The 144,179-nt window shown below is 37.4% G+C and overlaps 6 protein-coding genes, 4 long non-coding RNA genes and 1 other non-coding gene across 19 annotated transcripts; 7 read left to right on the top strand and 4 right to left on the bottom strand.

Annotated features, from left to right (window-relative positions):
- Nucleotides 1-13,425: 13,425 nt before the first annotated feature.
- Nucleotides 13,426-13,516, bottom strand: Trnai-uau (transfer RNA isoleucine (anticodon UAU)). The gene is given in 2 exon segments: nt 13,426-13,461; nt 13,479-13,516. It is a non-coding gene; the product is annotated as a tRNA-Ile (tRNA).
- An 83,093-nt stretch (nt 13,517-96,609) lies between these two features.
- Nucleotides 96,610-98,154, bottom strand: LOC131259919 (uncharacterized). The gene has a single exon (XM_058261529.1). It carries the CDS (start codon nt 98,152-98,154, stop codon nt 96,784-96,786), a length of 1,371 nt encoding a protein of 456 aa, XP_058117512.1. The 3' UTR covers nt 96,610-96,783.
- Nucleotides 98,155-99,735: 1,581 nt separating this feature from the next.
- LOC131258517 (chromatin assembly factor 1 subunit A) lies at nt 99,736-103,715 on the bottom strand. Its single transcript, XM_058259850.1, has 3 exons — nt 101,778-103,715; nt 101,373-101,536; nt 99,736-101,311 (listed from the first exon to the last, which is right to left on the bottom strand). The coding sequence occupies exons 1-3, from the start codon at nt 103,570-103,572 to the stop codon at nt 99,893-99,895; spliced, it is 3,378 nt and encodes a 1,125-aa protein (XP_058115833.1). The 5' UTR covers nt 103,573-103,715; the 3' UTR covers nt 99,736-99,892.
- A 606-nt stretch (nt 103,716-104,321) lies between these two features.
- Nucleotides 104,322-106,566, top strand: LOC131258522 (dual specificity mitogen-activated protein kinase kinase dSOR1). Its single transcript, XM_058259859.1, has 4 exons — nt 104,322-104,519; nt 104,598-105,383; nt 105,517-105,849; nt 105,909-106,566. Exons 2-4 carry the CDS (start codon nt 104,616-104,618, stop codon nt 106,026-106,028), a joined length of 1,221 nt encoding a protein of 406 aa, XP_058115842.1. The 5' UTR covers nt 104,322-104,519; nt 104,598-104,615; the 3' UTR covers nt 106,029-106,566.
- Nucleotides 106,567-106,808: 242 nt separating this feature from the next.
- Nucleotides 106,809-114,536, bottom strand: LOC131258515 (DENN domain-containing protein Crag). Of its 4 annotated transcripts, none has more exons than XM_058259843.1 (11): nt 114,149-114,536; nt 112,513-113,289; nt 112,322-112,428; nt 112,104-112,254; nt 109,824-112,027; nt 109,450-109,758; nt 109,161-109,244; nt 108,632-109,028; nt 108,097-108,564; nt 107,717-107,895; nt 106,809-107,617 (listed from the first exon to the last, which is right to left on the bottom strand). In XM_058259843.1, exons 2-11 carry the CDS (start codon nt 113,260-113,262, stop codon nt 107,299-107,301), a joined length of 4,968 nt encoding a protein of 1,655 aa, XP_058115826.1. In that variant the 5' UTR covers nt 113,263-113,289; nt 114,149-114,536; the 3' UTR covers nt 106,809-107,298. The 4 variants fall into 4 exon arrangements, with proteins under 4 accessions (XP_058115826.1, XP_058115830.1, XP_058115829.1 ...); XM_058259847.1 differs by having other exon boundaries at nt 114,336-114,536; XM_058259846.1 differs by having other exon boundaries at nt 114,367-114,536.
- Nucleotides 114,537-116,504: 1,968 nt separating this feature from the next.
- On the top strand, nt 116,505-121,828 carry LOC131259917 (venom carboxylesterase-6). The gene is made up of 6 exons (XM_058261527.1): nt 116,505-116,708; nt 118,287-119,000; nt 119,070-119,232; nt 119,315-119,496; nt 120,813-120,969; nt 121,043-121,828. The coding sequence occupies exons 1-6, from the start codon at nt 116,505-116,507 to the stop codon at nt 121,414-121,416; spliced, it is 1,794 nt and encodes a 597-aa protein (XP_058117510.1). The 3' UTR covers nt 121,417-121,828.
- A 1,507-nt stretch (nt 121,829-123,335) lies between these two features.
- On the top strand, nt 123,336-130,233 carry LOC131258523 (cadherin EGF LAG seven-pass G-type receptor 1-like). The gene is made up of 8 exons (XM_058259860.1): nt 123,336-123,482; nt 124,964-125,137; nt 126,213-126,318; nt 126,823-126,989; nt 127,067-127,204; nt 127,276-127,462; nt 128,499-128,600; nt 128,668-130,233. Exons 2-8 carry the CDS (start codon nt 124,968-124,970, stop codon nt 129,019-129,021), a joined length of 1,224 nt encoding a protein of 407 aa, XP_058115843.1. The 5' UTR covers nt 123,336-123,482; nt 124,964-124,967; the 3' UTR covers nt 129,022-130,233.
- Nucleotides 130,234-134,788: 4,555 nt separating this feature from the next.
- On the top strand, nt 134,789-135,885 carry LOC131258524 (uncharacterized). Of its 2 annotated transcripts, none has more exons than XR_009178091.1 (6): nt 134,789-134,854; nt 135,059-135,132; nt 135,218-135,291; nt 135,376-135,449; nt 135,535-135,608; nt 135,693-135,885. It is a non-coding gene; the product is annotated as an uncharacterized LOC131258524 (long non-coding RNA). The 2 variants fall into 2 exon arrangements; XR_009178092.1 differs by lacking the exon at nt 134,789-134,854 and adding an exon at nt 134,880-134,973.
- A 1,161-nt stretch (nt 135,886-137,046) lies between these two features.
- LOC131258525 (uncharacterized) lies at nt 137,047-138,143 on the top strand. 3 transcript variants are annotated; one of them, XR_009178093.1, is made up of 4 exons: nt 137,047-137,112; nt 137,317-137,390; nt 137,793-137,866; nt 137,951-138,143. It is a non-coding gene; the product is annotated as an uncharacterized LOC131258525 (long non-coding RNA). The 3 variants fall into 3 exon arrangements; XR_009178094.1 differs by lacking the exon at nt 137,047-137,112 and adding an exon at nt 137,138-137,231; XR_009178095.1 differs by lacking the exons at nt 137,047-137,112; nt 137,317-137,390 and adding an exon at nt 137,615-137,707.
- Nucleotides 138,144-139,303: 1,160 nt separating this feature from the next.
- On the top strand, nt 139,304-140,400 carry LOC131258803 (uncharacterized). 2 transcript variants are annotated; one of them, XR_009178103.1, is made up of 6 exons: nt 139,304-139,369; nt 139,574-139,647; nt 139,733-139,806; nt 139,891-139,964; nt 140,050-140,123; nt 140,208-140,400. It is a non-coding gene; the product is annotated as an uncharacterized LOC131258803 (long non-coding RNA). The 2 variants fall into 2 exon arrangements; XR_009178104.1 differs by lacking the exon at nt 139,304-139,369 and adding an exon at nt 139,395-139,488.
- Nucleotides 140,401-141,561: 1,161 nt separating this feature from the next.
- Nucleotides 141,562-142,658, top strand: LOC131258810 (uncharacterized). 2 transcript variants are annotated; one of them, XR_009178105.1, is made up of 6 exons: nt 141,562-141,627; nt 141,832-141,905; nt 141,991-142,064; nt 142,149-142,222; nt 142,308-142,381; nt 142,466-142,658. It is a non-coding gene; the product is annotated as an uncharacterized LOC131258810 (long non-coding RNA). The 2 variants fall into 2 exon arrangements; XR_009178106.1 differs by lacking the exon at nt 141,562-141,627 and adding an exon at nt 141,653-141,746.
- The last annotated feature ends 1,521 nt before the right edge of the window (nt 142,659-144,179 follow it).

The following is a 144,179-nucleotide window of genomic DNA, read 5'->3' as shown; positions in this document are numbered from 1 at the left end:
GGTTCGTCTGCCACCGGGAAGGACTTCCTCGGGCGATTGTTTGAAGCAACCAATGCGGATGGTGAGAATCCGCAGTCTTTCTTCCAGTCGGGAAGGATTTTATGACACCGTCGGGCAGAAGCGCAGGACGCGGACCTTCTTTTTGATCCACACTCCCGGCTTTCTAGAACGCTTTGTCGGCAACTGACCGAAAGGGAGTTTTGTTTTATGATCGTACGTTCCTGTTCTCGAGATCATCATGGGGGGCATATGATTTGAAAGGTGATCCGTTTAACCAGAGACATTTTGCACGGTTTTGTTGTGCATTCACGATGCCCTTAAAGCCATCCATACCAACCTAAATAGAACTACTAATACGAATATGTTCATCTGTGTTTCGCTAGGATACCCGTTGAGCAAGATACATAAATCACTCATTGCGCAAAAATGAGACGAGGTGTGATGGGCGAGCAAGAACGATCTTTTCAGCAGAAAGTGATAACTAAACCAGAAATAATGGTCTCGGGTTATACAGAAGGTCTGTTCCAGGAGCAATAGGTTAAATCATGTTCTGCTCGTTTATGGTAAATTTCAATCGAAAGTTCTTAGCGTTGTAGACGAAAACTGCAACAAGCTGGCGTGAGTATTGATCGCAGAACATGTTCGGTGACATTTTAAGACCAATAAACTAGCAAACTGAGCACGTTTTATTTTATACAGACCTTTCCTGTAAGGTGAAATGTTCAACGCCGCGGGGGCAGGTTCAATGTACAAGAAACGAACATATATTTTCACACGGTTCTCCAATATTGCAGCAAAACATGGTAGTCTATTGCATCCACACGTTCGTTTAAAATTTTAATCATTTGGCCATAAGATCCAGAACACAAAGAGCATCGTTGTCATTATACATGTTTTGCCATTATATTTAGACATGTACAAACGATGCACAAATAAGAATTTAATGTTATTGATGGATACCCTTTTATTCTAGACTTTTTGAAAGCCTAACGAGTACGACTTGCTTTCCAATTCACTATAAAGACCACTTTATGAACACCGGAAAAGGCATAAAGTAATGCATATTGTAGAAAAAAAAATCAAAGGTAGTGAGGATATTTTTTACTCTAACAAACATTGGTGTTCAAAGACAGCAAGAATTATACATGAATGAGCGCATGTTAACGCCTTCTTGTATCATAATAATAACAAAAAAGGCCCCGGCCATCAATTGCCAGAAAGATAAAGTAAAAATTGTTTGGTTGATTTATGGTTTGATCAAACTATACTTAGTCAGAAGCAGTCGAACATATGACAGTTTTTTTTAGCTTATCATGAGCATCTACGGCGAAAAAAAAACGTTGTCATATTTCTTCTACCAAGCATGAGCCGTTCATTAGAACAGTTATTGTAGATCCTAGCAGGAGTAATGTTGAATATCTTGACGTGTTGTAATCAATCGATACGCTTGGCAAAGCGTTGAAATGTTTTTTATTATTAAACAAATTTATCTACTCGCACTTGTTCTTTGATTTCCATCAAGTATGCCATAATCACTACGCATCGACGCAAACCTTGCAGCACGTCATGGCTAAACGCGGCTACGAAAAACGACACGTTGTATTGGCCAACCGTCGAACAAACTGTTGCGCCTTGTATGTACTTCGCCGTTGCACTTCGATAGCTTTTCCCTGCTGATAATCGTTGATATCAAGGGTAAGTTGCGTAGCGCGCGTCAAAGAATGCACATGGTCGATCTGTAGGCAGTGAAACAAGAAAAAATATACAACCTCCTCCCAACATATTTTTTACCCTCCTTTAACTCTTCTTTTTGTGTCTTCTCTTGCCTTCAAATATGGATGCACTTTGGTACATTGTCGAGGCATGAAAACAATACATCTAGCTAGTAATGCACAAGCGTAGCATAACCGAACACGTGCGTTGGATCTTGCGCTTGTTCTCCTGTACTCTCGCAACGCGAGACTTCGCGGTCCACCTTGAGACTTAACATGGTTCTCGTGCCTCGACCTGCTGCATGCAAGTCTACCGATATCACAATAGTGTGCGATAATTAAAATTGTGCCTTCGCGATGCGAGGGTACTTCTTGGCCAACAAATGCACGTCGTCTGCGATGTCAATGATTTTCTTGAATGTACAGCAACTTGATCGATTCACTGATTGCGTATAGCATGCACCAAGATAAACCAAACATATGATACATAATTTTTGTCTAGACCTGCAAGCTTTAGTTAAAATGTCAGAGTCAATAAAAATATCCGCACGATATCCTTTATCAATCATCAAGTTGAATAAGAGATGTTTGGATATAGTTTCAGGAAAGTAAGATACGAGAGAAACAAAAATCTGAACAACTTTTTTGCATGACGAATTTGATGCATTATTATACGTATTGATTACGCATTCCACAGTTCAGGGTTTAATTATTCGACAGTTCAGGGTGTGTACCATAACAACTTAAAGCTGTAAGCTATGTTTTTTAATGAAACAACTCTTATCTCTTTGGCGCCATTTATCTAAGTAGAATATATAATTTTTATAATAAATTCCTTGAAAATGCTCAATCGGCTTAATTTTTTTCCATGTGATTGTATAATTATCCGCATGAAGTGAATCCAAAGATGTCGTACACATAGCCATTTCGATATCCAAACAAATATCGAGAAATGCTCTCTATTCATGGCAGGGATTTTGTTTTGACTTGACGGTTATTCAAAAAGCATTAAACTAATTCACGTTAAATCCAAATGCTCCAATCACCTAAGAAAGAAAATTGTCGAAATTTATTGCGCAAAGAGTTGTAATCCTGGAAGTGACAGGATGCAAAATTCTACATTTTTCTTGCTTTTGTCCTTAATTTCACATTTTTATGAAAGTATTTTATTTTATATTATATCGCTCACATTTCCTAACTATGCTGTAGATAAATTATTCAGAAATTACTACAAAAATTAAACAAACCTTAAACGGATAAGGGCGAACCCTTTTTCTTTTTAAAACACTGTACTCTTTAAACTGTCCTCAAGAAATATGCATAGCTGTTTTAAATTTTACAGATGTGTGAATATCTGGATGTATGGCCGTTACACTCTGCCTTTCTTAAAGGAACGACCGAATAAAGGTTTCTGTAGAATACATTTGACACTCTACATGACGCTGCTTCTATCTTACCATTCGTTAATCTTCAGTCTACCGTCTTAACCGTCACAGGTACTGCTCACAGGTACATTTCAACAGACGGAAAGCAGACCGGATGAATAAATATTCATGAAGTGTAAATGCTCTAGAATGAAAACGGTGACTCAACTTCATTGGACGGGTAAACCAATCTGCAAATGCTTCGATGTGACCGGTGTTTTAGTCTTCCTTTTTGGTAACTTCCGTCACGGTTGTCCAACAGAGCCAAGTAGGGATCAAATGGTTTATCTACCAACGAAACCTGGGGACAAGAGACTGAAGAGACAAAATTGGCTTAATAAATTTTATGATAACGAATAAATATATTCCATTGTCAGGTCAGTTTCTTGACCAAAGTCACAGATCGTGGAGCAAAGCGATTCCCAGCGGCTTGGTGAAAATAAATTTACCTCTCGTCCCTCCAGTACCACCAAATGGATAGGCTGGTATATGTGTGTCTCAGGAAAATTATTGCGACAAATTATATAGCTGTGGATGGTTTTGGTAGAACACGGTCTGGTTTCTCTTTTTGAGTATGAAAATGTTATTTCAGAATCGTCCTTATTCAAAATGTAACTTATGTAATCTTCATTATTATTGTTTAATTTTTAAAGCAACTTCCGATCGAAAAAAAAGATGTACTGTTTATATGATACAAAATAAAAGAAAATAAAACTAATAGCTATTCCATGATGATAGATGTGCAGATCGTGCTGTAAAAACTGAAAACAAGGCCATCAGCATAGAGAATAACCAGATAATGACCATTACACTACAATGTTTTGTTCAAGCAATATCTTTCTTCTTTAGATTGTATTGTTTAAAAAATGTGATACTATTTTTTAAAAAAAGGTCATGTGATGATACCGCTGATTTTCATGGTTTGCTATTATATGTTTGAACAAATGTGTGTGTTTGTGTTTATGTGAAAATATATGAATACTTATATCGCCAACTTCAACAGTTGCTGAACATATCAAGTGTGAGTCATGGGTCTCGATGGGTATTTACTAGTTTCGCCCACCGTGCCATGCACCTGTTTCAATGTGCAGTCATGTTGGACGTCACCGCTTGCTGTCCACCTGCACATACACTGGAATTGGTCCCTGTTGTGTTAAAAAAGCCTTCATGAAACCTAGCCGTTGACTTTTTCTTACGAAGTGTTCGCATTTAATCAACTCATTAGCTATGTGCGGACCCAGTGACGCTCATAATGCCGCTCATTACTCGATCGCCGAGTGCGTCCATGATTATATGTTTGATAGTAGTGTGGGTTAAGCTGCACGAAAGGAATAAAAAAGGGCCTTCCTTCTGCGCTTCGCCACGTTGAGAGCTCTAGAAGGCCACGTTTCGTGTTTTAGGGGACAACTCGAGCGTGTCAATACGATCGTGCACTTGCTTGTGGACGTTGTGGATGAGAACGTATTTCAGGTAGAGGTTGTATAAGGGGTGTCGCATTCTAAGCTTAATCACACAAAAACGTCTTCGCCCCTCGCGATCGCCCAAACGACGTTGTTACGTTCCGGCGTTCCTTAACGTTATCGCCCCCTGAGCCGTGGAGATCTTTAGCATCGATTTTCACGCTAACGGTTCGTTGTAGTGAGAAACGTTTGTTTTTATATAAGTATCATACTTTTTGCATTACTGAAAACTAGTTGCTTCAAGGAATTTGATACACAGTTTTGTCGTGCTGTGCACGTGATGCAACAGTGATAAAATCATTTGTATTTTCTGAAGCCCTTCCGATACTCATCGGTATGAAAATATGTCATTCAATATTTTAAATATATTAAGCTTTTTATTGTCCAAACATGTCCGTGTATTAATGTCAAAGTGCGGTCGCACAAGTCCTTAAAAGTGAGATCAAAAAGGTAGTATTAAGAAAATCTGAAACTGTAATCTTTTGATCGGAATTAAAGAACAAACACTCTGTTGACGCGTCTGCAGAGCGACATTTGACTAGACTGTTTGGTACCTTTTAAAATGAGATCGAAACATTTCACCTTTGAAGATCAAATGGTCTCTAAAAGCCTGCCTAATGAAGTGTAATTGAGAAGAATATTTATTCTTCTTCGTTACGCACGTGCGATAGTACACACCGCCATGCGCAAGCATAGAAGAATCAAATAGTCGATCCCAACTAGAAAATAGTGATCGAATTTACCTTTCGTTGCAATGGATGTGTTCTAAGGTACATTAAATGTAAGCACTATCGCGAATGGATGGATTGAAATTGAAGAGGTGTCCAAACGATGGAGTACACTGGCGAGGAGTAGAAGAAGACCAATCGATGAGTGAACGATGTGCCATGTGGCGTTTTCTGCCGCTCTGGCCGCTGGTGGTCGAAAGAAACCATACCACACGAAGGAAAAGACACAACGATCCGGTGTGATAGGGGTCGGCTTGAGTATTATTCCACTCATTACCTAATGCTGTAACAGTCTGGGGCTGAGATGGGATAACAACCAAGAATCTGAAAGGTTTTACCGGTATGTTCTTCCTGTACACCGTTAAACAATCTAATGAACCCGACTGAAGAAGGATCGGCTATTTTTAAAGCATGTTTATTTAATAGAAATATTTACCTGTGATGATTGTTACGTTCCCAACGTTTACCAAGACGATCTTTACTAGTCAGCGAAGAGTTGTTCGCATTTGAGCTCCAGCTCATGATCACCACATCGGTTCCAACCTCAATGGAACACACGATTAGAATGGGAAATTTGTTATTTCGTGTGAGGAGACGGTTAGCCCAAGAACAGGAAAGAAAAGTAAGCCATATAAAAAGTATGTTGGAGAGACAGTGAAGTAAAGCAAGACTAAACGAATTCGCCTAGGCAGTTGCAACAGATTGAAAAAAACATGAAAGAGAAAACGGTTTAGAAAGAAACAGATAATCTGTGGCAGTTCAGCAGTTTATACAAGTGTCCCGGTACGTGTTGTCTATGAGCATGGCGACTTTTACGATCCAAAAGAAGCTTCCGGCGTTGGTTTTGTGGAGTAAAGCATACTCGTTCTATTTCCACGATAAAGATCAGAGAGGGAGCAAAGGGAAGATTTGCCGTAAACCGTATGAAGTATCTCATCCGTTCACCCAGTGGCCAATCTCCAAAAAGGACAATTGATGGGCCGTTGTTGGGCGGGATGGGGAACGAAAGAAAGAGCACTTCACCCTACATTCGAAACCTCACTCCATTTGGAACGATCAGACGTTTTATGGCCAGATTTTTTTCTTCTTATGTTTGTATCGCTCTATGTGCGGTTTGAGAAATCACAGATCACTCAAGTGATATACGCACACTTGCCCCGCCAACGCAGACGCCTCTAGAATTTGGGTGATTTTTGTGGAGCTTCTTGAGGGAAATTGAGAAAATTAATGACCAGCTACCACGGTCAGCGGCATTGCGGCATTATATCGTCGCCATTATGGCAGCTTTTGCGTCGGTTTTGTTTTTATTTAGAGAGAAAAACGGTTGCGCAAAGCGGGGACGGGAGCTGATGTTTACTTCAAACCATTTTTTTTTCCTGGTTTAAAGAAACGATACCCAACGGTCATTTGTTTTCCTTCAACATACCTATATGTCTCCATAGGGACACGTAGATTAGTAAAGGGTTCCAAAAAGGCGAAAGTGATGCTTATTTTACTAATAATAAAAAATTTATGGAAAATATTTCATTTCCCAAATTCAAGTCGTGCATTGATCGAAATTCCTTATTTTTCTAACGATCAATGGAACGAACGATGTCGAAGTAGTTATATTTTATTACGTACAGAAACATAATCCCTATGACACTATAGACAGTCAGATATCAATTTAAGAATTAGTACCGATTTCAATATTAAAACGATAGATAATTCTTCATTTTCATTTTTAAAATAATAATCAAATAAATATAATGAGCCTATATTTGAAGGCTTTTGGCAGGTTTTAGTACTTTCCAGCGAAACTTCATCAAACCTCAAATACTTATGTTGTTTTAATGTGAAATACTTATGTTTGTTTTAATGTTCTAGAAGCAAGGATCTATCAGGCAAATGTTAATAATAACAATGCCCCTCTTGTCATCAATTCTTTTATTCACAGCCTCCTTGCTGGAGGGTTGATCCAATTTTTACAAGTGAAACACAATAAAATTAAATGAAAATGGGGAACTATGAGCCCGTTGATTTCAGCCTCACACTAAATATTATTGACTACAAACATAAGATCTTTGGCATAGGATATAACTTTTCATACGTCGTAAGATCTTCAAAATCGATTGACACTGGGGAAAAAAGAAAAACATGTCGCCACAAGAACAATACGTTACTTGCTAGTAACTAGTTTTATTCCTGCATAATTTAAAAAATGCATAATATAAAGTGAGGTAAATTGTTAATGTTTATTAATTAAAAAACGAGAAATCGGCTTGCAGATGATTCTATGAATGTCATAGAATTTAATGAAAAAAACTGAAAACAAAAACTTCACTGACATAACTCTATGTCGGCTTGGTCATTAGCACAGCAAAATATCATCACTATTTTCTTTATTCCGTTACAGCACGTAAATAGCGTAGCAAAGATGCATGAATGCGGGCACAGCAGTGGAACCGATAACACAACACGAAGAGGTGGCCTCGACAAACGACGGTTTGAGTGATCATATAGTGGTCAGCTTTGCACTCAAGATGGTGTCTGGTAATAGGTATCGGTGGACTCGTGGTCAGTCATTAAAGTTTGGCCCTATCACATGAGGCCTTTCCCTCCTTCCTCAATTATGCATCTGACGAACAGGTACGCTCAAACCCAGCCACGTATTTACGAACGGTGCACGGTTTTCTTCACAGATGAGCGCGACACGAAGGAGCGTAAAAGGCTTAAGCCGAAAGCAATGGCTGCATGCCGCGATTTCAGCTCCCGTCTGATGTTCCAGTAGATCACACTCAGGAAACGGTCTTCTCGCCTGGCCCTTCGACTTGCAGCCCACCGTTGAAAACTGTGTGTGCAATAATTGACGATCGTTTCGTTCGTTCCGGCTCGGCGGCAGCCCTTCCTTTCTTTTCGAGGAAGAAAACTGAAACAGCAATCGGGCATGCTTTGCCGTATTGCATTTAGAACATCGGTATGTTATAACGAGACGGTAAATCTATGGCCATACCCGAAGGAACATTTTTCCGAAAGAAATCGTTTCAACTTCAAGAAACTGAATGGTTTACCAATTTCACAACTTGATTGATAAAAGATATACCCCTAAAGCTTCCACTCATTTGCATTTATTGAACATGAGCTATTAACTAAATTTTGTAATAGATTCTTGGCATGTAAAATATGAAAAGTCCTCACCAACGGTTGAATATAAATAAAATAGAATACATATTTTTTGTGTAATTAGAAATCGTTGAATTTTTTTGACTTGCCAAATCAAACATTTATCAATCGTTTTACAATCGAATAAAAAAACTCAACAACAAGGGGCTCATACAATAACTCATCATCAATCTCTCATCGGCCATCACAAGGATAATGGAATAAAGATACCAACTTCTGGATGTGACCTGTTTAATTAAAATTCATTTTCAATAGCAAAGTACAACATAAGTCTCGGCAATAATTGAGAAAATGTGGATCAAATGAAGCACATGATGTTTTTTCCATTGTGCAAACAAAAACGGTAATACCCACGTACGGGTTTCAGGTCATTTTTGTTCAAAAAACAAAACAAATAATTATAAACATCGCAATGAACAACGTACGTTGAACAAGAGTGTTTTTGACCTGTATGATGAACAGTTGAGCTCTTCACTCTCCCCTGAGACTAAGGGAGTTTTTTTGCTTTTGATTTATGTTTGCCGTGATATTGACCAACCTGAAATACCATGTTGACTGGAAAACCATCCGCATTTAATATTCCATGCAGTACGCGTCGCGAAATGGGAACAAAACAAAATTAGGTACTTGTGCTTCATAATCGTTAACTAAAAAAGCAGTAGAATTACTTTTTCATAAAGGGTTTCTGGTAAACTCCGGAACTCGACTCTCGAGTCTGTCGCCCATTGTTAGAATGATTAAATATACCAGCAAGTCTCTAGAGATACACGAATTAAAATTAGGTCAAAAGAAGATCCGTTCTCAGTGATTCAACACCGAAACCTGTGGTCGCATATTGATTTTCACCTTTTCACACAAACAGTATGGTTTAAACTCTATGGAAAACTGATGGTATTTATAGCAAAACAATATTTTCATAACATAAGCAACATGTTACTCTGAGCTTTGACTTAAAGATGGAATAGATATTCAAATTTTACCTATTACGCAATTAAAACAGCATCGGTATCTCATGCAGCCGCTCTATAGTGTCGTCCGACATGAACTAAGTATGCTCAGGATGGCGAAGACAACGATGCATGTTAGGGATAAGAAATAACGTCTATCGTTGAAATGGCACACGCCCATTGCCCACAGCATACGGTTACCAAAAACAAAAGGCATGTAATGAAAGCCGCGTCCGACAAGGGAAAACTCCAAGCGTGCGGCTTAGGAGTAGCTCAAAAGACTAAAGATTAGAGAAGGGGTACAACAATAGCATTAGCAAAGGCACATCCAACAAGCATTGCGACGAAAAAGAGCAACCAGTGCATGCACATGTGCGCAAGTGAGCGACGCCATTGCGAGTCGCGATGATTGAGTAAAAAACGTGAACGAAAATGTATGTATAGCAATAAAATGCGTGATACGCGTGACTGGTCTCGCATGTGCTAGTGCTGGGCACAAGGGTTGTCGGCCCCGATCGTCTAGAGGATCCCGGAGCGTCATCAGTCGTCACCTGAAGCACAGGTTTGGCACGTTTAGTAGTTATGCCCTCAGACAATGCCTCCACGCACCGTACCGGTGATGAGCCAATTTCACGAACCAGCCATACCGCATATCAGCGTCAATTTCTTTAACCGACACCGGCTGTACATGCAATTCATAAGAAAAACTTGAGCGCATAGCGACTTGATGAATCTCAATACGCACGGCCGTAAAATGGTCCCAGTAAAGTGAAGTGAAGTTATAAATAATCAACTTTTCAAGATGCGAGCGTGTTAACAGTGGAAATTGTGGCGGATGAGAAAACAAGAAACCATCGGGGGTGAATGAGCTGGCGAAAGTACAAGCAACTTATAAGGGAGGCATAAACACCTAGGTTGCTTTACCATAAATTAAAAAAAAACCGAAATAGCTTCTAGTCATCTCGAACCCTACACTTAAATGCATTTGAAATAGTGAAAATACTACCTTGCCTCCCGTCTTAGAAAATGCGAATAAATTAGTTTACTAATCTTAACCAACGAAAGTGTTCACAGCTTACATTGTTAATGTGTCTTCAGCATCGGGTATTGAACCTACCATGTGTCACCTCCAGCCTAAGAGTATGCCACAAGCAAGAATGGGGGTGTAGTAACTTACTCCTTAAGTACAGTTATTTACTTATTTCACAATACGGAATTCTTCGACATATCAACATAAATATTTACTTATTTATTAATTCACATGTGTACCACGAACTATACAGTTTTCAAAATAGTTTTGTACAGAGCAGTTGTGTAAATTGTATGTGTTTGCAAAGTTTGTGTGTGATAAATTTGCCTACGCATCTAAGGAAGTTTTACACCATCGAAAGTCAAAATTATGCCGAAGGTGTAATGACTGTCATTCATTCTTTTCTTTAAAAAAAACAACGTAAAAGCCTTCTTAGAACGAAGTAATCCAGCTAATTGTTCAAACTGGACCCAAATCAGTTATTATGAAGCGGCATCGATCGGTGCGAATACACATTGTTTTGAGCAGCTACCTTGGTTTCGATGACCTGGCTGCCGACCCTTCTGATTTCCCAAAATATGATGATGGCGATAGTTATGATTGTGGGAATAATACCGGTAGTCAGATAGCGGAAGAAATCTCCCGTTGCCCGTAGAGGTCTTTATATTGGATTTATTCCACCGGAAGACTGATTGGAAAATTTGAATCCAATTTATGCATTCACACTGCGGAGTTGGTTAAGATTGAACAAGACTGTGAGCCAATGAGTTTATTGCACTTTGGCACCAGCGATAAGAAATATCTCAAGAAGTCAGTCAACTCAACCTTTTTGAGTGTTAAATAACCTGTTGCTACAACCTTAGACAATTAGAAGTCGATGAGCATATTATTAGAGCAAAAAAAAGCAATAAACCTGTTTAGAGTGAACTCTCACCAGTCAGGGGTGAAAGATCGGAAAATGCATTAATTGCAGTCACTTGCGTTAAAAAGTTTCAAGTTCCCACTTGCTAAAGCATTTAATGAATGTGGGAGTCTAGGCCCACGTACAGAGAAATCTAAATCTGGTATTGTTATAATGCATTTACACATTCGTCGATAATAGTACCATGAACACGCATTCAAAGTTACGCATTTGACGATGTGGGTGAAAAACTTGTCATTATTCTGCTACCTTTTATTAGCCAGCTTACGGATTGTGAGGAATGAAATAACTTAACAACTGAATGATATGTTCTAAACAACTCTGACTATTTATTACTCCGTCCGTACACACTGCATTAGGAATAAAAGATGCAAAGCTGTGTAACTTTGTATTAGAAACTGTCCGTACAAATGTTTTTGTTGATTTATTTAAATCTCATGTTTGAAATTATTTATTTTCTCTCATAACATAACAATTATTATACTTTGATAGAGTGAAATAGTTGATTATTTCATGATTCAATGTGTAAATTGCGAACCGACGCATCTTTTCAATCCACTGGTCTTCTTTTTCGAACGTCTGTTTCGATATGTAAATTAGTTCATTATCTCTCGAAGAAGGAAAGACTTTCGATTTTCTTCATTAGGATGCGAAGGCTTTCTGTTTGGGCCATACAGTGAAACGTTGTTCTTCAGCGTGGTAACAACAGAAAACAAATAAGACGACTGATTTTAATAGGTTTGTTTATTGCTTCAATACAGTGTGCCGCGACAGACGAATCAATAGAGCGAAAAACGATGGCGTGTGATCAATTGTCGATGGAATAAAGACGCCTTCATTTCATCTGTACCATTGGCGCTAGTGTGTATCCGTGCAAAACCGAGTGCGTGTACTACCCACCGACTGCTTTCCTTGCTACCGTTTGTCAAGAAGAATAGCAAGGTGTATCATGCAGCAAACGATATTCAAATGATAACACTCTGAAAAGCACATCACTCTATGCAAGTGTAGGTGAATTTGAATTTCAAATGAATATCATGAATTAATTATTAACTAGGTCCACTCTGATTCGCTGTAAAAATCGTTGGACAGGCTCATTGCGAGCAAAAATCAGTTCATGTTGAAGCTAAAAAGAAAGTCTCCTAGTTATATATCGTTACTTTTTCTAAGTAGTATTTGACACACGCATCGATCATCAATCACACTAAATATGTAAAAGTTTTATTTCATTACAAGTTGGGAGTAAAAAAATAGAATACAGAAAATGTCCATAATTTTTTTCCGTAGATTTTCAGCTTTCCTAATACTAACATCATTATTACGAGTCTCTTATCTTGGCAGAGTCTGGGCGGCGTCTTTCATAATTCCGCATGGTGGCAAAGGGGTTGAAGGAGTAGGTGTCTGCCTTGCCGGATGGTTGGTTGGCATTCGGAGTGTCATGGGATATTTCTGATGGCAAGTGAGAACGATGCCGTAGACGGCGTCTTGAAAGCCGTAGATAGTGACGATGCAAGGGACTTTGGATTTACATACAATGCGGACAATTGTCAGCACCAAGCGGTATTTTTGTCTCATGTGTTTTGCTCCAATGAACCCGGGGCTGTGTTTGCCAAGATGACATCGACCTTTTAAACACGCAGAATTTGATGACGTTGCTTGTGTGGGGCACATTTAGGGAAACATATCGTGTGAAATTATACTTAGCGAAAGAATTCGCCTCAAGTTAAACTCTTTGGTTTTGTTTATTCGGATGGCAAAAGGAACTAAAAATGACACCTTGAACTACTAAATCTCTATATTAAACTACAGATAAGTGATTGGCTGATGCCATTGATACAGATAAGTAAGCGCTTGTCTCTATAAACAGATTCTTAAACAGATGGGCGTTACCAAAAGCAGCCTCCTTCGTTATCACCGTTTTGCTCACATAATACGACAAAAATAAACACCAGATGTTTTTCTGGTATGAACTGAAAATGGTGCGTGGCAAAAAAGAGTTCTCACATCGGCGACAAATCGCCCGAACGCTAGAACCGCTCCTGCTCCAGGTGAGGCTCGAACTCACAACCACGGCATCGCTACGTTTACTGTCTTATAAGTACCGTGCGCTAACCAATTGCGCCACTGGAGCTGACGATACGAGGGGCGCTCAGAGCTCTTGTGCTTCGGACGCCGTCTATCGACCCTTCGTTCGTATATTGTGTTTGCGAGAACTTCGCTCTCTCCAAATGCAAATCCTCTCTCAAATAGAAACGGGAAATTGACCTTGTAGACGTACCGCGTTGTGTTCAATAAAGGTCACTGAATCGGTAATTTAGCGGTAACGGTTCACGTGAATGTCACAAATGTGAGTGTGTGACACACGGCTGCAGTTGTGAAGGTATTATATACGCAGCATGATGCTTTTTTTATTTTCTCCAAAACTAGAAACGATGAATGATTTTAAATATTTATATATAAAAGAAGAGATTATGCGTCGGTGCGTACATTCTATTATCTTGTGATTAATTATCAAATAAAAAAGAGTGCAGAAACTGTAACGTGACACTGTATTTGGTACTGTATTGCTAAAAATCCTCCCGATTAAAGATTTTTGCTATCTGACAGCATAAGAAAAGGCAAGGGGCCAGCTTTCTATGAAAGAAAAAAATGTTTAAAACGTTCGAATCCCCATTACTATAGAAGAAAACTATTTTGTTGTTTATGTTTTATCGTTAACAGATTGACCCAAAAACTATGCAGGAAGTTGCAAGCAGGTAGTTTCATACACAAAATATGGTAGATACTGATAATTGTACTAGCACGGTTTTCGTAAAACATAGTATTTCTTTACATGGCAATTGCTGTTCATTCATCCTAACGCGTATAGATTGGGTCGCGCTGCGTGGGAATTTGCCTAATTTTAACGACGAAATGGCTCACCAATCCTACTCCATCTCTTTTTCGTCATTTTCTTTCGGAACAAATAGTCAACGACAACAAGACCAGATAGACATAGCGGACGGAGCATCTTCAAAGCCTTTCATTCATGAATTCGTAATTATGTCTCACGTGTGTTATTATCTCTGTTCTTACAAGCTCCAATAAAGCAGCTCTTGTTAGCAGCATCTAATAAGCGTTGTGGTCATTACGATCAGCAGTGGTTTTCTGTTGTTCTTTTCGATGTCCAAGGAAAGTCGCCGAAGCTAGACAAATAATGTTTTCTCTTCGGCCGTTAACCGCTTGATAAATAACATCGACACACAAATGGTCGATAGATTTACTTGAATTTGACACTTGATGTACTCACCTCGCATTAGAAATGATGACCTTGATTTCGTGGTACTAAAATCTCAACAAATTCACGTGTAAACAGAACAAACCCTTTGATGATATTCGGAGGTTGAACACAATCAAAAGTAAGTTTTATTTTATAATCAAATGCCTGCCCTTTAAAGGCTTACTACATATTTCCTTTCTCGTACGTCCTCTCTTACAGGGGAGGGTGTGGTCTCAGTTACGATTAAAACGCACAAGTTATCCCTTGAGTTTTGACCACTCATACTTTGTATGGTTTTAGCTTTATGACATTACACGTGATACCAACGCACCAAGCTAAAGTATAACTCAGAAAGAACGAATGGGACAAGCTACGAAAGAAACATACCCAAAAGACAAACTAGCAATCGATTCCACAAAGTCTTTAATCAAAATCATCATAAATATTAAAACCAACTTGTCTACCGCTCCAGTCAGTTCATCATCTTCAATTTTTCTTTTGCTACAGTGCATGCCCACTACAATCGGATGGACAAAGCTACAGTAACAGAGTTATTTATATTAATCTCGATTTTGTGTGGTTATTCCCTTTGGTGATAAATCTAATCTAATCGAATGGCTTGCTTTGTTGAATAAACGTCTCCCTTCTATAAGGAATAAGTCGAATGAAAATTATTCACCAGCTGAGACACGCGTGCCAGTGAAATGTGACTGCAGTGGGATGAAATCGATCAAGTCCGAATATCGAACCGATATCCCACGAGAGAGAATTATTGTTGTCCATTGAGAAGGTCATTTGTCAAGTACATGGCAAGGCATTGGAGCGTCTTCCACCTTTTTTAGGTGGAGGTCAACTTCAGATAGGTTTAGCAAGAGCGATTTCTTTAGTAAAGCTTTTGAAAAACAAGGTGGGAGAATGTGTGTAAGAAAGAGAAATCGAAAATAAATTTTTACTTTAATATTGGTTTTCTGAATTTGAAATTCATTTTTGATAATTCCCTGGATTAGTTAACAAACGAATAAACAACGAAACATATGTATGTACCAATTCTGTTATTCAATTCATGGCATTATTGAAACAATGATTTACAATCTTGGGGACAAACTTCCCATCAGGAAGTTAAGATGAGCGGAACAAGGACAAAGTTTGTTGCTAGAGCAGAAAAATATGATGTTCTTACCAACTCACATTCATCCTTTCCACCATGACCATCCAGCATGACCATCCACCAAACCTCTTACTACATGCCCTCACTTCACACGAATTTCGATGGACAACACACGACTGTATTACTTTCTGTCGTCATGCCAGATGGTGGTAAACTATACGCTGACACCTGCTTTGGTGGCGTCTTAGAGTTTGGGAAGAATTCCAACAGAAACCAACAATTGGAATCTAGGGATTTGTTGAGAGTTTGAAAAATAACCGTCACTGGACAGCTTCAAGAAACACGAACGTTCTCACGATCAAAGATGGTGATGAGTGCACATGAAAAAGGTATGCGTAGAAGAGTTCTTTACTGGAGATGCAGGCAAAGTGCTCACTTGGCGACGCTAAGAATAGGCAAGCGGGTAAAACCATCTTCGCCGGTGACAGATGGCCAAAATCTCATTTGGAAGGCACGACCATCTAGCATGGACACCGCTAAGTCATCGTGTTAGACTGCTTGAGCCAATTTTTGATTGAAACTTTGAGTAAAAAGCGCGGTGCTTCACCCTGTAAAAGAAACATGAAAGTCAACATTTCAAACAGGCGGAGCAAAGCAATTCGTGCAAAATCACGCATATCGACCGGGAATCTACAAACAAAACGATAATTATTCCGCTTGTTCATTTATTCGAACATCATGAGATTCTACTGTTTTATTGAGTAGTTAAGATTTGTTTAGTTAGTATTTTCTTGCTCATTCGTCAGCATTTTCATAGAAAAACTCAAGTTGAAATATAAGGAACATAATTTAAACTATGTCTTGCACTGTAGGTAACCATTGACATACAGTGGGTCGATCTTTGGGTTGATTACGGCCTAACGCCAGGCTAATCTTACGAAGCGACTTGACTTTTCGCTTGTCGCAGCTTTTTAACGAGTGGATCAACAGGCCCGTATATCGATATTAATGAATGAAAAGAAAACAATACTCACGTAGCATTTATAAAAAGCTTCCAGCAAACATTTTTGTGGGGATTTTCTGAACGTTTATTGTCTTCTAGCGTCTCCAGTATTAATTAACAGCATGCATTCCGCCGCTCTCCTTATTCAAAACAGAAAACGCTGCATTCACCGATCCGATTCAGTTATCGCATTGAATCATCTGCCAGGAGCTATTCCACGCTTATTAAAGGATAGAATAAGTCTCGTCCCAAAATAAAAAGAATATATACACACATTGTACCTTAAAGAAAAATTTCAGCGGGTCACGCGATGCACCTTACGCTTCGTTGCGGTTATTTCCGGGGACACACACTTGTCTTTGATCTAGCAAGCAAAACAACACCCTATCGAGAGCTCTGGATACCATTGGTATTAAATGTATCATAAAACTGACCCTTCACTTATTAATAATTCATGACGCCAGTAACGCTGGCAAGGGTAGCGATGGCGAAAGTGGATTTTAAAAGAAGAATTAAACGCAGTTGAACGGTCATGCTGCCAAGCCTTCTCTCTAAAGCGGGACATTTGTCCAGCATTGTAGTACTGTTTTGGGATCGTCGGAGTGACCTTCTCGGTGACGACATCATCTACAGGAGCTCGAAGGGAGACACAATGTAGAGGAGCTGGTGATAAAATCTAGAACTTAATCATAGGTTGCAAGTCTCGGGCAGTTGTATCCCGTTTGTGTTGGTGAGCTGGTAGAGTTGTAAATATTGATTGAATATTATTAAGTCTAAGAACAGAAAGGCAGAGAAAAGGTGACACGTGCCTTCTATCGTTAATTTTCTTTAATGCTGAATGTGTTAGTCAATTGGTAATCGTCACGTCTATGTTTTGAACTGTTTGTCTGAACATTTCACAAGTGAACAAACGCACAAGTTTTACTATGTGGGAAGGCGCATTTGAATATATCCGCAAGATTTAATCATAACTACGTCACAAATCAAAATCTGTTTTAACCTAACTTTTCTTACGATTGGTATTAATGGTTAATAAGAGCGAACAGCATTCCCTACTGAGCAGTATCTGGTGAGACGTAGTAGATAATAAAACGTGTTTGTTTGGTTCCTCTCCTGGGGCGAGCAAAACTCCATCCGGTCTTTGAACATGGGCTTCATAAAAAAGTACCACTCTCTGAGAAAAACTTTGCGCGGCGTGGTAGGAAAATCGGCGCTCTTGTCGCGAGTGCGGCGTAACCCCGTGTGCTGGGGAATGCACCCGGGACGAATTTTTCTGGACTGTGTCAATCCACAAGACGGCATCGTAAAACTTGAGATATTGCGAAGAAAACACGCTCATTTCGAGATGCTGGTGGACGGTAGTTTACGCCATCCGTCGTTCACCCGCCGTAGCCGTCTTCCAATGAGTTTCTGTACCGGGCCAATGAAGATAAACCAGTGCATCAGCTTCTTCAGAGCGGATGTTCCACTGTTTACGTTTGCGGATATCACTTGAATGATTTTTCACCGACCACGAGGACCGTTAACGAATTTTTCAACTCGATTGCCGTGGTGGAAGGGTCAAGCAAATTAAGTGGCGTTTGGTTTTACAGAGATGGCACACACATACGCATGAAGGGTTCCGATGGTTGAGCAATGGATAGAGGCTGAGTGGAGTTTTATTGCTATTTGGTCAAACGATGCCCTCGCTTTCGAAGATGCCGCCTTTACCACTGAGAAAAAGAACCTATATTCCTTGAGCAGAGAAAATAGATCTAACGAAAATAATCATAAATTACCAGTTCAAGGGTAGCTAAAGACATCTTTTGCTCATATGCCCCAATACTGGAAGGCAATCGGTGGTATTTTCAAGTAAACGCCATGTGTTGTGATATACTAATCTTGTTTGCTTGCAAGATTTCACGAAATTAAACTATATAATAGAAAATTGAGAGATAATTCGGTAATTTTCGAAGCCGATACGTGCTATCTGGTTTTATGTTTTGTTATAAATATTTGAAGTAACTAATATATACCGATTCAAAAAGATGGAAAATGAGAAACACGTGGCCATTTTTGTTCGCTCAAACTCTCGCCTATAATATAAAGTTTTGCAAAAATTGTAAGTGTTACATACCCTTCGAAAGCTTGTAATAAGTACTAAAGTATTCCCGTTTATGATAGCAACATAACAATGTTGAACGAATAAACGAAGAGTGTGAAAATGTAAATTAAAAAATCACTCTGCATACTCATAACATTGGTTTTGATATCAAAAGTAATGATACATTCCAGTGATTTGTGGAATTTTTGTTATTTCTGACAGTAACAATAATTGTATTAGAAGTTTTAAAGATTGGTTTTTAGTTAGTTCGCTTTGCTAGCCATGTCTGTGTATGATTTTACACTTGGAGAGTTCTTTTACTTTCTCGTCTGTTGATTTTCTTTATATAGATTGACTGGAGAAAAACAGCACCAAAATAATATCTGATGGGAGCATCAATTCCCTGTCCTATTTCTCCCCTTTGACTAGTGATGAACCAAACGCCATATGTTGACCGGCAGTTTTTTGTACTTCGTGTTTGGCATTTATTAGGTTAATGGTCCCGCAACCTCAGCCGTATCCCGCTATGCTGTCTTGAGGTCTATGTTCTGTTATCTGGTTTGTCCGATAGATCGCTGTGTAACTGTAAATCTATATCTACGGAGACTATAAGCTGACTGACCCTAACATGACGAGTGTAGCTAAAAAACAATATAGTCAGAAAACGTATTTCTAGCATCATCCTTGGTCAGTTCCTTTTTCGTAACACAGAGATGTACAAAATAGCCGGTCAATGAAATTATCCATATCAGTTTTTTTCATCTCTATTATGAAATTATGTAAAACTCTAAAATCATAATGTACAGATATGTGGAACGAAGTGTGAGACATTTGTTTCATATATCTATACATTATGACGTTGCAGATTTACAAAAATTAAAAATTCGGTCATCAGAAAAATCTTTCAAATTAATTCCCAGCGAAGTGATACCCAATGAAATATGACATGTTTCAGATTTCATTCCAACAACATTAGTTGACATATACACCTAATATATGGTTAATTGATGTTAGATCGGTTTAATAAAGTTTAGTGTCATATTGAGCTATTGTATCTATTTTCTTAAGTACATATTTTCTTTGGCTGGACAAAGAAGGACGAGTGCAAAAGTTTTCACAGGCCGGATTGTTTTATGTTATATTTTTAAGGAACGACATCATGAATACAGCATTCTCCTATTTTACTTGTTGGCGATTTACAATCTATAACAGACATAGACCAGGAGGTCCGCGACAGCCGAGCGGTAGCGCCGGTTAGAAAATCGGCCCATGAGCGCCGCCGGGGCTTACCACCTCGACGGCGTGGGTTCGAATCCCAGCCGAGACCGGACCCTCTCCTGTACGAGAGGACTGACCATCCACGTACACAACAAGGAAACAAGTCTCGTAAGCCCTTAACGGTTAGGCATGACGGTGGTTACGCCAAGAAAAAGAAGAACAACAGACATAGAAAACTGGATAACATTTTCTGAGTTTCGATAGAAGACTGCACTCTTCCTTGTGAAAGATAGCATATAGCAATTTGTAAATACTTTCATTGTTTTTAAACATACTTGTCGAATGGAAGCCAAAAACTATATTATAAATATTATTACAAAATATCTTGGTGAAGTCTGGGCTAAACGGTTAATGTACTCTTTGTCAAGACCTACATGTCTGCCCCGTTAAGGGCTTACGAGACTTTTACGTTACGCCAAGAAGAAGAAGAAGAGCCCGCTCTCATAATAATAATTTGACCGTTTTTATGCTAAATGGTTCTGTCTAAGAGCACGTCACTAACGACACAAGGACGCCAATTAAAATTGTGTCGTCTCGGCTACGCGCGATCCGCCAAGTGCATCGGAGCATTTGATCAGATGCTAATAAAATGTGAGAACAGCGCAACGCTGGAAGGACACTTTAATTATTGCTCCGTTTCTAGTTTTCGAGAACAATCTTGATGGTATGTGTGTCAACTATTTCTTTCAATTCTGAAGGGAGAATAAAGTTGAAAAACTGCAATTGTACCATCTTCCGACCTTTTTATTTTACACTTTAATCAATTATTGGCTCAGCACATCGGTTGATCTTAATGTAAAGGTTATAATTGAACATAGCCGTCTAGGTACCGTTTTACCACTACCATTTCCGCAATTATTCCGAGCTTTTTTCTCTATAACTTTTTTCTTTAACTTACGAAACTGACCATCGCCTATGAGTTCATTGCCCCTATTTAGCATTGATCTGCACGCCATAAAGGTCAGCTGAGATTATGCTTGAAAATGACGATTAGTGCCAGCTGTCGATCGTGGGTACGTTTTTCGTTTTGGGGGTGTGAATTTGGCCCGGAAAAGGTGCTTTCGAAGCCACTTTGAATGGCTAGAAAAATCAATTACAAATTTTCCGTTGATATGGGCTTTTGCAATTCACCCGCAACGGACTCGTACATCTCGAACGACCGTCGTAAATTGGCCCCATTATAGCTGGTTTCAGTAGCCGCATACAGCACCAAGAGGCAGAGCTTCGTGTTTTGAACGCTTGTTAAAGGCTTGTTTGGCTTGCTTCCCTTGACTTTTCCCGCGCTCGTTTCATATTGCTGTTGCCTACACTGCATACCCAAACGCTTAGTCTTCAATAAGGGTTGTCTTAAACGGTGAATTTTGAAGACGCATTTGAAATGTATCCCAATACGACTTAAAAACCGTGCCACTGTTTGATTCAGTACGTGTGAATTTTCAGTGGATATTAGGGACTGTGTATATACAAGGGCTTAATACTAGGGTTTTTTTTTGTTTCACTATCGGCATCTCTGGCCTGCAACCGGCATGTGCGAATAGGCTTTTGATTTATGAATTAGTAATGAGTCCGTGTGCTTGAATTGGATATCGATCGACCGATGCTTTCCAAATGAAAAGTATGGGTTCGAACAGATCGTAGATGGTAATGTATATAACAAAAGGAAGAAAGATCATTTAATGGACTTCCACACGTCTACTAGAGTGGTTGAGTAGGGTGAGTATGTTGGGTGAGGGCGGCTATGTTGAGGAGATTCTGTCATGTCAATTCCCACGAATCTGAAGGAACTTAAATTAGGACACGCGTGCCCATTGATGCGAAAGGGTGTGATTTATGCTTAATATATTCTGTAAATGGGGTTAAATGTTACCGACAACTCCAAACTGCCGGAAACAAAAAAAGTAACCATATGATTTAATTATTTTTTAAATTAATTATATTGTAAAACAAAACACGATTTGGGTTAAATCAGAATACACATCACATGCAAAACAACTTCATTTTTTCTGATTTAACGGACTTAGATTTCAATTCGATAAATTTATTTCTGACACACGTAGAACGTAGAAAAATGAACCTTAGTAAAGTTTATTAAAGATAATCTCAATATTTATAGTACTGATACCAAAAGAATGTATTGAGTAATTAATTGAATTCAATTCAATTCGTTTCAGGGGTTGGTAAGTTTTGAAGAAAAGATTAAATATTTACCTTCATTTGTGCTCCTCTGATTATCAACGAACAACTAGTATCTTGAATCGTACTATTTCTACAATTCGACCATTTTAATTACCCGTTTGTTTGAAAGCTAACGAAATATAACATTGTATATTATTAAATGTAAGGGATTGCTTCCTCATTAAAAAAAGAAGAAGAAAAAATACACCATAAAACACCTGTTGTAACAAATAAATCTACAACCCAAACGTTACAAATACGAACAACCGTATACGGGGAAAACCAACATAGATCCACCGGAAGAAAACTTTTACGTAAGCATACCCAGTAACCGACAACTTTGACTGTGGCAAGGATATCCCCAATTGTTCAATGTCCATTAAGAAGAGCGTAACCATCGGAAGGGCGGAAAAGAATCCATTAGGAGAAAAGTGCTATCGGTAATCAACTTCTGAAGTAGTTTTCGAACCACAATACATCACTTCAATTTGAAGGGCGAAGGAGAAGCAATCAGAGAAAAAAGGAGAAGATTCTATGAACTGGAAAGGATGAATCTCATTATTTCCTATATAAACGACAGAGGCGTTTCTCTCTTTGGCTTCTGAGGTATGGGGTAGAGAGATCCAAAATTTCAAAAACTGACAAAAATTGTTCTATCGACGATCTTTCTCGTGGCTGATCTTTCGTGCCGTAGGATAATACGTATATAGCACAAGAATTGAAGCAGGAAGCGATCGATCTATCAGGTTGAGTTGGCCAAACTGAGGAATCATCCTCCATGGCTCCGTGATGCTGCGTCACATCCTAAAGGAAGCAAAAAGTCATTCTTCATGCCATTTAATAGACAAATTTTCGTTTTCGAGAACAACCGAAACCTAAAAGAAATCATTAACACTTCGTACTGTCTTCGGGTCACTTGATTGGTTCTATCGGCCTAAGTTAGGTTTGGCTGACTTTCCACTTTCGGATTTCCTATGAACACAGAAACGTGACGAAATTCAAGCGGAATAAAGCTGCGAAGAACAGAAGAGACAATACTCCGTAGATGGTATTCGATAACTTAACGACAAACAAGTATGCATTGAAACAAGCGGCTTAATGACCACGACACCGACCAGGATGGCAACGATGAATTGCTAGTGAGTTACGCATTGGCTCAAGCTGGCTACAATAGATGCTAAGAGCAGATCAATAATCGAAGCCGATCGAAGGAAATCGTGGACGTTGTCGCAAGAACGCTCTATGTCGAATGTTGGGCACACCAACAAAAGGAAAATGATGCTCTGATGTTCACGGTCACGGTCACTACAATTTTAAAGAGACGGGGTCTTGCGAGCGGTGCTTCGACATATTTTTTCTCTTCTTAGTTTTGTTTCACCCGGTAGTTTCTATTTCTGACGACCCGAGACGAAAGAGTGAAGCAAAGTGCTTCATTTTGAAGAGTTATTTAGAAGTATTTGATGAGTTGGATTTTTCAGATTCTCCTACCAACTTTTTTGTTCTTCGCCGTTCCTCGAGCTGGGCCTTTTTCTGTAGCGGTTTTGCTGACTCTTTCGAATTATTCTCTGCTTCTTAGACCACAATCGATTGTCTGTCCCGACTATTATCAACTTTTCATTTAGATTTTCCTTGATGTGCACTAGACAAGCCAGGCCAACGATTTAAAAAAACTCTATCATTAAAGTAAAACCCAAGCGGAATTTTACCTCACAACACCTCCTAGCATAATAATGCTATCATTAACATATTTCGTCAACCAACATACAATTCCTCACAAATTTTCCGCAAAATTCACACCTAAAATATATGTCTCTATACTAATCAACCGCTACCAGAGCTTAAATGAAAAATCGCAGGTCTATTTAAAAAACATTAGATAAATTTAATCTTTACCTGAAAAATGCCATGCCAAGTATATGAATTTCGTTTTCGTAGCTGTTTCAAACATAATTAATTTAAATATTAACTATCATTTAATCTAGTGAATCGTTCCTCAAATATCATTGTTAATATACGAAACACGAGTTTTGCGGATTCATTCGAAAGTTTATTTCAAAAAAGATTTATTTTGTATATCTGTACATTTTCCCACCCTCATCCTTAACACGTTCCTTATTACGTGACCAATTCATACGGTAGATTCAAATGATAAGATGCATAGCCAACCGAAATATCGTCAAGTGCTAGGTAAATGTTTGTTCTACCTGATCTTGTTTGGCGTTCCCATCGTTCAAGTTGGTCGATCTATTTATGATGTAATTTGACATGGAATCTAAGCGGTTGATACCAAAATGCTGCCCACCATGATCAGTAAAAACCATGAAATGAGTCTGATCGAAATTGAGAATCTTTGCTAGTTCTTTGACTAAAAAGCGGATTCAAGAAAATGTTGGCTTGCCGTGGTTCTCATGGATCCCGGTTTCCTATTCTCTCGCACACACAATGCGGTCGGGTCAATGGATTTGGTTTGTTTGCTTACTTGATTGAAAGCGATTCGATTCCAATGTACAGCTTACCTGCCACATCTCATGGACTGGACGACTCGCAAGCATTTATTTAGCATTTGGAATGACAAAGAGACAAGATCAAGGGTCCTGTGATGATTAGAATGAATGTAAACAGTCAGGCTCCAACTAAAAGTCGCTAGACGAACAAAAAATAGCTGAGAAACAACAAGTTAACGGCTGGCGCCATCGAGAAACCGTCTGGGAGATAATGAAATGGAATACGCGTGACAATTCATCTGGCGCCTTTGAGTGACACGCGGTGGATGGGAGCAAGTGATGTCATCACTTGATCATGAGAATGCGCATGGATCGAAGACAGCGGCAATCGACGCAACCACTCATAACGTCAAACCACGCTGATTGACAATTCGCGATCGCTGCCCGGAACCAGCCGGAGTTATCAACACCGTCAGCGACTCACACTGCACTCACTCAGCACTCCGGTAGTGATATGACATGTGTTGTTATATTTTTTTTGTCTTTTTAAAATTGTTTATGGTGGTATGTGCCTCGAAACAAGGCAAATAATCGCAACGTCTTTAGTATTTGATTTCGCAACACAGAAATAAAAAAATCTTCTATTTATTCGACTCCATGTTTGCGACATTTGCGCACATGATAAGATGATTGAGAGAGCAATTATTCTGCAATCAGACCAATAAATTCACCATTCAATTTAAACGAAAAGAAACTAAAACCAAAACAGATAAAGGCACCAAATAAATTATAAGGGAAAGAAATATTATTCTACTTCTCGGAGGACAACAGTTTCAAAGCGGTCCGTCTTTCTTTCAAATCGGGTATCTCATGGCAACACGAAATTCGAGTTCCGATCAACTTCCAATAGTAGATTTGGTTACCATGTTCTGCAAATATCGTTGACGATGTTCAGGAATGTATGGTTTCTGAAATATTACTTGGTATCAAGTGAATAAGTGTTTATAAATAAGATTAAAACATATTCTTACCTTTTTCTCCTCAGGCTCTCGTCCCAGAATGTAGGGTTGACCGGTGAACGATGTCATATATATCGAATTCCAACAACATTTCTTGCTCAACTTCTTATTATACATAGTTTAATTTTGTGAAACGAACAAATTTAGTTAGCAATGATAGGAATGCTTTCGACATGTACAAAAAAGCCTACTACAATGCAATGATCTTTTGTGTACTTGTTATAGCTTTGTTTTTCTTTCGCGTATTGAGTTGCGTATTTGAATGGTAGCTTGATCGGAAAATTTAAGTTGACATCGACAAACAGACGCAGGTTTTAGTTTAACCCTTATATCTCGTATTTTATCCAGCAAATGCCAGGGATAATTTTTCCGAAAAGCATGGCTAAATACCATTTATAGCGTCAACATTTATTACCTCTCAAAAGATGAATAACTTATCTTGCATCTTGGGTTTTCCAATGGTGTACAGTCCAACAGTTTTGTGTCGGTGTAAATGACTCTGCAGGAAGTCTAATGACTATTATCTCTATTCTATAAAATCTATTCTTTTACAATCGATGTCTTTGGAAATATCCGTAGTACTGGCAAGATTTTTCATACATCCACGTACTTCGGTTTGTTTCGGATATCTATTAATATTTTTCCGCTTTCCTGAGGCTCTCTGAAATTATGGCTAGTAAATTTGTAATTGGTAGAGTAAGTTTATGTAAAACGAGACCTGATCAGTCATCAAAACCGAATAATTGTGATTGGTGTTAATTCATTCTAATACTCCTCCCAATGGTTTTTGATCCTAGTTTACTGTTGTATGTTTATATAATATGTCCCTTTTTTTAGTTTTATAATGCTAATCATTTTACATAGAAATATGCTGCTTTTTTAATTTACCCAACCTGGTGCATTCTTTCCAAATCCTTTACATATTTGCGATAGGCCGACAACCACACATAATTATGATGTTCGTAATAATAGTAGGAAGCTTGAATGGTTATCATACATAGTTTCACTCTATGAGTATTTTAATTTACTTCCATTTGCTTGAATACAATCGCCGTTCCCTCTCAGCGATTAAGTGCAGTGGAAGTGATGGAACTGGGAAAATATTCATATATGTCTGTATTGGTGGTGAAGACAACAGTGCAACATTAGACACATGCTTTCTAGTAAAGATCGCTGAACAAAGGAAGAGTAGCGATGTTTTCTAAAACAGAATCTTCTGCTACTACACGAATAAATAGACCTTGAAGAAGATATCTCGAGCCAACTGGCGTTGGTATTGCACAGGAACAGGAAAAGGCATAAATGAATGGGCCGGAAAAAAGGCATACCGGAAGAAGCAATCTTCAATAACGTGGATACAACACTGAAAATGTAGAGGAAAGAAGCTTAGAAGAACTGTCCATCGCCTTGGCTGTTTGGTAGCCACGGTTTTCCGGCTATCCAAATTGCATCGATTCCTCGGCCAATTGAACGCCTCTAGGAGAACATTGCCGCTTGTCATTCCCATTTCATTCGTACTGCTGATTCAACCGATCCGATGGATCGATAGGTTTCATTCACTTTAGCATGTAGCGGAGCGGCCTGTAATCATCGAGCTCGAGTATGGGAGCCGATCGCTGGCTACCAGCATTCTCCCCCGCAACCAATCGGGCGGTCATTTTGAACCTATTTTTCTAATTCCGCCAAGGGGACTTCGTGGCGAGGATTCATTGAGTGATCGCTGATTGAGGAGCGCTTCCTTTCCTTTTTTCCTCTTTTAGCAGGTAGCTGCAACAGAAGCCATTCTGGGTGAGTCCAATTATTATAAGAGCGCGCACCTTAAAATAATGCCAATTATCAATATTGTTGATGGTGTTTTAGGAAATGGAAGTAGAACCATTCATTATGATCGAGAATAAAAAGATGAAGAATGGAAAATGAAATATCCGAAAGATCGTAATAGCGGATGAGATCGTGCTTAGGTAAAATAAAGTTCCGGTAAAGAAAATCAGTTTTTAGTTAATGGCTTTACGGAAGACAAAGTCGGTATTGTCAATGTAATTTTCCTGCAAGCATGTGCAGTAACCTAACATGATATAAACAGCTAACAGTATACTAGCTCATTACTAGTATTCTACTTAAAATAAAACATTAGTAAGTAATTTGCTTATGTAGCTATTTAGGTATCAAACGTCGGAGGTAAATTCGAAAATATCTATCCACTACGTACGTTTCTATGTACGTTTTTATGCATGTCGGCTGCTAAATGATTCTAATTATTACCATTCCTCATTTAAAAAAGATGAAGTCACAGTCAAATAATATTTTGCAATAAATCGACAATGCCCTATCCATCCAAGACCACTAGTCATGATATAGCATCATGCAAGTATTCCACATCATTCTATTGCTTACATTATGACTACTATCGTTTCAATGAACCCACCTGCTCAATTCGCCTACCATTTGGGATTTCTTTTTTTTTTGCAGTGTTCGTGAGTTTCCCCATACGCTTTTCCATTCAATCAAACCCTCATCAAAAAGCGGATGTCGAAATTTGGCGCCATGGATGTACGCAATTCAAATAATAGGATTATTTCTGAAAATTGAATGCTTTAATAATTCTATCAAGTTTTAAACTGGACAAGAGAAGAAGTCGCAGGAAGGAAAACAACTGTTACAGTGTTTTATCATCACGACTATGAAATCGATATTTTTATACAAATTTTAATGTGCTCAGGACAAACAAATTGAATTCTGTAATGCTACCTAGATGCAGTAAGTTATTTGATGAATATGTATTGCGCCTGTTTTGTTAATAACAGCGAAAAAAAATTTATTCGTTCTTTTAATGTAAGGTTCAATTTATTACCAAGTACTCGCGATGCGCAAATTTGTGAGAGGGTATATTTTTGAACAAGAACGTGCTCACATGAACGTAATGTGTTAGAGACGACAGTTAGCCATTCTTCAAAACTTTTACCATCCTAAAGTGACCCTGCCTAACAATCCCTTTTGACTGTATAATCTTTGAGCATCCTTTGAGAACAATGGACCGAATGTATTTATTCCAGAGTGTGAGGGAATGTAGAGCATATTGATGATGGAGGCTACCGGCGAATAGAATTGCAGAGGATTATGAAAGGATTGGTATCTCTTCGGGTAAGTTTAGTCAACCGACAAATGAATAATAAATTGAAAAGGATAATCCATAAATTTTCAAATCCTCATTCCATACATTCTAGGGACGCCAGGGTTAACCACTTACTGACCAATCTCTTACAAACCAGATATGCAACCGGAACCTCGTCCTATGGCAGCGAAATTGTTTCGGCCGTTACACATTTTCTTACTCATTTACGCGTTCTTATACGTTCTACGCAATAAATATGTATAAAATCGGCTTGAAACTTAACATTTATTTTATGTAGTTTATTCGTACATTATATTAAAATGATTCATTCACGTTTAAAGCCAACAAAGTCCCTTGTGGCGTAAAAATTTATAGAAAACATTAAAAACATATTATCATATTGGTACATTTCTGTGTAACTAACAACGAAACATACCCGGGCTATAGTTTATATGGCTTTCAGTTATTTGCGATTTATTTTTTGACAGGAAACGGCAGTGAATTGGTTTGTCAACGGGCGCCATCTGCTTCGCCAGAGGAAAAGTAGCATTAACTACTGTCCTAGCTTCACGTTAGTCGTTGACGAAAAACTCATTTGCTTCACCTATGTCATGCGTGGGAATGCGTGCATGTGACGCCCTAGCGAAAATCGCTAGGCCGTCCCGCAACGGATCTATGACGCCTACGCGCCAAGGTGACAATCAATCCAAACAGAAGGGTGCCACCTGTCCAAACACTTCTTTGCAATCACGCATACCTCACATTGACGGGAAAAACGAATGTTTGCGTGGTGGGACCGGGGTAGACGATTGATTTATTGATAAACGAAAGAAAGCGCACACCCGCACTACGCGGTCACAACAGAGACACGCACAGGGGCAGATGGCGCACAATGTAGAAGATGCCGTTGCCAATAATGAAACCATTTCGTGACGAACTGGAAGGAACATAATTAGCTTTTCATGATTCATCGATACTGGGCGATGGAAGAAAATTCTTAACGCCCGACATGGTACATATATTTTTGTTATAACATATTGAATGCGACTAACATAGTTACAGTAAATATTACCTATACTACTAATATATAGTAGGTCAGAAGATAAAACGATGTTACCCTCAACCCGCAAAGGGAAAACATTAGTGTAGATATCCATTTACTATTGTTATTTCTACATGATATACATGATACTCACCCAACAAATTATAGCAAAAAATTAAGCGAATAAAGTTTTCCACCTTCACTAAAGGTAATACATTGAGCTACCCTCCAAAGAAACTTTGCAAGCAGTACCTTCATTTAGGAGGCAGGGTAAATATTGGTGAGCTGTAAAGTGTGTATAGAAAAGGAATGCTTTGAACCACATATTTGAAATAGTTTTTGGCTTTTGATTCGCGAAAATGTTGTTTGAAGGGGCGGTACAGAATTTGTGGTGGAAATTTGACGAAACGACATTTAAACTGACCAGCTAACGATGATAATCCATTCATTTATTCGCTGGTGCTGGAGCTGCTCTTGATAGGTAAAATCCTTTCAATTGATTTGCAAGCTGGCTGCATGAAGCCTACTGAGCCGGGTAGAAATCAAAGCAAGTGCCGAGCAGGTCGGACCTTTGTGGATTGTAGATAATACAAGCTCACTCAATTTCAGGAATAAGGCTATGCTGATGAAAAGTCATCCAGAGCCACACAAAATCCACACTTACGCCCCATGCGCCCAATGCTAACATTCATTCGCACGAGTTGGGGCTATGTAAAATTTTGGAAAATACCTGGAATGTAAAATCGAAGCAGTGCGGTTGATCTCATAACACATCTATATAATCCAGCTAGCAATGTTGCTGCGGAAGTGCCATTACCTTCGATGAACGCAGTGCTGATTCAATTACGCGCTAGAATAGTTGATTCCGAAATTTCCACAAAAAGCAGTCACTCTTATCCTAACGTTATAAATATTAACAATAACAATGCTCATGATATAGTTTGAAACGTGAACTAAATGAGACCAAGATCAAGATTAAATATTACTCTTTACACTTAACATAAACACTTTGTTTTTATTTAACACTTTTTTCTTTCTACTATTCGTCTACTAGTTATGATTTATTAAAGTAGTAACGCTTTCCTCAAATTGTAAAATTCTGGCATAGAATCGGTGCCAATATATACCAATGTATTTTTCAAATTAGCTAATATTTCAGATACGAAATTTTTTCTTCAAACAGTTTATTCTTTATTATTGCAAATAAAAGGTAGCTTCCATAAAAGCAAAGTTCAGCATGCTCTAGCTCAGAGGTCGGCACACGATTTCCACAAAGGACCAGGCGATTAAAGAGAAACCGAAATCCGGATACCTTAAACGATTATTTAATGTTTTAAAAAATATAATACTGAATCCTTTTCAATAAAGTATCAGCATTATACAAAGTAAAGTAACTTAAACAGTGATAAATATTAATATAAAACATTGGAAATTTTATCGATATACTTTTTTAAACACCTTCATTTTAATCGCTATTTCAAGTTGTACTTGAGATTAATCCTGTACAAAAATTATTGTAATATTTTAGTTTAACTGGCGTACTGTAGGAATAACAAAAATAGCTCAACTTTGATAAGTTTTTAATATTGCGAGCCTTATTTTAGTTCGTAATGGGTATAAAAGTCCTTGAATCCTTGAATCCTATTTTGAATCCAAAGTAAACCAGTTATTGCGTCGGATTTCTGACAAGACTCACGACGCTAGCACATTCATATCGTTCAACATGGCAAATGCGATAGAAAAAGTCTAACACAAAGTATAAACAAATTTCACCTGCTATTGAACAACTCGTTGAACAATTTTAATCTTCATTTTGGTTTCAAAAATAAACCTGACAAACCGCTAAGAATTGAGATGGGATTTTCATATATTATTTTATATTTTATATTTTATTTTAAGCAATAACATTTTATCAGGGAACGGATAAAATCAGTTGGCGGACCGAATTGGGCCCGCGGGCCGGACTTTGCCGACCCCTGGTGTAGCTGATTATTGATTTGTTTTTTTTTTTTTTTAGGTGGCACGACATCCCCTAGTGGGACAAGGCCTCCCTCCGAAGAGAGTTTGTGTGACTGAAAGACGGTATATTATAGATCGGTGGTCAGCCGTTCGTAATACCGGAGGGTGCCAGACTCGAGATTCGATCCCACACCTGTGGTGTGGTGTTTCCTCGCGCTACCGCTGCGCCATGGGCACCCCCATTGATTTGTTTAGATCTATTTAAATTATGTTCAAATTTCCGTAAAAATAAATAGTTAAAATCATGGTTAAAAATGATAATATTAAGTGAGTTAGTTTCTAAATTTTTTCTGAAGCCGTGTTTCACTGAAAACTCGGCCATTGATAGCACACACCATTGATCTTAGCTACGAGACACATTCAGCGGTTAATCTATAGCATAGTATTTATGCAGTCAGAATACAATTCGCAAAAGATTAGATAAATCCTTAACAAAATATCATTCAAGTTAAACAAATTCAGTTAGGGGAAGGCCATCGACTGTCTGGTTCTAATTTTCTTTTTCAATTATCAAATAAGCGCATCGCATGTTTGGCGGCAGTTCCGGAAGAGCCTCATCCTAAGAAATTCAAGTAGCAAGACTTTTGACATCTGGACTGTAAATTATTACGTGTAGTGAAACATAAAAACCAATGTATGTCGGGTGTGGCATTGATTTGATTCATATTCGATTTAAATATAATCAAATTAATGGAAAACATACGATAAACTCACTTGTATAAATACTTTTAAGCACAAAAAAAACAGATCCAAACAGCTGTTTGGTTCAAGACGCTTTTGAAAAAAAAAATTACAGATAAATAATTCTTATTTATTTTTGCCATCGGGTACTCAACTTTTGTTTGATAATTAGCACTTCCCTTCAGTAGATCAGTTTGTTTCAGTTCTTGGAAAACGAAATGCTTGTTGGTAATCTTTAGAACAGTAGCTTTTGACTAGGCTTGAATTGTCAGGAAAGTGTCAAATGCTTTTACCAATAAACCGAAACCGATCCAAAAATGCCACCAGCGACGAATGAAAGAATGCTGGAAGAATGTGTCCTGCGAGAAATGACCTTTCTTAAATGTTTGCATAGGTTCAAGAGGTATAAGACAGTCGGGCGGTTACGCTGGGAAAATAATCGTCCCTTGAGCGCTGGACAAACTCATCAGGAGAAGGGGCTCGGATTTCAATAGAGGCTAAACCTTCCTATGTACGATGAAACGAACTATAAACGTATGTAACGATAGAATTCACAAATGCAGTTGACAAAGAAAATTTCATTAAATAAATTCCAACAAAAGAAATTTTAAATTGAGGTTGGAAACACATTTTAATAGATTTTTTGACATGTTGTACCTTATTTTGAAAAAGTAGATACTCAAAAAACATTTAGTCAGGATTATTAGCTCTTATTAAATAGCTTTTAACGGCGTGCGCTCTACCCCATTCACGTGAGCTATTTTATTCCACATTTTTAAATTATACGTGGTGAAAAAACTCCTATACTTTTAATTTCATAATGATCTCAGAGTTGATTTGTTTTATTATTTTTTGTTAGTAAAAAAAAAGGTAAACTAGCGCTCGGTAATGATCATCAACAGTGCATAGAAATATGATGCAAAGTACAATTATCACAAAAAACATTATTTTTGTTTAGCTGCACAATAAAAAGCACTCTGAAAGTATTTTTGTCTTTTGTAGCTTATGTTTTATTTTGATATTTTTAACACAGTTAAAAGCTGACAATATGCATACATTTTAAAATGATTCTAGTGGAGTTTTTTAGTCATGCATAAGATTTGCGGCTTGAAAATAAACTATCGCTATAATTAAATAATTTAGTCTTTATGATTGAATAAAACAACTTCATCATTAATAAACCATGTTAATAAAACGTGATCATTTCATTTCATTTCATTTCATTTCATTTCATTTATTTAATAACAAGGTTATCTGGCCCGCTGGCCTACATAACGCTAAATTTTAACTATTCACATTAACATATTTCTGATCGTGGACCGTGCCTCACCTAGCGACATATTAAAATCTAACAACGCAGTACATTCATTATACAGCAGGCACATTTGGAACACCGGGTCCTGAGTACAGAAGACAGTCCGGCGGAACTCCGGCTGTAAAGCGTTTGCGCTTTACTAACGGTGCATAGAGATTATTTTTTTCTAGGAGATCAGGAGCGTCAACCGAACCTGAGAAAAGTTTCAAAACAAAAATACACTGAGAAACATTCCTCCTATTTTCTAGAGAATCGAGACCAAACAATAAACAGCGAGTCCTATAAGGAGGACGGGACATACGATTAGCATGCAGAGAAAAGAGCATCACAGAATGAAAACCAGTTTAATTTTTAATTGTGTATTGATATTTAGATATGTATGACGGTTTTTATTGAACTTGTCTAATCCTTTTTCGTAGCACCATTAAAATCATTTGTTTAACTTTCTGATTCGTTAAAGTATTGCTTCTTACAAAGCACGTTCCACTGCTCGTTGCCACTTTTTCTTATGTTCTAAACAGTTAGTTTTGACCGATGACTTGCTATTCACTATTAATGGCCGCCCTATTTCCATTCAGGTCTCTCGTAGCCGAACTGTGTTTTAGAGCTTGTTGAAGTGATGACCAAACGTGACAAGATCAGGCTTTATATGTAATCAGATTTGAGTAATTTGGTTGCTTGTACAGAGTCTTTCTTTTGGAGTTAACCGATCTCTCCACACAACACATCGCATACCAGCAGCTCTGTCTCAGGCCAGAGAGACCTCTTAAGATGATTTCTGTACCTCGCTCATCAAATGCCCTACATATGAAAGTACGCACGAACCAACTGCTGCAAGTTATCTGAGCTCTTCTGCCAGCTTTCCAAGTAGGTTTCCTAACTGTTAAATATCTTGTTATCGGGATTGTTCCATTGTAATAAATATGTGTATTTGGATATTGACTGTAGAAAGAATGTTCTAGCATCAAACAATGAAAATTTATATCAATATACCGTATAACTGTGACTTGCTATAGCATCAAGTTTTGTATGGTCGAAAATTTCTTAATGTTGTGTTGAAATACTTATCATTTTACATTTATGTTTTAAGTGCTATTACTTTAGTGAAAATACATACGAAGCATCAACTTTAGCTGCCAAAATTCCAAAACAATTTAAGTGGGTATTGAAAGCTTCCATCCTACAGTAATTTTAAAATAAATTCAATCCCATTCAAAACATATGCTACCGCAAGTACAAGACGTCTCGTGCGTTCTACGATCAACGATTGCCATAACTGAATAACATTGAGATTATCTTAAGTCTACATATCCACTTTTGCCGTAAATAGTGTACGTACATGTTAAGACAAGGAAACTTTGTAATACTTACCACCGTGGTTTTCCTTTACTCACGATCTTTTTAAGCATGCTCTTTATTGAAGAATAAATTAGTCACACCTGTTGTTGTTTGATATAGATAAATTTAATTTTCGTTTTAGGACACAGCCAGAACACAGCCTGGAAGTCAATTTTGCAGTCCTGTTTTGCATGATACCACGAAAATAGTATACTTACGCTTGCCACGCTATTGTGCCGATGAAAAAACCGATTTATCATTCCAACTTCTTTTCATTGACTGTTTCTTTGTAATGCTTCCAAAACTTAATACATCTGTTTACACTCGTTTGGCACTTTTGAACGCCACTTCTTTTTGACATGAAGGCACTCAATAACCAAAGTATCGAATGTGTGAAGCATTTTAAAAACAAATTTATTACACATAATTAGTATTATTACAATGCACAAATTTATAACTCACATTGGAGCCCTTGGCAAATGGCGAACGCTCTTTGAACAATGTGCGAAGGAATAAGTAAGAAAGCCTTATGTATTTATCATCGATAGCTGATCAGTACGAGTTATGAAAAGAAAATAACACCGCAATCTCGCGGTACGCATGTAAAGACGAGCTCACGCTCCTTTTTTACCTATACCTTATTCTTCTGATGCAAATGAGGACATACGATCCATGAAGAAGCGAAGGAAAGCCGTGCCAAGAGGGCACATGCAATCAGGGCGCGAGATGAAGATATTACATTCTAATTGAAAGCGGCTTTCCTCGCGCTTGTTAGCTTGATCTACCTCAACGACGGCTGAAGTATATGACAGCTAAAACACTGTTTGTTGAGATAATGCTTAATTGAAAATAAGTTTGTGTAAGTTGGTGTGTCACAAAAAATCGGTGAAGTTTTATATTATATATAATTTCACGTTACGAAAATCGTATACATACAACACGCAAATATCATATATGATAAATTTTGGATTTCGAATAAATCTTCTGTCATTCTTGAAACGCATTTTCTTCTCTAGTAATTGTTTGCTTTCAAATTATCGGGATAAAATCTCAACGAATGATAACAACATACTTGTGCAAAAGATTTTGTTGCACTTTTTTACTATAATAATTTATTTACTTTAAAAAACAAACTTCAGTTAGGAGTTAATTTATATTTTTCGTGGAAAAGAGTGGTTAAAAATGGTAAATTGAAGTGCAGATTACTACTCCATGGCTATCCTAGAAAATCGGTCCTATTGTACATTAGAACGTTATGCCACTTACTTCCTCTTGTCGTCTAATTATTTTTAATTAAAGTCTAGCACAAAATTTAATCAACCTTTACCTTTGCTCTCCTTTTACCATATTTTCGGACTGTTTAACTTTGTACTTAGGACAATACCGTGACGGCAGTTAGCACGCAAAATGAGGGAGAGAACGAAATTTTCCCTGAGTAACCATCATAAGGAAACGGTGACCTTCCAAACATTTCAACGTCTTTCCCGACATCAGTTACCTCTCTGCTAACCTGCGCATCCCTAATGAAAACAAATTGTCAGCAAATGAAGCGATAAAAATGCTAACCCCGTCCAGTTGTTGGTCGTCGTTAATTATGACTCTTTTGCCCGGAAGCAACCAGAACCGGTGCACCACAGTGCGATTGGAAAAAAGGAGTGGAGGTAATTTTTATAATCCTGAAATGCCTTCCCCTTTCTTGTTTTGCTATACAGCAGACCTCCTGTATCCAATTTTGGCTCTTATTCCTAGCGAGCTATTGTGAGCACCAAATTCTTGCCTAGTGTCCCGCGGGGTTTATCCCATGGGAGTAGTTCATCATTGATGGAAATTAGAGCAGTTTGGCCAAAATGTACTCGTTGGCCAAAATGAGCAATCCAAATGTGGCGAAGAAAATTGTTGCTCAAGGGATATATCGATCGATACTGATTGGTGAAAGGGTGACAGAATAAGGGGTAGAATTTTCCCAGTTGTTGCATACCGTAATGGAGTACAATAGGGTTTTGAATTGTCCCCCAAGAATTGAACAAATGGTTTTACTTCAGGACACGCTTGAGGCAGAAAACTAAATACAGTAAATTTGTCAAATTTTATCATTAAAATATAGGTATGGTTTTATTTTATAAAAACGCGAGAAAAGCGATGCAGCACCTAGGCACTAGGTGATGAGTAAAATGCATGTAATTGATTCTTGAAATTGTCTCATGCTGACAGCAATTCCCCTAGCAAGTGTGTTTCCCAAACTAACACGAGTATAATACTGTACAAAATACCCATTTAACCTTTCTTCTTAACAATCGCGTCACCACGAGTATAAAGAGTACGGTCGTCAGTTGAAGCGACCGTATCGTTGTTGTAGCTTGCGAATTTAACCGTCTAGTCTATCGAAAAGTATCGGCTGTGTTTTTCTGAATCGTTCAGCTACGCGAGGCAGGATGCAGTTAAATCATAAATTTTGTACCTCGTTCATCTCGTTGCACCGTGCCAAACACAAACTCACGCGTGGTTGGCACATTTCCCAAGGAGGAATTATTTATGCTTACCGCTTTGACACGTGAAATAGCACCTTCTCCCGAAAGGAGGTGGTGCAAAGGTGGAGAGCATAAGTCTTTAGCGGTTTCCTTTACAATTGTTACTCGCTCCTGAAACTTTCGTGATTCACGGTTGGCTGCAAAATAACAGTCAAACGGCAGCGAATTTAATTTAATTGTTCCCAATCAGAACAACGGTGCATTATTCGAATTCCATAGGGACAGACAATAAAACTAAACATTCACAGTTCTTTGCCAAAAATCATGTTCAATAGTAAGACAATCAATTTTGAAAACTTACTTTCCAATATGAATTAACTAACGAAATTATCATTTACAATTTTTGCAAATGGAAAGTTAATCATAGTTTGTATCGATGTTTAAGGCAGTTTTTTCAAACAAAAATCATATTTTTATACATACAAAAAAAAACTCTGCACACCTATACTTCCTTCTCATATACTGTAGTTCTCATATAATACATGTTATGGTCAGACATGCTATCCACAGTAAATAGTAAAAAATACTTTCCGTTGTGACATAAAATACAACAACTGAAGATTACTTCCTAACAGGTGATTTCTACCACCAAAGCACTTCATCCCTATGGAACAATTCTTGCACAACACGAAAGAAATTTCCAACACCACACCCACTTTCGTCTAATTTGAGCCATTCCTACCGAGCGACCAACTTTCTATGCTCGAATTTAATCCAGTGATATTTTGATTAGATTTCATCGCCTCATAATAAACAAATTGACAGCGATAAAATCTAACCTCCTGCGAGGCAACAGTGGTTTTCTGAATTCTTCAGTTCGGTAACCAAACCTTGCATCAACAAAATTACTTGCAGGCCAAGCCTATTCCAACCCCAGCGGAAGCCTGTTGTGCTGAAGGAATAAAGAAAGAATACCACGGCGAGTGAATAAAAAAATCAGTATAATCAAATCGGCACGAGTTCATTAAATACACCCAATACAGGGAGAAAACGAAAAAATACTAACGGAAAAATATGGCCAAAGATTAATTTCCTGATAAACGACTGTCAGCCCCGAGGGTGTCAAAAATCGTTCTGGAACACCGTCGTTTTCAGCATGTATATTAGATTTTCCCCTCTTCCGATCGAAGTTTATCATACATTGTACGGCTGTTTGTAACGCATTGACAATTGAACAGTTCACTTTGAACCATTAGAAACACGCAGGATCGGGATAAAAGATTCTTATAAAATTGTGGTTTTCTTCAGTATTTTTGTTTTGTTCACAAATCTTGGTTTATACTACAGTTACAAGTTCAGTATAATTTGACCTACCTAGAAAATGATAGCTTCTCTCTTTTTCGACAAGTATTCCCCATAATTTAACATATGGCTGATGGACCAAAATGTCAGTCATCCTAATGTGCTTCCAAATTTTGCTGTTGTTTAGAAGGTTGAAACTAAAAAAAATTAAGAGCATATCCCTTGAGGTGCAGAGGCATATCAAGATACGTTCGTGTTTAGAGATGATTTTAAAACATTGTCCTGGTACAATCGTTGATTTGCTTTGAAAAGTCCATTTTTCAAAAAAGCTTAATAGCTTTGTAGCTGTAAAAAATCGTCTCGTCGTTCGTCGCCGACAGTTCAAAATTGAAATTTAGGTTTACAACTGCTAAGCTCGTCTTGCTTCTCCTCCTTAATCCCATTCGTAATCTGCAGACATTGGTTCATTTGGCGTCTTTTCTTGGTAGAACGAGTTGTTTCCCAAAGTGTAGTTGTGCTAATTTGCATAAATAATAAATATTTTTTTTGTTTTTTGCATCCTTTCTGCCAATCCTGCATCCATCTAGAGTTTGAATTAAGAACAGTTCATAGGATTGTGACAGCAGCTTTAAGGTCTGTTTCAAGATTGGCCATGAACTGTTTTTCAACCATAATATCACGCCATAAACTTAGAACAATCCATATATTTTCACCTGCCAGATACGAGGACATGCGAGGCCATTGCAAATAATTTTGAAAATCATTATAGTCAACCTATTTCAAATCACAAGAAAACATTACTTAAAACTTCTTTTTCACACTAATTTTGTGCCAATTAAGCCAATTAATTTTGTGCAGAGAGGTCATAAGCTAGAATAACTGCTAAAATTGTATGTTAACTTGTAGTACTTCTACTTTGAAAAAACATACGTTGTCTGCGTATTCCATCGATTGCTTCTTTCACAGTCATACCCTTAAAGTTATGAAAATTTGAATACTTTCGTCGTTGATTGGTCTGTTCTTGAAACTGTTCGATATGCCTCAAGCTGTTTGCTCTTTCACACGTAGAAGAGAATAATCTTCAACATCGATTGTGTCCTCTTGCAGTGCACTTACCTTTCTCTTTGGGCTTTCTTTATTTGTCAACAGCCTGAAGAATATTTCATGCGAAATGGAGGAAAACTGTAAAATCAATAAACCTCTTTGCAGACCACTAAAGTGTTCAGTTTTCCGAAGAATCTTTGTTTTTCAACACTTTTGCTTCTGAAATAACATACTGTTCTCAGATATTTGGAGTGTGTGGTAAACAGCTAAACCTAGTTAAGTATTTTCACTTCCGTTTTGCCTTTTTCAAACAGTGTAATATTGATGAGTTCAATATTGCCAATCGCAGAATTTCTCAAATCGTACATGTTTGGCACTTATTACCTCAAACTTAAAATCGGACATTGATCCCATCGATTTACGATGTGAGTTAAACAGTCAAAGTCTTGCACCAAAAATATGCATCCCTTGTCAGCGATGCTCCATTTTCAATCTTAACAGCAAGCGTGAGACAGTGAGTGAACAAATTCATTAGCTACCTGCTGTGTTTTCTTTTTCCGTTTTTATATCGTTTGAAAGAGTTGAGCTGGTCGATGGATGGCTCGTGCCCACTAGTTTTCTATTATACCTGTTTAGTTTTGGCTAGTAATTGGCACGGTACATGCTACATCCGTCGGTGATGCGTTTTTACAAATTTAGATTTTTGCCGCCAGACCCAAACTACCGCCATTGGTTGAAGCATTCCGGGTATAATACCAAAAATTCTTGCTGTTCAATTTCCGCTCATTGCAACATGCCAATATATGCCAAAGATTCGCTCTATTTGTAATATTTTATAACTTGCATGCTTAATATTTCTATTGAATGTCCACATGTTTATCAAGTTGAAACGTAACTCAATAAGTAATGTTATTCCAAACCCAGTCGAACAACTGCTAAAAAAAATTGTGAATATCATTCAACAATATCAACAGATTATTCATATGGCTTTAAGTATTCTCACATCCAGCATTCAATACCATACCTGTTATGGCTATTTTTTAACGTTTGGTGATGAACGCAAGTTACTATTTCCAGAACGGCTTAGCGACATAGTGCACTGAACCCAGTGTGGTTTTACTCCAATCGTGGCCACTTGAGCACGAATCATTCAGAAAATATAGCACGGCACAGCCGAGTATACACAAAGACGACCCAAGGAAACGAACGACGATGATGGCAGTTTAATGCCACTCCACAATTGGGTCCCGGTGATTGTTCACGGTTTAAAAATAGCCGGTAAGAATTGAGCGGCTAAGCCGTTGACGAAGGGGGGTATAGGGTACAAGCAGAATAGGACACAGTGGTGGCGTTCATAATGGCAGCCAATTTTTGATCGAGTTCTAAAATTAACGTCTCCCGATCGAAGAGCGAGACGCTGGCGCGATAAAAGCCAGATGACCAGACGAGCTTGTGGACGTATTCGTTCAGAGGACCGGGTTCGTCTATGACTTGCCCATCGTCAATCTTCGATTGGTCTCACCTCAATCTAACGCTATGTTTTATCCATACACAAACACACTTACACGAAATAGCCGATGACCGGTTATGCCCCATGATGTATAACAGATGGCAGAGGCTGAAACCAACGGCAGTCTTTTAGCGGCCGCATCTGCGACGCCTGAGTGCCTTTAATGACCCCAAGAATTATAGCTGCGGTTGATAACATTTCCGACGGACAAACACTATTCGCCTGCTGGATTCCTCGTGTCGGTTGAGCGGCTGTCGATCCGCTCCCGTGGCACTGAAAAACCATTATCAATCATTTTACCGGTTTTATTTCAACAATCGTTTATTCTCACCACCAGTGACTGCTCTATATGAAAAGATGAATCGTCAACTTGCGAATAAAAGGAATCTATAATAATCCATTTAAATGTGTGTTCTATTGATGTAAATGGTTGTTAAATACTCAACTGATCAGCAAACTTCTAAACTTGTTGCTAGAATTTTTTTCATTGATAAGTTTCAGAACAGTAGACTGCAAAAATTAAATTAAAATGCCAATTGGATTCACTAAACCAGTTTTTGTTTTTAATTAGATCTAAGGCAGTGATAAACATATCGAAACTTTTCCAGAAGCCCCGCTACAGAAGCTTTAAGATGACTCTTGATTAAAACGGCTGCCATGACGAAGGATGACTATTCCTCATTGATCTAAATCATCGTTGGACGAAACGAAATCATCTTCCATGAAGTTTGATTATCACTAATGTTTATTCTTTTCCTATTCAACTGTACTCATAGGAAACAACCTAGCAAGAAATGTGCAAATTAACTTAACTTATGCAAGAAATCAAGTGAGTTGGCAGAAGTATGTAAAAATTTAATTATTATGCACCAATCCAATATTGAGCAAGTGTGATAAGAAAGTAAACCACCAATTCCTAGCTAATTCAGTAGTGTGATCAATTTCAGATAAGATATTTGAAATTTTGATAAGAATCAATTTTCAAGCATGTATAAGTTAATTGGTCACAATCCAAAAACTATTCTCTTACATGCTACACATTCCACGATTTAATTCTATTGGTCGTACTATATACGTACATTCATGTGGCCTAGGGGTAAATTATATTGGCTTCCTACTTCCCGTAATGGCGCTGATCCTTCTATCTAGCGGTAACTAGCAAGCGATTTTAATTTAAAGTTCTCAAACCAGCTACTTCATATCCTCCATTAACGAAGTTTTTGGCGATTCATAGAAACATTAGGATACTCAAAACACAACTGAAAACTTCAGAAAACGATAAAGGAAGGGGTGATATTTCATGCTACAATATAGAACTCATCAACCCTTCGGCTTGCTTTGATTGTCATTTCCGTCAACCCGATTGTCGCCCTACCTAATAAACATGCCAAGGGTTCGTCCCCCAAAGCAACACGGTTTCTTCCTCCGCACCTCATAGCCTCTGTTAATTTCATCGGCTTTGAGGACGATTATTACGTTTTTAAAATGGCGACCGCTTACCCGGCAGACATAAACGAGAACCTTTTCAGAGTCTAAGGAACAATTTTATAAGCATTATTGTTTGCAGTTCGTAACCGTAAAAAAGGATAACGAAAGGGGTTGTGAGTAAAGAAAAACAATTCCCCTATACTTCCGTTTAAACGAACTCCTCCCAATGGAAGGAATGAGTGTTGTATGATTTTTATTCAGAGCACCCTACTGGCAGTGCCAAGGACTCAAACCATGAACATTGACGAAAAGGGATGAGAGTTGACAGTGCCTCGTCCCTTCACTACCTTAGATCCTTCACAGTACTACTCTGCACTATAGGATTTCTTCTTCTTCCTCGCCATGACCGCGGGCTGGTATTAATTTATGCTTCATAATTAATGCACACGAGAATATGATTTATTAAATGAGATGTACCTTATTTTTGGTACCGAGATTGCGCCCGCGTACAGAAGATTCCTTACGAAGCTATTCTTTGACAACCCCTACTTTACTTCGTGTTTTTCCTAGCAACGGGCATAACACCCAATATCATGGAGGTACTCGTCATGTGATAATAGCGATGATCTCCATGACAAGCAACGCATAGGTTCTCATAATGATGTAGGGTTATGAACATTTACCACCAGCGTACACGTTATAATGAGTCAATTCAAGTCGTTGTATAAATATTTGGTGCTTAAGTGAGCATATGCCAGATTTGCTCGCGTTTCAATACTATACTCCATTTAATAAGTACTGTACATCCAGCCAAAAATGTGGATGACATACTTTTCTGTTGATACACCAACACAACGCCAGACTATATGAGCCAATGAATAACCCATGTCTGCTGATAACCGTAAAGGACATTTGTTTCGGAATTGAAAACGCCCATTACACTCACATTTCTTGCCTGAACAGCTGCATCCTTAATTGTCGATTATGAAACCGCAGATGTACCAAGGACTCTATTCGGCAAGCATGATTTATTGTACAATATTTCCACTTCCACTTAATCATATTATAATACATAAGTGAGTTAATCGTCCCAGCAATCTTTTTTCCTAGTTGTTCTAGAGCATTTAGAGAAATAAATCGATGTGACCTGTTGGTCGAACCGTATTTCACAATGTTATGATTGGCGTGTAAGAGATGGGATGAGCAATTTGAAATATTTGAACGACATTTCCTGCCTTTTCATTACACGATTTTGATCTAGTACTACCCTAAAAACCATTTTGCTTTTGAGTTACGCTTTACTTTCCAACAACATTACTGACCGTTTGAACAAACCCACATCCAATTTTAATAAACAATAATAATGCACCGAAAGATGTGATACACGTTATTCGGCTTGGACTCTCCTCGGTAACTTTTCATTAGTTAGATTCGATCGAAGGTATAAAATCGGTTCAATTCTATAGGCGAACATAAATGAAAACGGAATTTCGTCACTAAAATACTCCCATTCAATTAAATCCCAAGGTGCGTACGAATTACCCAAAAGAACACGGGAATAACATTCTTGATGATCACGATCGAGGGCTGAACCTAGGTCAAATTTTTTACCAAGTACCCCATCATGCACATCCGCCGTCTTTTTCGTCATCGTTTTGGTTAAACGGCACATTGAAAACAACAGGAAACACTAAATGATTCGATCCCATTTTAGGGACGCAAATGTTTTTCTTTCTCGAACCCTTGCCGGTGCCGTACCGAATGCCGGTGAAAAATGAGAGCAACTCCCATCATTGCCAAGCTCCTTTGTGTAGTTTGGTTTGCGACCAAGAGAGATGAAGTAAATTTATCAAAAAACATCCGACGGGCAGACTGGCAGCAGCCATGTTCAACGTGGTCATTATCGTACGATTTAAGTGACGATTTTCCATTCTAACGAAAATGATGATGGTCTAAATTTAATTTGACCATCTTTGAGCACACAAATTATGTCCAGCACAATATTACCAATAATTCTCCATGCAACAATTTTATGTTTCGCAAGAATTTTAATGCAACTTATTAGCCAAACGGATACTCCATAAAACCCCTTTTTAATTTACTTTATACTTTCCATCGATACACTAGTGTATTAAACACTCACAAATTAATGTATCAATTGATAAATTATGTTTGGTTGAAGGTCCGGTAGAATTTTCTAATGTATATTTAGATGTCTTCGGCTTTGATACATGTTGAATTTTGCAGCGCCATTTAAAGCACGTAGCTGTTGCAAGAAAGTCAGTTATGCAGTCATAACAGCATTGATCATTCCGTAAGTTAAAGTTATTATTAACTGTCAATAACAAACTGTCAGTTATCGATGAAATAGAAGGCCCGTGTCATATAAGCAGTTGCGCCGGTTGGAAAATTAGTCCACGAGCAGTGGGGCACACCATTGGCGATGTTGGCCCGAATCTTAACTGAGATGGGACCCTCCCCTGTTCGAGATGGCAGGCATGACTAAAGACGATCGTTACGCTAAAGAAGTAAAAGATAAATATCAACTAGTATTTTTTATGTACATTTTTGTTTCTGATGGATGCTATTCAAACTTAGCATCCCTTTTCTATACAAATGTATACCAGGGTATCATCCCTTAGTCCAAGCAATGGATATACTTCAGAGAAATTTGTACACTACCATTGTTAATAAGTCATACTATTATAATAGTGTTAGTATATGGTTATTGGTATAGTAGATCAATGGTATCAATTTATGTTGATTAGTAATCTGTACTATCTACCGAAGAAACTAAATTAAACAAAAAACCACAAAAAATGATCCCTCAATGCATGAGGGGTAGGTTTATAACAGGTAGGATGATACACCGATTCTAGAGGTGTTTAAATTTGTCGATACCATTTTTGTAGTAGTTTTTGTCCTTGGCTCAAAAAAGGCCTCTTTCGGCGAACACCACTTCATCTGACGAAAATTTCTTCCCAGCGAAGATCTTTTTGAGATCTAAGAAAATGAAATTGTCGCTGAGAGTCAGCTCTGGGGAATACGATGGGTGAGGAAGCAGCCTAATTAATGAATGTTTGCCATTATTTGCTCGTTATTGTTTTTGGAGAAATGTGAGCTCGCGCAGCACCCATTTTGCACAGAGCTTTCTCATATACAAATACTCGTGAACAATAAGTCCAACACGTTCCATAGATATCTTTAGGGTGCCTCAATCAACTTCATATTATGGTTGCTTTTAATAATTTTGTAGATTTTTTGAATATTTTCGTCTATAACCACCTCTTTTGGGCGTCCATTGTGTTCACCGTCCTCAGTGCTCATTTCACCACGTTTAAATTTACCATACCAATATTTGATGGTTGATTTTGGTGGAGCATCCAAAAACTCTTCATCAAGCCAATTTTTTTGCTATGTGTCAGGCCAAACAATTATCAGCCGACCTGGTTATGTAACCAACCTTACTCAATTAGATCTGCGCTTTAAAAATTTTTTATTCAATTGAAATCTGAATAGGCTAAATTTTTCTTACTTAAGTTATTCTGCTTAGTGTTCTTGAAAATGTACTTGCAAATGTTAAGGTACTTGTAAATAATTAAAACATGTTTATTTAACATGATTACCATTTTTGGGTGAATATGTGTTAAAAGACATGCAGTAATCTTGGAAAACAATGGTGCCGGAGCCTCTCACGTCATCAAACAGATTGAAGCTTTTAATGTGGCCTCGTGAAGCCTGACCTTGAACTGCTAACAGAATAAACACGGCCTCGTTCATTTTCACACTCTCTACCAAGATTATTGGCCGCGCGTAAAGCTTTCGCCCTCCACATCAACACCCGCTCTTTATACTTTCCGTGAGCATATTCGAGTTGAATGAATGAACGATAACATGAAAAGCATATCATCGCGCGTGATTCCTTTCCTTTTTCCTTCTTCTTAAGCGCGGTCGATACTTCAAGCTACACGCAACAAAACTCTTCCAAGTCGACGTCACTCGGTTCCCTTTAACGATACCGGAAGCTAGCTTACTTCTTGCTTGCGTTGTTCTTTTCGATGCCTCGTGGCCAGTCATCCATCATGTTACGCTCCCTTCGCCTAAAATTCTTGCTTGTCTAGTGTTCGTTCCCGATGTGACCGCCGCACGTCGGTGTTATCGATTTTTCTCGCTTCAAAAAAGGAGTTCTTCGGCATTCTGCACAAAGTAGTGGAAAGAGCGGATTTTTCTTGTAACATAACTCGTCAAAACTTACCCGTTTGCCAAAACCCTGAGCATTTACTTTGGCTCGAAATCAACATCGCTGCTCAACAACATATCCCTCGGGAGGATCTTATCCTTAGCCACACCCGTATAGACGACAGGTTCCGAATAATTTAACTCGTCAGCAAGATACGATGATTTTTGGGACACTTTCCATTATATGTTTAGTGCCGGAGCTGCTTCTTAAGGATTTAAGGTAAGGATATTGAGAGAAAATTTAAATGAATTTTTTTTGAACAAATGCTTTTTCTAATTACGAAACGCAATCATAGCATAAGTCATGTTGTTTTTGCATCAATTACAAATTATGTGATAACCCAATGAAAAATAACTTAACCCTGCTATATTTTCTGCCATGGATTGTGATTTTTTTAGTTTTCGTTCTTTTTTTACAATTAGTTGAAGATTCATTTGGTAGAATTTGGTGCAATTTTACGCTGTCAGTCTGCTATTTTGAACTATATATCGCTATAATAACTAAATGTGCCAAGCACTATAGTTGTTAAAACATTCACAAAACACAACCTTGTTTCTGGTATTACAGCAATAAATGAAATATATTACACGAAATGTAACAATGTTGTTTGACATAGATGAAGTCATGCGATGGACAATATCAACATAAACTATTAAAAAAGGTTCCCGAACTGCCTATTAGGTGTATTCATACAGTTTATCTTAGATATTATGAGGTTAAAAAAGTTTTCTAATTTCAAGTTAGAACGAATATACATCAATTCTAGATGAGAGAAGCAACAACAACAATCGTACCCATGTTTGTAAAAATAAGGCCACAATATTTTCTAAAAGGTGTCGCTTTTTATTATATACCGTCGAGTAATGAAACATCAAAGTATGTGTGTTTTAGTATGAAACTGTCCGAAACTGGACCTGAAGCCGCCCACCTTGTGATGACAAAGACCGGAACCTCGGAGGACATCGGTGACAGACAAGGACCGATGACCATTTATGTTTGGTTATGTCTTACATAAGGACGTTAGTAAATAACAAAGAGAAAGACGTAGATGATGGCTAAGATGACGATGATGTACAAGAATAAAATCCATGAGGATCCGAACTGGCTGCGAACATCGCACAACCGACCGACCACGGTCCTCTGTGGGATACAAAACGTGTTTCTGGGCCTTGGAATGCGAAACGAACACATGGGTTGACAAGGACAAGGGTCCTGGAGAAATAATAACGCCCATTTCCCAGAAAACGAGCCCCATGAATGTCTCTGCCGTTGGTTAGGAATCGTATTCATATTCCTTGAAATGGAACTTCCTTGAAGTGTTTCACTGCAAACCTTGCTTGTCTGTATTGGTGTTTAGGCGACACTTCGAAACTCCAACGGTAGGACGCGTTTGCGTCATAGCGCCACAAAAGAACCTAGCAGGCTCCACATGCACATGCGCCACGAAAGGACTGTCCCCCACACGTGCACAAATATAGTTGCTACTGAACGGACACGAAGTCGGAAGTCGTTTCATCAGAAAGGAAGAAAGGATGATTTTTTCGCAGAAAGCCAACAGAAAAGAGAGCCTCATCAGTACACGAATCTCTTCGAAAAAATCTCGGAAGATCACGAGAACGAGTTGCAAATTGGGTTTATTTGTCCTTACTCATGAAAATTACAAACATAGCGAAACAGGACCCCAACACTTTATGTTGACAAGGTGTACCGAAATCACACAACTGTGGTGATTGAGTCATCGTCCTCGATTAAGTAACATCTAAGATAGAAAAAAATCCGATATGAATAAATCTACAATCGTTCTTTTAATGCAATTTTAGTCTGCCAATATTGTAAACCACACAAAATAGTTACATCATAAATAACAACTATCGCTGCTTTCTTATGATCACCACGGTGTTTCCGATGCAACAGGTGAGGAACTCGATAACTCGAAACGGGGTAACGTTGAACAACTACTTTTCCTTAGTAAACCCTAGTAGAGCAGTTTATTGGTTTTGGTTAGATACATTTTTTTAAAAGGAAATGATTTGGAAATAGAATTAGTCAAATTAATAGGCATCCGGGTTATCATCACTTTTATTAAACATAATAAGAATTCAATAAACCTTCGAAATGCAATAATGGTTTTATAATATGTATTTACAGAAGATCACTACACGTTCAATAAAATGTAAGTATTTAAGGTAAAAAAGATATCGATATTTTACATCACTTATTATTTTTCGTTGTTTACAAATGTGCTCATCTTGAATATTTTTCAATCCTGAAAACTCTTCTGTGTTTTGGTTGCAGTATTTAAATCATAAATAATGACGTGTAGCTAGATACTTGGAAACATACTTTAAAACCGTCGTCATTCAAAGATAGGATAAAGTTACCTAAAAAATCGTCAGCAACAAGGTATTGTTCTATTATTACCTATGTAACACATGTTTTAACCAAGTTTGTCAACAGAAAACTAAAGACCTATTTTATCACACTAATGTAAACAACTTAGAGGAAATTTGCGAGAGTTTGCGGAGATTTGAGATTAAAAGTTTCTCCTAAAGTCTCTCCTAAAGAGTAGTCTCAAAGAGAGTAGAAGCATCTACATTTGTGTTTACGACTAACACATGAAACGAAGAGCTTTGATTGGCTGCTGAACCGGTAATTCCCGATTGCAAGACGGGTAATTTTGTCCTTGACATGTCCAGGGTTTTCTTCACAGAAGGTCAATGAATCGGTAATTGTTACCGTAGTATATAACACTCCGTCATGCGACATTGAAGTGACAATCTCTAATTTAAAAAAATAAAGAAAAAAACGGAAGAAGCCAAATGCAACGGACCAATCACAACGAGCCATCGATGTCCCCCGGACATTTGACATTTTTTTCGCATTTGGATGCTGGGCGGTAGGCGTCACCTAAACCACGTGGCTTTAACACATTTCAAAAACGACAGAAGAATCAAGGACAATTCCAAAGCCGAAGCATAGCAAACTTCCAAAACCGAAACACCATGACGTCCATAAACGATTCCAAGCAACTGATTCCAACTTGCCTCCTTGCCTTCGCGGTGCCTAGAGAGGCAGCTATGTGAATGTTTATTTTTAGCTCGTATCTGCGGATAAATTTAGCAAAGAATTTAGCTTCCATCCCTAGCGAAACGGTTACACAGACGATTGCTATTTACATCAGTAGTAGTTTTGCTACAACGTACACGAACAAACCTAATTTTTGGAGTACTACGAGTACTATTACTAGTATAGCTGATACTACTACAATCATGCTAATTGAGGTGTAAACATAGATGTGCTTCAAACTTGAACTATGAGACTGCATTGTTGCTAAATGGGCTATATATGCGTAATTTAATTACAGTATCGCTTATTTCGATAGATTTGAAGGTCTATGAGCTGCGAAAATAGTTCATGAATTCCTGCTGGTTAAACGAAATATAAAATATTTTATCTTAGTTTTCTGAGACATTTACATGTCTCTAAGAAAACATGCCTCAGATGTACAATCGAATATCACTCACTATAAACATCGGAGCATTATGGTATCAAAAATTTTAAGTTTCGGTTTTTGTGCAACGCACAAAATCCCGCAATAGTTTTCCACTTTTTTCTGCTCTCTCGGAGAACAATTTTACGGGAGAATTAAGAAAGAGGGGAAATTGTGCTACATTTTTTAAAGTCGCACGACCTTCCATGTAACGTCGCAAACGAAAACATCAGTTGTCTTATTTTTGTAAGCCTCTCTCTTTTCGACTCTTCAGCAGATGATACAGCATTCTCAAAGGTCATCTATTCACTTTGATTGATATTTCTATCGATCCACCTGAACGAACATAATAATTTCGGAGTTCTTCGCATGCTTTAAATCTGACAAAGTTAAAATAATGCTTAGAAAAGTTGCCAATTTGATATGCAACTCATTTTTTATAACAAAGCAATCATCCCAACATTTCATTTAACTTCATGAGTTGTCCGAAGCCTTTTGTATATAACAAAGTTTTAAGTGGAGATTTTGGATGATGGTGCGATTAAGGGTTTCCTATATCAAACTAAACCAATTCGAGCCAGTCTTATGTATAGCTGAAGCTGAATCCTTTCTTTTTCACCGCAGATCACTGTAATTTTTTCATCTAAAGTTCGCTATCGTATTATTGACAACGTACTGTTTCAACATTTTTTTAAATTCTGCAAATTGATCTATTTGGAACATCTTTTTTGGAAAGTTGTTTTCCTTCATCATAATGGTTTTTATTTACTTCAGCAACGTCTCTTGGTAAACCCATGTTAAATACACATTTACTGTTACATAATTGTATTTCTTTTGGTGTAAGTATGCGTAGATCGGAATTTTCTCGATTATTGACTGATTCCTTGTGGACGGTATGATGTGCAGCGAGTGAAAGTATAAAAGAATTTGGGGACCAGAAGTTATTCACCTTTTTGCTTCATTTGTTAGGGAGGCGCGAGATGAAAGGAATAAAATTTATAACATTTCATACAACTTCTCGCTTTGCCACCGCCGCGCTTTACTTGTCTGCAGTTTCTTATTGGCCACCCACAACACTACAGCAAGGATGGCTTTGAAGGCCTTAATGCATTGGAGAGCCAGTTCGGGAGCGAACTTCGACACTGGTCTTCACGTTGTTTGCACTTCTTTATTGGTGGTTGTTCTTACATGTAGTTGGTTGATGTCGGTTCCATGTCCTGCGGACGCTTTCCTTTTTTTCATTTTCTCCATGCGTGCACTTGGAGTCGTTTTTCTGAGCTCTGATTATGTCTGCACTTCATGTCTGCGAGAAAGAGAATACGTATTACTCCAGCAGCAAAACCAGCCGCCTTGCACAACATGAACGCAAACATGCTCTGCAATTGAAGCAAAAAGTGTAACTATCGTATAAAGGAAGAGAATGCACGGTGCTTACCAAGTCAAGACACTTTGCCAAACGGTCAACGGATTCTGGAAATTCATCAATAGTAATGTCTGAAACGTGACTTTAAGTTTAGAATGATTATCAACAAGATCGAAACATAAATATTAAAAGAATGTCGTAATAATACAGCTGCTCGCAGATGTTGAAAGCCGTCATGTTTTTTATAGAATAGCTAGAATCGACATTAATTTCGTGGATCTGTGAAATCTTTATTTATCCTGCTAATATAGGTGATTTTCGAAATTCGAAACTAAATCTATACTTGTAATTATTTTTACATAAATGCAAAAATGGTCACTTGATCATGCCCATACGTCTTTAAAATCCATGCATATGCCTTTATAATTTTGCTTGCATGAAAAGTGTTTGCCTTTTGTTTCAATATGAATACATCGAAAGCTGCGAACGTTATTAGAACAAACATATAACAAAAATAACTGCTCTGTTGAATGTATGTCAACAAACATTTGGTAACTATTTTAATATAATGTTAACCTAGTGTATTCCTAAAAATATTAACCTAGTGTATTCGGGGGTCCGCGACAGCGAAAATCGGTCCATGAGCGTCGGGGCTCACCACCTCGTCGGCGTAGGTTCAAATCCAAACCGATACCGGACCCTCCCCTGTACGAGAGGACTGACTATCCACGTACAACAGGGAAACAAGTCTCGTAAGCCCGTAACGGGCACGCATGACCAATAGGTCATCACGCCAAGAAGAAGAAGAAGAAGAAGAAGAAGAAGAGGAAGAAGAAGGAGAAGAAGAAAAAGAAGAAAAAGAAGAAGAAGAAGAAGGTTCCTAAAAAGGAGCAGAAAGTAAATTAATACTACATGTTTTAGACAAGAGACTTAATCAAAGAAAGGACTTAAAAATACATAGAAAACATCAACCGTGGCGTTACCCACAAGAAAATTTTCAATAAATTTGCAATTACGATCGATGCTGTGATTCCGATTTATAAATCGGAAGCGATATCCTGTCTAGCAAATTCTTAAACAAACCGATATAGAGTTATTTTAATTGCTTTCTTATTTTAGATTAACTTTAGGTAGGTAATCTCAAAATTTATACATAATAGTGTATGACTGGAAAAGTATCCATGGAGAAGTAAGTCTATGGGAGTAAAATATTTATGAACGTTTAGTTTGAATAAAACGTTCTAGGAATCGTCACAAGACTAAATAAACAAACTATCACATTCACGAAGCTGAATTCAAATTCGCAACAATCTGACTACAGTTAATAAAAGCCGCCTGCACTAGAGCTTCACCGTTAATACAAGCTGAAGCGGCAACTGTTTTTGGCCCTGTTGGGTAGCTGCAGGGCACTCGAGTTTAGACTCCCTCGTTTCAGCCATCGCCTCGAACTATAAGGCCGTGCCGCAGCAGTAGAGAGCAACAAGAAAGAAGATTAAAGGAAACCACTCGTCCTTCGATAACTTGGAAGGGGCTGGGGGTAAAAGTAATTGTCGTATCAAGCCGTCATTCGGTAGTAGAATTCCGTGACTTCGTGCCCGTTGATAGACGGTTTGGATGGCAGAAAATCGTTACCAACCATCCCGGCCGGTTATGCAGGTTCCACGTCTATCGCGACCTCCCTCGACCGGTTCCACAGACACCAGTGAAAGGTAAAATTAGAGTCTTTCTATACTGCACTCCCGCGCACTCGAGGGAAGCAGGATCCTTGGAGGCGGAAAAAGGGATAAGATCGATTGCAATTTCAGTGTCCATTGCCACCGATGTAGCCATCGCCACCGTCGTCTTCAGTTGCAAGGTTCATTTCTCGTTCAGCAAGCTGACACATGCTCTTTGGAGACGGCTATCGGGGGTTTTAGCTGAAGTATGGTGTTGCGGAACACACGAACGGACGGGTGGTTGTGAGTATGATCACGTTCGTAGGGCGTGTCTCGAGTCTCGGGTTGACTCCCCAATTGTCCTTAGCACTAGCACTGGCCACCGTCAGTCTTTACCGTTTCGAAACATTCTCCTGCCGTTTCTCCCCAACGAACTGGACACAATTGCACGACGACATCCTCGCATGCACACATAAACCGTCTGGTCATCCGTGTCGTGCACGGTTCAGCGTCGCTAAAGCCTCATCAAGCGCTATTCGATGCGGTGTATGCGGTGCATCTTATGCCAAATAAAACCACGAAGAGTACGGTCAGATACGTGGCCGAACGAAAGAATGAATCGATGTGAGGATAACCATTATCGACCTTCTGCCATCTCTCTCCCCTGCCCAGTGAGTTTAGCATTGAAATTCGACAATACGACCATGGAATATATTTTGGGGTCTTCAGCTAAAGAATATTGTACCAACTGGCACCTTCATTACATCTGTATCTTGTTACAGTTCCCAATACTCACTATTAATGAACAAAAAAGGGTCTCTAGAGCAGAAATATGAGCTTCTTACATGCATTATGGCATTGTAAGATGATGATTTGATCCGGAGAAAGTAAGTTCTTTGAATAAAACACTATAAATTGCAACAATAAACATAGTGATTAACATAAATTTAAATCTATAAATTTAATTGTGTTTCTAGATTGAGATTGAAGTCAAAAGCTAGATCCAACTACGATGTGCATAATATTGTTTTATAACCATACAATCCTATGTTTTTTTTAAATATACCCCGAATTCCACTTACCTCTAGATTTTTATATGAAATAGGTTATTTTGACGCATTTTAGTACACCTTCTCAATTTTTCACCGTGAGATACTTGCGAATATCCATAAAGCACTTAAGTAAAGATACAATGTACTGCTATGTGCCTTGAGCTGTCGGTGAGTTTTGTACGTGCGTCTACCGCTCGTCATTCCTTTACCCTTCTCCTTCTTACGTGTCTGCTTCACTTCACTCGCTCACCCTCTCTCTCTATCTATCTACACTGTGCCAATCGGTAAGTGGGACGGTCAAAAAAAGAACACTTGTCTGACTTTGCGATCAATTTTAGGGTACTTAGAATTGATAACAATCAATTTCGCTTATCACATCTTCTTTGTCTATCTTTCTACGAAGCATGTGCAAAAAGAGAGAGTAAAAATCAGTCACCAAGCGGCGCAATGATCGAAAAAGTGCAAAAAGTCATAATTTTGCCAGCCAAACGTAAAGTTGGACACTTGCTTTTCAGGTTTAATACGTGGTTTGTTGAACTATTTCCAGAAGTTTTTGGTATTTAATGTTATTTCTGTTGTAGTCTATGACTGTATGTTGATGCTTGACAACAGTTTTTTTCTAACTTTATTGGACATTTCTGCTTAAATTTCTTCCGATTGCTGTTTTGTTACCAATTTATACTATACAGTGTTTGTAACATAGTATACTGTACAATTTTACTCAAATTGGCTATTGGATTTCATTCTGAAGACTCAGAAAGATTCTTCTGAACTTTGAGGCTGATTTAGAGTAGTAACTTATGTGTTATTCGTAGCTTATAGTGAGTATGGTTAACCTGGCGGAACTCTTAATCTTGGAATAGTCAAACTATATTTACAATATCTGTCATAATTTTCTTTATCATATGAACGTTGTGATGTGTACGTATCGTACTTTCAATAAAAACAAGTTTTTCAGTTCATTCTGATCACATAAACACCTACAACATTAACAAATGACCTCCAAGGAATAGAAGTTAAAACAACATGTTTTTTAAAACGCGTCAGCTCCGTTTTGCGTTCGAAAACTGCCTGCCTTTCTAACCTAAAGAGTATATGTTTGCTTCATATGTAAGTCATACTTACTGTGACGACAATTACCACATTAAATTAATGCATTTGAACGAGATAGGAAAAGTACCTTTCAACATAATCTAAAATCATCGTCTATATAAGGTTTTGAAAAGTAAAGGCGTTGTTTGCGGGTTCTGCAGTTTCTGGGTATGTTCTGGAAATAGTTTGGAACCTTCTAAATGCTTTCATTGTTTTATTAAATTCTTAAACATCTATAATAGAGGAAAAGTCTTCAATTCAGTTGGTTTTTTGATGAATCTCACATCGGTTTTTTGATGAAGTTTATTGTAAGATGACCCATTTCAAGTTATATTTTTGTCAATATGGGCTTTTTTATCGATTGTTAGATTGTTGTATCGCAAATCAGGAACTTAGGTAAAATTGATGAAACTCGATATCTTTCGGCATTTTTAATCGATTTATATGATAAAAAAGATAATATTTCATTCCTTTCAGTGGTGTAACATATTTCAACCACAAAGTGTAAATAATTTATCAAAATTCATGTTTTGTGTACATATAACAATGGTTAAGTATATCATAAATCATTAGAAAATGCTTTGACGTGCCTAAACTAGCTTGCACAACACTTAAGCCACAGAAATTCTTGGTAATCCCAAGTGTCCAACTTTACGTTTGGCTGGCAAAATTATGACTTTTTGCACTTTTTCCATCATTGCGCCGCTTGGTGACTGATTTTTATTCTCTCTTTTTGCACATGCTTTGTAGAAAGATAGACAAAGAATATGTGATAAGCGAAATTCATTGTTATCAATTCTAAGTACCCTAAATTTGATCGCAAAGTCAGACAAGTGTTCTTTTTTTGACCGTCCCACTTACCGATTGGCACAGTGTATCTATTTCTCAATCTCACTGTTTTCTTGTTCTCACTTTGCTTATCTTCTCCAATCTCTTTCTTTTTCGCTCCCAATACTCCTGCCAGGCTGTTTATGTTGTCCGTCACGGATTCATTCAACTTCCTCTTGCAGCATAGGAGTTGCGCTGGGAGATGGTTGCAGTGTTTATTTTGACTGCGCCGCTTCGCACCTGCTGTTCGCCTGTTGAGCGTTTGATTTTTACTTATTCTTCCGATTCTTTCATTCCATTTTCATTCTTTTGCAGTATGGTTAAGTTAAGCGTTTTAAACTTTTTCGTCGACATCCACGATGACCTTCTTTGCCTTGAGCTGTTGAGACCGACCGTGCTGGGAAGGATATCCGCTTTTTGGGTAACTAAACTGTATGTTGTGTCGAGCATTTTTGCAACAATTTGCTTTACTCACAAGGCTATGAAAAAAACGAACAATTCCTACTCTTAACTTTCCTATGTATTTCCTTGTTTTGCAAGGTAGGATGGTGTCAGCATGTATGTACGACTGTCAAACAAACATAGTTTTTTTACAGTGAAACCGTTATATTGAACACGCCGTCTAGTAATATTTAATTTTTAATGCATGCTAGTCGTGTACTATTACGTATGCTATACATATTAGATGTATACTGCGGGGATAACTGAAATGGCAAATTGAGAAAGGTATAGGCATTCTTTTCACGACGTGTATAGTGCAAATATTATTTACATATTTAATTACTATGATCTTTCCAGCGAACCAGAAGTAATAGTATAGTCTAGATTCGGTGACCCACGCTCGCACCTTCTCCATTTGCTTAAAACTTTGCTAATTTATCTTGTAAAAATTATGGTATGTTAAGGGCATGAACAATCAGTTAGGCAATACCTCTGTTCCCGCTAAAACTACATAAGACAATGATTCAGTGTTGGCGCTAACCATTATGTTTTTTTTCGTTATTCAATGAAACATCACAACCCTCAGTAATTCTCAGCATCGGTAATCGTAGCTGATAAAGCAAAGTTGCTTTCCTGTGACATTGACAATAAAATACCACTGTGAGAGACACGTACATTCTTCCTTACATCGAAGCAAAAGATAAAATACGTTCGTGTACGAACCTCATGATGATAGATTTCGTTTGTGGAATTTCTGTTTGCTGTAATAAATGCTTTACCAACGGAGTGTACTTGTCGCTGCGTGATTGCCTCGATTATTAAAATGTTTCGCTTCTGAATCTGAGCAGTGTGAGTGATTTATGCTGCTCGAGCGAATATGGCGGCCGAGCAGTTTATGTTCAAAAAGGTCAGTGACACGCTAGGCAGTGAAGTTTTGCGGCTATGGAATTTATAAGTGTAACGCCTCTTCGAAGTCGCCTAAGATCGCGAGATAGTTAACATCAATGATTGGGATCGCACAACTCTAAAGTACCCCGGTTGGCGACCGTTTGTGGAAGCTGCCTGTAATGCTTGATGATGCTATGCTTCAATTTAATGACGGTGGTAGCCCTACAGACCAATCAAGCAAAAACGTTCGACACGGAGGATATGGAGGATGTCGTAGATGATGCTGAGGAAGCGAGGCAAAACGTGACTTTTGATCACGAATTAATACTCACACCCTCCAACTTGGCTTCCACTTGCGTGCTAGGGCAGGTGACGTTTTTGATCAGTTTTATAAAATGCTTTGCAACTTGATGAACATACTGGTGTCGCTGTACTTAAGGTTGTTGGCATCTAGCTGCAGCAGCAGCTTCCTAAAGAACTAAAGTTTGAATGCTAGGGCCGATAAAGGTAAAACTCTTCTAGCATCAGTAACAGTCTTATCTCGGATTCAAAATGATACTTGATTTTTCTTGATTTTACGGAAGGTAGTATGTAGGTCGGCAAAATTAAACACATTGTTTGGATGAAGTTAAAATTATATCATATCCTAAAAAGAATGCCTACAATCTTTCAAAGGAAAACAATACTGCCAAATTTACTTCTTCCGCTGTGAAAGCACTCTCTATTCTATGTTGACGGGATACATCTCGGATCGTGGACTAGGGTGCATGTCGTCAATTAAATGTTTCAATAAATTTCAGGCACCATGACTTGCCGGGATATAAACAAACATTTTCCCCTTGTATACGAACAGAGTTCGCGGTCGCCCTTAAAGCAAGGAACCATCCTACAATCCCCAGATCGTTGGCTCATTGGGTCATCCGTTGCGACGACGAAAAGCTGTGAACGGGTGATATTTTATCCCACACCATGACAAGTAAAATATACAAAATTGAATATGAAAATGAATCCCGTGGCGACTAGACACGGGTTATGAAATTCTCATTCTATACCACATCGCCAGGGTATTGTATGGGTTCGTGTCATCGAAATAGGTTCACCGTAGGTGGCTCGGTGCTAGAACGAGAAGTGAGATAAAAAGTAACATTTTCAGAAGAAAAGGTTTGACTAGAAGGAAAACATCGATTGTTTATACTTTTGCCAGCATTTTTTTTGCAATTTTTAGTTCCAAACCGGAGGCAATACATTGACTGTAAAAACATCTTAAAAAACAAAAGTGTCATAATTTAAAATAAAATTTCCTTCCGTTGCGCAGCTATGGATCAAGCGGGTTTTAGGAAGAAATGCATGAGTTGTACTGATGCTAGGCCGGAATAGTATGCGCGATGGAGCAGTTGTCCAGGAGCGGAGCAGTAGGTAATGTAAACATTGGTGTCATCAAGAAATAGTTTAGAGTGCGAGGATGTGAAAACCAGTCCAATTGGCTCGCTGTCGTTGAATTTTCCGAAGAAGCCTTGGCCATTGTTTACATAGTCGTTAGTCGCCGCATTATTGTTGTCCCTTTCGTTGCCTTCGTCGTCGCCACAGTAATGCACCGCCACCAAGGGGAAGACAATTTTCATCTGAGTTAACGTAAACAGTCCAAAAATACAACGGCTGTTGTATGTTTCATTGTGTTGCACGTTTTTGACATGTTCATTTATGATTAAAGTTTTTTATATGATACAGTAACATCAACGGGAAACTGTGATATATTGAGGTAAAACAGAAATTTTACATGTGAAATATGAGACACTCACGATAAAAAACTTGAATCCCTCTGCATGCATTCCAATTGTGATATCAGTTGATATCTATCTAAAGATAACGAACAGATCAAGATTCAGACATGGCCAAAAGGCTGAAACCGTGGGACAGTTAATAAAAAATTCATGCTAAGAACCATAACGAAATAATAAAAGGATGGTCTGGTATATAATCAGAGCAATAGAAGAAAAAAGTTTAATAGTTAATCAATTGGAAATAAGCATTTATTTGCATCAAAACAACAAGGTTTTGGTATATATCAAGCTTAGGACTAAAATAAAGCGTTGGCAAACATAAACAGTTTAATCTAACTGATATCGAGCAATATGATTTTAACACTTCCTGTAAGATTTTGCCCCTGGGGGTGCCCATGGCGTAGCGGTAGAATCGTTATTCCTTCTAAAACGAGTTACATGTTTGAACGAATACTTTATGCGGATCCTGAAGTAAAGTTGTATAATTTTTATACTCTATTTATTGAATAAGTTGTTGGACAAAATTGATGAAATCGATCTTCGAGAAGTCCGCCAGAAAACTTATTGTTTGTAGTATAAAAGTAAAATCTAACGATGATTGAAAGCATTGTTGAAAAGCATATTGAGTAGAGGCCTCGTTCATTTTACCACTTAGGGCCCCCACCAGTGTAAATCAGTTACTGATATAAGAACATTCAAAACTATTATAAAATCTAGTTTATATATGACCTTAAATAACTATGAAAAAAACTCGCTATAAAAATATAAGTTATGATGCTGTTTTCATTTTGTATTGTGTAAATTTTTCAAGTTTGTTTGTAATATAAAAATTTGATATTGGTTAATGGTTTCAAAATTAAACGGAGGACATCCAAGCTTCACACGAAAAGTAAGAAAGTAGGAAATTTGGACAAAGTTGTGTCGCATTCCCAATTATGTTCAATTCTTCAGTACAGAATATTAATGCTGCTGTTTATAATTGAATTCTTTAAGGCTTAGGCTGTGCGAGTTGTGACGCAAATGTGCCAGAATTATTTATCATAGACATAAATTTAATCAACACTGGAATGATAAATCACACTACGCGCGAATAGACGAATAGGGGTGTAGGTAGTGAATAACTCAGTTTGAATGATGCTTTACAGTAAAGCAGAAACCACTTGTTACATAGGATTTGCCTCATCCATCAATCAGCAGACCTTCGTCATTGGAAAGCGACATTCTCTGCTCGAGACAATGTACAATCACTCTTTCCGACTGCTTTACAGTAATCCTTTGGGTAGAAGCCATGTCAGCTAAAATGTAAAACAAACGTCCCGATAGAGGGATGTCACAAGTCCAAGTACTCAACAAGTACGATAGCCTAAATTGGTTCTCCAGTTGAAATTGTGGAAATCGGTGCCAAGTGATTGACACAAATTTAACATAAATCACTCCAAGTCGTACGTTTGAAAGATTGAGTGGTGCAGACAAAGATGAAAGTTGGAAGGAGCAATTTTTTCGTAAACATTATATTTTTGTTAGGCAATAAATGTGATCGCATCCTTTATGTATATTCTTAATGTTTGAAAATGTAATAAAAGGTATGAAATCAAATGTATTATCAAAACATATCCTCAAACTATTTTTGTTATTATTCTTATTCAGTTGCTCTCAAACATAAGTTTTTAGACATAGCATGTTCCCTATCCCCATGTACCCTAAAATTATCGTAAACAAATAAAATTCAGGCACGCCGACAAGCCTTTTGTCCACCAATCAAGGCGGATCCAGCACTGGAGGATTGGAAGGCATTGCTAACATTTACAGCTAACCTCTGCTGGCGAAGCGTCTATTTTCTGCTTTGTTATGTCGTACGATTGACCCGTTAGACTTTCCATGCAGGAAATGGTCGAATTGGTCAGATTATCGACTGTTCCAGGTTTAACATGTTTTTCATTTCTAATGCCAATCATGCGATATAGCAACGGAGCGGTGTTTTGTTGCTCATGACCGTTTGAACAGCATGCGAGTGGCTATTGTCACGTACCGATGGTTTTTATAGCCTTTAAGGTGTCAAATTATCTTCCCTTCTCGTCACATTCGTCGCCTTCCATTATCTTCAATTAATATCCCCACTTTAAGCATAGTGCTCTCTCAACACGAGTGAAATGATTAGTTTTCAATCAAGCTGAGTCGATCGATTAGCTCTAAACTACGGCTAGTGAGATGAACCATCTACGCGAGTTAGAGTACCACATAGATTTCGTTCGACATTCAGACAACACGTCTAAGACTGCGATACATACTTATCTATAAAAATACAAGCAATGAAATTGTTTAGTAACGTGCTTTGTTCTTTATTCATACGATTTAACTACGAGCCATAAATACGAACTGTTTGTATGGCAGAAGAGGTGAAAGAGGCCACCCGGCTCAAAGCCTCTATAAACCCTACATACTACTACTTTGTATGGCAGGAGATTCGAACATATACTAAAAAACGATATGGTTAAGGTTGCTACACAGCAAGGAAACCAAGGAAGTAAACTGGAGTATAAAACGATGGGAGGCGATTGATTTGATGGCAAAACACACCATCATATCTACCGTTGAAGTTTCAGATGAAATGAATTTACATAAGTAACGTTTAACCAGAGAGTTGATGGAATGTAAACAATTACTTTTCAGTACTTACGCTATTGAATTTTTAAAACTTAATAAAAAAAATGAATGGTTGGTTAATCATTGTTGCAAAGTTCCTAAGTTCAGACGACCAATGCTAAAAAATGCTTACGCAGGAAGCGCATCTCGATTTATCAAGCATTACGTTGTTAAATTAATATCCAATATTTCATAGAAAACGAAGAGTAACTTTGTTAAAGAAATGGTGAAAACCCAGGTTTGTTCATAATATGATTGATTATTTTTCTTAATGCTTCGTAGTTTTACACAATCTAAGATTAACACTTGGGTGTTCGTTAGTTCGACAATTCAAAATAGTGCCCACCCCGTTGACATAATACAAGCTGAGACAAAAACTAAGACAAGCAAGAAGAGAAAATGCTAAAGCAGATTGAAAAATTGGAACCTCGACTTTACATTTTGGGGTCTCGTTTGGATCAATGCTTACCATATAATTACAAGTATAGCCGCATCACCACATATACCAGTCAGTGACGAACAGACAGCCAAATGAATGGAATAGTTGCACACGTTAAAAGAACCTTTTTGGAAGAGTTGAAACTCCTATTTCGGTTGCCAGTCAATTTCATTAGTTCGATCATTGAGATGGGATACGGCAGCCAAAGTAACCGTGGCGGCATAGGCAATGTATAATTAAGTGTATTCCTTCATAGGAGACTTCTACCCGGCGATATTCATGCATGATGACGCACACTCTAGAGCAGATTCCTGAGAATGGATGGTTATGCCTTGCTCTCAGTGTCAATAGTCTGAAATTTTTGACCAAAGCGTTGAACTTAATTTTAAAAAGGTTATAATACAACTGAATGAAGTAAATATGGTTTTCCTATTAAATACCTTCTAGCAAACAGTTTTTATTTGGATGATATGAGAAATGAAAAAGAAAGCATTTGAAAAATATAACATTTTAAATATTCATCAACACATCTATCTGAAATACCTTATCGAACTTATCGAACCAAAATACAACAACTTGCACTGACCACGAGAACTCTCTGAAAACATACAGTAAAACAAAGCAACAGATGATTGAGTGACGTCGTGTACCACATTGCCGAGGACTGGAAGTACGGCATAATGACAAGCTGCCAACATAATTGTTGTCAGAACTGACCTTCGTTTCGTAAATTAGGTGTATTCTTGGCTTTTGGAATGCCCAGCTTTCGATGCGCTTAAAAAACGAGAAAGTGAAGAACAGAGGTAATTTACAAATTGTCAGTTCAAGCTTAAACCCGATTATCTTGAAATTGACCACAATTCCTGTCGACAAATGCCTTCGGGATCTTTTGGTGCCGCAAGTTTTTTACGAAACTGCGACCACCTATGACACGCAACATTTATATGTTATCAAATTGTTTTGCTCTAGGTACAAAAGCTAAATTTTAAACCCTATATGAATTATATCAAACAATTTAACGACAATAAGCTTACACAATTGTGGTATTTAAATTAAAAAAAAAACTGCAAATAATATTTAGATCATTGGGGGTCCGGACAGCCGAGAGGCTACGCCTGTTAAAAACATGGCCTACAGCCTTCGTGGCATTCTCTCTTGGTGGCGTGAATTCTATTCCCAACGGAGACCGAACCATCCCCAGCACGAGAAAAGGGGATATTGGTGTACTTCAAACGATATCCGACTAGATGATGCATCACATTCGTTCCTTACAGAAAAGACAAGTAGAAGATTGCACTCTGATACGGATTCGGCACAGCAATCAATTAAGCCGCGAAGAAAGTTATAGCTTAACGTTACACAAACGGCTAATGGATAATTGCAATTAAAATTGTTACTCATCACATTGGGGCTACAAACGTTACTCGACTCTTATTTTGAAAGCAACTGTATAACGTGCAAATGAATGATATCAGGTACCAATAATACATTGCTATTCACTCTTTGAATATAGCTGATTAAGTAAACCCCTTTCAATGTTCTTGCGATGAATTTCATCTATGTGGTTCCAACGAACTTCTTTTTTAAATAATCATATGTTACAGTTGTTACTGCGGAGCATACTTGACATCCAGCAGGTGACGTGTGATTGACGCTCTTGTCTGTCACACTCCAAAGTATTTATGGCTCCTCACAATAGTATCTGCAGTTTCGCACTCGTTGGTGGATGGAGCCAGTTGGATCAAATACAAGTTGTTCGTACACTCAGTGCGTGTCATATTTTACTAGCGCAATCAAATCAGATTAACTATGGAAAAGGAAATAACAGCATAGCCAAACCGACACAACACATTTTGTATGTATATCGAAATACAACTTGCAATAATTGTACTTCTATGCAATATGATTAAATTGTGTATGATGTTAAAATAATGCCTATATGTACAAAAGTTATGTCGGCATCATATAGGACTTACGATATCCATTCGCTGTACATTGTTCGTTTATCTATACGCATGGATAAAGCAAATGGTATTGCATTCTTATTCGGTATCATATGCAACATAAGAATATACATTGCTCGTACATTGTCTATGCATATATGCGATTCCGATTCGATATGTATTGATTTGAGAATTAATTCATGCAACATTCTACGACTTCGTGTTGTGTGGAAAGTTTCTTGTGTGATGTGGTTAACCACAACACAAAATTGTATAAAGTTGTATGTAGAATATCAAATTAGCATATTTCATATTGGAATCGTGTTTGTGCATGAACAGCGGGAGTGCCCATGGCGCAGCGGCAGCACGAGAACACTACGCCACAGGTGTGGGATCGAATCTCGAATCTGGCACCCTCCGGTATTACGAACGGCTGACCACCGATCTATAATATACCGTCTACTCTCTTCCAAAAAAGGCCTTGTCCCACTAAGGGATGTCGTACCACATAATAAAAATATGCACAAACAATGTACGAGCAATGTATATTCTTGGTTGTAAGTCCTATATGGCGCCGACTTAGCAACATATACAAACGTATAAACGACCTCATTTGATATTCTGGAAATTGATGTCAAATAACATTTACCGCGACAGCATGGGGTCCGCGACAGCCGAGCGGTAGCGCCGGTTAGAAAATCGGCCCATGAGCCGACCACCTCGATGGCGTGGGTTCGAATCCCAACCGAGACCGGACCCTCCCCTGTACGAGAGGACTGACTATCCACGTACAACAGGGAAACAAGTCTCGTAAGCCCTTAACGGGCAGGCATGACCAATAGGTCGTTACGCCAAGAAGAAGAAGAACATTGACCACACGTTTTTTCCACATTCTACGCATTATTTGGGATAAAATTAGCTGAACATGATATAAACAGCATGTTCCTCACTATTGGAAATACCAATAACCGACAAGTTGAATACGTAAAGAAAACGATTGTCAAAAATGTCAATGATTCATTTTCAAATAAAATCAAGGCGATTTGTTTGGGATGAACTGACCTGGATAGTAATCACTTTGGTTTGCATGGCAATTTGACAGACGGTGAAACTACTTGGATCGGTATTTTTATGGGTTGTCATAATTTTATCGACTGATCAGTTGAATACATTCGCTATACCAATTCAAGTAGATAAATTTATCGGTCGATGTAACCAATCCTACCGGTAAATTTTATCGACTGCTTTCGCGATAGGTGCCAACGTACGGTTAGCGCCCCACTTATGTACGTATAGTCATTATTGTAGCATGAGTAGAAAGTACATTTATATACTACTTCCAAAAACTACACGATTCGACTACGTGACAATTGTCAGATGTCATTACATTCCCCATAGAAAAAATGGGTGTTGCATGGGTACATGATGGGAAATATTGTGCTGTTCCCACAACAATTTACGAATACCAGAAATTGCTTTCCCTCCCACAAAGCTGTCAGGGAACTGGGTCCAACCGAACGAAGGCATTTGCGTGGGAGTGGATCAGAGTTAATTTCCCAGCTATTACGTATACAATATGTCGCATAAGCATCACTTATTCTGTACATCAGTTAATTCGTTCAACAGTTGGTCAGGTATTTAAAGTAACGTTCCTCAGCTGTTTTTATTTATAGCTACTATTTTGGGACGCTCTTTTATTTTGAAAAAACAAGTACTATAAAAAAAACCAACCGTACAATTTTGAAGAAATATTCGCATATATTCGTTGTTTCGTCTACTTAAATATGCACAAAATAGACCATAAAGCCTAAGATAGAGAGTACAAAAGAAAGGATAAGGCGTAGATATAGAATAATGCAGTTCTTCTCGCGTTTATGCACTGCGAAAGGATTGTGCGTTGCTCTGTTAAATAAGCGTGTTGCAGTGTCTTTTTCGTGCTTTCTTTCTTTCCACTTCCGCACAACAAAACCTACTTATCATATTTACCAAATGTACTGAAAATACCCAGCAAATCATAAAAGTGTGATTGTAGCAATAAGAAGGCTTTGCATTCGAAACAAACTCATTTAAATCACCGTTCAACAAACTATCTAAATCACCGATAGAGCTGTAATCACCCCAACATAATAAAATTATTATCTCGAAACAGCAATTATGCTCAAAAAGTTTCTCGAGTGCTTGAAAAATCTTCTAATTTTATTTTGGCCGATCTCGTCCCATACAAAAATAATTAGGTTTTTTGTTCGCGCCAAGGAGTTTTCCAGGATTCCGTTTGGAAATGTTTAGCTTGGACTCGTTTTTTTTTTCAATCGATTTTTATCGCGCCACCGGGAAACATTGCTTTCTCGCGAACATTTCGTTTGCTGTGTAAACAAATAATTTTACAATAACCCAACTTCATTCATATATTAGACTTTCAATGCGAATGTATGGAGTTTGCGGAAAAATATCCTTTTATCAAGATAGCGTTTTTGCTTACATATTCGCTTTAAAACGCCCTGTTGCGATAACAATCAATATGATCCTCTTTTCCCGTTGAACTGTCGCAAAGCGACATAGAGGAAATATCAATTTTCTATACCCTTCGCGTCTGGTTCCGCTGGGAATTTATCATCCCTATCCATTCCACAACACGCAATTGGGGAAGTCCTTTTTCAAAAGAAAAGGACAATTGTTTGAAGTGGATGAACATTTTAAACTACTACGTCGAAAAGAGAGGCAATATTCCATACCAAATTTTACCGAAACAGACGGCATAAAGCGGGAAGTCAGACATCAAACAGGAATTATGACAATTTTGAACAAACGAAACGTAACGAATCGGAACGACGCATAAATGCCTCCGGCTGGCGGCTTGCCTACAAATTCATCTCACAGTTGTATTTGCCTTCCATAGCATCTCAAACATCACAAAGCGAACAACAATACTGTCACTTTCATTTAACACGCCGGCGTCATTGTTTCCCTTCTAGCAGGAATCTTCTACCGAGTGAGATCCAGTCAAAGCTCACGATAAATATGAATAAAATTATATAATTTCTTCCTTTATATCGACCCAAATTAAGGGCCTTGTGACTCTCGACCAAAGTATCTTCACTATAGATTCAATAACGTCACAGGTTGTTTTATAACTGAGACCTTTTTCGCTACATTTGCCGAATGATGTTGCAAACGACAATTAGTGATGCTTATAGATGCGTGAAAATGACAAGCAAATGGAGACATACATAGGTGGTTTCATTTTTTTTCATCCCTTATCAACAAAAATCTCATGATTTACGTACAACAGAACTGTTTTGAAGAAATGTAAGAAAAATTCCTACTACAGTATTGTTACAAAGACTCTCTGCTGGCTTAGAATATTAAACGAATTCATAGGAATTACGGGATAAAGTAAAAAAGTAGATAAAACCAAACATTTATGGTTTATTTTTTGGTTTGGTCCCACAGTTTACATTTTACATTTAATCATTTCACTCGCAAGATGGAACTAGGATGGAGTAAAAAAGCAAATATGGTCAACTGGATAATACACAACTTGAGTCAAAATGTATGTACAATAAAAATTTAACTTAGACTTTGTATCCTAATCACATGCTCATTGCAACATGAATCATTGTGGTTTTAACATATCGTTCTACTTTGAACACTTTGAAGAAACATTTTCGTTGAATGCAATCATGTTAGCAGGAAGTCATATAAAATTTGTGTAACAGTAATTGTAACATAAATTATTGTATTTTGAATTCATCTCTATAAGAGTGTCAGATGGAACTTGGTATGCTGTTCACCTTCTTTGAATTAAAAATATGCAAGAAATGGATCAAACCATTTGAGATCGTCGCCATTCGTTAGTGATTAAGTGACATTGAAATAAATTGCCTCATTCAAATTTACACATCATACATCTTCGATACAGTTGTAGGATGAAGTGCGACCAAAAAGTGATGAGTTGCCATGTTTTATGTCCTATGCCAAGCCGCTTCGATAGCAACTACTCTGAGCGCGGACAAAATGATCGTCGTGGCGACAAAAACGATACAACAAAACTCGGATGAAGGAGACGGCGTTCATGGATGTTGCAGATGCGGTTAATGGGTGGGTGTCAAGATCAATTTTGACGGCCGATGATCGTCTTCGACGATTCATGTATTCTTTCGGCGGAGGGTTACTGAATGGCTCCGTAAAGATTTGTCATTATTGTTAAAGCAGACCCTCTTTTCTTAGAAATACTCTCAATAAACGTGTCCGTCAACAAACTGCGTACAAGATTGAATCGGATGGTTGCCATAACTTTATCGTGTAAAGCAGACCTACAACTATTCTAAATAGAAAATGAGACAATTTAATTTTGAGTGAATAATGCATCTACAATTCGTAATTTTACCGATTTCAAGAATACATCTCCTAGTACTTCTTTTTGTTTTTTGGCGTAACGACCGTCTTCGGTCATACCTACCCACAATGAGCTTACTAGATTTATCCCTTTGTGTAAGTGAATAGTCTGTCCTCTTGTACCCGCAACCCACGCCTTCGAGGCAGCGTCTCAGCGCTCGTGGGCCGATTTTCTAACCACTCGATTCTTATCTCCTAGATAAGTATCTCATTATGGACATTCAACTTAAATAAAAAAAATGTCGTTTGATGCTCCTCACAACATCGTGTTGAAGGAGATGATACTTTTTTATTTAATTTTGTATTTCATGCTATTTTCCTACGAATTGGATTTCTATACGGATGTAATTCTATACGTGATTTATTCATGTTTCTTTTAATCTAGTTGTTTGAATTCTTACAATATAATATACAATTATGATACAAACATAGGGGGTCTGTTACAACGGAGCATTTACACCAGTTGGAAAATCTGCCCATGAACACTCAGGCTCTTCCTACACGGCGTTTCAAATCCCAAACTAGACTGGAGTCTCTCCTGTATGAGACGACTGGCTATCCAGCTCTTAACGCGAAGGCATCACCAAAGACGGTCGTTACGTTACAGACTGCTGCTTCAGTGTAATTTGATATTGGCTCTAAGGGTTTGTGACAATGTTACATCAATGAACACTTTCATAAAAACTTGTTGCTCTGCTGAAAATATTCATTTTTTGTACCTTCTTACAGTACATTTTAGTAACCAATAGACAAAAAGGATGGACGAGGGAGTGGCACAAGAAAGCTACTTCTGAAAATTGTATACAATTGGTTCAGATCCAAGTACCTTAGTTTTCTATCCTTCTCATACAACATATTTCAACTGAGCTTGTCGTGGCACGTGTATCTTTGCGATTTACGTTCTTTACGCAAACGCTCGCATTAGGCAAAGGCCAAAGCAGAATAATAACCAACTTTGAAAGAACGATTGAATCAGTCGAATGAATCGGGCGGGTTCGTGTTGCCGTTATCATTCCGGAAAAGGTGCACAGGGAAAGTAATTGTATTTATGTGTGTTAAGTCGCTCGTAAAAATCATATGCCAATAATATGCAATAATAATCATAAATACACAAAAGAAGCACCCGTAACGTGTTTGTTTGCGGAATGGCGATATAAGTAAAGCGAAGCGAGCAGGGGAAACTGGAGCATTTAACCAAATCAACTAACAAACTCAATACCTAAGGGAACATTGAGAAATCTTTCGTTATGTGGTTGTAAGGGCGCGATTCCCTGGTCATATGAAAGGCATGCTTCTGTACAAAATTATTTTGTTTGTATGGGACATCATATGCGTGTTTTTATTGTTTCATTGATTCAAAGATAGAACAAACGCGTGAACATAACAACAATTTATAACTATTTTATACGAATTGTAACAGGTAAGTAGAACGTTAACACAAATAGAACATAATTCAACTTCTGTATTCAGCTATTGGCTAGTGGTTTTTGAATAATTAGAAGTTTCAATACTTTTTGCCGATGCCACTTACTAAACTACGTTTGCTTTATTCTTCGAATTAAAAGCAGTTATAGTTACGGTTAATACAATCAAATGACCATGTATTGCAAACGTAGCAGTAGATGTTAAACCAAAAATATAAAATGGTAACCTGTTTTCTACGTCCATATTGAACTACAAAGGTTTTGTTGGTGACATTATTCAGTTAAATGCATAAAACCGTGGCAATGTTAAAACTTTATAAGCAACAGATTAATTAATGTCCTACGATAAAGCAACTTTCGAAAGCAAGTAAAATGTGTTCCAAGCGAGATGAGAAGAGTTGGATGTGTGACACATCTAAAGTGGTCCATAAATTACTTGGCTTGTGTTTAACGTGCCGCTCGTTTCAAGTTTCTTTATGCTAAGATCTGCAGTCACCAGATAACGCCGTTGCTAATCTGTTTTGTTATACCATACCTTCTTCGCGGTGGACGTTTCTGTATCCGTACCAGAACCAAATTCGCTTCCGTACTGTTTGCAGAGATTCGTAACGTAACCAGCCACTATGTACGGTCAACTCGTCAGATAATTTACACTGTCGTACCTATGCCACCTGGACGAAGTAAACCTGCAAACTAATACTACCATGATCCCGATGATGGCAATGACGATAGGGATGACAACGTTTTGCACCGCTGAAGCATGACCTAACTGGATGTGCCGATACAACATGCAGCGAAACTAAATCGCCTTGTTCTGTTGCAGAAGCAGCGGTGAAAAAATGTCGAGATCAAGCAGTTTTCTTATCAAATTATTTTAATGCAAAAACTATGTTTCTCATTTGGACCCGAAGGTGTTGATCTGATAAACAGCGATGCCAAAAGGGCGGTAATACGCGAGAGTAAGAAAGCTATCAAAGACATTGCTCGTGTCTTAAGCATCGACGATGTGCTCTCTCACGGACGACAGAGTTCCTATGGTCAAAAGAACGACAAGACCGCAAAGACTACTTCTTGAACAACCAGGTGCGAAAGCCCTTGAGTGCCTACTTTTAATGTTGAAAACAGTTTACTTGACCATTGATTTGTATTGATGATAAAATGAAACGCACCGCAAAATAAAACACACGCTTGAATTTGCCAGATTCTACGAAGTTGAATTGTTTAAATGTTTAAACTTCCTTTAAATCTGCATACTATGACGACTGTACGAAACGTAACATCAATGAGCTATGACAGCAGGTTAACTAAGACTCAGAACGGTCATCGACAGAAGATAAAAAGTTTTTCAAATGTATGATGTGCTTTTCAAACCTTGATAATGAAAAACAATTTCAATAAAATAATACTTTGCATAAATTGTAAACAGTTTTATTATTTTCTCTCCAACTCCAGTATCTTTTCAACGGCAATTGTAAATTGTTGTAACATTTCAATGTAATTTCATTCTTTTGGTTCACATTCATCCACAATAAGCCATCACAAAAAAACAAGTAATGAAGCCAACCCTCAATCGACCGAGCTATGTCTACTGTGGTCTTAGAACTGCTTCTGATTCTTTGTTTAAGCGACATCCAGATGATGGTGTAAGAAAGGGCCCATAGCAATAACATTAAAAAACTGATCGAACCTTCGGATGGATAACGGAACCATATGTCTCCTGTAAACACAAGCTTGGGAGATGGTCTGTCTTAGCATTTGAATGCGCGACAAGCGCAGCGGACACGCGTCATCGTCTGGCGAATGCGTCTCCCTCAAGAATCGCGGGGATGCAGTGTCACGCGCGGCTGAAAATATCGAAAACAGATGATGAAGTTATTAATACTTTTGTTTATCTTTTCCCCTCCGCTCATCTTTCGTTTCCCTCTTTCGTCTATCCCATATGAGCATCGGGTTTCTTGAACCCGCTCTTGAATTGTTGGTGTAGTCGTCTTCAATCTGAAGTTGGAAGCAAAAAAATGAAACCATTTCGTTATTTTAATCTATTTGAAAATTCCTAACAACAACTAGCTTGAAATAACACAAAATAAGGTAAACTGATAATGAAATTATTTTGCTAAACTTTAGTAAGCCATCAACAAGTTAAATTCCATAAAACGGAGGAACGCTAAAAAGTATCCTACGGTAAAGTTGCATTCTACGGCAATGTGCATCCCAGCTTGCGCATATATAGTTCTCAATAGTTTAGTTTGATGAACAAAATAGAATTAAGACGGATCATGGAGAAACTAAGAAAAGCTAAATTGTACGTTAAATAAGATCGTTTGCATTTTGCATTAAAAACGAATTGACATTTGGAAAATGTATATAAGGTTCCGGCATACAAAGCCTGCTTTATTTTCTTATTTCCTTTTTTTTCTTTGTAATTATTTGTACATATGTTACATTCATTACAAAATAACCAAAATATTTCTTAATTTTTTCAGTTATAAACAATTTATAACTGGAAGAGAAAATTACTTGATATAATAATTGTGCCTGTGGATGTCGTGCCACACATAAATATAATAATTGTGCCTATCTTGCTTGTTATTTACCCAACTATCCAAAAAAACTTAATCGCTTTGAAGGTTCGTTTTTCAAAAGACATTTTCGATGATAAAATGTAACGGACTTCGTAGAAGGATCAAAAACGAATTAAAAAATAATTGAAAAAATCTGTTTCACAGGCACGTCCTTTGCTTGAGATTTGCGGTTTTTAATGATTCTCATCAGTCATTTTAAGCGCAAAACCGAGTGCAACGTATTCGTAGGCATAAAAAAACACTACTCGGCCTAACAGTGTCCTTTATGGGATGTAAGAATGCTAAGATTATGCTTAGATTCCCCCCAACAATGTCCCGCCTTTCGACGGGTGATCCTGGATGAAGAAGAATTAATTAAGGATAAATTAACATAATCGCCCTCATTAGAAGTGGTAATTTATCTTTCCTCAAGCTTCCATATATATTTTTTTTATTCTTTCGCCATTTCTTTATTTCTTCGACCATCAGGCAATAGACACCTTATATTAAGGCTTGCTAGAAAAACAGCTTACTTTGAAGGGGAGCAACATAATGGTCGTAATTACAATGATTTCATTGTGCACCTCTATCAAAAAGAGAATTTCGCCACAGCATCCAGTAGCAATCAACAAAAATACGGATCCAAAAAATACGTAGAAATTCATTATTATATTTTGGACTCTACGATCAAAACTGATAAGACAGATAATTTTAGTACAAAAAACATAGTGCGAATAGTGTTCCACCAAAATTTGGCCGAGCTCGTTGCAACACTGCTCAACTCGGTGTCTCGTGTTATTGATTTTCTCTTATTTCGAAAATCAACCACTTTCCTGCGAAGTTAACCAAGTCTATGCCCTATTTATTACTTGTTTTCACGTACTTCCACAACATTTGACACCCCCGACAATTAAAAGAGAATTTATGTTGTATTCTCGATTCGTTTCCCACAAATGTGCCCCTTCAGTATCTCAACGTCGGAAATCACTTTAACGTGACGTAAATACACAATGTGAAATATCCTGGTTGTTGTCCTTTGTCCTGATAACGTTGATCCTTGACACATTCCTTTCATTGACCGCCCAAGTCGGTCTGTTTGATAGACAGATAATTATATCACCCAATACTGCTATTTTTTCTACATCTAACGTAGATACTTAATTGCAATTTCCTCGTTGTGCTCACTAAAATAATAATTCTCTAGTCCACACAGTTTTATACAGAAAAAAGTTTGCAGATAGAAATCTGCGTGATAATCCAGCCTGATGGCATGAAACAAGATTTGTTGTTATCTAGTCTGTTTTAATACTTTTTTAGTCAATAAATGTTGCTTGTTGGTTTTTGTTAAGGAACATTTTGTAAATGAATTAATATAGGAATATGCTATACTTTTGGTCTGTTAAATGTAACATTACTTCTCCTTTTTTGACATACCGACCGTTTTCAATCAAGCCTGCCCGTTGAGGACTTACTGTACTTTTTTTACTTTGGATAAGTGGATAGTTAGTCTTCTCGTACAAGTGAGAAACAACTACAAAATACGAAATACAACATCATACAGTGCAACAATGTTTTATTTGACATATTATGAACATTCCGTTTTGGTGCACTAATTGAAAACAATATTGTTTATTCAATTAAAACATTAATATTTCTTTCACTTGTTGGCATCGAAACTCTCCCCTGATTGTCGAAGGAAGTAGTAGGAAACAGGCAACATTTTTTTCCAATGAGATAAATTAGCACTTATTCAGCTGGTAGTCCCTACGGCTTTCCCAATTTTACTTCAACTACCAAAGCCATGAGATGATCAATGTGTCCCTGCTTCGGGTGTAGGAAATTTATATGTAAATAAGGTAAGGAGTATCGTTCCGGTGGGAATATTTTGACATGGTTGCTCGATAGGATTAACAGTTTCCGGATGCCCAAGGCCTACAGCGTCGCGACTTTTATGACTATGAAAGTTTTATGGTGCAATGAGATGCAATGGCCCAACGCGAAAAAATAAGATACCTTTTAGAAGTTTTACTATGTTACTCATTTCCTGTAGTCCATTACGGTTATGCTATGACGCCAGGTATAAACCTTTCAACAGAAATTAAACAGGGTTATCGCCGCGTATTTCACAACAGGCACATCATCTCGAAAGGAAAAAACTGCACAAAAAAACTTCAAACGAACCTTTTTTGGTAAAGTATGAAAAATGTTTATGGAAACTGCCTCGCCATTTGCCAAACAAAAAATTAAGAAACTACAAAAAAAGGGTGAACCCTTTAGTCACTTACAAGCCTGACATCAGAAAATGAGTCTTAAAAACTGTAGGGTAGGACAAATTAAACGCGTCCATAGTTGCCATTGTTTTCATGAGGGTGGGATAATATCTTAATGGGATTTTCAAGGGATCATTTTCATAGAGAGCCAGTTTTTTTTATTTACGATACAGCTTCTATATTGCTGCCTGGTAAGAAAACATCTAAGTTGAATTATAATACTCATAATCAATTACGAGTGTTTGAGTGCTGTTTGCTTCCTCTTTTTGTTTATGTTTGCATAGAAAATTTGTATTGTTGCAGTAGCTTTTCGCATTGTTAAAAGCATTTGTGCTCTATCTCAACAATAAAGAACAACATCATTTAAAAACAACATTATTTTCAAACAGAAATCTATTTTTATCATATAAATGTATATATTTTTTTATGTTTCATTAGGAAAGAAACTGTAATACTCCTTATAAAACATAACAAATACTATTTGATGTCTGGTTTACGCAGACGAAAAGAAATCAGATTCGTATTAAAAAAATAGAAATTATGTTAGTATGATTTAGAAAAAAAAATGTAAGAGGCTACCAGCAGATATGGTGACACAATTTTTATTATTTGTTTTATGAATGAACGAAAACATATCGTTAGTAATTTTATAAGTTCAAACAATTTAGTTTTCAGAAGATCCAAATAATCACAGTTCAAACATGTATCCTATCGGCATTCAAAATCCATATGTGTATCGAACAACATCCCTTTGCTACATGAATCGGGTCGTCCAGAGGGATTTATTCATTCGGAAAAATGTCACCGAACGTGACTAGACTATAAGATAGAGGTGTGGCTTGAGTAGTTTTAATATTTTAAAGAATTGAAGGTACGTCACCCCTAAATCCGATAGCCTCATTTCTCGAGGGACGTACCCAACGAGGTTATATTCTCAATGTATTCAGGACATTCCTTTCATACCTATAGTGTTTAAATCCAGAAGTAACCCGAAGTAAACTCTTTAAATTCATCCCTTCGATATGCCCCTGATGACGGTTGGTTTTGAAAATTTATACGGTTTTTGAGAAAAACTCCGTGGGTGGGTTTTGTATTTTTTTTTCATTTCGTTCCTAATACGAAACGAGTATCCATTACCCATCGTTTAAAATTTATGGCCAATAAATTGATTCCTGTTTGCGACGCATCCAATCGCCATTCTCGTGAGAAAAAGTAGTCAGTTGGAATAAGAAAGGATCGATTATGACCTACACTATTTCTGTATTTTTTTGATATAGAAAACGGGAAGAGCGTCTGCTCTGTTTAATACAATTAAAATTTTCAAATAACACGAAGTAGAGCCAATATCTAAAAAGTAATCGATTATTTCAGTAATGGTCTTAATGGTCATTTTAATTTACCTGATAAATATCGTCTATCACTAAGAGACTGAGTAATTTATACGTAATTTTAAATGTCACACCTAATAGCATGGCTCTAATTTATTTCTAATTAAGGACGTTCGTTATTTGAAGTATGTCCCGTTTAATGCACGAACATCCGATTGGCCATTAATGCTGCCACCTCAGTTACAAAGGAGGGAAAACATTTTAAGAATCCTGCAGTTGTTCTTCCACGTGACGAATTACAGAAGGACTAGCGCAAGACGCAAACCATCGGAAAGAAAGTGGAAGAACGGTCTATGAAAATAGATGGGTGACAGGCTTCCGGCACCCGACTGCAAGCCGACATAAAACCTCGAAAAGATTCCAAAAGATATTTGGAACCTACACAAAGGAACAAATAAAATTGGGCGACGTCACGAGCTGCCGTACTTTTTCGCACATTATAAAGCACTCTAGCAAAAGTAGAAACTCTAAGGCATTGCTCAGGGAAAGTCTTGAATATGTCTTTCGCTTTTCTTCGGCGGCTATGTTGGTTCGCACATCTTGGGTGTCAGAGCTTGCGTGAGGATGTGTTGTGCTCTTGTCTTTGATAGATGGGCTTGCCTTTGTTTTTCGCATATTTCACTCCTCCTTTGGTTCCGTTGTGCGAATTTGCGAATTTTTACTACAAGAGGGGAACTGTTTTCGGCCCCTTTGCAAAATCGTTTGAATATACGAGGGTTGCTAACGTAACCCTCCTTTTGAGATAACTGTTGAATTTTCAGTGGTAAAGTAAGCGTCATTCCCCTATTCATAGACGATGCGAGAAAATAGCATAACAAATTATATTCTGGGCTATTTTATTTTATGAATGTATGTATGTAACCAAACTTGTGATATGAAACTAGGTATGCTAATTTCGTTATCGAGAGTACCCACACAAATAAAATATTGTATTTTATCATTTCCCGAACTACTATGATAGTCAGGCGATAGCTATAGTAATATGATGTACGATGAAGTTACTTTTTGATACGTTCATTGAATTAATATATTAATTACTTCTTGTGGAAGGTACAGGGTACATTAAAATTTAGGTCAAACGTAACTCAGCTACTTGATCCATCTATAAACACCATCAATCGATTTCAAAAGTGTTCCCAGCGATCTAAAAAACTTATGAAATTCGCCAATGATGTGGTTTAGACATTAAGTGGTAAAGGCAACACAAAGGCTTCATTTTCGTTATTGTTCCATAAGTCATTGACCCAACTAGTTGATCTACAGTATTTCTTTGGTGTGACCGAATGACCACACAAGGCATTTCGTGTACAACCACCGAAAGGTTTCACCTCCTTCTCTGACAAATCTGCGAATGACTGGACACAACCCAAGTGCTGTTCGTCCTTTCAACTCGGGAAAACTGTTCCCAGTGGTGTCGTAAAAGACGTAAATGCTTATTGGTTCCAGTCGTTTGCCTCAATAGAAATACTAGGTTAGGTTCCCTAAACTTCCTTTGTGGCAGAATAAATGGATATTGTCGATAGCAGCAAGGACAAGGTTTGGGACAGAAAAGGTCCTTTCATAAATCAACCTTTACATACTAGCTCTTAGAAAAAAATTTGCATTGCATACATCCTTCTATTTGTTTAGAGGTTTCGGCACATCGTCCTTGCATAACCGTTATAACCTACGTAATAACCTCAATCAACATCACATTTTACAGTTTCGTCGTGGTCTCCACAGTGGTTCACCAATACAAGTCACCGTTATGTTACTGGAATAGTAATTTCGCGAAAATACTTATTTTGGTTTCAAAATAAAGTAAAACTCTTGGTTTACAAGTAAACCGTTGGTATTTCTGACAAAAGATTAGGATAAAAAATTAACCAAAGTCAAATCAAACAATCGCCAACCCGCCGAGGGCAAATTAGCTGTTGATCTATTTCAATTTCCCTTCCTATATTCCCTCTTTTGACAGAGTTCGGTGTCTTTATTTGGCTTGTTTCATCTTTAGGCCAATCGACGTCATTCGTCACTCAGCATGGGAAAACACCGCTCAGGCAAACGCCCCAAGAATTCTTGAACTTGCACTCCCCCATCTGATTTTGAGTTACAAGACTCCCCTGTATTTATTTAGCTTAGAGATTTTTTTTGTTGACTTCCAAAAGGATAGATTGATGTTTTTTGTCTCTCTCGCTAGTAGGACTTACCAAGGATTTGGGTTTCTTTCCGTTTTTTCCAATGTGGTATTTTCTTAGGGTAGCACTTTACTAATCATGTAATTCTTTTACCCGCAGGTGGGGTGAAGATTGGTGTTTTTTTATTGTTGTTAAAGTCCTTGATCTTTTGCAAGCTGTTTTGTTTTCCCCTTGCTCTCAGCCATGTCAAAATGTATTTTGTCGCTTTCAACGACATGCGTTGCGGCTAGGAGTAGGCCAATCACATATTTCCACAACCACTGTTGGATCCTGGGAAAATTGTTCCAACAGAGGTGGTGTATGCTAGCGGTGTGATATTTTTTTTTCTTTAGTTTGTTAAACGGTCTTCCTCCAGGTTCTGTGAGCAGGTATTGTTTTGCTTTGTTACCAATCGGTTGGTGGAAACTGCCGATAGAGGGATGATGTAATATTGTTTTAAGAAAACTTCTAACCCCTGGATGAATTGTGTGCAAACATTAAAGAGGAAAGTTGTAAAAGAACGAACGTGACCCCAGGGATCGTAGAAGGAGAAAAGCCGCAACCGCCCCTGCTAATTCAATTAAGATTTTCTTATTAAAAACATATTCTTGCTCCTACAATAAGCAATGCAGATAAAATACAGTGAAGTAAAAACACAGTCTGATAAAAAAGCGCAACCACCATCATCTTCAGCTGCTACATGCAGATTTGCTGGCGGTTAAAATATGAGAAAAAGGTCGTTTTAGGCTGATGCCTATGTTATCCTAAACACGTCCTTTTACTAGAGAAGCAACATCAAAAGCATTTCATCAGACATGCGGCATTTGGACGTTTTCAATATCGGGTGAAGTAATAGTTCTGCAAACAATTTATCTTTACAATTTACAGCTCAGAATCAAAGTTCATTAAACAAGATTTTTGGAAAACATCACCACAAGAGATCTATTTCATTTCAACCTCAGTCTTATGCCTACTTCTAAATTACAAAAAAACATCATTGTAAAACGCGCGCATCATCAAAAGAGCAAATCTACAAAGGCAAGGAACAAACATTTTCGAACAGTCCGTACTATTATACATTTATAATTTCGTGTGTAATTTGAGGAGCCGTGAGCGACTTGTAATTTCATTCATCTGTTTAATCCGTTTTCATCTTTAAAATAAATTTACACAACGCCACCATGACCTAATGTAGATTGAAGGCAGCACAACTTTCTACAGCAGGGGACAATTTACGCTCAAGGCGTCAGATTTTCCATTTCATGTTATATATTCATGCTTTTCAGCTGTAACGAGATTTGGTTGAGTGAGATAGCTATCGAAATTTAGTTTTAAGAAATGTGCTTCGTGATGCGTGTTATTCTTCTTCGAAAGCGGAACTTACAGCAAATCCGGAAAATGAAATAGGCAAATTTTGACTAGAATATGGGTCAAAGTGTCCTTCAAATTTTGAGTCGAATAATAAATCTCCTTCCAAAGCTTCTGTACTTTTCATGTGCCATGACATGTTCGTATTTGAGTTTTCATTTGGCAGATGGTTATTTGGTATTTTGTCATTTGGAAAAATGTGGTCCGTGAACCCGATGTTTGGGTAGAATGTGTGCAGTTCCTTTTCGACGCAAAACTTTTTGATAGTGTGGTGCGTTTGACAAGGTCTCTTCACTAGAATTATCAACATAATAATGACCATGTTCCGGATTCAACATAAAATCTTCATCATTATCAAACGGGCCTTGTTGGAGGACAGTATGAAGTTGGAAATTCCCCCAATGATCATCCTGCAACATTCCAGAACCGTGAAATGTTGCCAGCACATGTTTAACCCACCTCGCGACTACCTGAGGCTTGTATATTCGTTCATTTTTCAAAAAAACAAACGAAACAAGTTCATTAAGAGTACATCCTAAAAACAGAAATATACGGTGCACAAATTTATAAATTGATTAAATTTACCGTCATAAAAATAGTTATACATACCACTTCCGTCCACAGTATGATAAAATTGAATACCCTTCAAGACGTGACGATAAATCTTGTTTGGTATAATTTCTTGAGACATTTTTAATATTTCTTTTCAAAATAGAGAGCCGATTAGGTTATTCTACCGCCTTGATTATTCAGAAATCTATTGAACTTGATCCAAATGATAACTAGCGTAGCTTACTAAGATAACTACTAAGTTATCGTTTGTCTTAAAACATATTTATCTTGAGTATAAATTTTTCTTGCGTATAATTTGCACCATTCTGTCGATGACAATTGTTTCATAAATACTTAAATTCCTTGTTTTGATAGAAGTAATATTTTTATGGCGGCTAGATTGAGATAAAATAGTTTCTTTCTGAATATAAATATACACAGTTTTAGGATTGTATTGGTAATATATTAAGAATTCCAATCAAAACAGTGTGCCAACATTGAAATATTTTCCAAATTCTTCGCTCACGCCATCTCATCACATCCAGGCACAACTTGATTGATGTGAATCTATTTTTCCAACCATCCTTCAAAGCCCATTTAATGCCAACAAAGTGAAAATGAATTTAAACCCTCGGTGAAAATGTGTGTCTCCCACACAAAGCCTTTCACTCAGCGATTAATCCGCCTGGAAATGTTTGTACGGTCAAAGCACATTGATTCACTTTTCATCACATTAGTCACTGCCCCATTGTATCGTCTGTTCCTGTTGAGGTCAAGCCAACTCCCATAAACTCCCTTTCAGACCGGAACATTTTCGAACCTTTGACCGGAAGTGACTTCGAAACACCCCTCATCAAAGCAACTCTCCTACCCCTTCATTGTTTCTGGCTACCGCATGTGCTCGTTGTCGTCAATGTTTGTGATGTGTTTAATGTGTGATTGACAGGCAATTAAATGAGCTTTCTTTTTCTTTTCCACTGATAACACGATTTGTACTGTTACGTTTAGTTTCCGAACCTCTGCATTTTGCGATAACTCGACCTATCTGTATGTATTTGTAAAAAGGAAAACGCAGGCGTCATTCTTCTTCTTTTAAGACTTGTTTGATTCGTAGTGGTTTTAGTCCTGAAGCATGTTTACGGTTGGTACAAAGAACAAGGGGTGAAATAATTTTGAATGTCATCATGTTGTTGGAAAATTATATAGAACACGGTGACAACCCGTATTCGCTTGACGCGGTTTCGTTAAAATTGTGATTAATTGATTGACGTCAATTAATGAAAAATGAAAAATCGTTTTAATATAAAGTTAATTGTGACTTTGTTGCTGCTTGTTAAAAAAAACCTTGCATGGATCTTATAGCAATAACAAATTTACATAAAAATTGATGTGTGATAAATAATTTTTCTTGAATAAAAAAGAACCAATCCGATTGAAAACTTTCGTCGACGCCACACATTTTCGATATTTCTAAACCTGTAATAGACTATTTTGGTGCCTATTTGGAATGCACGTACACAAGTTCGAACCGCCTCCATGAGCCTCAAAGTAACACCTCGGTGATATGAAAATCATTCCCAACTAAAAATAAGTTCATCCCCTAGACAAGTAGACTTACGTGATAGTGAAAAATGATAAGTAAAACAAGGTCCCATTATTGAATTGATTTCAACCCTTTTTTCATATCTGGGATAAACAAAAACGATTGAAAGTAAAGACATTATCATACAAATAGTACCTTGTTGAACTCTTTGTATGCATTCATCGTCGCGAGGCGTCTTAATAAATATGCTTAAGGTTTTGTTCAAAACCTGGCACTATTGTGATAATTGCCGTATGACTACCTACCACGACGTCTTCCAAGATACACCACTTGGATCCGTCCAAGAAGATGATAGGCATCAATGAGTGCGTCTGCACATTTGCGTTAACGTAGCCGTGCAACGATTTTGCCGGAGGTGGTTTTGTTTTGTTAGTAAATTAGCATACATGTTCCCACTTAAATCAGGAGTCGGCAATATTTTTCCTAACCATACGTGTATGTTTTTTATCATCAATTAATTATAAAAGCAACATGACTCTACTAAAGACAACATTTTTAATAATTTATACATCTCGATTTACAATAAAATTACCATCACTAGAGTCGTAAATTTACGTGCTCGTATTTGCCAACCCCTGATCATTGAAAAGGTTTATACGACAAGGACAAAACACGAACAAAAAGTTGGAAAACCCATCATTTTGAAAGAACGAAGAAAGAGTATCGAAAAGTGCCATCGGCATTGGTGATAATAATTCAATCTTCCCTCCTTTGCCGATATGTTTGCTCTTCAATTACCAGTCCAGTCAAAGCAAGTGAACCGAAGGAGTTACCAACCGATGTTGAACAGCGCAAATGGACATCAATTAACACCGTCTGATTTTCATCACAGTTGTCGAAAAGACAACAAGAAGATAAGACAACTCTACATAGCCACGCACCAAAACCTCGTTTAAAGGCGTTGCCAACCGGTACGCAAATATAATTATCGTTATGAAAGCAACATTTTCTTACAAAAAACATAAAATGTATGTGGGACCAAAAGAGAACATATGGAGAAAAAGGTAAAAAGGACAATAAAAATAATCTTTTGTCACTTAACATTATCTGGTTATTTCTTTTGTAGAGACATATTATCACGACTTAGATAGGAGTTGGCTGGCTAACAAACAAAGGCAAATTATAATCAATAAACCATTCGAGCACCAACATGTTATTGCAATGTTTTGCAAACCTTCAAAATTCCCTTCGGTTATAATGAAAAAGACTTAAGTAAACATTTTACTATATCCTGCTTTGATAAATCAGCATATTCCTGCAAATTTGCAGTATTTGTAAATAACTGAGCCTTAGCGTTAAAACTTAATCAAGCGCAGAATAGATAAATTACCTTATTTTTTCAACCGTAGGTGAATTGCGTTACACATAACATGCGCTTGGTTTCTTATAACATTTGCTCGGTTTCAACAACCTCAACAAACTAGTGCATTTGGAATGCTCTGCGGTGATGACTTAAAAAATTTACGGGAGTAAATACGATTCTGAGCACGATGAATGGTTATTTGCATAGATTTTTAATTAACTATAAGTTTCTAGATTTTCTTACTGTACGACCTTTGCTATGCTTCCCAATGATTCAACAAATGAAGTGACAATCGGTGTAGATGGTCTAAGTGCAAGAAACACAGATGTTCGATGACGATTTGAAGCGACGAGAAAAACTACACGTTTACTTTTCCTTCATCAACTTCGATTACTTCCAGAGAGGGGAATCTAGACATAGATTAGAGAAAGTCACTGTTTACGTAATGATTATTCATGGAAGTGGTGTCAAATAAACTGAAATGAGTCTGCATTTCACCAGCATCTAGACTTGCCAACAATCGTTTTAGGGGAAATCTTAATCAGAATCGTGAGCGACTTCGGAGGAAAAATAACACTCGACGCAAGAACGTGCTTAGGTAACATAGTCCAATTTGATAGTTCGTATACTACGTTCTTTAGACTGAATGATACGTAAATCTTACAATGAAGAAGAATCATAATTCAGCAAGCTCAAATCGGTTTTCATGAGATTAGTCATACATAATAAATAGCAGTAGCATCAACAGGATGATTATCCATTTACGTCTACCACCCTGCACAATCATTCAGGAATTGCCCATTCCAGTTAATCCGGACAATAATAACGAGATTAAACACTACGTTCAATTATTATCCACAAAAACTAGAAGGAAAAACGGAAAGGAAACTCGGAAGAATTGGTGACTAAGAACAGGTTTGAGCGATTTCTAAAACCAAATAATTTAGAAACCAACATTTTCTTTTTATCATTGTTCTTCCCAAACCCCATCGGGTCAAATATAACCCATGTTATATGTGCTTTTGATAAAATGAAACATAAAAGGATAATTGGGGGTCCACGATAGCGGAGCGGTAGCGTCGGTTTGAAAATCGGTCCATGAGCGCAGGGGCTCATCACCTCGACAAAAGGATAAAAATCACGATATAGTTTCCGTTTTTCGCATCTCATGTTTGCATCGTGGAGATTGACGCGGTTGCTCTGATAAAATTTATAGATCAAAGAAAAATTCATTACTGAAATAACTTAGCATACGAGAGGCCGGTTTCTGGCGAGTCTTTAGATACAAGTTGGGAAAAGTTATCAAACGTGGAATATGCAATCCGAAAGAAAATGGAACGAAATTAATCACTTTTCACATAGTTTTTTTATCCTATCCCACGGCGAGAGCTAGCCTGAGGATGCTACCTTTGCGTTCAAAGTCGTTTCGTTTCTTTTCGCGTGCCTTTGCTTAGATAAATTAAAACAAAATTCCTTCCACCCGCTTTCTCACCCGTGTTGCACTACCGTAACCCTATGTCCAAAAAGAAACATGAAAGGATGGACATGGTTTGGTTGAAATGATGAACAAACATTTGCATGCCGCTCCGTCCTCGAGTGCCATGGACGAATGTCAACCCTAATTTTAAGTGTAATCTTGTTTGCAAAGGTTTCGCGCCCGGAGGCGAGGGGATTCAATTTGTAAACTGTAACAGTTTAGTCGATTTCCGGCCACGAAACGTCGACCCTTCCTTGCCCGTACAGCTACGTAATTGATTTAAATCTTGATTCCGGTCGAAACGCCGCCGGTTTTCCGTCACTGAATCATGTTTTGAAATAAATCATCCGCAGCCTCCTGGAACTGGCGTCGTTGTATACGGGGTGATAGAAACAGCAGACGGCGTGCCGCCAACTGGCCGCTACGCTAGACTGGGGGTAGTTTTGAATAATTTAAATTAAATTCCACAACGATCACAGAAGCCGGAAGCAAATTTAGTAAGAATGATCTGATGCAAGCATGTTAAAGCAAGGAAATCATCTCGAAACAAATGAAAAATAATTTCTTTCTTTTTTCTCTGGTTTTTATAACTAAAGCCTGTCGCATAGTAAATTGAGCCAAAGACAGCGCGCTACTGTGGTGCCTCTAGGGGCTCCAGCCGGAAACTAATATTTTTAGTAGTAAAAGTAACTAGTAACAATCACTTTCTGAAAGTTTCAGATGAGTACTATTTTTTTTCGTGAAATGCCGTATAATGGAAATTGGTCGATCAAAAATAATTCCGCACAAAATACTATAGAACCAAGGCAACTGAGCAAATTGAATTGGCCGGGAACTCATTAAAAAAAAAACAAAAAAATGATAAGTATTTTTTTTGTACAGTTATGCATAACGTTTGTTATAAAAATAGTTTTTACTATTTACGTGTTCACAGTTCTTTTAAATTCACGTATTTTGTTTTTGGTTCGTGCATTAGCGCCCGTATCGTGGAAAGGGACACCGTTTTCGCAACCTCCGTTCACTTCCTCTTGCCAAGAACTTCTCTAACTAATATAAGACGAAGAACTAAGAGACTCTAACTATTCTAAGACGAAGTTTTGTGATTGGCTAGTGTTTTTAGCGCTCCAGTTATTTGTGCGGATTTATTTTTGGTCATTCAATTTCCATTATACGGAATTTAGCGAAAAACAATAGTTCAGGTCTGAAACTTTCACAAAGTGATTGTTACTAGTTACTTATACCACTAAAAATATTAGTTTCCTTCTGGGACCCCTAGAGGCGCCACAGTAGCGCGCTTTCTTTGGCTCAATTTACTATGAGACATGCTTTAAATGTTTTTGTTCCACGATCAATTAGTCCTCCTCCACGACACTCTTGCATACTACAAGCCTCACACATTTTTACAACACATATAATTGTAAGTTTAAAAATAACCGTTCTCATACATCAATTACACATAACGCAAAGCATACACAAATGGAAAACTTTTTCAAGTCGATTTGAATTATCCTAGATGGTCGTTTAGCCAGGAAAAGAAATTTAAGTAATCAAATGAACTACCAACAATCCCATGAGAAACTTCTTTACACGAAAATAGAAATATATGCTTCAACTGAATGAAGAATGTTATCTTGTTATAAATGTTAATGTTATTACATAAACTAATCTAGGATAGAGTCAAAATTCGTCGACATTGACTTCACATGTATAAATTTTATTATTAATTACTTGAACACGCATTAGTAGTGTGATCGATACTCACGTCAAACTACACAGAAATGACTCAAAATATGTAAACGACATTTAGATTTCCTACCAAACACAATATTTGTACGTGTGCGATCCTTCAGTTGCCTCTATTTTTCCATGCTAACAAGCGGCGCGGAAAGGATATATAGTACATTCCTTTCCGAATATCTGTGATTTAATTCTCTGGTATCGCGAAAATGCCAGGCCGGATCCATGTGGTGGTTTAGAAAACTTTCCCCTCGTGAACGGTTTCCATCAAAAACCATTTCTATCAGCACCCACACCGCTTCCGACCGCTTAACACCGTGTTTTTGGTCCATTTGGTCTAACAACTTTTAGCAGAACATAAGGGGTGAGGATTTGTGGTATGAACATGTTCTAGAAAAGCGACAGCTTTTGTTGATAATCCGTTCAAAAAGAGTGTAGAAAACGTAGGCAAACCGTTTCAATGCACGGACCGCTAACCACAATGTAGAAAAGGTCAGTAGTCAGTAGCTATCTGTGTGGGAATAATTTTGAGGGAACCGTGATGTCACTTGTCATACATCATCAAATCACTATGTAGTATGTCCTCCTGGGACATTGATTCTTTAACCAGGAATAACTGTTACATACATTGAATATGTTTTGGAGTCGTTGCCCAAATGCTTTGGAACAAGCGGTTCCAACTTTTAAAAACGAATGGGAATGATACATTAAAGCTCCATTGGCATCAAGCTAACAATATTATGTAGAAAATTGAAGGAACAAAAACACATTACCTTTGTCGAATGGCTACCATCTACGACTTCCGTCCACTTTGGAGGTGAAAAAGTGGTTTTCATTAACCTCATCCCTCATTTCGAATAAGGACATAAATTTAATGCCTTTTTCTTTGTCTTACTGCAAATAGTTGTTACGCCTGGGTCGTAATGGAGATCTGCCATCACCAACAGGCTGCTGCGAGTCGTAAACTGCCCTCAATTTCTTTTGTGTCATACCTTAACACGAAGCAACTGCGCGACACACCGCAAACATGGTAGTTGTTTCCATGCACAGTCAGTCAAGGTGAAATCCTCCAGAACTAAGCAAGGACAAAGTAGCAACGGTGCTGAATATCATCCATCTTCACTCCTATTGTACTGGTTCGGGTTTTGGTCAGTTTGTTCGCTGTTAACGGTAATGAACTTCTAGGTTTTGCAATAAATAAGATTGGGATGAATGACCAACACTAATTAGTTATGTCCCTTGATCCCACGGGCCGTAAATAGAACACTCGCTGGTCACTGGCGCCCTTACTGTTTGATACCGAAATAAAGCAATGGAGGTGTGAAGGCATTCGAAACGTTATTGATGCCGATTGAAATGGAAAAATAAATGCAGTTCCTATGATGACAAACCATGAACTAAATCTGCAAACAAATTCCCAGCGGCTTTCAACAGAATAGAAAGGTGATTTTGTTATGTAATTGAATGTATGTTTGCAGCTATATGTATCACTCGAAACTGGTACGCTACCTAGCAAGAACTTAACTAGATATTTTGTGAAATTTTTCCATATTGTAGTCTTATACAGTGTTTTATAACAAGAATAGCGAATCTTATGAAAGATTTATGATAAATCTATGATTGATAGCCTTCGATGTTCCCAAATGATGAATTTCTCCCGGATAGTGAATTGCTGTTTGCATAAGTTATTTTACATCATACTGGTTAAACTGAATTCTATGTGTGTTAAACATATCGAATTATATACATAAATACATTCATACACATAAACAACACACAAAGAAACATACGCAATGAAACTTCTATTCCTAATGAACGTTAGACACGCACTATACTCCTGACGCTTTGCAGAATTCTGCCACCATGTCTTCAGAACCGGAAGCAAAAGCCATTGACCACAAAAGATAAACGTGCACCGATCACAACGAGCAGACATGCTCGAAGAAAAACAAGAGAATTAATAGACTGCAAATAGAAAAAGTTTGTACGTGATTTTGGGTCATTGTATACACGGTCGGGAATTTTTCCCTGTCAGTTGATGTTAGTTTTGTTTTTCCAACCACACAGAAGTGCCTCAGAATCCCCTCAGGAGTCGATTTACGATAGCTGGTGTTAGTCCCTTTCGGCCACTATCCAATCGATCATCCTACGTCTCAGATGGCTCTTAATTTATGTCATTCAATTTATTATTACTCACGGCCACACTCATCGTAGATGCCATATCTTAAGGATTCCTTGGAAATGCTCTTTTCACTTTCATTTTCTTTTTTTGTCACGTATGTGACAAAACTTTATCTTGGAAACGTATTGTAGCTGTACTAATGCTCAGAAGACATGTGCTAAATAAAGAATCTTTAATTTATCATATTTCCATATTAAGATTTAGTTTGCTAAATTCTTACTAGAACATTAGATAAACGTCAAAATGACTAGCGAGCTATCAAAACGTAAATAAATGTAAAATACAAGTCATTGGAAGACGATATATGACAAACATAAAATGTACTATTAATACTCTCAAATGGTCGTATTCCAACCGTTTCGAGGCCGTTTCCTAAAAAACTGAATCTAATTTTGCAGCGTGCTTTAAAAGAAAGAAACCCAACATAGGTCGAAGCAAATGTAGTCTCAAACAAAACGACATTATATTTATTTGATGGTAACATATAAGAAAATAATGACAATCTTTCCCATCACTAGTTGCAACGAATTGCACAGACAAATGTTAGGGATCCATAGAATTCAAATCAAAGTGCCATTTGAATAAAAGTCCCCCTTCAAGAGTACAGCGAGGTGAGCAAGTCAAAAAGATCATCCTCATCGTACTAGGCTGACGAAACCGGGAAGAGCCCATCGCAGTTCCAGATCACGTCCCATTCACGTATTCAATTTGGAGTGCTTTTTATTGTTGCCAAAAAACGACTATTTTCATAAAATTTTACGACCCACGTGTGGCTTACGGTCAACAAATCAAAATGAGGGGAAAACCATCTATCGCTCCCTTTTCGGAAAAACGTTCATATGGCTGAATGTACAGAGTGAGTATACTTAACATAATTCATTAGCCTTTAATCCACCTGATTGACTTTTCCTGCTTTTTTCCCTTCTGGAGAATGTATCTACCGTAGAAGTGTACAAAGAGCGACTGTTTTTTCATATGAACTCATGCGTTTGAATCGTTGCATCGCAGTTTTACTTATAAACGTAAGATGTTAGAGGTAGGTAAATAACGGGTGAAAATCAAACATATGAAAAAAGGAAAATAAATGGCTTAAGAAGAGCGGTCAAACAAATCAAACTTAAATCAAAACAGAAAAAAATTAAATGTCAAGTAGTAGTACTTAAAGCATGAGGAGAAAGATGATAGATTAAAGGCTAATATACTTAGCTACTACACTTACCGATAAATGATTGTAAACGCCAATCTCATTTTCGCCAGAAAAGAAAAGCGTACCCTTTGGTTAACATTCGCTGCTATTTTACATTCTTCCACAAACACTTGTTGCACAAGATATATGTGCGATAAACTCTTAGTTCAGGTGCAAAAAGTATCATTAACAGTACTATTAGATTTTCCATCAACACCCCATACTTTAGTTTTCTTTAAATTTCCCTTTAAGATATTCTTACAACATCATCCTCTAGGGACCAAAGTGCAGGCTTAAATCGGCAACACTCGTGATGAATGCCGACGGTGATAGCGCATGCTGATACCATGCCCTCGCCCGGGGAAAACTTCCTAGTCTCATTTGGCTACTTAATCATCCGAATCGTTGACACTTCCTGGCAACCGACTCAGGGAAATCACCCGGAAAAATAGGCAATCTTTCGTTTTTCTTCGAAACCCCTGCTTCGTTCCGCCTTCCGCTCGATAACATCTCGGAAAAGAAGCATACTGACGATTCGGGGTTTCCGGACCGCCGATAATAATTGGATGATGATTTATTGCGGAGAGAAAAAATTAACTTGTCTATGTAAGGTTTCATGGCACTCATTGAAGAGAATAGTAAGAGAGGTGCTAAGGAGCTTGCAGCTGATTTATAGGATCACACTCTTACGATATTTACTTTATCCTTTTCAATGCATTTGACGAAAGTTTCGAGTAAACATTTATCATAAAATTCAAGTTTTTATTGTAACCTTCATATTCTTACAAAATGTATATTATGTTATTCCGAAAAAACTTAGTATTGAGTAAATGTAGGAAGTAACATATTTATATAGTTATTAGTAAATATAGGAAGAAACATGTCACCTAATTTTTGTAATTTTTTGTAAAACTCTTGAAATATATGTTTTGTTATTTGAACGTCAAGGATCAATATAAATCATTACAAACCATTTTTTATGTTACTATATGATTTATTTCTTCATCTCTTGCTTCCTGTAAACATTAATGATCAAAATTGTTATCCACATCCACTAATGTCTCCAACTTTCAGCAAATGCGCACAAGCGGAACACTGGAAAAACCAAAATGTTCTATCCATAGATTGACACATCTTCCACAGCCGGACACATCTTGGTGGATCCAGTTAATGAGCCCAAAATGTGTGAACACTACCATATGACGACAGCAACATGCCGATCAAGAACGGCAGCTAATCTTTATTTTATTGTTTTTCCTTACATCTGGCCCTTTGTTTTCTGCCTTTCGAATTCGCTAGAGAAAAGTGTCTCGGAATACGGCACAAAGTGTTTTCTTCCCAAAAGCAAACGAACCTAGTCCATTCTGGATTCCAAAGAGTGATTAGTATGCTCTGTGCGTGAACCCTAAGGTGGTAAGATGTTTGTCCTTTAGCCACCGGAAATACACTCTAGCATCACGTTACACGGACCATTCTTGGCTGTAATTAATGAATCGGAATAAATTAAATGTCAATGTTTTATTTCCACTGACCCCCAGAGCTCACGAAACAAAATATGTTCGTTAAAGATGAAGCTCAACACCCCGTTTGTGACATTGCGTGGGCAACACAAATTGCCTACGGGACTCAGGACAGTCAACCGGTTCTACAAAGAGTTTTATTGTAGAAACTGAGCAAGAGCTGATCGTATAAATGCGTTAGCCAGCTCTGGTTTAGATTATCTCATCATTCAGAACGACGTCACGAAAAGATCCGCTTAAGACGACATTTTATCATTTGTGTATTCCTTGTTGTGTTAAATGTTGAACGCAATCGTTCTGAACCCCGCGAGTCCGATCTGTTCTTTCACGTATTTATGCTTTTTCCTTTTTTGTCATACGACTGAAATAAAATAATGCAGTTTATTCAGCGACAATTCCGAACGACAACCGTCATAAAAGGATTTAAACGATTCGTTTTGCACGAGTGGCGATCATCACAGCGATATGGGACTCGTTTTGTCACAGTTGACATATCAAGGATTAAATATACGGCGCGAGTGAAACCACTTATACCAGCTAAAGATCTGCTAAACAAAGTCATTTTTTCGAAATCAAAGCCAAGCGGAACCGGCAGCGTGAAGCAGACCATGGACATCGCTTTGATAATATGTCTTTGTTGTCTCCGTCAAATTCATCTGGCTGCCAAGAAACTAAAGACGGTGATGGAAATTCGATAGTGTACGATAATATCTTTATTCACGATCATGCAAACGTTGCTTCAATACGGGACCATCAAGAGAGAATACAAATTATTCAGACGTTACCAGTGATACAGAAGCTAAAAACTACCCGCGCTCTAACCTGCACACTCTCAATTCCTTCGTGTCTGCATCGTGGAGATATCCAAAACTGACATTTTACACTGTGGGAGATTCATAGCAACATGCTGCCATTCGTGATCGACTTCGACTTGCAAATACCTTTTTTCTAGTGTAATTATATCATCATAAAGAAATGCAGCATAAAATGTTCCTGTACATGCAGGTTAGTTGCGTGATCCAGGTACAATAATGAAACAAATTTACTTTGGCAAATGAGCGGAACCATTCGTTTTTTGATGACTGTGAGCAAAGCGTTGTGATTGGTTATAAAATTTTGTGTTGTCAAGAATATCGATATGCTTTATCGACAGCGTACAAGATACAAATCTCCCTATATAACAACATGAATTTTTCTGTAATTTTACCTACATATTATCATCCATTTTGGATGGCCGAATAGACTCATAGTAAATGTAAAAAAAAGAAGTTATTCACCCTATCATTCATATTACTTTAATTGAGCTTCATGTCACATGCGGTAGTGACACTCCCTATTAACTCATATGAAAGATGATATTTTCTTGAAGGGTTAACAGAATCTTAATTACTGATGGCAAGTGGTTCATGACATTCACGAATCCCTTTCTACAAATATCCATTCGTCTCCCTTTAGAAAAGCCGTAAACAAACTGCCGTTATGAGATTTCGCACTTACTCTAACTTCCTAGAACCAGTCGTACTAGATTAAGAAAAAGGAATCGATTATTGTAATACGATAAACGTTTATCTCACATTTCGTACAACAACCTTATACGAATCCCAAAGAATGAAAATGAAACACTCCCTACATCCATCAGAATGGTGCCAGATGAATCCAAAACACCAAGACAAATCAATTAAACCATTTGCTTGAAAAGTGCCTAGACAATAGTGCTTATGTCGCGGATCGCTTGCTGCTGCTACCATGAATGCAAGTGAATGAACAAGTCCAATTGGGTACCCCAATGTTCGTTTACCAAGTTTATAATATGCGATCACACTGGTTTGCCCGTTTCAGTTCACTATTCATTTAGCTTACACTTTTTTGATAACTAACAAGTTCTGGCTGAGTAAAAAGAAAAAACCGGTATTACAAGTGTTTTCGTTGAAAGTTATATTCTTGTTAGCCAGCACAATATGGATTGGGAAAATATTGAACTTTCTTCCAAATTGGTGAGTTGAATTTGTCACACATTGTTGATCTGTAGATGGTTGTAATCTATTTTCCAGCATAGGGTATGCCCAGCGGATGCTTAGCATTTGCAATTAATAGCTTACACACTTACATCGCTATTGAGGGCAATTTTCAGCAGCTACTCTACACTAAAGTAGTAATCTGACAACCATTAATTCTTGTACTCAGCCATTTGTATTGTTCTATAACCTTGAATTAAAGATCAAAACCTAACCCCTTGGTCGTGTCTGCCCGTTAAAGCCTTATTGGGCTTTATCCCCATTGCGTACATAAATAATCACTCCTCTCGTACACAGGAGGGTCCGGTCTCGGTTGGAATTCGAACTCACGCCGTCAAGGGAGCACCTCGGCATTCGTGGGCCGATCTTCTAACCGACATAACCACTAAGCTGTCGCGGACTGTCATGGACCACATTTACTGCCACTACTTTTCAAAGAGTGAATCTTTGAAACAGTGATCGATGCACTTTCACATCAATGAGAATAATATGGAAGTATATTTTGGTATTTGGTATTTGCCTTTATTAATCGTACATGGTCCCTCTATCTAATCATGGAGGAAACGATAATGCCATGATTCGCACAAATACAAATTTTTCTGCTTTTTTTGTAACTGTTACGACAATTTATTAAATTTTCCATAAATTTATGTTTCCTCTATTAATGGAGAACTGAAACCAATCTTAGACTTTTTTTATACCTCTGGATCGCAATTTTTGGAGTAATTGTTGCTTGCTTTGAAATATACTGTGCTTTGAAATATTCAAACTTTAAACCCTGTTATGTAAGGCATACATGTTTATTTCCTTTCTGCAATTCTCTTTTAAGGGGGCGCTTCTATATTTTCAGCCACAACCATGGTACCAACTCATAACGCAATGATACAATTGAAGACATAAACATTTCGTTCCCTTCTTTTATGAAGACGATATCAACATCGCACAATTGTTAGACTTCAATTGCTCACAAAGACCTAAATATAACCACGCTGGAAAACAGTACAATCAAACGGCGACAAACCAGCAAAGTACAATGTATCCCAGTACATAATACAGACATGACTTCCGAAGCACCAAACGTGCTGCTTTGTTCCGGGAAAGAACTGGCATAGATGAAGATGTTCTGATTAAATTTTAATATTTTAAGCCCAACATCTAAAATTGTTCGTGTCGTTCGGGTTACATGAGTCGTAATGTTTTGGACACTCTTAAGCCAGTTCTATCTCAAACGTTGATTTGTTTCCCTTAGCTGTTTGAAAATAACTTTGTGAGAATGTGATAACAAAATATTATTTATTATCATACAACAAATCCCTTCATTATGCCTATGCCAATTGGCAGACAAATGTCACCGGCATTCACAAATTATATTATTTTTTCTAATTTGCGAATAAATTTGTCTCATGAAAAGTAAACCTGGTTCAAATGTATACATGAAATATAATTTTAAACAAAGTATTCAAATATGAAAACGCTAGAATCGGAGGGAAGTGATCTATTTTTTGTGTAAAAATAAAAAAATACAAAAGAATCTTACTTCACCCATCGACAGATTTTTAAGGCAAATACGCTGCTTACGGAGAAAGCGTTAAAAATCAAAATAATTATTATCAAAAAATACTCATGATCTATTCCAAATCATAAAATTATGTAACTTGTTATGAACCTAGAGATGATGTTAATAAATAAAGAGATTATTCTACGATATTTAATTCTACCCCACATCTTTTGTTTAATTATATACATTAACATGAGCCAATTTAATTTTTTTTTTTTAACTATCATGATTGTATCAACCACTTAAAAAACATGCATTCTTTTGTGCACTATCTATTCCACGACATTGTTTAATTAGTTTCCCTTGAGGTCAGACGTTCAGCGTTATTCGTATGCGACGTAGCTTTCGTCATCACTGGAGCATTTTTTTGGCTTTAGTGCTTGCTCTACTTCGTCTCCTTTTATGCGGAGATCATCAGGGCACGAATAGCAGAATTTAATACCAACAAAGAACATCGAATGCAAGTGGAAGCTTCGACTGTACCGAATTCCACTTGTTCCGATTTGTTTAGCGTGTTTCATCCAATCGGACGCGATCGCGATCGCAAAATTGACAAGAAATTAATTAACGACTGAGCCATGTTTACGCTGCACACCATTAGAGATCTGAAGTTGTACCAAGAAACGTACAAGGAATTGTCGACAACCGATTAAAAAGCTCTTACATCAACATAGCGTGCTTATTTCGTAATCCTTGTATATAACAAATTAATACCCCAATTACGTTCATTTTCTAAAAAACGTTTTGCGTGCACGCTGTGCCAAATCGACATACTTCTGATTTCTGTGTTGGTATTTCTTTTGGATTATTTTCAGATGCAAGAAAAGCGTGTTATAAGTTTCGGACGTGGTAGTTTCAATCTGTAATTCTCACCGTCGTTCATCTTCGCGTATATAAGTATATGTTCAAAATATGCCAATAGGCATATTTGTACAAATTGTTGATTTACTTTTGAGTTCATTGTTCAAATTGATTACTCTGATATCATGAAATAACCATTTATTAAGTAATTATTGCGATTCAAAAATGAGTGTGCAACAAAATTAAAATTTTACAGTAAGCAAAGCTATTAATCCAGCATATCTCCTGTTTTTCTATCATAAGGACAAAACGAATATTGGAAAATATTATTTTCACTGACGCACACAAAGATAAGATCCCTTTGACTCGACTAGTGAACAAACTTCGCGCGGGCCAGGACGATCTGTGTGCATCACATTTCATCCTCCAAAGCTACTCCATTTCCTTTGTTGGTCAGTAAAACTCTTTTCGTACAAGGATGATTGTTCTTGTGCAGTCGGATTCTCTTTACTTCTATGGTGCGAAAAGCCAACTTGCCGTACGATTTTGATTGGATTTGAGCTAACGTATTTATCTTCCTTACGACCATGTGCATTCACCCGTAGCTCATTATGGGCATTTGGCAATGGAGGCACTTGGGTACTATGTAAAGATTCGAATCGATTACGATTGTACTTATTAACTCGATAATCAACAGGTAAGTTGACAGGCGTGCGTACAATTTCCGGTAAGGTAGCGTAATAAATGATACGTCGATTACGTAGCACAGGTCCAGCAGAGAGGATTGAAAGCGGCTTCAAGGATGCTTCGTAGTTGGGGCTTACGGGAGATCCCAAATCAGTGACATCGTTCGTGTAAATGTAGTTACGATTGCGATAGTAAAGTGGAATATCAAAGCGTTTGTCTGGATAGTAGTAAAAGTAAGGGAACTTGTATCGTGGGTAGTAAGAATCGTAGTCCACGTCGTACCGTCGCTGGTAGTACTGATCATACCTATGTGGCGAAGGCGGATGCAACCTATCCATCATGTCTCGGTGAAAGGCGTCGTACTTATCGTAGACTCGAGGAAACATTGGTGATTGTGATGGAGCCATGTATGAGTCGTAGTCTCGCTTTGCAGGACTCAAATAATAAGTTGTTTGCATTGGCCTTCGATGCAACTCGCGAATGACCTTACCACTTCCATCGCTTTGTGTCTCTGTGGAGAGCTCAGGACTTTTTGTTTGCTGTGTGATAAAATTAACCCTTGGGGCACGCGAGTTTAATCCTTTATTGATTATCGAGGATGCATCAGCATCGGAGTCGGCTTGTCGGTTGATTATTTTCCCCGGAAATCCAGATAACTTATCAGGTTTTACCCATTGTTCTGGTATTATGTGTTCACGATTATTCATAATCTGCTTTTCCGCTAAGGCTATTTCTGTTCCAGTGTTTGTTTGGCCTTGTTGCATGATTGAAACAGAGTTTTTATTAGCTGGTAAATCGCGTCTGATACGCTTTTTCAGGGTATTATCCATAATATTAGCATCTTCTGATCTAAAATGGCTATAAAACCCAGGTGATTCAAGTACTCTGTAGTGTGCCTCTCTTTTATCTCTTATCGCCCGATGGTAAAACGGCTCCAGTAGACTACGCCTTTCGGAAAATCCGTCATCTTCACTTGCTAGTTCTGTGTTAGAAGAACCAAACTCGTAACCGTTCAAAATTTCCATGTCTTCCGGGATGCTCATTCCAGTACACACATTCAATATCCCCAATAGCACAATCCACGTGGCAGAAAGCACTGCCATCTTCCTAAAACAAGAACCTAAAATAGATAACTTTACTAACTAAATTTGTTTATGGCTTATAAATAACAAAATATTTGCTGCTGCCAACAGTATCAAATGTGATAATCGCAACTCGCAATATCCTCGAAAGTATGTTACTCGACCCGCCATGTTTGGGTAAATGTTGTGTTCTATTTTTGTTCGTTTACTTTTCTCTACTTACTTTTCACGGCCTTCAATCTTAACTAACAAGATATTTTCAAAAGATTGACGAAATTCACTACAAGCAGCTTAATCCCACAATCCAAGATGAAGAGATCAATTTTAACAATTCCGCATTATGCTCCATATGTTTCTAACAATTTTCACAATTGTACTGTTACCGCTCAAAGTGAAGCACATCCGAATACTTGTAATGCCAGCACACGACTAAAAATTGTCGTTTCGCATTCATGATCATCATGTGATGTGTGTCGGTTGGAGTCACCCCACGTACAAACTCATTCAACGAGTGCACAATGAAAATTGACGATGGCATTCATCGCTTGAAATCACACACAATGCTACATTAGAATAACATGGCAAACCTCACATCTGCTCCACCACAGTGCTTTTACAAAGGTTCTGAACATAATTAATTTGAATTTCCAATTCTATACTGAATGAGATAGACGCTACAACATAGGATTTAAAAAAAAAATCCACTTCACGGATGCAGTACGGCTTTCTCAACTGTAGCGAAAGAGACAAGATCAAAAAATACGACTATATTTCACAAGGGTAGTCATTTTTGGATTCGATCAATACCAAAGAAGTATCATTCGACTAGCCAACGATTATTTTAAACATCTCGAACGAGATATCTTTGCTATTTATTTAATTCTAATTGGGCACGCTAAGAATTCATCACTTCAACAGACTATTAGCATATTTTGTACAATATTAGTTTTTAAACTATAGGCACAATTCGAAAGTTGTTGTCCAATGCTAATAAGAATACATCGTATAGGAAACGATGGCAGCATCTTCTTATACTAGAAGTAACTTCTATAATACAGTATTAAAAAGTATAATACAGTACCATTATTGGTGTATCTGATACAGCTCAGCTAAGAGATAAAATATAAATTAAATCATCCTTCAACTATAGCGTCAACCTGATGACGCACTGAGTACGCTACCTTCGTCATATTGTCTGCTGCATACCCTCGTACGATTATCATCAACATGTTACGCTCTGTTAGGCAACAAAAAAAAACACGGACGGTACAACAAGTACAGTACTACGGTACGATCTGACTGAAACAGAAAGAGTACGGCACCTAACTGACCATCAATTTGAGGAAGATACTCTATGTGCATGTATTCCGACACAACACTACGCAGCATTCATTTCCCCGAAAGGAAAATGTGTGTAACAGTTTATCAGCGTGTAGTATGGAAACCGAAATTTGATCACCTCGTATAAAAGCTTGCTAACCGAAATGTAAGCTCCGGGGAGGGTCGACATAATTTACCATCATAATCAATGTATGTTCTTACCTCCCATTAAAATCTAGCTTCAAAGGGAGAACAAAACTACAATAATAAAACAGTTGTGAATATAAAGACTTATAATTTATTGATAGCATATCCTTCCTTCCATTGATTACGGTGCCAATCCACGAATCGCAAACTTTCGCTTCTATCATAATTAATAAAATAAAAGGTAAAACGTGAAAATGTCAAACCAGCTTAAAGAGTTGCTAACTGATAATGCCTACTCAATTTCGATTGGCTGATTATTAGAGCCAGAGGTTGTTACGTTTTCGGTACATGGCTTCCCCACGTCTTTGTTGCCATTTGCAAGAAATTGACTTATCAGAATGGTTTTTGTAGACTGATTGATAGCTTGACCCCGCGGAACGGACATTAACAGTTGCACACGTTTTTTTATTTGTTTTCTGTCTAGGTTATGATTACCACCAGAGGCAGAGGTTAAGCCAGCCTTGGCTGGTACTGTGTTTTCTTGCGCTAAATCGCATGTTTTCGAATCACTTAGTGGTAATCCGATCCGTTCATCCTTTGCAATAACCTTGGTAAACTTCTTTATGCTAACCATCGATGAGCTCACACTACTCCCTGCCAAGGATTTTAAAGTAGAATCATTTTCAAACTTCTTCATTGTTTTCGCTATTCCTCTCTTTTTTGGAGAATTGTTTGAATGCACAATCTTCTGTTCCAGGTCCTCATTTACACACCCGCTTTTCTTCTCCATCCTTGGCTGTTTGTTTCCTTTCAAGTGATACTTCCAAACATTAGGTATTGTTAACAGTTCCAGGCCATACTGTGCCAGAATATCTTTATCAACAGTCCAGCAAAGCTTTCCCATCATCGGTCCTTCCAGAGGACAGGCTCCCCACTCAGCAATTTCTCGTATCTTATTGCTTATGCTTTCCAGGCTAAACTCTACTCCATTTCCCACAAGTGAGACTTTTGTTGTTTTAACTTCACCACAATTTTCTCCTGGATATTCTTCGTCTGCAGTTTCGTTACGATGCGACCAAAAAGTTTGAAACTCACGTACTAAAAACTTGCGATTATTGACATTTCCATGGACTAATCGAACAAGATCTTTTACAGCATCATCCGTGATGCGTACCTTTTTCGGACCCTTCTCGGTCTCTTTACTAGGTGAAGAAACTTCCAACTCTTGGCCAACTTGTCGATTTGGGTTAGTTGTCGAAGATAAGGTGAATGAAATGGGTTCATCGGCATCATACAGCATCGCACGATCATTCAGCATCTTCCAAATAATAGCAGAACAATCCACATGTCGGTCCACATGATTTGCTCGGTTATTTTCTTTAACCTTTTCCCCCGGATTTTCCCAGATACAACCGATCAATCTAGGCTTGATTTTTTCTGTTTTCTTTTTCATCTCAGCCACAAACTCCAGCTGCATAATTTTAAGCTTGGCTTTCTGAGCCTCCGGACTGTTGTCATCCATTCCACCCTCTTCCTCTTCTGGCTGCAGTTCTTCGTCACTCAGATGACCATGTGGCACGAAAAATTCATTATCAACTTCATAATCCTCTTCTGGATCGACGTCTTTTTCGTCATCGCTACCGTGCAATGACTCGCCCGGTTCTTCCTCTTCCCATTCTTCATCGGAATCTACGTCATAATCGAAAAATTTCTAAAAAAAAAAGTGAGACTGTTAGAAGCATTACTAGAGACCAAATTAATATACATCCTACCTTGTCCTCTGCAAACGGTCGACGAGCTCCAATACAGGAACTGCGCTTTCGCCAGGTCCCACGAAACGGGGGCCGCCTGTTTTCTTCGAATAGGAAGAATTTTGCCTTCATCTTTTGCTTCATTTTTGCAGGATCTTCTTCAATTTGATGGCATACAGTATCATCTACAGGAAACCAAAGTTTATGTGGTGAACACAGTAGGCTTAGTAAGTCAAAATATTTGCAAAAAATCCCAATAAGCTTAGCATAACCATAGTGTAACAAGCATACAAAATTTATTGTTCCAATAAAATGGTTAATGTTAAATGTTAAATGTTAAAAATCGTAGTAGGCTGAGTAATCTATAATTACATAACTTTTGAATTCAACACTCCTGTAATTGATTTCCCAGAGTATAATACATACCTACGATCATAATGTCGTCATTATCATCTTCTTCCTCTTCCATGCTCCAAGTACGGCCAGCCTTGCGAGGCTTACAGATGCCGTCCCTCAACAAACCAAGGTATAGCTCAGACGGTGCCATTGCTGATGGTTTCATCCCCACGTTCGCCAAAATCTGCTCCAAGTATGCTTTTTGCAATGGTCCCAGTGCTCTGCGGGTTATCGGTGCCAGTCTCATGTCTCCTTTGACACAGAATGGCATGAACCTTTGTTGACTCATTGATGTTCCCGTATTTGTAGAAGCCCCCAGTGAAGATTCAAAAGAATTTTCTTCATCCGAAACCCTACTGGTTCCACTTCCGCTGGCGTTTTTCTTAACGAAAAAGCTAGTGAACGCTTGGGCCACTTTCTGTTTCCGCTTTTCTTCAGCTTCTTTCTCTTCCTCTTTACGTTTACGTTCCTCTTCTTTTTGTTCTTCCTTTTTTCGGCGTTCTTCTTCTTTTTGACGCTTTTCTTCATTTTTAAGATCAATTTCCGCCTGGCGTTTTTTCTCCTTCTCCTCTCGTTCTTTGCGCTTGATATCCTCTTTCTCTTCTCGTTCCTTTCGTTTTTGCTCTTCCTTTTCTTCGCGCTCCTTTCGTCTCAGTTCTTCCTTTTCTTCACGCTCTTTCTTTTTCTGTTCCTCTTTTTCTTCCCGTTCCCTCCTACGTTGGCGATCTTGTTCTTCTTTCTCACGCGCTTTTTCTTCCTTTTCTTCTTGCGCCTTGCGACGTTTTTCCTCCTTTTCCTCCAATTTTTTAGCAGCTCTTTTCTTGTGCTCTTCCCGACGGGCGATTTGTTTCGGTGTCAGCTTCTGTGTTTCACCAGGCTTCGGAATCACCTTGGAATTTGGGGTACATAGCATGTAAATATCCTCCTCGCTGGAATTAAAGTCTGAAACAGAACGGCTTAATCCAACTATATCGGACTTATCCAGTGGAATATTTTTCGGCGATTTTTCTTTACTGAACAATTTAGTTAACGTGATATCACCAGAATGTTTTTCTTCGCGAATCGATGGTACAATCTCGTTAGCGCAAGTCGCAATATGATGTTCGTTTTCATGATTGCTTGATTCTTTATCCAAATCACTCGTCGAAGAACTGTTTAGTTCGTTACTTGTATTTAATGCAGCACTAGAAGGAACGGTTTGTTTTGCTTTAGCTAATATTTCATTCGCAATATTCGATGTGTGATCGTCCTCAATTTCCTCCGATAAATCTGTATCGTCTAACAAGACTATTTCACGAGATGTATCATTTAGGTTCGGCGTCTCTGATTGATTGTGTTTCTTTATTGAAGATTTGACTTTATTGGAAGTCAAACGTTTTTGTTTTCCTTTAGGGAGCTTAATGAATATTTTATTGTTATCCTTATTCCGTGTGTGCCGATTCTTATGTCTCTTATTGAGTTTTGTGCTGTCATTCAAATTATGAGCCACACTGCTTGCTGTCGGGCTTAGCAATGCATCCGAGGCAAGTTCCTCATGATCCTTATGTACACTTTTTTCGCTATCCAGTACTTCAACTTCAATATGCTTTTCGTTTTCTTTTGCCACTAAAACACGTCCAATTTTCGACGCATGGCCCAATTCCAGCTCTTCGGAAGAAGGTCTTCTTTTACGAGATTCAACAACTTCCACAGACGGTTTAATCATAGCTGTAGAACTGGTCATTCCTGGCGAGAGTGCTTGAAAGGGTAATCGACTTTGCTTCAGCTTCCGAACACTGCAGCTCTCGGGCCTTTTGGAGCTACCGGCGGCTAGCACTGTTTCCATTCCGTACAGTTTTTGTTTATAACACTCACAACTATTATTTACACAATGCAACCTTGAATCGCAACTGATAGAAAACTAAACGGATCAATGTTGAACCGTCAACTGCACACAGAGGGTTAGCAGAGAACAGTTTGCAATCGAAGCGCCTAGAGATTTACTTTACTTTTCACAAAGCAAAACCCACACATCACATAGCATTCGATACGATGTTTGACACTGAAAAGCGCGGCTAGATTTCCAAACGTCAATCATTATCAAGGTGCATATGACGATGTCAATCTACTCGCATCTCAACGTCATTTGATCTTCATTTTGAACGATGCTTCAAACAGGAAATATTCAGTACGATCTTAATGATTGTATTGATTGTATAGAATTGTATGAGATCATCTAAATATTTCGTCGTTGTCTATCAATAGAATCGTCGTATGATATTGAAATGTGTGGCTAGTTTTTCAAACGTTCACTATTATCAAGGTTTATATGACGATGGCATTCTATTTGCAGTGTTTTCAAACTCCCATAAATGATTGGTTTTATACAGTTATACACATAGTTTTCTATTGTTTTGTTTTTTTTTACATAAATCTGAAGAGCAATTTTATAGAGTTTCAACATAAGCGTAGAATCACATTTCATGAATTAGTTCAGCACTTGACCTTTGAAACAAGGCGTATGAACGTGAAAACGAATCTGACGTTTGAGGTTTCATACAAAAAAAGAGCTGTCAAAACTGAAGAAAAGCAAACATCTTCGGAAAAACTAAGGATTTTTACTGTTTCCCTGTTGAAGCATGTACGATTCACTATAAAAAATTATATTTAATCGGTAATAAGCATTTGAAATATTGCTGTGGGTAGTTTTGTGGTAACACTTTTCTAAAGTTTGTATCGCTATTTGGTATCGACAAAAATCAACAAGAATACTAAGCTTCGCTATTCAGAAAGGTATTCTTGAGATATACTGCAGATTTGTTTCTCTATATAACACGATCAAAGCACTAATAATATTCTTCGCTATTAAAGTTATATCGCGAAGTACCAATGAGTAAGATGACTAAAAACAAACTCAACCTCACACTTCCACCTGGATCAGTGGATGTTCCGGCCGGACAACAAACTACGCCAACTCCTTCTTTCAAAACACCATCGGGCACAGAGTACGTGATCGGAAAACACAACTTACTAGGTAAAACGAAAAACAGTATTGATGCGTTGACCGAAACACTTGAAGAACTCGAGATGGAGGAAAGTGCTCGCAAACGAATCAAGGTATTCTTGAGCCAAAAGGAAAAGATCGGCGAACTAAGTGACGAAGACTTAGAAAAGCTCGGAGAACTGGGCTCGGGCAACGGAGGTGTTGTGATGAAGGTGCGTCACATTCCTACTCAACTTATTATGGCCCGGAAGCTTATACACTTAGAAGTAAAACCAGCTATAAAGAAGCAGATCATTCGCGAACTGAAGGTGTTACATGAATGCAATTTCCCGCACATCGTTGGATTTTATGGTGCATTTTACAGTGACGGAGAGATAAGTATTTGTATGGAATACATGGATGGGGGATCGCTTGATTTGATATTAAAACGCGCTGGACGCATACCGGAAGCTATTTTGGCCAAAATCACATCTGCTGTTCTAAAGGGTCTAAGCTATTTACGCGATAAACATGCCATCATGCACAGAGACGTGAAACCTAGCAATATTCTGGTGAACAGCAGCGGTGAAATTAAGATTTGCGACTTTGGGGTATCCGGCCAACTCATCGACTCAATGGCCAATTCATTTGTTGGAACTAGAAGCTATATGTCGGTAAGAAATTTTAAACAATTCCAGTATTGCTAACAATTAAACTCATGTTACATAAAAATATTGCTCATTTACTGGAAGTCTCGTTCAATAATGTCAAATTGAAAACATAATAATCGTAGATTTTCTTTTGCAGCCTGAACGCCTACAAGGAACGCATTATTCTGTGCAATCCGACATCTGGTCGCTGGGACTTTCTTTAGTAGAAATGGCCATAGGAATGTATCCTATTCCTCCACCAGATGCCAAAATGTTGGATCTTATTTTTCAAGAAAGAAACGAAGACAATTCTCCGGGACAAAATATCATCGAACCGAAACCAATGGCTATTTTCGAGTTGCTAGACTACATTGTTAATGAACCACCACCTAGATTGGAACACAACTCATTCACGGATCGATTCAAGGATTTTGTTGATCGTTGTCTGAAGAAAAATCCTGAAGAGAGGGCTGATTTGAAAACACTGATGGTAAGACCATTTACTCACTAAACGTTATATCATTATTTTCAATACATTACAAATTGTAGAACCATGACTGGATTAAAAACATTGAAGCTGAAGATGTTGATATTGCTGGCTGGGTGTGTAAAACAATGGATTTGGCACCTTCTACACCGAAACGGAACGCTTCTCCTTTTGCGAACTGAAAGCACAGTTATTAATATTTCATCTACATTCATTACAATTGTACACACGTAAGTAAAGGAAAAAATATAGGCGTAAATGCACATTTTAAGTTAATATACATTTACATGAATACAACAAAAATCGTTCCACTGAATCGAAATGCAGGACGACCGTTCTATTCGATCCACATGTACACGTAAGGGTTTGTTTATCATTCAATTCTTTTTCGACCTCATCTTATCATCCAGAAGGAAAGAAAACCATATAAAATTTGCGAAATTATGTAATCATCCAAGTATAAAACTGGTCCTAAACAGTAGGAAAAGTCATAGAGAAACTACACAGTTAATTCGTGCAGCATTAACCTAAACACTAAACATTCAAAAATGTAAACTAATTTATAATTAATATATCTGCTGATTAAGGTAATTGTTTATGAAATATATATTTTCACTTCATTGCAATAAACAACTTGGGAATTGTTTTTCGGATGATTCAAATGTAATATAAAAAGCTAGACGAGTATTTTGCAGGTCTTCAAACATTTTGCAAAATATTAACTAAATTATGCTTGAAAATACACGTACATGATTGTTATATTCCGGAAAGTACATGAGTACACGATTACAAAGTATGGAAACCAAGAGAGAATATAAAATTATATGTATTTGTAAGTAGGTATAGTTTTGCATTGAACGACTGTTCCTAACCCTGTTTGGAACAGAAACGATAAGTACACCATGTTATTGGAACGAGAAAATCATCTTTTATCAAACTATATACTAATAAATTATGCATTATTCCAAATAAATGTAAGGACTCTACGTTTTCTCAATTCACAAATTCAAAAGAAGGCACGTTCCAAGGAATTTAAGGTATGTACATATATGCTCGCTTTTTTATCCTCAAACTACAACTCCTCGTTTTGAACTTGAACCGATTGTTCCATTACATCCTAGCTCTGCCACCCAACATTTCCTAAAAAAATGCGTGATATGTTAAGGAATCTGTAAATCAAACGAAATTGCTAAATACAGCGATAATCCAAATTAAAATCCTAATTAAAATCCTTAGCAAAATATAATTAATCGCACTGAAAAACGCTCTCAAGAACGATGAGAACAAATAAAGCTTTACATCGAAGCTGGGATTATATGACGTTTATAATGTTTCTAGCATTCATTCATTTCTGTCTTCCATATCCGCTAGTCTCTGCTTCTAAACACAGTCCTTTTATTGTAATTTAACAACCGAATGTACATCACCTCGATTATGACAGTGTAGTCATGGTCACGGTAAAAGAAGCGGTTTGAAGTAAGCTCGACAAAAGATGGCCATGGACGATGGCGGTAAGTCTTGACTACGATAATACGTGTTGCATTCCTTTTCGGTCAGCTTGTCGAAAACTGCAGCGTACTCACGGTGAAATGAAATAAGATCGATTTCGGAGCGGCCGATTTCAATGAAGGCTAGGAACAACATGTCGCGATATATCGAGTGTGTTCGGTCGACACCCCGATGCTTAAGTTTTTGCCTCTCGTTAGCTAACCGTTTGACCGGGGTTAGCAAATCGTTGCAGCGAATTGAGGCAATCACTTGCTGCATAATACTAGATTGACAGAAGGTTGAAAAGAAATAAAATACAAACATAATTAACATTAAATTAGAAAACAAATACTAAAATGTAAATGCTCAACTGATGACTTACGTTCGATTAATAGATGTTTGATCTGTAAGCAATGCTTTGAGCAGTGTGCTATCTGGCTGATTCTGTCGCCAGAGCATGTACATCGCTGGACCGGCCTCCGCATGCAGTCGAGGGTTGTCCCACAAGCATTGAACAGCTACGGTTTTAACCATACTTAGCGGATCAACCTTGTCATTTTCCTTGTAGGGTACATGAAATTAAACGATTGGAAAGGTTATTAGTTGTACTGATTTTTACATTTCAATATGACCCTCTGTACAATTATGCTGTCTAGAGCTATGAAATTCTGATTGAAATTCTTGAATTTTCAGCGTTTCATAATTCACCATAAATGTTTAGAGAATCAGACACCACCTTAATCCTAACGAGAATAAACTAACCTGTTTCGGCAATATTAAGTTTGGAAGATGTGTACTGGCATCTATTCGCTCCATGAACCATACTAAATTCCAGTAAATTATAGGATGCTCTTCTTCGAAGCTACTCCTGGTAAGAGCTAGATCACCTTCTTCACTAAGAATATTTTCCAACTCTTTTCGCAGTACCAGGGGATTCAAGTATGGCACACTTATAACATCATGCTGTGGATGCGGAGCCGGGCAGGCAGCAGATGCATGAAGAGGTGACGGTTCGGATTGGTGGTGCAGCTCCTCTTTACGTAAAATTATTTGAACCGTCAAAAATGGTACTGTCACCTTACCACATGCCTGGCAGCTGGTATTTAAGTTCGAATCTTCTGCGGACCAACCTGCCATGATGTCTTCATCGTACAGCAACACTGAGCAATTGTGACACTGTGAACATGAGGTCATTTGAATCACATAATCTGCTACGTTAGTTTCCAGAACCTGTAGGATGCATATCGTATATGAGTATTATAGCTTTTGCCGCATTAGAAATTATCAACTTTGCTACCTCTTCTACCATAGGATAAATATTGTCAGGCAGCGTTGGATATCCATTCAAACTAATGTTTGATGTAGTGTTTTCCCCAAGCGGAACCAGATTATTGTAACTTGACTTCCGGGATTCACTAAAGCGGCCCCACAAATCGAAGTCGCTGGAAACACGTCTGGAACGATTTCCGTTGGTTGCTAGTATAGCAGCATCGTCGTGTTGCAGTAAATCGTTCTCCGAACCATGGCCATCCCGTTCTAACGTATCGTTCAATCCGGTCTTTACAGGGGTCGAGTTAGCAGAAATTGCTTCCTTTATCTCATCCAACTTTTTCGCCATAGAGCTGGCCGCATTCTTTATGCTGCTTAAACCACCCTGCAGAATTTCATTTGACTTCTTTCCGGTCAGACCAGGACTATTTAAAAGATGTTCAAGAAGAAGTAAAAACACATGCGTTATCGACACCATATGTTTGAATAAATGTTTAAAAAGAGTGTTGTAAGTGACGTATATTTTCAGTTAAATTGAAAGAGGAGACGCGACTTACCTTAAACTGGAAATATTCTCTAACATATTTGTGGATAACGATTTCAAATCTTTTTTCATAGACATACGTGCAGGTGAATAACGGCTACAACAAAAAAGATGTACGCATAAATAACAAAAAATAAACCAAATAAAAAAGCATCTACTCATAACTCTTAATACAACCGAAGGAAGAGAACGTAACGATTTTAAGAATGATTTTTAATTTGTCACAGCAAAAACCCGTATCACATGCTTTCAACAGATATAACACCATGCAATGGTTCATTTAAGCATTGATTTCCACTTACCCAAAATTAAACTTCAAAGACGAACCCAAGCTCGCGAACCCGGACGTAACTGCATTCGTCATCGGCATAGTCTCTGATCGCTGAAGGCTTTTATTCAACTGAGTTGAATCATCGAAAGTTGCCGAGCGCTGGCCTTTAAACAGTATAGGTTGATCTGTGTAGATAGTGCTTTTGCCACTTAATGTAATTGCCGATTGTCCTTCCTGTGTAGTTTCACATCTTCCCTGTGATACTTCAATTGTATCGTTCGGTGCATGATTTAACGCACCTAATGGATCGTCCTGTGTAACAATCGTACGTGGCGAAATTCTAGTAGATAGAAATTTTGTCAATTTAGAACGTACATTGTTGCACTGCGTTATTTTTATACTTACTTTGTCGGGCTTCCCTTCACATTGGTTACTTTGATGTCGAATTCCTCCTGCGAACTTCCATTACCAACTGATTGAAAGTCAAGTGATCTTTTAGCTTTCATTTCTTCATTTGTAGCATTTTGCCTTTGAAGCTTGTCGATAAATTTCGTATCCCCTGCAAAACTATCGGTCCTGGCTAACGTACGAGGACTCAGGTCACATGAATTCGATGATTTTGCAGGCGAAACAGCTACATAACCGCTCTTTCCTTCTATATGTTGCATCTTGTGATGATGTGTTCCTTCCCCACTTATCAAAAGTCCAGCACTAGACAACACATCCGCGGTCTTTTGATGATGTGTACTTGAGGTGGTTTGCCGAACGATTGCTCCCAGTCGCCCTCTAAGCTTGTCAAATGCTGAAAAGTCCAATGTCATATTCGTATGTTGATGTTCTGCCTGAGAATAACCAGAGTCTAGGCTTGTTCGAGAAGTTCCATCAACCGATTCCAACGTATCGCCTCCTGCTGCAGCAGCAGCAACTAAATTATTTTCCTGCGATATTGACCGTCTACGCCGATCAGCAAACTTCTTCCCAGCCCGCTTAAAATGGGCTGCGCCGATAACAATGTTGCGCAACCGGCTCCAACGAATCTGCGAGGAAAGAATCGAATCTGATGGCCATTGTGCTTCCAGTACGCATCGATTGTAGACGCCATACGTAAGTGCATTTGGTTGAATGCCGGACCGTTTCATCAGGTAGTGTAACCGAACGGCGAGAACCGGAAGGTTGTGCATGCCACATAGCTGCATCATTATGCGATAACAAACTTCATCGCACTGCACTTTTAACTTACAAGCCTTACTGAGCAAATCATATGCCGTTTTTAGGACGGTTTGTTCACGACCAGAGTTCTCTGATATGAGACTAGGCAGCACAATGAAGTACATTGAATAACAAGTAGCCAGCAAATGTTTCGCCCAATGTTCTGGATTGGCTTGGTGTTTACGAGCGAGCTTTTGCGCCGTTTTTATTTCATGTTTTGTTCGGCGTGCCATGGGCGATCCAGGTGCGAGGCTACTGTAATGGGGCACGGTATTATCATGCACGTTGCGTCTTGATTGTTTCAACAGAAGTGAATTAAGCATGAACGAATTATAGCTGTAAGTTTGGTCTGGGAGCCCCGGTTGGCATTCAGGAGGCAGAATGAATTTGGTCCGTTCACTACCATTCTGGCCAGCATCCCATTCAATAAGCTTTATTTCCGTTGGGGTGTCTTCGTATGCGCTTACTTTCTCCGCACACTCATCGAAAAATGCCAGATTATGATCACCATCGGACACAAATGATCTTTCCTCGATGAACCGAATGAACATTTGTGTCTTCATCAAAAGATGGAAGAACTTATGATGCGCCTTATCACGAGACCTCAAAAAAGCTTCCATGCGAAACAGAGCATTGGGATCGGTTGCTCCGATCGTGGGTGCTTTAGAGATCGGCACAAGGTAATCTCGATAACCTTTAAGAATGGACGCCATAAACTGGAGCAATGCTTCCTGGATTCGCTGCTCGAGATTTTGCTCACGCTTGCGTTTCTTTAAATCCCTATCAAGGCTGTTGTTGGACTCAGAGCCTTGGTTTTGGCTCAATTCCTCCAAGTTTCGTAGACTTTGTCGTAGTATACGTGCAGCGCGCTTTGGAAGCAGCTTCGTAGTAAGATGTTTCTGCGAATCACACAAACTGATGTTGTTCGTATCGAGATCAACGCATGTCACGTCGCTAGGAGGCTCATATAGATCGAAAAATCGAGAATCAACTCCTATCAAGTACGGCAATGGAGCATGCAGCACCTCTGCTAGGCCGAGCGGACACAGTGGGATGTATGGACATTGCCACTTAAATGGAAACAAGAACGAAGAGACCGCTTCTGCTACTGCAGTGAGAATTGCTGGGCGAAGGGAATGAATAAGTAACTTTTGCTCAGTTAGGACAAGCAGCAACACGTGTAGACAATTTTCTGGTCCCAAATTAGACAGTAGTTGCCGAAAACCTGCCCCACTTCTAGGTAGTGGAGAATCTTCAGGAAGTGTTAACAGTATTCTAGTGTTACTTAGAGTTGAGAGTTGTAAGAGAATACTCGGTGATGGGAATGGCACCTCATCAAGCAAGTGCGTAATGTACCTTTCTATTGGAACTGGCAATTTCTCGTTGCAAATCGACAAACGCTAAAAATATACAAAACAATTTGGTTTCAGTGAGTTTACGGAGAAAATAACAATTCAATGACATTATCATACTTACGTGTAAAAATTGTAACCATTTTTCGAAGGTATCACCAAATGGCCATCGGGATAGGAGGCAAATAGATTTATTAACATGTAATGAGTGTGTTTTGTGAGAGTCCACAGTCCATTCAAGTAATTCTCGCTGCTGGTCGTTTAAATTGTTTTCACTGCGAAAAAAATAAAATTTATCTCTTACAATATGGAAATCATGACAAAGGTGTTCTCACAACTCACTCAAAATCTTCATAGAAAGTTAAGGCTGATCCGTACACCTTGTATGTTCCATCATTCACAGTTAAAACGAATGTACTGAAGATCGGTTGGATCGGTTTCCGCTTCATCTTGAATAAAACAAATTATCAAATTTATTATTTTTCAAGTTGAATAAAACAAATTATCAGAAACAAAGTAACCGCTAAAGTTACCTTTCCATCGCCTCCAGGCACATGGGGCCATATTTCCAAGGTGGTGCCCATTGGCAAGCAAAACAATGGAACACTTGGACAAAGTGTAAGGGGAAATTCGCTGTGATCAACTGTAGGGTATCGATGCAGAATCTCCGGCTCGTAACTAATCAGCTTAGGACGGTTCATAGATTTTTTGTAGCACAGATACACATCGCTACCCATGAGCCCCTTGTTAAGCGTTTTGTGGATCATACAGAAGGCATGTGGCGGTTTTTCTCCTTTCGATGGTATCACAACACACAGATCAGTAACGACAAGCTCATTACATGCCATGTCCGTAGGCGCCCGTCGGAATGTTAGGAAAGTTTTAGCAGATGAGTTGTTTACGTTTGCCAGACGATCACCCGGCGTACTGAGTACTATTTCTGCATCTGCCATAATACGTTCGGCTCCTTCGTACATTACTCCGATGTCAACAAGGGGGGGTTTATCTTTTCCCCGTCGATAGTAAATGAAACATGCTATTGTGCGAACGGAACCATAGTTTAAATCTGCCAGCAATCCGGACGGTGTGTTTTCGAGAACCTCATAGTCAGCAGGGATTTGTTCGCCCAGAGAAGGAAAATACACACCAATGTCCGTAATCGGGTCAATTGCGTTAGCCATTCGCAAATGCGACGCGTCATTGAAAATGTTTTCTTTGAGTAATTTTGGTTGGTCGGGCATCCCGGCCACAACAAAGTAGTCTGCTACTCTTCGCTCTTCCATCGTAAGTTGTACGGTGTAGTATTTATTCTAAAAGTGGAATGAAATTGAAACAATTATTTAGTTTTATGATCCTTTGAACAATCGTCTACTTAAATACGTCATCTAGAATAATCAAATCATGACAAAAATATATAGGACCATATTTGACTCAACCTGTTATTGGATATATAAATGATAATATCTAAATGATGTCTATAGAAATAAAATACAGTCAACTGTAATTTATACTCGAGGAATATTTTCTTACTTTTCTAAACTGCTGCTGCCTTCGTGGTGAAGAGTTAAAAAATAACAGGAATGAACAAAAGTCTGTCAGTGCATTTGACAAAACATACAACATGAGCCGATATTCCAAAATAAATTAATTAAATTAATCAAAAACAAAATGTATAAGAAGAATTGTTTTACCAGCTGCTTGATGGTTTGTAAACGACGTTCTACTGTTGTTCTTTTCATGAGTTTTACAGAAGTGAGTTGTTAGTGACAGTGTATTAGATATTCAACATTGTTCAACCCATCATCAACCTATCGACTATTTCATTGATTACGATTTACTTAACGAATGCACTATGTCGCAATGATGACCCATGTTCTTCCATTAAACAACACATTTTTCACTCGAATGTTACCAGCAGTCACCATCATGCCATTTCCGACTCCGGTGAAGTATTTTAAGACATTTTAACAATGATCCGACCTTAACCACTACAGCATGTAAAACATTTTAAAGCAATATGGTGTATTTGATTCATTATGTTGACAGCTTATTCATCTAGAAGTAGTAACGTAATAGCATCCATGACAGGAAACTGAATTTGTATTAAATTGAATACTTTTACAGTTTGCTATGGAACATTGAGTACATAGTATTGACATAATGACGTACTTCAAACACGGCAGCAAAATGGGTAAAGATTATCAGTATTTCCTTTCCTCCAATGACTGACCATATTAATTGATATTACAATTGCTATCATTTTGGGGAACAACCCTTTCGGTAACTGGGCACTTTACGGAAAACAGGTGTTTCGAATCTTATCGAAATCTTTTCACTAACATAAAATAAGCCACACCTTGTATCAGAGATCAACTTATGATTCCCACCTTGGCTACCGTGTTGTCTTCTTATTTTTTCGCTTTACCCAATAAGCCAGCTATGTGTATCATGCATCGCTACTTTACTTTCAAAGCGATATGATTGCAATCCGTAATGGTACCTCAGACCTTATTTCACTTGCATTGAGTAAAGAAGCGTTTTATCTACACTGTATGTTTGTCGCTGCCACTTTGCTGACGCTCGCTCAATGTTATTTGTTCGTTGTTATTTAACACACTTTGATGCAATCGTATTCTTTCAAGATCGTCACTACGCATCTCTTAAAGACCTTGCTAGTGTTGGCAGAATCGGGACTCGGAAGACTCGAAGATTCGATCCCTAGACGAATTCTAAAGCTTCGAATCTCTGTAGTGATTCAGTTTCCTCATCACTAGACCTTGCACACTGAACGGAACCAGGGTATGAAAAACGAAAAGGTTCAGAGAGGTAAGCTTATAGCATCGTCGTGACAGCTATATTGTTAGCTTTAACTTTTTTTGACAATCGGAATAACAGTTGTTATTGAAAAATATAATACTATAAGCATTCTACCCTTGCTAGTTTAAATGGTTTCCTTAAGGAGTTACCATCGTTGTCAATTGTCAACCATAATCCCGCTTGGCAGCTCGAAATATCGACCTAAAAACATCCTACGCGTGAACAAGCGTTCTTCTTTTTTGTATGGGGGTGAAACGAATGTGGGACGTTTTCGAGCATTTATCCTACTTTTCGAGCAATCGTTCTACTTACCATACAAAACTGCTCGGAGTTTGTTTCATGTAGAACGTTTTTAGCGCGATTTTCTCGAAATCACCAAGCGGAATTATTCTAAACTCTATTTACATTTTCACAAATCGTAGAATGAAAAATACAACAAATTTTTGACAATTCAGTGTTGTGAATGATTAAAAAGGACTATTTCAAAACAAATACTATATTTAAGTAGTTAGACAAAAAAGCAGAAAGATTTAGCATGACTCATTGTCAAAAAATTGCTTTAGTTTTCCTATGAAATCAAAGTGATTTGAACCTTCGGATATCTCGGATCCGAACGCGGGATAGGCTCACCTGGTATGTTGATTTAACTTCTTGACACTGACTTTTAAAAATTTCACAAAAAAATGAAACGAAATGCATGTTCGACAGTAACTCTCCATAACCATATTACGTTTACCGGTTTATGGACGAAACGATAAGTGCACTTATGTGTCCGAAAATCCCCTTTTCCCTAAATAGAAATACATATAATGAATCAGATATTTTTCAAATTTAATTCATTACTATCAGGCATCAAGTCACATTAAAAATTATGTTGCTGGTTTATGTTTCTTTAGTGTTTTCTTTTCTAGGTTTTTTATAAAGCCATTTTGATGCCCAAATTGTAAACTCTATCCATAGAGTGAAAAACGACTCTTAAAACCGGCTCTACCTTTGCAAAAACATAACATGTTTACTTGAGCTGGTTTTTGCAACGCTTTTAACAGTCGTAACTGTCACGAATTAATTATGAAATGAAGGTTAAACACTCTGTGAACAAGCTAACGCCGGCAACAGACGATTGGATCAAACATCGTTTGATCGTTCCCGTCGTAGACTCATGATCTATAGAATCCTACTAAGCCACAAAACCGGTTCTGTTACATTGGTTTTTTACGTTTTGTTTTCCTTTTTGAAGCAGGTTTGAGACTGTGTTCGCTACGAACAGTTGTGTGTCCATCTAATTATTAATATTATATGATACGTTCTCTTTTTTGTATCTTATATTTTGGTAAACCGCACTTCTATTGATTCGTTTTTTTACCACGTTTATCCGGAAGAATTGTAATCAACTGTTTATTCATAGTTTATTAAGAAATCTTATAAAATCTAATGCTGCAGTAACACATGATGTACCAAAACGAGTTTCTAAACCTAAACCTGTTAGCTCAGCACGTTTGAATGCGTTGGTGTTGGAATGATGCGTATAAAACCTTGATGTTACGTAGCTCTCTCATTTAGTGCGTGTCGGATCTTACAATTGTGCACAGTGTATGTTGTTTTGTAGTGCTCCGATGTCGAACAACCTTCAAATAGCAAGGTGGTTAATTAAAATTGTGGTCTAAAAGAATTTGAGCCAAAGATGCATTTATGGTGGCAAACAAGCAATATGACGATCATGAAGTTTGTGGTCCTGATCGTCACTCTTATGTTAACAGAAACTAACGGACGAACCTCGGACAAACTTAAAGTAACTTTACCACACGGAGGTAAAGTTATTGGTAGATACCTGCATTCATTCAGCGGTCGGGGCATTCTCGCTTTCTTGGGAATACCATATGCTAAACCACCGATTGGCGAACTGCGTTTCAAGGTAAGGATATGGATGTTCTGTACGATACTTAATTACTCTCCATCAACTACAAAGGAATTTCCGTTGATAATGTATAAGTAATTATCGTTACAAATACAGTGACCGGCACTAAAAAGTGCCCACCTCAATTTTTTTTTTTCATTTTCGCTCAATATCTTTTTCTTAATCTAACTAAATACACTGAAAATATTTTTTGTATCTCGTTTTACATATGCTTTATACGATTAACTTATGAGTTGGTGAAGAAAAACACATTTTCATTTTGAGAAAAAAATAATAAAAATATGTATCTTTAAAAACAGTGACACGATAAAGTGCCCAGTTCAGTTATTCATTAGTATACATAAAAATAAATAATAATAAATGCATTTTGATATTTTACGTGTTCTCTTTTAGCTTTTAGAACCTGCTGAAGGCGCTTTGGCATGCTCTCCACTAGAGTTTTTTAGTTGTTGGGGATCTAATTCTTCCTAAGCGCGCACTAGAGCTTCAAAATAGTCGTTTTTATTCGATACATCGTTTTTGTCCACCCACATCGTGAATTGACTACAAACTCTCAGTGGGGTGTAGATCTGGTATCTTAGAAAGCCATTTCAACAGTTTTATCAGACAAGACTGGAAAAAAATGCTTCGACTTCTTGGCAGTTTGTTTCGGGTCGTTGATCTGCTGAGAAACCAGGCCCATCTCGATCAGTGATCTCTAGATTTTCCTGTAGCATTTTGATGTAGGAATCTACAGCAATGATAACATCGATTTTCACAAGCCTCGCCACTCCACTCCGTGCAAAACAACCCCAGAGCATCACATTTCCATCCTCCTTGGCATACTGTGCACTGGATGTGACGATCCTGAAGTGCCTCATCCGATCTGCGCCATACAGGTTCATGTCGTTTCGGATTGAAAAGCTAAAATTTTAATTCGTCGAACCACAGAAACGTTTTCATCAAGTACTCTAAAGGCTTAGCAGCATGTTCCTGAGTGAACTTAAGACGCTTGGCCTTATTGATCATGCTCATATAAAGAAGCCTCCTAGCAAGTCTGCTCTGTAACCCGTATGTAACATGACGACGACGGATAGTTCTTTCGAAAAATGATGACCTCTCTGACAGTTACTTTTGTTTTTTTTTTGATCTCACGAATGATCTTAGCGTCCATGCGTGCATCTGTTTTGCACATGTCTCCTCTACCAGGGCGATCCACCTACGTTTAAAATGTCATAGTGATTTTTCCTACCGCTGCCTTGTGGATTTCGTGCTTTGAATGAATTACTTTAATGTAAATAAGTGTCATAAAACATATTTTATGCTTTATAATTTCTTGTAACACTCAAACTCTGGCCACTGTATATTCTTCATTGTAAGCCAATCAATAGAATATTCAGTTTCAAAATGTTTCATGTAAAATGAAGGTTTAAAAAATGTTTCACATTTATGAAAAAACGTGACATGTAGACGGTTGTAAAGTTAGATTGTAACTCATTTTATTGATAACACTTTCACATAATATCACATAACGATAACATCACTACTAGAATTTCAAATTGGTTTACACTAAAATTTACTCTTTTCTTTGAATAGGCATCTGTTCCATATGGGGCATGGGTTGGTGAACGAAAGGCAATTACGGATGCCCCTTTGTGTACCCAGCGAGATCCGTACCGACGAGATGAAGCCATTTCCGGTGTCGAAGATTGCTTACAGCTAAACATTTATATCCCAGAACGTCTAAATTTGTCGTCATCTGATAAATTGGTACCAATTACGTTTCCAGTTATGGTATTCTTTCATGGCGGAGGATGGCAATGTGGCTCGGGAACACGGTCATTCTATGGTCCCGATTTCCTGCTAGAGCATGATGTTATCTACATTGCAGCAAACTTTCGGCTCGGGCCTCTGGGATTCCTCAGTACAGAGCAAGCGGATTGTCCAGGAAACAATGGACTCAAGGATCAAAGTTTGGTTTTGCGCTGGATTCAGGATAATGTAATTGCGTTCGGAGGTGACCCGAACGCTGTAACTATTTTTGGAGAGAGTGCCGGCGGTGCAAGTGGAACGTATCATATGATGTCTCCTCTATCTCAAGGACTCTTTCATCGGGTAATTTCACAATCAGGAGTTAATTTAAATGCTTGGGCACAGCCAGCGCATCCAGGAGTTGCTCGTGAGCGTGCCATCAAGTTAGGAGAGATGCTAAACTGTACACAAGGAAAAGAAGGACATTTTGCTGACATGATGAGTTGCTTAAGAGAAGTGTCTGCTGAGGAAATAACAAAAACATTGTATGACTTTTATGTAAGTATGAAACATCATCTATACATAACTAAAGAATTCTAAAAGTAGAATAACTTTTCCATCATTTAGGTTTGGGATACAGATCCCATGATTCCCTTCCCTCCGGTCGTGGAGCCTGATTTGCCAGGGGCTTTCATCACTAAGCACCCGAGGAATGAGGATGAGCCACATGCTATCAATTTGCCTTGGATGACTGGCATTACATTGGATGAAGGTGCCCTAAAAAGTTCATGTAAGATTACACTTTATTAACCTTTTTTATTATTATTTTCTATTAAATTTACTATATAAAATGTGTACATACATGCTTGCAGCGCTAATCAACGTGCCTACACTTCGCCAGAGTCTTAACAATCACTGGAACCAAGCTTTACCTGTATCTTTATACTATGACCACCACGACCTGAACCAACAGGCCAAAATTACTAAATACATTAATGAATACTACTTCAACAATCAACAACTTATAAAGGCAACAGAAAAAAATCTAACGAACGTAAGTATGCTTTTTTGCTTGAATCTTAATTTAACTCTCAAGCTAATTTTCATCAAAAACTACGTGTGGCATGTTTTAAAAAAATCTCGGTAGAGTTTTTATGCTGCAAATTAATTATTTTGCACGATATATTCTTATACACTCTTTTCATCGAGCCAGAAGTGTCTATGTGTATATATAGGAAGTGTAAGTGTCAAGCAATTGAAATTGTTGATTGGATGTTTCCATTCATTGTTCATATTTAATAGAATAAGCAATAACTAAAAAAAAACGCTTTCTCTGATGGAAAAAGTCTGATGGAATTAGCAGTCTCCGAAAATCCGATGAAAGGAGATTTAGCAATTTCAGACTTTTCAAAGAGGCAATTTGTAAGACTACATAAACGGGTATCCCAGTCATCAATAGAAAAGTTCTTGGTTCCAACATTCGGCTCCCGCCGTGGTTTAGAAGCGTATATTAAAAAAAGGCCAAACATATCGATTGTTTTTATCAAAAAAGTTGACCAGCCTTAATGAATGTCGTTACTTTATTCATTTAACGTGGTATTGTTAAGTGGTTAAATATTACGTTACGTGCCAGAAATTGGCGTCATTCTATCCTTTTTATAAGTCGACGCTGGGTCGTTTCAGCGATGTTGCAATTCGGCTAGCTTTCTAGCAACAAAGTAAGGTTGACGCTTTACATTCTATAATAGGTGTTTTTACAACATATTGTGGCGGCAAACATAAGAACATGTAGGGAAAGGATGATAAGGTGTTTAAACAAGATGCTACAACTTTTAACACAGCTATTTTGACCCATAAATGATTACGAGTAAATTTGGTTGTTTTTTTGGTTAAGAATTATCAGACACCAGATCTCAATCCAAATGAATTATGCAGTATAACTATACAGACTGGCCTCGGTTTTCATCGACCTCGGTTTTCGTCGTTTGACAAATCGTTCGAAGCTGGTAGTGTGCTTTGTTCTTTACTTATACGTTTGAAGAACACTTTAATATCAACCACTGAAAATTCAGATGAGATGAATGTACATGAGTAACGTTTGTTCTGTGTCTGTTAAGTTTTGAGTAGGTATTATAAATGTACGCCTTGAACCAGTTCAATACCGAAATCCTTTGAATTTGAGAGAAAGGTAAATTCAATTGGTTGCGATATTATTACAAAACATGGCCTGTAATCGACCTATAAAAATATAACTTCCAATTAAGAAACTCACCAAGGAAAATTGTTTCGGTGTTATGTTATAAACAATATATTGTTTATTATGAAAAATTATATCGATCTTACATTTACATACATTATATTTTTTCCCAGCTTTATTCAGATGCTTGGTTTTTGGCTGGCATGGATGAATATTTACGTATTCGGCTACGTTCCCTGAAAGCTGGGCCTACGTATGTGTACCTGTTTGCACATAAAGGATCTGCTAGTTTCACTGAAATTTTTGAAGGTGGAAAAGAAACTTATTATGGTAAACTTAGCTGTTAAACACTATTTTTGATGTTTGTTAATCTATATCAATTTTATTCTGTATTAACTTTTAGGAGTCTGTCACGCGGAAGAACTTCAGTATTTGTTTCCGATCGGAAAGGATCTTTTCCAGACTGCTATTCCAACAGAAGAGGAATTAGATGTTAGGAAGATCATAACAAAGTTGTGGGTAAATTTTGCTCGAACTGGAAATCCAACTCCGACTGATGAATCGATTGATCAGATAGCCGTACAGTGGCCTCCAACCAGCGGATTTCCCCTACAATATTTACGCATCGGTAGTCTCGATACCTCTATTGAACCGCTTGTGGCTCTAGAGTCGGGTTTATTAGAAGAACGTGCTTTGTTCTGGCGTAAGCTAAAAGCGCACAACTTTAAGACATCTTCCGAATATGACCGTCTGCTTCATTCCCGAAATGAGTTGTGATACTCTATATTATATTGTTTGTCATCATGCCATTCCAAACAAAGCACAAGATAGTAAAACGCTGGTAAAATTATGTGTCGTAAAGTAAAATGATGGCTTAAAGTATTGAACAAATATCAAAAATGCCTTACAAAACTTATGAATGCGATGAATTCTTTTAAAAGAACAATTCTAACGAACATTGGTGAATCTTGTAAAACGTGAATGCCCATGAATTGTCATGTATTCTGCAATTGAAATCTACATAGCTCGTATCAGGTCAGTATATCGTTTTTATTGTTGGAATTGTAAAATTTTACCAAAAAATCTGATCTTTAAAAAGTTATATGCTGCATCTAAATCTGCCATTCCGCTACATTGCAAGTTAGATCCGCTCGTTATCCTTTCTATAGTTTATTGTATGTTGATGGTTTTCTTCCCAAATGAATGAAAATAATAAATATATTTCAATACTATTGACATAAATAATTCGTCATGCGTCACTTTTACTATGAAGCCATAACCATAGGTAAATGAATTAGCTACATACCGTATTTTTCCGTGTATATCGACCGTGGAGGTTCTTCTTCTTCTTGTTGGCGTAACGACCTCTTGGTCATGCCTGCCCGTTAAGGGCTTACGAGACTTGTTTCCCTGTTGTACGTGGATAGTCAGTCCTCTCGTACAGGGGAGGGTCCGGTCTCGGTTGGGATTCGAACCTACGCCGTCGAGGTGGTGAGCCCCGGCGCTCATGGGCCGATTTTCTAACCGGCGCTACCGCTCGGCTTTCGCGGACCCCCCCGACACACGGAGGTTAAAACACGTATAACATTGTTACAACTCATAAAAATTATTTTAAAAAAATTTCAATTTTTTCATAATCATTGAATATTTTTTTTTTGGGTCGTTATACACGTAAAAATAAGGTACTTAAAAAAATATGCCAGTTGTGATCCTGATTAACGAATTCTAATATTATGATCAATCGCCAAGCACGACGTGGACACATTTGCTTTAGAAAGATATGTAATGCGCTTGCGCTGAAATGAATCATGAGAGGTAGGAAATGAACTCTTAATAAATTGTCGTCTTAGCATAAAAATCTATGTTCAATATTCCTTCAGTGTGCATTGTCGCAACACCTGCCTTTGCTGTTCCGTGATTCAAGAAAGAATTCTCGTCGCAATGATGATACTTCAATTCAAGGAAAGGGGAAACAGAATCAGTGATTTCTACGTGTAAACTTCCTTTAGTCCAACCGCTATATACGTGTGATTTGTGTACGACCCAGGAAAAGTCGCATTAAAGATATGATGCTTTATCGTCTTAATGTATATAGAATACGGATTTCTCTACTGATTTTGTGTGTGGGTTTGTTGTGGATGTGTGATGTGAAAAATATTTCATGTGCCCTAATATCTCATTCCTTTATCAGTTATGATAAGTAAACATACTATGGATTCAGTGCACTGCAGTTTATTGGTAGCATATGGTTTTCAATATCTTTGGGAAAAGTATTACTTCTATACTACGTAAACTGTTTGACAGAACACAAGCAAAAAAATGACGGAACAACAATTTAAGGACGCAAACGTGGCGTTCATGTGCGTTTCTTTCTTGTGCGTGTTCGGTTTGTGAGATGCATACAAAGGTGAACAAGATAATAACGATTGTACAGGATGAGAACTGTCCTATTTCACCTCTCAATTCAAAACAGGAAGTTATTCTCTTGTAATATTTCTTATACCATGAGTGTCATGTACTGTTGCGAAGGTAAACATTAAGAACGTTTATTGTGCATAACAACTTCACGATATTGAGCATCCATAACACATTTCAAAAGCAAATATCTAACCTATTAAAAACTATATCTCTGTGAGCCCAAACACGTTTGGATACATGAAAAATAAGTACAGATACCATTAAAAGACAATCGTTACGCACCTGTGTCCATGCTGGGTAACAAGAACCTGATTCACCGGCATAATTATCAATCAAATATTTAAAAAATCATTTAAACACCCACATGATTTTTCGGGAAACAGTAATCGAAGACTATCTTGACCGACATACAACAACCATTTTTGGTAAGTTATTGAAAAATTGCTACACAAAATTAAAATAGCTTTAATATACGAATCAGATTGACGGATTTTCAGGACGATGTTTTATGTTAGTATGTTCAGTGAAACCATAGGTTTCTTGGTTTTTAATGTTTTACAGTCAAAAGCAAATAAATCTTCACAGGAATAATTAACTAAAATTTGCGAAAAACAGATTTAAACAGTTTGTGTTAATGTACTGTAAATGTTTAACAACCTTAGTTGTTTGTTTCGCGTGATATGAAAAACATGTTGTATATGGCCTAACGTTTGCATTAAAAAAATAAACAAGTTTTAACGATTTTTCATGCAAAAACAGAACACGCTAGTAACATTCTTTTCGACGCAAAATAAAGAATAGCTTTTCTTTTAAATTCAGAAAAAGTTTGACAACTTTACCATTTAAATTGAATCCGCCGTGGCCAAAACATTACACCAACCCAAAATTTATCGCTGCACAAACTTGTTTGATGTTGTGAGACATTTCTTGTTCGAACTCAGCTGATTTGAAGTTTTGACTATTTGGTCACTTATGGAGAAAGGTTAAAAAATCGTTTGGAAGCCTTGGCCCGGCCACGGGCCGTACTGCGGAACGCCACATTACAACAGAGGCCGTAACGACAGGCAGAAGGAAAAATGGCTTAACCATTCCGGTCTTTGAGCCAGAAGGTCGTTTAAACTGGCCTTATCTTAAGATAAATTTTAAAAAGATGGACATTGCTATACTCATGTGTCGATCGGGGCCAGTTAGTCAAACAAAACGGCTCGAAGCTCCTGTCAAACATGTTTTCGCGACATCGTGACAACGTGACCAGCATGGATGTTGTAGCTTAATTTAAGTTAGACGGTGGCGAGTGGTTAATAAAACCTGGTACTTTATATTCCTTTTGAAGCGTGTTACAGTACATTTTAAATATTTTGGGGGCCTTTAACTTCCATAGAACGCCACATCATGGCTGAAAATCAGCAAGAAGGCTATGCACAAACCTGCTATTTTTTTCTGTCAAGAGTTGCGGCGTAAGAGTTAAGTATACTATCTAGTGGTTTGGGCTATCTGGCAAATCATGCCCAAAGATCATCGGAGGAGTTTAACCGGTCAAATATAATTAATATACGCATCACTGCTTCCCGCAGTCAACTGCGGCAGGCCGTTCGTAAGGGTGTAGAATTTGTTTGCTAGTAAGCATCAATAATTACCATCCATGGAAAATTCATCCAAAGCAATTATCTGTCTGGGTATTTTTTTATGACCATCTGGAAAAGGTCAACTTTTTTAATGCAAACGTTATGGCTAAAGTTTCGGCTAGTACCCTAAAGCCGCCTTACTGGCAGTCGAAATAGTTTTTTAAATGTATGTGATGTTTAATGTGTGTGATGTAAGTTTATAATGAAATTTATTTCATTCAATTAGCTTATTTTAACTTTTTTGTGATTGCGTACTACTACGCCGACTATTCAAATTACAGAAACATGGAAACTCTATATACTGGACATATTCACGGGTTTCCACCTACTGCGAACATATCATACAGCGCGCTGAGTACTACATGGGGCTCTCAAGGAGGTCTTATTGCCTTAGGAGTGGTACTTGGTAGTTCTGTCAGTCTAGTTGGTCTTGCTTTTGCATTTATAACGTACAGGTAAGTTTTTACAATCATTATACATATACATGTATATATTGTTTGATCATAATATAATATATTTATTACCATAACTTTGATAAAGTTACCTAGCTAAAGTTTGCAATATTAAGCACATATTTTGAGAATAACTGCTACAGCATGCATAATTTAATTGCTGGTAATCATGACATTGAAAGAAAACTAAATTAAGTTGATAATTGGGCTAGTTTTGCTAAAACGTACGCCGTGAAAAACTTAAATTTTTTTCCAGAAGATTTTTCATGGAGTAAAACAGAACCTAATTTTGCGTTTGTGAAAAAAATTCACATTGAAAGAGTCAACTAGAGTAGCATTTTTTTTTGTGTGCAGAACAAGTTTGGTAACATTCTCATTAAAATTAAGTTCGTGGTGGCCAAAACAGTACACAAACTACGCTTGATTATTTTATGGACGGAAGATCACTTCTGGTTATGACTTGAAGAAATGGTTGTTGCAAACAACCCAATGCCTGCGCAGTGATAGTAACGTATATTGCCATCCCCAAGCCACATAACATGAGATAAAGCGAATGAAGCTTAAATTGATACCCAACATTGCTAATCCTCCCTAGCCCTCGCGATTGCTTTCAATTGAAAATTCATGGCTTATCCTTAAACTTAAACTTAAACGCCGGATCTTTTCGATAATCCTGAAGCCATAATGAATCAACAGTAGTAGAAAAGAACTTTAAAAGATGCCAATATAAACAGTTTTCCTGCCAATTATAATATTGTTGTCAAATTGTAAACTTATGTACCTGTATATTAAAATTAATGTTATTCAATTATCGGATGTACTTGCTATCGCCGATAGTTGTCAACCCGTTTGACATGCATACGTTGATTATGGTAAAAAATAATTTATTATGGCCTAGATTTAGTATTGGTTTTGTTTTTGAAGGGATCAATTGGACTGGAGTGAATGTCAGAAACAGTAGGTGGAATCACATACGGAATCGTTAATTTTTAACGATGAACGTATGCGATTACAAGTAATGTATTTGCATTTTATTGAAATATTCTGGCAAACACATCTAAACCAATCCATTTTTTAGTTTGTTTTCAGATTTAAAGTCGCTAGCTGGTACAACTTTATTGAGTCTATTGGCTACACTATTCATGAGTCAACTTCTTTTTGTTATCGGTGTCGGAGGTGTACAAGTAAGTATCAGTTCTTCTGCTCAAGGATTTCAATTCAATTCTACGATTATAGAAGGTAAATAGCCTGAACCGGCCAACTCTGATCAATCTCTGGCTGGAATGATCATGAGTATGCATCATGTTCACGTTTTATTTAAAATTAATCCGTGTAAAAATCTTAAAATGAACATTTAATACGTAGAGTAGTTTAGTTTGAGCTTATGGTACAATTTTTGTTTCGAAAACAAATGGCTGGCCATCGATATATAATATACAATCAGTCGGTTACAGTTGCTTTCTCTGTCCTAGCCCAAGGGAATGTTGAACCATTTGAAAAAATGGAAAATTTGAAACACACTATAATTATTGTTTTAAATGAGTCTGCCGTAACAAGTAGCTATTGTTATCCTCGAATGTGTCAAAAAGCTTGAAAATCAATCAACATGATTTCTTAATTCTTCGTGCAAAATTTCCAGATTTTGGTTATCTCAATACACTCAATATCGTAACCATATTTATTTCCAGGATCCTGAATTATGTATGTCCTTATCATTGGCATTGCTTTTCATGAAACTTGCATCACTGTGTTGGTTATGCTGTTGTTGTCATCATGCGCTCGTTATGTTCCGCTGCAATAATAATCTCAACGCAAGTCCTGAACCAAGTATGGGGAGGACACTATTGAACTACAGGTTAGTATTTAAAAAAATAAATTATAAAACTCTTCTTCAAACATCCGACATTGATCTTTTCTACCGAATGTAAATAGCATAATTTCCTGGGGATTTCCACTTCTAATGCTTGGTGTAGCGGCAGCTTTCAAGTATAAAGAACAGGAAATTAAAATAAGTGGTGCACAACTCATTGCACAGATCGTGCAGGAATTGAACGGAGATAATCATTGCTGGTGAATTGGAAAACAAAATGGCTAATACCGTTTTGGAATACCCCCTTAACATAGTTTTTTTTTTCCTATAGGTTAATGGAAGGATCTGCATATATTTGGGGCTTTCTGATGCCCTCGATTTTTCTCCTTTTTTCTGGCTTTTATCTCGCATGTCAGGGAGGGGGAGCCATTAAAATCGCCGCAGCATTGCAAGTAGATTCGCGAGCGAAGAACAAGCTGGTGAAGAAACGTGGTTTACAAATTGGACTCTTCTTCAAGGTAGGTTTCATTATTTTAGAAATCATCGAAGTTAAGATATATTGATTTTTTTTTAATTAGTTGGCTTCATTCCGAGAATATTTTCAATCAACGGTTGTTCAAACATCATCGGAGTTATATCCTAAATTAATTGATTGTAGTTGGCTTTGCCTAAATATGTATGAAGCAATAGACTAATTTAATTTCACGTTCTTCATGAAAATTTCTTGAAATAGTCGTACGTTTATGCTACACGATTGAATCGTTTATGTTGCTAAAATAATGCCTATAAGTACAAAAATGGCGCTAACCGTACATTATTCAAAATGTATATCCCACATAACACGAAGTCGTATAAAGTTGTATGAATTTAATCTCAAATCAGTATATTTCAAATCGGAATCGCATTATGCATAGACAATGTACGAGCAATGAATTTTTTTTTTGCATATAATGCCGATTAAGAATGTGATACCATTTGCTTAATGCATACATACAACGAGCAATGTACGGCTAACTTACGATATACAAGTCCTATATGATGCCGACTTAGAAACATATGCGACTAATGTCTACCATAGTTTAAGCTATTACAATTGTTCAGGCTGTCAAACTTTCATCAAACCTTTTTGAGTTTGAAGCCTCCACTGCCGCATACTACGGTTGTAGAACTAATCGCTCTTGGTTATTCATTATCGATCACATTACTCATGTTAATGACATATGGATACAATTGTAATTGGATGCAAACAGCAAATTCTGCTAAATACAATTGAAATTCCCCCAGAGTCACAATTCATTATTTTTAATTCGTTCATAATTATTGACTAAATAGCATAATGGATCGAATTTAATCTACAACCTCATCGTAAAATACTCAGTGTCTAAATCAAAACATAGCTTATTCAGCTGTTTATCTAGTTACGTTATAGTTTTCCTCGCTCATTAGTAAGGATTCATTTATAACGTTAATGTAGTTCTATTTATAACGTTAATGCTTTATTCTTTAATGCTTTCAAGTGTGCATATGAGTAACGTCTCATTACATCTTCCCTAGATTCTTGTTGTTTTGTCATCTGTTGCCTGCCTCGGTGCTATAGCATCTCTGTGGAACATTGTTGAGTTCTGGTCAATTTATAGCATTGCACAAGGAATACAGGTGAGAAACTCTTTACATATAAAAAATGCTCAAGTTTGTATAACATACAAATTTCTTATATTTCCAGGGCTTGGTTATAGCTTTGCTAGTGTCATGTAACTGCAAGGTCCTTAAGCTATATTCTGTTCACCGAAGCAACAAATCACGACGTGGAGCGTATCGTAGTCTCAAGGATGGGGATGGCGGCCGCTATGGGGTGCTTTCAGTGACAAATCCTAACTATGACGATACAGTGAATTTCATAAATCTTGTTGATGACGGTGTGTCCAGCCTAACTAAGATGACATACAAAGAGGGTATTTTTGTCGATCGACAGGACAATTTGGTATCGACAGGTGTCGACAGCGCCTTTAACGGAGAGCTTTCAACATCACTCCCTGTAAACGATATACCGAAAACTCCATTACCAATATCTGTGTAAATTTTGCCTGCCCTGCTCGTTCGGTTTTTATATTTTTTGAGAAGAACCCCGTTTTACTGGCAGGACAATAATATATAAGTCAGACAAACGTAACGTACAGAATATTGCAAAATATGGGGCTTATATAAAATGTAACCACAATTACAATAATGCGATATACTCATATCACATATTAAAGCCACCAAAACATGCTTACATGGAGCAAGTACATTAAACCACACCCACATCGTATAGATCTTGTTCGCTTGTGGTTATTAAACAAATTTAATTTTGATGATCTATCAGAAATACACATATCGATTTTATCCACACAAAACGATTTGGACGAAAATATAAATATTTGAAATTCTTCCGTTAGAGGGTAAGGAGTGATAAGAATAAAGTAAAGGAAACTGTCAACTACCATCAGTACTACACACTATTAGATAATTGGTAATGATTAGATATGATTGTTATACAGTTAAAATAAAATTATCTTTGCTGGTGTTCTTTATTGTGCATTGCGGATGATATGGGGGATACGTCCTCCGCAGGCATGAGGTAAAATATACAGGCATGTTTTTAATTGAATTACGTACTTTAAACATACATATAAAAAAGGAATATTTTCGTTATATAACTGCACAAATATTTTATGCATTTCATGACAATATATCAAATTTTATGACGGAAGACGAAATAAATTGTGTGAGTTATTGTGTTTACTACCATATATTTTAAGGTATAACGTAAGAGTACTCAGCCTCTTTAGACCCATTTTCTACAAGGGTAGAAGTGTGGTACAGAATGTATCTTGAACATGTTTTTAAGAGAAAAAAAATTAAATATCCCAGGACTTTATATAGCTATTTGGGTAGTTGAACACATAAAAAGCACATGAACTACAATGATATCATGAATGTGATATATAATAATGAAAAAATGTAATATTATAACCTTACAATAACCGAAACCAATTTGGATGAACGTGAAGCCTAGGTAGAACTTTTCTGTTGAAAGGTATTCACGCAGGCAAACATAATCGTTTATTCATTTTTATCTCAAAGTAATTTGACTTGTTTACAATTCTGAAAAGTAATTTCCATCGTTACCATGAGACGTGTGATAGTGAACTGGGAATGTGAACCAATAAACTATAAAACTTTTATTCATGATTCTGTATTGCCATAGTTAAAAGAGTTACCATGAGACGTGTGATAGTGAGCTGGGAATGTGAACAAATAAACCATAAAACTTAAGTTCTATTCATGATTCTTACTCTTACTGATATATTTAAAAGAGTTTTTTTTTTAAATTAGTGATGAGTACAATGTGAAATTAACTACTTTCTATAAAAGACAGCTATGGTTTATGTCGGATCAAATGTACAATAGTTAAAACTAATAGTTACCACGAATTTGTGTTTTATTTTAACCGGTCGTTTTGATCACTTGCCCGGTTACACGGATTTCACTATTTATTTTCTTAGGTGAAAGCTATCTAGGAGAAAATATTTAAATTGTTGTCTTATAGAAAACGTCTTATAGAAAATTGTTGTCTTATAGAAACATTTAACTTTTTTTCCAAGTTCAGTTGGGAAGAAAATATCATGTTTCGAACCATTGGTATCGATTACAAATCAATATTAAAGCATGACCATAACTAAATTGAACCAAGGAAGGCGCGCTACTGTGGCGCCTCTAGCGGCGTCAGCCGGAAACTAATATTTTTATTAGTATAAGTAAATAGTAACAATCAAGTTGTGAAAGTTTCAGACATGTACTATTTTTTTTCGCGAAATGCCGAACAATGGAAATTGAACTGTCAAAACCGACCCCGCACAAAACACTGGAGTACCAAGGCAATTGAGTAAATTGAATAGGCCGATAACTCATTAAAAAAAAAAACAAAAAAAATGACAAGTATTTTTCTTTTGTACAATCATGCATAACGATTGTTATGAAAATAGGTGTTTAGTATTCTCGTGTTCCCTGTTCTTATAAATTCACGTATTTTGTGTTTTGGTTCCTGCATTAGCGCTCGTATCGTGGAAAGGGATACCGTTTTCGCAACGTCCGTTCACTTCTTCTTGGCAAGAACATCTTTAACTGTTCCACCACTTCGTCTAAGATGATGTTTTGTGATTTCCCAGATTTTTTCGATGGTACGAAACTCTGGGAAATTTGGTTTTGGTACCAAGTGATCTTATTGACCCAGAACCACTTCAAGACAACGTTGGAATAATGGCAGGTCGAAAACTCAGCAAAAAAAAAAGTATGTGAATTTATAGGAACAGGGAACACGTAAATAGTAAAAACCTATTTTTAAAACAAACCTTATGTATAACTGTACAAAAGAAAAATACTTTTAATTTTTCTTTGCTTTTATTATGGATTCCAGGCTTTGTCAATGTGTCCACCGGCGCTCCAGTTATTTGTGCGGATTCTTTTTTGGTCGTTCAATTTCCATTGTACGGCATTTCGCGAAACAGGTCTGAAACTTTCACAACTTGATTGTTACTATTTACTAATATTACTAAAAATATTAGTTTCCCGCTGACGCCACTACAGGCGCCACAGTAGCGCGCTTTCCTTGGTTCAATTTAGTTATGGTCATGCTTTAGTTACCTTTGAAATAATATTTTTTCGAAAATATCTACCAAATCTCTCCTTCTGTTTTTACGAGTCCAAGAGGGTAAGTTCTGGATTGTGCTCTGGTCGTTTTGTGAGTCTTTTGCAGTAGAAGAGCTCAAATTAAAATCTAAATCTTGTCGGTGGATGTTTTTTACACGAGTTAAAAATAGTAGTTTGTAATTTTGTAGTTTCAAATTTTCGGGATGCAAATGTAAATAAAATTTGTTGTAGTTAGCTTTAACAAGTCAACCCAACGATTTGTATGTCATAGTATTTTGGTGCATTATTTCGGCCTGATTCGTAATGCACATGCCGGTTCTTAAAGGGCCTACTAGACATATTCCCTTTGTGTACGTGGATAGTTTTCTAACCACCGCTACCGCGGTTCGCTACCGCTCGGCTGTCCCCCAACTGGTTGGTCTGATCTGATTTATTGTATTTCTCAAATCATTGACTTTATTATGACCTTATGGCCTTGTAAGTGATCTGGTATCGTGTGTAGATGATCAATCCCAAGCATTTCGGAGATTATGTTAAAACTAATCTCAGATTCCGGTAAGATAAAAAGGTTGTACAAAACCACATCCATTGTGGCCTCTAATATACGATTTAGCATAGCTCTTTCCTATCTATGGTATCGTAAGTCGCGGTGATATGGTTCTCTTGACTCTTAAGGAGGATATTTCGTTGAATGAAGATCTGGTCATTGGTTGGATTTGCCTCCAAATGTTTAACCGTCGATTAGCCTGATGACCTAGTTACAACCAAGCTGTTTCCTCAGGGAGAACTACAATGGTGGAAAACCGTGTCTGTAATGCCTGCGGTTTCAGTGAATATATAGAATTGAATAATGCAATGTTAGGTAAGATGAATGTTCGTTGATCGTAATGAAAGGGGTGATAAATGTAAAATGTAAATTGAATGAATCAAGGATACGGGTACCTTTGAGTAAGAAGTGTGCACCTGGTAAATGGGGCAGTTTGTTTGAATGATAGCACCCCGTGGGAAAAAATGGACAATTTTTACAGCATTTGGTGAGAAAAGTATATACTTTATTTGGTCAAATTTTCACGCCATTTCGTTATTCCTGCTCCAAGATATTCGACATGCAAGAGGAGAAGCGAAAACTAATTGTGCACAACTATCTGCAGAATCCATCAGTGTCATCTCGGGAGCTGGCAGAACGGTTAAATTTGCTAAATCTACCGTTACGTGAGTGATTAAAAAGTACAAGCAAACACAGACGAGTGCCCGTAAGGTGCAAACTAAGCGATGCAGTGGAACCGTGAATCGTCAATTGCGATTTAGAGTCATTCCGAAAATCAAAGCTAACCCAAATATCTTGGAATATAATTTGGCCAACAATCTTAACGCCGACCGCTCTTCTGAACGGCGAATCTGACTCCAAGCTGGCTTTAAGTGTTTTCGAGTCAGTAAACATCCAAATTGAAACTTAAAACAAAAAACAATGGTCAAAAACCGGGCTCGGAAGTTGTACGATCAGGTGCTGACCAAACCGTATGGTTGCATTTTGATGGACCATGAAAGCTACATTTAAGCCGATTTTAAACAAATTTCGAGCATTAAATTGTATAAAGCTTATGCTCGTGGCAACGTCCCCAAGAGGTTCAAACTTGTTTTCGCCGATAAATTCGCTAAAAAAATATGATTTGGCAAGGATTCTGCACATGTGGCAAAAAGACCACCGTGTTTGTGACGAATAAGAACATGAATTCGGACTTGTATAAGAAGGAGTGCCTTAAGAAACAAATGTTGCCATTTGTTAGGACTCATGATGGTCCAGTTATGTTTTGGCCTCATCTAACAAGCTGCCATATTAACAAGGATGTGCTACAATGGTACAACGATAATTTTGTGAAATTCATATAAAAATCGCGGAATCCACCGAACTGCCCCCAGATCCACTCAATAGAACGATATTGGGCAATAATGAAACACAAATTAAAGAAGAAGGGCGCAGTAACGAAGGACATAATACAAATAAAGAATTGGTTTAATTTACTGACCAGAACAGTAACTTAAGCTGCTGTGCGCCATTTGATGGGCGGTATGAACAGAAAAGTGCGAGAATTTCTTGGTAAAATCGAAGTATAATTTTTGTAATATTTCTTTTAAATATATTATATCAAAACCTATTATTCATTCGAACAAAGTTAATCAATTGGATTGCTGGTATTAAAAATACACGCAATACAAAGTGCCCCATTTCTAAATGAACCAAGCATTAGAAGGCCTACTGATTGGCTATATCAGCAATTGCTTGGTCAGCAAGTGGGAGGAGATGAGGCAATAAATTGGTAACAAGGTATGCATAGCTAGAGGTACATAAATTGTGAGAGAGAGAAGGAAGATCGACCGAGGTGGTTAAAGTGTTGAGGGTACCTCCTGGTGCGCCTGTGCTCCTGGTACAAGTCGGAGCGGTAGAAAAATGTACAAGTGCCGGGAACCAGTGTGGGTAAACTACCAGGCGGAGGTAAAATACCAAGGTGTATACAACAAATACCAAGGTGTATATACCTCAAATACCAAGGTGTGTATGATCATGTTTTTAACTACTAATTAGTAGGCGTGACGAAAACAGTGTCATGGCGTAAAGATGGCGTAAAGATGGCGGTAGCTTTTGCCTAAATCTGCTGCCGCGATGGTGGCTTCTTTTTGATATTCGGCTCGTATTAGCTCGCCAATTATTGTGCATTGCGCATCAAAACATGAAAGAAAATAAGCCAAGTGTGAAAAACGAAGAGAATGTTTGTTTCATCTTGTAAATAAAAATAAATTAGAGAATTAAATAATAAGAATTATTTTAATCATTAACTTTATCTCGTTATAGGTTTTATCCATACATTGTCCATCGAGTGATGGTAATAAAACAGGATTCGAGATGGACTATCTGTTGACGTGCTGGTAGGTTTTTATTTAATAGTTTTAAGTTAGCATTATTTTAATCATTGACTTTATTAAATACACTACAACTTTATCTCGTTATAGGTTTTATCCATAGATTGTCCATCGGGTGATGGTAATAAAACAGGATTCGAGTTGGACTATCTGTTGACGTGCTGGTAGGTTTTTATTTAATATTTTTAAGTAAGCAATATTTTAATGATTAACTTTATCTTGTTACAGGTTTTATCCATACATTGTCCATCGGGTTATGGTGATAAAACAGGATTCGAGTTGGACTATCTGTTGTCGTGCTGGTAGGTTTTTTTTATTTAATAGTTTTATTTAGTATCTCGTTTTAGGTTTTATCCATAGATTATCCATCGGGTGATGGTAATAAAACAGGATTCGAGTTGGACTATCTGTTGACGTGCTGGTAGGTTTTTATTTAATAGTTTTAAGTTAGCATTATTTTAATCATTGACTTTATTAAATACTACTTCAACTTTATCTCGTTATAGGTTTTATCCATACATTGTCCATCGAGTGATGGTAATAAAACAGGATTCGAGATGGACTATCTGTTGACGTGCTGGTAGGTTTTTATTTAATAGTTTTAAGTTAGCATTATTTTAATCATTGACTTTATTAAATACTACTACAACTTTATCTCGTTATAGGTTTTATCCATAGATTGTCCATCGGGTGATGGTAATAAAACAGGATTCGAGTTGGACTATCTGTTGACGTGCTGGTAGGTTTTTATTTAATAGTTTTAAGTTAGCATTATTTTAATCATTGACTTTATTAAATACACTACAACTTTATCTCGTTATAGGTTTTATCCATAGATTATCCATCGAGTGATGGTAATAAAACAGGATTCGAGTTGGACTATCTGTTGACGTGCTGGTAGGTTTTTATTTAATAGTTTTAAGTTAGCATTATTTTAATCATTGACTTTATTAAATACTACTACAACTTTATCTCGTTATAGGTTTTATCCATAGATTGTCCATCGGGTGATGGTAATAAAACAGGATTCGAGTTGGACTATCTGTTGACGTGCTGGTAGGTTTTTATTTAATAGTTTTAAGTTAGCATTATTTTAATCATTGACTTTATTAAATACACTACAACTTTATCTCGTTATAGGTTTTATCCATAGATTGTCCATCGGGTGATGGTGATAAAACAGGATTCGAGTTGGACTATCTGTTGTCGTGCTGGTAGGTTTTTATTTAATAGTTTTATTTAGTATCTCGGTATAGGTTTTATCGAGTGATGGTAATAAAACAGTGGTAATAAACAGTGATGTGATGTAGTGTGATTTGAGAAATAAAATAAATGAATATAAGGTATAATAAATATAGGGGTAATATATTGTTAAATCTGACGAAAGAAAAGAAAGAGAATATAAGGTATAATAAATATAGGGGTAAAATGTGGTAAAATAAATGAGGTAAAATAAATAAGGTAAAATGTGACGAAAGAAAAGAAAGAGAATAGAAATTAAGTTGCTTCTATATATTTTAATTTGAATAAATCTGCCTTCCATCCATTCCATCCAATTAATAGTTCGTTTTGGCAGTGGTGTACGCAGCCACCTTTATGATAGTTGGTGCTGCCTTCGGTGCAGTTGGTGCTTGCTCGGTGCAGTTGGTGCTTGCCGGTGCAGTTGGTGCTTGCTGCCACCGTCATGATACATGTCAGACAACCTACAACATATTGAGCTGGCAATTTATATTTTTCCTCTCTCATTAATAAGGATTTATTTATAACGTTAGTGTAGTTCTTTTTTCTATCAGTATTTATTGTATTGTTACTATTTTATATTGACCGGATGTCGATCCGAACCGGTTATCATACGTTATACAAACCTTGTTAATAACCGCATGGCTGACAGATTGTCATCTGTCATCTGTCATCTGTGAAGTGTGTCAAGTGAAAACATGTGCATACGCATAGTGAAGCGCTCGCATAGTGAAGTGGTTCAAAAGTGGAACGCAGTGGCAAAAAGTGGAGCACAAAAGTGCATAATGCGTGTGCGTGAGTGAATGCAGTATGCATCGGGTGCAGTGCGTAGTGCGTAGTGCGTAGTGCGTAGTGCGTAGGCTGTGTGTTGCTGTGGCTAGCTTAAGAGGTTAAGAAGTGGAACGCCGTGGCGTTGTTGACGTGCTGGTAGGTTTTTATTTAATATTTTTAAGTAAGCAATATTTTAATGATTAACTTTATCTTGTTACAGGTTTTATCCATACATTGTCCATCGGGTTATGGTGATAAAACAGGATTCGAGTTGGACTATCTGTTGTCGTGCTGGTAGGTTTTTTTATTTAATAGTTTTATTTAGTATCTCGTTTTAGGTTTTATCCATAGATTATCCATCGGGTGATGGTAATAAAACAGGATTCGAGTTGGACTATCTGTTGACGTGCTGGTAGGTTTTTATTTAATATTTTTAAGTAAGCAATATTTTAATGATTAACTTTATCTTGTTACAGGTTTTATCCATACATTGTCCATCGGGTTATGGTGATAAAACAGGATTCGAGTTGGACTATCTGTTGTCGTGCTGGTAGGTTTTTTTTATTTAATAGTTTTATTTAGTATCTCGTTTTAGGTTTTATCCATAGATTATCCATCGGGTGATGGTAATAAAACAGGATTCGAGTTGGACTATCTGTTGACGTGCTGGTAGGTTTTTATTTAATAGTTTTAAGTTAGCATTATTTTAATCATTGACTTTATTAAATACTACTTCAACTTTATCTCGTTATAGGTTTTATCCATACATTGTCCATCGAGTGATGGTAATAAAACAGGATTCGAGATGGACTATCTGTTGACGTGCTGGTAGGTTTTTATTTAATAGTTTTAAGTTAGCATTATTTTAATCATTGACTTTATTAAATACTACTACAACTTTATCTCGTTATAGGTTTTATCCATAGATTGTCCATCGGGTGATGGTGATAAAACAGGATTCGAGTTGGACTATCTGTTGACGTGCTGGTAGGTTTTTATTTAATAGTTTTAAGTTAGCATTATTTTAATCATTGACTTTATTAAATACACTACAACTTTATCTCGTTATAGGTTTTATCCATAGATTATCCATCGAGTGATGGTAATAAAACAGGATTCGAGTTGGACTATCTGTTGACGTGCTGGTAGGTTTTTATTTAATAGTTTTAAGTTAGCATTATTTTAATCATTGACTTTATTAAATACTACTACAACTTTATCTCGTTATAGGTTTTATCCATAGATTGTCCATCGGGTGATGGTAATAAAACAGGATTCGAGTTGGACTATCTGTTGACGTGCTGGTAGGTTTTTATTTAATAGTTTTAAGTTAGCATTATTTTAATCATTGACTTTATTAAATACACTACAACTTTATCTCGTTATAGGTTTTATCCATAGATTGTCCATCGGGTGATGGTGATAAAACAGGATTCGAGTTGGACTATCTGTTGTCGTGCTGGTAGGTTTTTATTTAATAGTTTTATTTAGTATCTCGGTATAGGTTTTATCGAGTGATGGTAATAAAACAGTGGTAATAAACAGTGATGTGATGTAGTGTGATTTGAGAAATAAAATAAATGAATATAAGGTATAATAAATATAGGGGTAATATATTGTTAAATCTGACGAAAGAAAAGAAAGAGAATATAAGGTATAATAAATATAGGGGTAAAATGTGGTAAAATAAATGAGGTAAAATAAATAAGGTAAAATGTGACGAAAGAAAAGAAAGAGAATAGAAATTAAGTTGCTTCTATATATTTTAATTTGAATAAATCTGCCTTCCATCCATTCCATCCAATTAATAGTTCGTTTTGGCAGTGGTGTACGCAGCCACCTTTATGATAGTTGGTGCTGCCTTCGGTGCGTTGGTGCTTGCTCGGTGCAGTTGGTGCTTGCCGGTGCAGTTGGTGCTTGCTGCCACCGTCATGATACATGTCAGACAACCTACAACATATTGAGCTGGCAATTTATATTTTTCCTCTCTCATTAATAAGGATTTATTTATAACGTTAGTGTAGTTCTTTTTTCTATCAGTATTTATTGTATTGTTACTATTTTATATTGACCGGATGTCGATCCGAACCGGTTATCATACGTTATACAAACCTTGTTAATAACCGCATGGCTGACAGATTGTCATCTGTCATCTGTCATCTGTGAAGTGTGTCAAGTGAAAACATGTGCATACGCATAGTGAAGCGCTCGCATAGTGAAGTGGTTCAAAAGTGGAACGCAGTGGCAAAAAGTGGAGCACAAAAGTGCATAATGCGTGTGCGTGAGTGAATGCAGTATGCATCGGGTGCAGTGCGTAGTGCGTAGTGCGTAGTGCGTAGTGCGTAGGCTGTGTGTTGCTGTGGCTAGCTTAAGAGGTTAAGAAGTGGAACGCCGTGGCGTTGTTGACGTGCTGGTAGGTTTTTATTTAATATTTTTAAGTAAGCAATATTTTAATGATTAACTTTATCTTGTTACAGGTTTTATCCATACATTGTCCATCGGGTTATGGTGATAAAACAGGATTCGAGTTGGACTATCTGTTGTCGTGCTGGTAGGTTTTTTTATTTAATAGTTTTATTTAGTATCTCGTTTTAGGTTTTATCCATAGATTATCCATCGGGTGATGGTAATAAAACAGGATTCGAGTTGGACTATCTGTTGACGTGCTGGTAGGTTTTTATTTAATATTTTTAAGTAAGCAATATTTTAATGATTAACTTTATCTTGTTACAGGTTTTATCCATACATTGTCCATCGGGTTATGGTGATAAAACAGGATTCGAGTTGGACTATCTGTTGTCGTGCTGGTAGGTTTTTTTTATTTAATAGTTTTATTTAGTATCTCGTTTTAGGTTTTATCCATAGATTATCCATCGGGTGATGGTAATAAAACAGGATTCGAGTTGGACTATCTGTTGACGTGCTGGTAGGTTTTTATTTAATAGTTTTAAGTTAGCATTATTTTAATCATTGACTTTATTAAATACTACTTCAACTTTATCTCGTTATAGGTTTTATCCATACATTGTCCATCGAGTGATGGTAATAAAACAGGATTCGAGATGGACTATCTGTTGACGTGCTGGTAGGTTTTTATTTAATAGTTTTAAGTTAGCATTATTTTAATCATTGACTTTATTAAATACTACTACAACTTTATCTCGTTATAGGTTTTATCCATAGATTGTCCATCGGGTGATGGTAATAAAACAGGATTCGAGTTGGACTATCTGTTGACGTGCTGGTAGGTTTTTATTTAATAGTTTTAAGTTAGCATTATTTTAATCATTGACTTTATTAAATACACTACAACTTTATCTCGTTATAGGTTTTATCCATAGATTATCCATCGAGTGATGGTAATAAAACAGGATTCGAGTTGGACTATCTGTTGACGTGCTGGTAGGTTTTTATTTAATAGTTTTAAGTTAGCATTATTTTAATCATTGACTTTATTAAATACTACTACAACTTTATCTCGTTATAGGTTTTATCCATAGATTGTCCATCGGGTGATGGTAATAAAACAGGATTCGAGTTGGACTATCTGTTGACGTGCTGGTAGGTTTTTATTTAATAGTTTTAAGTTAGCATTATTTTAATCATTGACTTTATTAAATACACTACAACTTTATCTCGTTATAGGTTTTATCCATAGATTGTCCATCGGGTGATGGTGATAAAACAGGATTCGAGTTGGACTATCTGTTGTCGTGCTGGTAGGTTTTTATTTAATAGTTTTATTTAGTATCTCGGTATAGGTTTTATCGAGTGATGGTAATAAAACAGTGGTAATAAACAGTGATGTGATGTAGTGTGATTTGAGAAATAAAATAAATGAATATAAGGTATAATAAATATAGGGGTAATATATTGTTAAATCTGACGAAAGAAAAGAAAGAGAATATAAGGTATAATAAATATAGGGGTAAAATGTGGTAAAATAAATGAGGTAAAATAAATAAGGTAAAATGTGACGAAAGAAAAGAAAGAGAATAGAAATTAAGTTGCTTCTATATATTTTAATTTGAATAAATCTGCCTTCCATCCATTCCATCCAATTAATAGTTCGTTTTGGCAGTGGTGTACGCAGCCACCTTTATGATAGTTGGTGCTGCCTTCGGTGCAGTTGGTGCTTGCTCGGTGCAGTTGGTGCTTGCCGGTGCAGTTGGTGCTTGCTGCCACCGTCATGATACATGTCAGACAACCTACAACATATTGAGCTGGCAATTTATATTTTTCCTCTCTCATTAATAAGGATTTATTTATAACGTTAGTGTAGTTCTTTTTTCTATCAGTATTTATTGTATTGTTACTATTTTATATTGACCGGATGTCGATCCGAACCGGTTATCATACGTTATACAAACCTTGTTAATAACCGCATGGCTGACAGATTGTCATCTGTCATCTGTCATCTGTGAAGTGTGTCAAGTGAAAACATGTGCATACGCATAGTGAAGCGCTCGCATAGTGAAGTGGTTCAAAAGTGGAACGCAGTGGCAAAAAGTGGAGCACAAAAGTGCATAATGCGTGTGCGTGAGTGAATGCAGTATGCATCGGGTGCAGTGCGTAGTGCGTAGTGCGTAGTGCGTAGTGCGTAGGCTGTGTGTTGCTGTGGCTAGCTTAAGAGGTTAAGAAGTGGAACGCCGTGGCGTTGTTGACGTGCTGGTAGGTTTTTATTTAATATTTTTAAGTAAGCAATATTTTAATGATTAACTTTATCTTGTTACAGGTTTTATCCATACATTGTCCATCGGGTTATGGTGATAAAACAGGATTCGAGTTGGACTATCTGTTGTCGTGCTGGTAGGTTTTTTTATTTAATAGTTTTATTTAGTATCTCGTTTTAGGTTTTATCCATAGATTATCCATCGGGTGATGGTAATAAAACAGGATTCGAGTTGGACTATCTGTTGACGTGCTGGTAGGTTTTTATTTAATATTTTTAAGTAAGCAATATTTTAATGATTAACTTTATCTTGTTACAGGTTTTATCCATACATTGTCCATCGGGTTATGGTGATAAAACAGGATTCGAGTTGGACTATCTGTTGTCGTGCTGGTAGGTTTTTTTTATTTAATAGTTTTATTTAGTATCTCGTTTTAGGTTTTATCCATAGATTATCCATCGGGTGATGGTAATAAAACAGGATTCGAGTTGGACTATCTGTTGACGTGCTGGTAGGTTTTTATTTAATAGTTTTAAGTTAGCATTATTTTAATCATTGACTTTATTAAATACTACTTCAACTTTATCTCGTTATAGGTTTTATCCATACATTGTCCATCGAGTGATGGTAATAAAACAGGATTCGAGATGGACTATCTGTTGACGTGCTGGTAGGTTTTTATTTAATAGTTTTAAGTTAGCATTATTTTAATCATTGACTTTATTAAATACTACTACAACTTTATCTCGTTATAGGTTTTATCCATAGATTGTCCATCGGGTGATGGTAATAAAACAGGATTCGAGTTGGACTATCTGTTGACGTGCTGGTAGGTTTTTATTTAATAGTTTTAAGTTAGCATTATTTTAATCATTGACTTTATTAAATACACTACAACTTTATCTCGTTATAGGTTTTATCCATAGATTATCCATCGAGTGATGGTAATAAAACAGGATTCGAGTTGGACTATCTGTTGACGTGCTGGTAGGTTTTTATTTAATAGTTTTAAGTTAGCATTATTTTAATCATTGACTTTATTAAATACTACTACAACTTTATCTCGTTATAGGTTTTATCCATAGATTGTCCATCGGGTGATGGTAATAAAACAGGATTCGAGTTGGACTATCTGTTGACGTGCTGGTAGGTTTTTATTTAATAGTTTTAAGTTAGCATTATTTTAATCATTGACTTTATTAAATACACTACAACTTTATCTCGTTATAGGTTTTATCCATAGATTGTCCATCGGGTGATGGTGATAAAACAGGATTCGAGTTGGACTATCTGTTGTCGTGCTGGTAGGTTTTTATTTAATAGTTTTATTTAGTATCTCGGTATAGGTTTTATCGAGTGATGGTAATAAAACAGTGGTAATAAACAGTGATGTGATGTAGTGTGATTTGAGAAATAAAATAAATGAATATAAGGTATAATAAATATAGGGGTAATATATTGTTAAATCTGACGAAAGAAAAGAAAGAGAATATAAGGTATAATAAATATAGGGGTAAAATGTGGTAAAATAAATGAGGTAAAATAAATAAGGTAAAATGTGACGAAAGAAAAGAAAGAGAATAGAAATTAAGTTGCTTCTATATATTTTAATTTGAATAAATCTGCCTTCCATCCATTCCATCCAATTAATAGTTCGTTTTGGCAGTGGTGTACGCAGCCACCTTTATGATAGTTGGTGCTGCCTTCGGTGCAGTTGGTGCTTGCTCGGTGCAGTTGGTGCTTGCCGGTGCAGTTGGTGCTTGCTGCCACCGTCATGATACATGTCAGACAACCTACAACATATTGAGCTGGCAATTTATATTTTTCCTCTCTCATTAATAAGGATTTATTTATAACGTTAGTGTAGTTCTTTTTTCTATCAGTATTTATTGTATTGTTACTATTTTATATTGACCGGATGTCGATCCGAACCGGTTATCATACGTTATACAAACCTTGTTAATAACCGCATGGCTGACAGATTGTCATCTGTCATCTGTCATCTGTGAAGTGTGTCAAGTGAAAACATGTGCATACGCATAGTGAAGCGCTCGCATAGTGAAGTGGTTCAAAAGTGGAACGCAGTGGCAAAAAGTGGAGCACAAAAGTGCATAATGCGTGTGCGTGAGTGAATGCAGTATGCATCGGGTGCAGTGCGTAGTGCGTAGTGCGTAGTGCGTAGTGCGTAGGCTGTGTGTTGCTGTGGCTAGCTTAAGAGGTTAAGAAGTGGAACGCCGTGGCGTTGTTGACGTGCTGGTAGGTTTTTATTTAATATTTTTAAGTAAGCAATATTTTAATGATTAACTTTATCTTGTTACAGGTTTTATCCATACATTGTCCATCGGGTTATGGTGATAAAACAGGATTCGAGTTGGACTATCTGTTGTCGTGCTGGTAGGTTTTTTTATTTAATAGTTTTATTTAGTATCTCGTTTTAGGTTTTATCCATAGATTATCCATCGGGTGATGGTAATAAAACAGGATTCGAGTTGGACTATCTGTTGACGTGCTGGTAGGTTTTTATTTAATATTTTTAAGTAAGCAATATTTTAATGATTAACTTTATCTTGTTACAGGTTTTATCCATACATTGTCCATCGGGTTATGGTGATAAAACAGGATTCGAGTTGGACTATCTGTTGTCGTGCTGGTAGGTTTTTTTTATTTAATAGTTTTATTTAGTATCTCGTTTTAGGTTTTATCCATAGATTATCCATCGGGTGATGGTAATAAAACAGGATTCGAGTTGGACTATCTGTTGACGTGCTGGTAGGTTTTTATTTAATAGTTTTAAGTTAGCATTATTTTAATCATTGACTTTATTAAATACTACTTCAACTTTATCTCGTTATAGGTTTTATCCATACATTGTCCATCGAGTGATGGTAATAAAACAGGATTCGAGATGGACTATCTGTTGACGTGCTGGTAGGTTTTTATTTAA

Source organism: Anopheles coustani, chromosome 3 (assembly GCF_943734705.1).
Source record: "Anopheles coustani chromosome 3, idAnoCousDA_361_x.2, whole genome shotgun sequence".
Lineage (NCBI taxonomy): Eukaryota > Metazoa > Arthropoda > Insecta > Diptera > Culicidae > Anopheles > Anopheles coustani.
The sequence above is the reverse complement of the archived record's forward strand: the minus strand, read 5'-3'. Positions and strand labels throughout refer to the sequence as shown.

Coding starts and splice junctions, on each gene's coding strand:
- LOC131259917 (XM_058261527.1), top strand. CDS start 116,505: ATGACGATCATGAAGTTTGTGGTCCTGATCGTCACTCTTATGTTAACA. Junction 119,233..119,314: donor AGGTGCCCTAAAAAGTTCAT/GTAAGATTACAC, acceptor ACATGCTTGCAG/CGCTAATCAACGTGCCTACA. Junction 119,497..120,812: donor CAGAAAAAAATCTAACGAAC/GTAAGTATGCTT, acceptor ATTTTTTCCCAG/CTTTATTCAGATGCTTGGTT.
- LOC131258522 (XM_058259859.1), top strand. CDS start 104,616: ATGAGTAAGATGACTAAAAACAAACTCAACCTCACACTTCCACCTGGA. Junction 105,384..105,516: donor GAACTAGAAGCTATATGTCG/GTAAGAAATTTT, acceptor TTTCTTTTGCAG/CCTGAACGCCTACAAGGAAC. Junction 105,850..105,908: donor CTGATTTGAAAACACTGATG/GTAAGACCATTT, acceptor TACAAATTGTAG/AACCATGACTGGATTAAAAA.
- LOC131258517 (XM_058259850.1), bottom strand. CDS start 103,572: ATGGAAACAGTGCTAGCCGCCGGTAGCTCCAAAAGGCCCGAGAGCTGC. Junction 101,537..101,777: donor TGACGACATTATGATCGTAG/GTATGTATTATA, acceptor GGTTTCCTGTAG/ATGATACTGTATGCCATCAA. Junction 101,312..101,372: donor GACCGTTTGCAGAGGACAAG/GTAGGATGTATA, acceptor TTTTTTTTTTAG/AAATTTTTCGATTATGACGT.
- LOC131258523 (XM_058259860.1), top strand. CDS start 124,968: ATGGAAACTCTATATACTGGACATATTCACGGGTTTCCACCTACTGCG. Junction 126,990..127,066: donor AGGACACTATTGAACTACAG/GTTAGTATTTAA, acceptor GAATGTAAATAG/CATAATTTCCTGGGGATTTC. Junction 127,463..128,498: donor AAATTGGACTCTTCTTCAAG/GTAGGTTTCATT, acceptor CATCTTCCCTAG/ATTCTTGTTGTTTTGTCATC.
- LOC131259919 (XM_058261529.1), bottom strand. CDS start 98,154: ATGGCAGTGCTTTCTGCCACGTGGATTGTGCTATTGGGGATATTGAAT.
- LOC131258515 (XM_058259843.1), bottom strand. CDS start 113,262: ATGGAAGAGCGAAGAGTAGCAGACTACTTTGTTGTGGCCGGGATGCCC. Junction 112,429..112,512: donor TGCCTGGAGGCGATGGAAAG/GTAACTTTAGCG, acceptor GTTTTATTCAAG/ATGAAGCGGAAACCGATCCA. Junction 109,029..109,160: donor GAGAATATTTCCAGTTTAAG/GTAAGTCGCGTC, acceptor TCTTTTAAATAG/TCCTGGTCTGACCGGAAAGA.